The sequence below is a fragment of the Rhipicephalus microplus genome, chromosome 6 (assembly GCF_043290135.1).
Source record: "Rhipicephalus microplus isolate Deutch F79 chromosome 6, USDA_Rmic, whole genome shotgun sequence".
NCBI lineage: Eukaryota > Metazoa > Arthropoda > Arachnida > Ixodida > Ixodidae > Rhipicephalus > Rhipicephalus microplus.
The window spans coordinates 75,722,575-75,866,753 of NC_134705.1; the positions used below are offsets into that span (position 1 = coordinate 75,722,575).

General features: G+C 45.8%; 2 protein-coding genes across 2 annotated transcripts; one reads left to right on the forward strand and one right to left on the reverse strand.

Annotated features, from left to right (window-relative positions):
- The first annotated feature begins 11,086 nt into the window (after positions 1–11,086).
- Positions 11,087–100,282, forward strand: LOC119167588 (uncharacterized). The gene is made up of 10 exons (XM_037419089.2): positions 11,087–11,115; positions 21,225–21,307; positions 24,286–24,357; positions 41,214–41,309; positions 61,739–61,849; positions 69,212–69,304; positions 73,967–74,077; positions 79,281–79,379; positions 98,165–98,272; positions 100,198–100,282. Exons 3-10 carry the CDS (start codon positions 24,294–24,296, stop codon positions 100,206–100,208), a joined length of 693 nt encoding a protein of 230 aa, XP_037274986.2. The 5' UTR covers positions 11,087–11,115; positions 21,225–21,307; positions 24,286–24,293; the 3' UTR covers positions 100,209–100,282.
- Positions 100,283–107,441: 7,159 nt separating this feature from the next.
- Positions 107,442–108,830, reverse strand: LOC119168613 (uncharacterized). The gene has a single exon (XM_037420007.2). The coding sequence runs from the start codon at positions 108,522–108,524 to the stop codon at positions 107,442–107,444; it is 1,083 nt and encodes a 360-aa protein (XP_037275904.2). The 5' UTR covers positions 108,525–108,830.
- Positions 108,831–144,179: the final 35,349 nt, after the last annotated feature.

A 144,179-nucleotide genomic window follows, 5' to 3' on the forward strand; every position in this document is an offset into this window, starting at 1 on the left:
AGTTTTTTACCAAAGCATCACAGTAGCATAGCTTCTGACCGTCGAAGAATGCACAATTTATTCCTTCACCCCTTATGCAATTACCGTGACCAAAGCGGTTATAACAGCGTAGAATAAGACATTCCTGGCCAAAATGACATACAGCGACCTTTTACTTTCCCAAGTTGAAGCCCTCTGCAGCGTTTTGATTTCCTACATCAATATTTTGAAAATGGCCCCACCACGGTAGCCTAGAGGCTAAGGCACTCGGCTGCTGACCAGCAGGTCGAGGGTTTGAGTCCCAGCGGCGGCGGCTGCAATTCCGATGGAGGCAGAAATGTTGGAGTTACGTGTGCTCAGATTTCGGTGCAAGTTAAACAACCCCATGTGGTCGAAATTGACGGAGCCTTCCACTACGGTGTCTCTCACATTCATTATGTGGTTTTGGGACGTTAAACCCCACATATCAATCAATATTTTTGACAATGATGACCGTCCACTAGGCCGCGCAAGTCTCGTAGCCCAACTATTCGACACCGACGATGCCAGTCCCCTTCACAAACGCCTTTAGATCGAGTCGCACGCTGAGCGCTAAGTAATTCAAAAGGAGGTAGAGAAAATGCCCAAAAAAGGTGTCATAGAGACTTCATCCAGTCCTTGGGCATCGCCTGTAGTGCTAATGAAGAAAAAGAACAACAGGTGGTGCTTTTGCATCGACTATTGCCATCTCAATGCAATCACTAAAAAAGCATGTATATACACTGCCTCGAGTCGATGACGCGCTCGGCTATCTCCACGGTGCCAAGTGTTTTAAAGACGATAGTCTTACTTGGAACCTTCGATGGAAAAATATTGGTCTGTGTGTCTGTCTGTGTGTCTGTCTGTCTGTCTGTCTATCTGTCTGTCTGTCTGTCTGTCTCTACGTTTGTCTGTTTTCTCGCCCTAACGATAATTCAAATGGCACTGAACGCCAACCCCATACGCAGCACCCACCAATATTGCTCAAGGTTTAGCGTTCATAGTTGTGAGATTGTCAAATAAAAATGCGAATATTTCGCATATCTGAGGCGCCATGACAACATGTGTTTTTTGTATTTCTGCCTTTATAATAGAGGAGTACACACACAAAACACTATAAGGACTACAGCGTTTAACGTGCTGCGCTGACAGTGCAACGCGAGGCTCAAGAAGGTGTTTCCAACGCTTCGCTACGACGACACGGTAGTGGCACCTGCCCGTCGCTTTCCATTCTACACCTTATCACCTCTGTGACTGGCGCGCATCTTTCTCCGCGGTTGCGCATGCCTTCGTTTCTGAAGTTAAGTGCCAGGTGGCACTCGTGTTTAACGTGCCTAGATGCGCTTGTTCGCCTCCGTTACACGCTCGAGGCACTCTAACGCAGCGCCTTCAGAATACAATTCACCGATTTTCTTGCGCACAACATAAAATAAACGTTTTGTTCACTCTCTCCAGACGCAAGACTATCGTCTTTCGACGACATTTACAGTGTAACATGTATATTCGGGCCAATTTTTTGTAAGTCGATCTTCGATACGGATATTGACAAATTCCAGTAAATGGCCACGACTGCGAGAAGGCAGCATTCGTCAAATCCGAGAGCTTGTACTAATTTAAGATTATGCTGTTTGGGTTTCGTAATGCTCCTTCAACTTTGAACGCATGATGGGCTCTCTCCTACGTGGTTTTAAATAGTCAACCTGCTTCTGCTATTTTGGTGGTGTCACCGTGTTCTCGCCCACGTTCGAGAACCACCTCCCGCGTCTGTCAGCCTTTTTTGACGTGTTTCATCGTACTCCATCTGAATTTGTCCAAGTGCACTCTTGGGCGCCGTCAAATTAAGTTACTTTGCCACCTTGTCGATGCTACTGTAGTCCTACCCGACCCCGACGAAGTCCACGCTGTTCGAGAGTTCCCTGTTCCGCGTTCTACAAAAGAGATCCGCAGCTTCCTGGGGCTTTGCTAATACTTGCTTCGCTTTGTCGTCAACTTCGCGGAAAATTCTCGGCCACTGCACGATCTCCTCAAAAAGAACGTGGCTTATTCAGGGGCTGCGGAACAAGCAAATTCATTCGCATCAATAATTTCCGCTCTCACTTCACCACGAGTGCTGGTGCACTTTGACTCCTCCGCCCAAAGAGAGCTACACACTGACACTAGCGACTATGGCATTATGGCTATACTCACCCAAGTACAGAGTGGCACAAACCGAGTTAGATCATTTGCCAGCTGCTATCTGTCACAATCGGAAATGAATTATTGCACTACATGTTATTTTATGCTTGTTTAAAAGAGACCGGAAAGGAACAGGCTTAATGCAATGATTAGCAAAGTGGCAAAGAATGCCCTTGGGCTCCCCATCCACACCCACACAGATCATCTCCTGCACTTGGGAATTCATAATACATTGGAAGGAATTGCGGAAGCACAAAAAAAACACAAGTAATTAGGCTGTCTGGCTAAAAAGCAGGGAGGATGGTTCTCGTGGGTATGTGTATTCCACCAGCTCAGATTGAGACTCTGTACCCAGGGTTGACGATGGATCCGAAGGAGAATATCATTCTCGCCTGACCCGCGGAACATGCATCCCCAACAAATCGTTGGAAGGAGAAGAGCGCGCGCTCAGGCCCTTCTCCGTCATGTGGCGGATCTCAAGGAGGGTGCTTGTGTAGACGCCGCGCAATATGCTGACCAGAGAGACTGATTCACGTAAGTGGCAACCAACCACAGTGGGGTATAATATGATGCGGCGTCGGTATGCGCCAAAACTGCGAATGCAGCTGAGCAAGTTCTATCGCCTTGGCTCTTTTAAATTAGCGCAATGAACACATATTTAGCGATTCCAGAGCTGGCATTCGTGCTTTCAGTGTTGGAGCTGTGTGCAGAGAATCCAAAAAATACTCGGTGAGAAGTCGCTTATAACCCATACCCATACATGGTCCCAAGCTCTTATGGGAAACATGGACAAAAGGATTATCAATCTCAATGAGTTGGCCCATGCCAGGGCACGAGTTTAGCTATCCGCTGCCATGAAGGAGCTTTGGGTTAACCGGGAGATTTCGTAAACAGGTATCCGCCAACTGCATACAATGAAATAAGCCAGCATTTTGCTATGGACAGGATAATCTTTCCACCTCCGCATAGGAAGCTAAATAGAGCACAGGCGCTTACATTACGATAACTTCAAACAGAAACGCACCCTCATCCTGGCTTTCTTTACAAGCTTTAGCCAGAGGTTCATTCAACTAACTCGTGTAAGAAATGTGGCCCTACCCCCGGCTGTTTCACCAGCTTTATTCAGAGGTTTATTCAACTAACTCATGCACAAAATGTGGCACTTTACCCACCTTACGCCACGTGCTCTGGGAGTGCCCTTCGGTACGTGGCATTGATACAGCATCGTCCAGCAAGTGGAAATCCGCTCTCCGGAGTCCGGAGAGCGGATTTCATCACATCACATTTCATCGCATCACAGCTTTGGGCTGTCCAGAGGGCTTACGATGTGGCGCTAGGTCTCGGCCTTACACTCCCGTCGTGGGAGCGGCCCGCCGTGTGCCAGGGCGCACGCCTTCGGACTTTCACAATAAAGTTTTCCCAAACCAATTTCCGGGCAGGAATGTGTAGCTCTCTTCAGGTCCAGCGCTAAATTTCTTTTGTACCTGTATGGCCACCCGCTCACTTTGCTGGCTGTCAACAGTGAAAGACTTTGCTGGAACATTCGGCCCTCTGGTAATACGACTGCAGGAGTACACGTTCTTGGTGGTTTAAAAATCTGGGAAGTTGCATAGTGATGCCGACTGCTTATTCTGCTATTCGGTTGAACCATCCTACTCCACTTAATTGTAAGTACACGCCTATCTTTTTGCCATCACGGACGTTCTCCCCGAGGGCGTTGAACTATTACGAGATTTATCAGTACTCGTCATGAATAACCACCCTCAAGCCGACAATGTCTACTCTTCATTCTGCATCTCATTGCAGCAAGATACCGTTCCGTACCACCGTAACTTACATACTGAGGGTGCAGAACATTTACTAGTCGTCCCACAGAGTTGTCGCTAAAACCTCCTTGAAGAGCTTAATGACGCCCCAACTTCAGGGCATTTAGGTGTGAGCTTGACCTACGACCGTGTTCAACGACGGTTTTTCTGGAAAGGCCTATATCACTCCGCTCACCGCTAAGTTTTTGCTTGCGACCTCTGCCAACATCGAAAGAAGCCTTCGACTCCGCCTGCCGGTCACTTCCACCTGCCGATGGCCCAGCTGAACCATTTCGTCGAGTGAGATTAGACTTGCTCGGTCATTTTCCATCTTGGAGAACTGAAAATGAATTGATTGCAGAAGCGGCCGGTTATGCCACTTGGTACGCAATCACCCGAGCGCCACCGACGAGGTTCGCAACCGCTGTTGCTGATTTCCTTCTATACGACGTCATTCTTCAGCTTAGTGCTCCTTCTCACCTACACACAGACCATGGTCACTGCTTCCTCTCTCGGGTGATCGATGACCTACTGTGATCTTGTGCTACTCGTCATAATTTTAGCACGTCTTATCATCCTTGGACCAACGGGCTGACCAATCGCCTCAACCACACACTGATAGACAAGTTTTATATGTACGTTGCCGACGACCACGCCGACTTGGACATTCCCCCCCTTTCGATTGATATGCGGGGATTAACGTCCCAAAACCACTATATGATTATGAGAGACGCCGTAGTGGAGGGCTCCGGAAATTTAGACCACCTGGGGTTCTTTAACGTGCACCCAAATCTGAGCACACGGGCCTACGGCATTTCCGCCTCCATCGGAAATGCAGCCGCCGCAGCCGGGATTCGAACCCGCGCCCTGCGGGCCAGCAGCCGAGTACCTTAGCCACTAGACCACCGCGGCGGGGCCATTCCCCCCCTTTCGTCATCTTGGCCCATAACTCATCGCGCCACAAAATCACCGCTGATTCCCCCTTTATGTTCTCTTTGGGCGTGATCCTTTGCTACCGTATGACACCATGCTTTCATTTTACCCAACATCGACGACTTCATAGACTCAAGATACCATCACCCGAGCTCTCAGCGCACGCTCGGCTGCCCGAACTCGGTTCTCACTGTCCCAGTTCACACAAAAGGCCCTGTATGATAGTCGACACAGGGACACTGATTTTCCTTCAGGCTCTCTTGTTCTTGTGTGCCTCCCATATCGTCGTGTTGGCCTCAGCGAGACGTTTCTATCGCGACACGTCGGGCCCTACCAAATAGTGCACCAGACGACAGACATAATCTTGAGGCTTGTTAAATACTAAAAATAAATGCCTCCACATGCACCACCTAAGTAAAACAGGCTTGAATGGATTGAAATAAAACAAATCGGGCTTAGGTAAAGGTTAGATTTTGTGAGAAATGAAGAGAAAGAAAAAAGAAACAATAACACAGAAGGAAAAAAAAATTAAAAAATCAATAAAAGGAAGAAAAAATTGTCAGTAAGGAAACTATACCATCCGCGTTAGCTGGTCGACCCAATCAGCGGGATTTATGTTGTGCAGATATATGTTGTACAATCATTTATTCTTATGATTTTTGACTGACAATTGCTTCTTTCTTGGCATTCTTGATCTTATACTTGGCTTGTTCTTGTGTCTCCTTGTGTCTTGTTCCTTAAGTCGGACTTCTTTCCGTCCTACTCCTCCTGGTTGAGAAAGTGCCATAAATATCATCTTTTCGGACTTTTCTAATGATCGCCGATGTCCTATGAGAGTCTTGAAGTTTTATTATACACTCCTATTAAATTAAATTTGCTTTCATGAGAAAATATTTGAAAACGGTATTTGGAAACCTAGTGAAATATGGTCAGTAATAAATTCTGGAGATGCTTGACATGTTCGTGCAGGTAATTTTTTGTTATTGCAGCTTGTACCATGATATGTTGTCAAAGTCTATCATTTTGAATCAAGGTGTCCGGTAATGGTGTTGCGACATTCCTCCTCCATTTGCGGCCTGTTCATTTACTTAAGCTGGTTACCTGTCACCTATGAGATTTATGCGACAGACATATTATCGAAATTATCGACTTCTCTCAAACCGACGTAGAGCCTGAGGTCCAACAAGAGTGACACGCCCTTTTAGTCTTAGCTTCTGCCGAGATTGTGCTTTACAAGCCGGGGTAATGTCACGGGGGTGGAAATACTTCTCCAGCGCCTAGTGACAACTAGCTGCCACCTATGAGTTTTGTTCGAAAACCATATAATCGGACTCATTGACTACTACTCTCAAAACCGACATAGTGCACGTCTCTCGCTTGAAGGCCTAAAATGGTGGCACGCCCTTTTAGTCTTGGCTTCCACCGAGATGATGCTTTACAAACCGGGAAAATGTCAAGTGGGTGGAAGCACCTTTCTAGCAGAGCCACTAAAACGGCTTTTAATTAAAGAACACGACAACGTTGGTGTTGTAGGGCTCATTTCGAATTGGATCCCTTAAGGACATTTCTTACGCTAGTTCCTCCACAGCTAAAGATCTTAAAATTATTATGGGTACCTAGACATTGTGAGTTGGAGTTATATGAAATGGTGTACTCGTCAGCTCGAATGGCAATAAATGGCCCAATACTTTCTGTGCTTCCGGCGCTATCCAGTATAATGGGGATAAGGCATCGAAAATGTTCACTCAGGGCTGATGCCATAGAATCAGTAACACCATGCACTGAATGTAGACATTTGAAATATTGATAGAAATCCGACTCGTGTCATACTAGACAACTGGAAGTCATGCTAACATGATTACGCTGTCGTGTACCCCCGTTAAATATATAATTACAAAGGGCTGGTTTGGGAATATGTCCTTGTACAGATATGGAATCAAGAGAGTATTATGTTTTGTCATATCACCGTTGCAGACAATCAAAAGAACGGCTCCTTGTCATCCCATTTGCTAACCTTGGGCTGCCCTTCACTATTGAAAATATTCTCTTTTGTTGATTTAGTTCTGGGCTACAGCCACAGGAATGCCTTTGATGTCGTTTGCAGTTGTTTTCATAAAACGAAACGAATGCGCCCCTGAATTCTTATTTGTGTATTTGTTAATATAGTATTATTAGGACCATTCTAAACATCTATTTTGAACGTGTTCAAAATTACTCGAAGTTTAATTCAATGTATATATTATTCTGGCTGTTCGAAATGGCAAAAAAGTTATTGTACTCTTTATGTATTTACGTGTGCTTTATCCTCATTCTGTTACGACAACGTATCATTTCAAGAGCCTTAAATTTCATAACCTCAATTCTTGGCCAATGCAGCTGAGTGGGCAAGAGCTATAGTGGACGCATTATCATTATCATTTCAGATTGCCCTGTTACTGACATTTTGTGTGCACTTTGATCCCGCTCTCATACCGACACTTGAGCCTGAATAATTACTGTCAATCATCTGTATCTACAGTAGTTCTAGGTCAGCCGTAGCGAGAATTTGTCATAAGAGTAATCTGTAGACAGGCTTTCACAATTCTCGAGGAAATGTAATCAAGCCAGCCACGATTATTTGGTTTCCCACTCACATGAGAGAAATCAACAGTGCCCCCACGTAACCAAGGGAATCTGTCCATAATGCATTGCGAGAACTTGTCAACCATGCTGTCACAAGGCAAGATGATACTGAGGATTCAGAATGCAAGGAACACCATCTCTCGTAAAACAAGCCAGTGAAACATTTACATTCGGGATTCATGGTATTCCCCCTTCACACGGTAAACTGAGAAAAGCTGAGGTCACAATGCTAGAGCTAATAATGACAAGAACTTACCCGAACCTGCTTTTATATACAATAATTTTTCCTGGATTTCTCTGTTCCTACAACATTGAATTGATTTTATTATACCATAGATGTCGCTGATATGCTCTAGCATTGTTCCGCGTGGGACAGCGACAAACAAAATGCTGAAGAACGATTGGACGCAGCTTCACGCAGGTTTACATTATGGAACCATTATGAGCAGCCTAACGAGCCCGCGAAGTGGCTGAAGAGCTACGTCTTTCGGTCCCAACATCAGAGTGACCCTCTTTGGGCTCGGACACCAGCGCAACGTATTGGGCATTAATAAAGATCTTTCATCCATCCGTCCGTCCGTCCGTTCGTCCATCCATCCATCCATCCATCCATCCATCCATCCATCCATCCATCCATCCATCCATCCATCCATCCATCCATCCATCCATCCATCCATCCATCCATCCATCCATCCATCCATCCGTTCATCCGTCCGTCCGCCCGTCCGTCCGTCCGTCCTTCCTTCCATCCATCCATCCATCCATCCATCCTACCATCCATCCATCCATCCATCCATCCATCCATCCATCCATCCATCCATCCATCCATCAATCCATCCATCCATCCATCCATCCATCCATCCATCCATCCATCCATCCATCCATCCATCCATCCATCCATCCATCCATCCATCCATCCATTCATTCATCTGTATTTGCCACATTCTTGGTGAAAAGAGTTGGATGAGGTAGGCGACAGGATTGTGACATTTTTCATGTCATGACCAGCTACTCATACTTGTCAAATCATCATACCCTAATAATAAATTTCTTGTACTCAAAGTTAAGGGGGTTTTAAGGAGTGCACCCAGAAGTAGGCAGCTAGCTAGCTAGCTAGATAGATATATATGTAGATAGTTATATAGATACATGCTAAATGTTTCTTTGCTTCGCAAGAAAATGATTCGCATTTAAAATACACAGACGCATGCCATAGAGTTATAGGGTAAACTATTCCTGGCGCCTGCTACACGCGCCTGGGAGTTGTAATCTTACCTGGCCAATTTTGCAATAAAAAATGCTGCCGACAGGTCTTTCAAAAAGAAAGGTTACCCTTTTTTCAGCAAAGAATAATTCCCATTTACCGAGAAGAAATACCTTAGTTTTTATAACTGATTTAACGTTGTATATGCCAGTGGCCACAACACTCGATTGCCACCAGTATGAGAACTGAGAAGAAACACTAATCATTTTGATCAATGAAATCCATTGATCCCAAAAAATGTTCCTCCTTTTCAGCAAAAAACAAACGGTTCCCATTTACCGAGAAGAAATACCTCAGTTTGGATAACTGATGTAACCTGGTATATGCTAGGGACCACAGCAGTCGATTGTCAGCCGCATTTAATGGGAAGTGAGACTAAACACTACAGATTTTCAACAGAACGATCCAAACACAGCAAGGCACATCATGAATCAGGTGGAGTGTCACAGCATGGACGCCACCCGTTTGCACTCGCCCGTCTGCCATTATGATGAATAGCCTATAGCTGAAGCGGAATTTATACCACGTCTATGTTTACTTTAGCCTCAGGTGCAAAATGAACGCTCTTATAGCTACTTCAGGTCTCAGAACGCCAAGTAACCTTTACCGGAGTGCAGCGCAGCTACAAAAAAAGTTGCGAAGATGACGTATTTCTGGTTAGTTTGTTCAGCGACCTCACTTTTTGTGCGTGTGCGTGGGCGACGGTAAAGAAACCTTCCTGTCGCGTATTGTAGGCCACCAGCTAAAAAAGTCTAAAAAAAATAACTAAATTTTTGACAATGATGAGAATCCTAGCTAACCAAATAGTTTTAGTGAGTTCTAAAATCACTTCAGCTTCTGTTGTAGTTCCAGCACCTTCAACATGTTCATATTGAGATCAATTAAGGCGCACGACTATATAGCGCGAGGCTTAATGAACAGTGTGGCAGCACCCCAAAAATTTAGTGGTGCCTTCTGCGGTCGTGCTGCAACAGCTTTAGCCAGCGACTTTACACTTCGAAAGTTCTTAGGCCTTATACTTTTATCTTTCTCGAAAGTGCAAACGCACATGCAAAGGAAAGCACAAACAGCATTCTTCTTTTAGACGACTTCATTGCGTTCTGACTAGAAAGTTATTGTCTCTGCCGACAGCGCTGCACAATTGCTGTTCGGTTCTCTTTCAAGAGCTTACTGTTTCCACGTAGGTTGCAGAAATAATTCATAAAGCGCCTTAGCCCAGAGGCTAAATATGTTCACCAGGCATGCGCTTCTGAAATACAGCCGCGATATAGAAACGCTGACAATAAATCGCCAGTACTACCTCTATTTCTTAGACGAGTACCATACCTCCTCCCCAACACACAAACACACGCGCGCAAGCACGCACGCACGCACGTACGCACGCATGCACAAAGCTTCTAGAGTGCGTCCACGGCACACATCTTATCAACGAATGACCCTGTGGTGCTACATACTTATAGCTTATTTGCAAAGCTTGAAGCCTTGACGGCCTTACTTCGCTGTTATGCATCCAACACTTCATCTTAGGTGTAAAAATTTAACATGCTGGCAGACTATGTTGCTACTAGGACTACACAAGGCCCTATTGGTATTGATGTGGCGAGAGAGTTAGTCGCATATGTGTTACAATAAGCTGAATTTAGCGTTGCTAATGAACCTGTGTGTATGTGTTTCCAATTTATGTTGCTACTCATCGGCCACGTTTAGTGTTAGTCCTTCAGTATCTGAATGCACAAAGCTCATCGGAAATAAAGTATTTTCCTTGTGCTTGAAAGTTGTAAAGCTGCGTCAATGTTGCCTCCATTTAGGTAAAGAAATGATCTCAGGGGAAAACACGCAATGCGGCTGTTTGAATGGTAAGGCTTCCAGTGTATAGAAACATAAGGTCACTCTGACGCTCATTGAGAAGTGAAAACCAATTCATATTCATACTGATCCTAAGCAAGCCTGCAGTTTTAACTGTCTTCGCTCTTCTTTACACAATAATATTACCCATCTGTGAAACTTCTCATGCATACCTTGTTTCCCTCAAATACGCTGATGATGAGCTTGAATAACGCATCTACATAGATGTGATGGTGACAATGGAATAATTTATTTCTGTGCGCAGTGCTTTTTTTGCGACTTGTCTCTCAGTCTAACGAAACACATTTAGTGCCTAGCGATCAATTTAACGAGAAACGAAATTGGCCTTTTCAGAGTTCACTGTATGCTTGTTGATGGAGCACCGATTTGGCTATATAAAAAGTCGTCAGCGTAATATTAACTCACTGCAAAAGTTGGTGGGTGCACTAGGAAGACCATCTGCAACTTTTTTCCGTAGGTATTTTATTTTATACAGTTACTGTTGATTTTTAACTTTGTGAACACAAGCGTTATGCATAAAAATGGAAGCGCCGTGAAGGTGTGATGCGTACAGGATGTTTATAGACGTAGCCTTGCCTTCGATCAAATTCTCATTCTACTCTAAGATCACCTTTCGGAAGCAGCTGTATGAAATGCTCTTACGTAATTTGTTGACAAGTAGCACTATTGGGTAAAATTCCGGCAGACAGGTTACGCTGTGCCAACGAAATTCATGTCAAACAGTGAGCAAGGAGAATTCATGTGACTGCGTTGTCATTGCAGCAAGCTTGCCTGACACCAAAAACTAAGATTTATAGGAAATAGCACGTCCGTGTTTTGTTTAACAGTATGTTTTTATAAAGTCATCCACCAGTTACCCTTTAGAAATATATGACGGTATGATAAGCTCAAAGGTGTGGGTCTCATTCTAACCACCATAGTCGTTTCCAAAAACATGCCTGCTTACGTTAGGAAAATAATAAAAAAAGATCAGGTAATCTAATGAGTACACCACTACAATATGCTTTACAATGTTTTGTCATGTCTGCTTGTAAAGCAACAATATTTATTTTTTATATAAGATTTGTAATGCCTGTTATTACAGATCTGGAGTTCCACGTGTGGTACATATTCACATAATACCGCACTTGCTTTGCGCATATCCATTGCACGTTACTGAGTAAAATGCTTTCATGACACATGAGCCATGGTATTCACGGTGTGTCGGCGGAGTATTTTCGCCTTACACTGGTGATCAGCAGGGTGGATTTCGGTACATACCGAGTCAACGAGACGGCCCCAGGAGCACAAAGGCGTAGTTTATTTCAATTTATTTGTTACCGAAAACTCCCTCATGAACTACACCGCCGCGCACCATACACATTTTCGTCTTCTTTTAACCTCTAACGTCACGTTGCACACAAAAAATGTATTTCACTAGTCCAACTTCCCCTGCTTTCAGAACGTTATGCACGGATACGCTTCGCGTAGAAGAATATTTACATACATCACCACCACGCGCATGCATAGCACTTCCCGGACGTCTGGCACAGCCCAAGTAGGGTTCGTGGACTCACGCACCAGCAGACCATGGTAGCTTGCCATGAATCACGGACACCCTACCGGCTCTGACACGAGAACACCTGCACACACGCAGAATGCACAACACATGATGCACGCGGTGGTTTCCTCCTGGTCTTCGCTTGGTTGTGATAAGCACCGGCTTGTCATCGTCTGTCTTTTTTCTGTTGCTTGAATACTTTTGCCCGGAAAGGTCGTCGGCAAACCTGGGGAGGTAACGGTTTAAGTGCCGACTACTGATTAGTTTGTACCCTCGGCTTGTCAGCGTCAATAAAGCGGTGTGACGGGAACTTCTTGCTGTTGCGAACACCGCCAACCACGTTATGCGAACTCCTGTTGAAGTGCTGCCACCTTCACCGGCGTGGGGGTGTACGGAGGTCACGCGTACGGAGGCGATGGCGCCTCATCTTCTCTTCGGGTCGAGATCCAGGCAGGTAGGGGCTATTCCAGTCAGGCCTTAAGCCATGGCGTGGGTGATAGACGTCGAGTTTTACATGGGATTGGCTTTTCTTGATGTCTTTTTCACACTCTTCGTCCGATTAATACCGCTTGCCGCTGCTGGGCTCCGCTCCCTTGATTCTGGTTCATATGCCCCTGATCGGTCTATTATCGGTACCCCGTGTCGTCCACCACGGCATGTCTTAGACGTCGTGGGCGTGTCTTGCTCAACGTCACTGCAGCTGCTGGACTATTGGCCTTGCTTTGAATTGCTACCGAAGTGCTACCGAATTGCTTCCGAAAACATGATGCCCCACCTTCAATCCAATAAGCTACTTTTTAAAATGAACAAGGCTTTCAGAAACATAAATGTAGTGTATCTCAACTGTTAGTCACTACTGCATAAGCTAGTCACTCATTTGCATAACTCCTTCTATAGGTCATTTTAATCAATGCGGTTTTTATTGATTTTTGCAAAGCAATTTGATCGCGCTCCTCAACAGTCTTCTATCGAAACTGCGTAGTATACGGCTAGATAAATAACAATTCAGTGGACTGAAGCCTTTCAGACAAACACGTTTCAGTGTGTTAAAATCGACTCCTACATATATAAACAGACGCAGGTCAAGTCAGGCGTTCCACAAGGGTCAGTTTTAGGGTCGCTGTTATTTGTAATCTATATCAGCAATATATCAATTAATGTGCAGTATGACGCTTTGCTGATGACTGCACAATGTATAAAGAAATAGGCCACCAGAACGACATTTTACCCGTGCAATCTGACCTAACGACACTTTCCTAATGGTGCAGCAAATGACAAATGAAATGACGTTTAAAATGAAACATGCTATATTCGGTTGTGATGCCGATCTATTGCCGACTGTGTACCTCACCAACATTTCTCCCGTTGAAACAGTATTGTCTAATAAATACTCTGCATTCCAATCTCATGTGGAACAAGCATGCAGACTTGATTACCAGCAAAGCATTTCGTAAGCGCGGCCTTTTGAAACGCCGCCTACGCCTGGCTACTTCAGACACTAAACGTCAGGCACTTAATTCACTCATCAAACTATCCATAGAGCATGCTTCTAACAAATGGCGTCCGCACGAAGCATATCTTTATGACATGCTTGAGTAAATTCAACATAAAGCCGCTAGGTTCAATGCTTCCCCATATTCAGGTTCTCACAGTGCATTTTCAATAAAAAGTACTCCTGGTACATTACAACTTATTACACACGGAAAATATTCCAGATTTTCACTTTTTCATGGCATCGACATTAGCAACAGTCCTTTCGCACGGAAATTCATCCAGCCACAAACATTTTAGCCCTATGTGATCACGATCACAAGGTACGTCCACAAATTGCTCACACAGTAAATTATTTACGCTCTCCTTTGGTTTTACCAGTAAACGAGTGAGATGCCCTTCTACGCAACACTGCAAGTAATAAAAATTCACTGCTTTCCACTCAGCTCTACTATTTCACCTAAGTGAGCTGTTTTTCCATACTAGCCAAACTATCGGATTCCAAGTTTGCAGTTAATCTATGTATATTTTTTCTAGATTGTACTCCGTCATAATGATCTTATTTTACTCTACTGAAACTTGTATTACTGAAGTCTGTTTGGCTTTTCTACATTGTGTTTGCATTATGTTTGCTTGTTTATGCATTTTTCATGCTTGTTTCTTCTTTCATTTGGTTTTCTGCATTTGTTGTATTCTGTGCTGTATTCCTCCCCTATGTAATGCCCGTTCTTGTGCCTTTAAGGTCACATGAATGAAATAAAAAAAATAAGAAGTCTCCATCAACGCTGCTCCAGCACGGTTCCCAACAAATACATCGTGCAGAGAATCCTTCAAGCACAAAGCACGAAACTCTCCTCCTAGGAATGGGGTGTCCAGGGATACCACAGCTTACAGGAGGTAGCTCACCGTGCGATCCAGCAATAAGACCGGTCAATAGTTGCCAGTTAATCTTTCCTTTAGCAGTCACTATTGCCTGTAGTACGATGAGCGTTCGTAGCCAGTATCGCGCAGCACGGTAACCAGCCCCTCGTTTGAAAATTTTTCCTTCACTGGCATATTCTGAATTCTTCACGATGCAATGGCGCTGCTGACTGCGGTATTGACAACAGGAATCCTCTCTCTATTCTTGAGAGCAATAACTCTTATTGCATGGAGATTTCTCCCGTGTGCGGTCTACTGCAATCATGCACGACGCTTCACTTTCGCCATCTCCTCGGGTGATGAACTTCTTCCTGTTAGAACGCAGTTTCTCCACTGCTCGACCTTGCTTTCCATATTCCCTTTTAGTGCGCGCCCAACACATGGCTCCCCTGTACCCCTTCTCGTCATATAGGAAAGAGTGATTGTTTCCCCGATCACTCGGAGGTGTCTTTTTAGAGGCAAAGCGCCTTATAGCGTGGGTTTGTTCATCCCTTGTATGTATGTATGTATGTATGTATGTATGTATGTATGTATGTATGTATGTATGTATGTATGTATGTATGTATGTATGTATGTATGTATGTATGTATGTATGTATGTATGTATGTATGTATGTATGTATGTATGTATGTATGTATGTATGTATGTATGTATGTATGTATGTATGTATGTATGTATGTATGTATGTATGTATGTATGTATGTATGTATGTATGTATGTATGTATGTATGTATGTATGTATGTATGTATGTATGTATGTATGTATGTATGTATGTATGTATGTATGTAGCCACCAGGGGCTACATACATACCCACTCTAGAGCGGGTATCGGTCACAAGAGTTGTGAGACGGGAGATGGCGGTACTTGGAGTGTTCACTAGATGGACGCACAGACGGACGCACGGATGGACGGACAGACAGACAAGCAGACAGACGAACGGATGGATGGATGCACGCACGTACGAGTAGATGAATGCACGAACGGATGGACAGACGGATAGACTCATAAATGGACACACGACCAGATGGGCGGACGCTTGGATTGACGCACGTATGGTCGCGCGGACGGACGGAAGCAAAAAGGAACACACGGAACCACGGAGGAGCTGACAGACGCTTCGCCCCACTCAGCAATATTCACTCAGTGGACATGCTGTGATTTTTTATCTGTTCTCAGACCGCATTTTTGAATGATCTCCTCCTCAGGCCACTCCCTATGAAAGTTCAACAAAGCGTGAGTTTCGGCAAAATTTTCGCTGTCTGGGAAAGTTCCCGGATAGTTCATTCTTCTTTCTTTCAGGAAAATTCTTAATGAGGGGGAGCATGCCTTGAGAAATTGTTCGGCAATGATAAGCTCCCTTAGGACATTGTAGCTTTTCTCTGTCTCAGCGAGCTACAGCCAATGATCGAAGTACCCCGAGATGATTGACTGATACGTGGGGTTGAACGTCCCAAAACCACCATATGATTATGAGAGAAGCCGTAGTGGAGGGCTCCGGAAATTTCGTTCACCTGGAGTTCTTTAACGTGCACCCTAATCTGAGCACACGGGCCTACAATATTTCCGTCTCCATCGGAAATGCAGCCGCCGCAGCTAGGATTCGATCCCGCGACCTGCGGGTCAGCAGCCGAGTACCTTAGCCACTAGACCACCGCGGTGGTGCGAAGTACCCCAAGAGCCTCAAAGCGTACTGCTTGGAGTTTTCCCTATCCTCGGGTCGGACATCTCGCAATTTATCTAGGTGCCCGTTCACCGTGTACAAAAAGCCTTGCAGGAGTGCCCGCCTTAACGTGTCGTTATCGGAGGCAGCAGTCGGGTCTCTGCGTCCGATGACCGTCAATGCTTCACCAGTCGTACATAGACACAAGGAGAGTACCCACTTCTTTTTTGGCTATTGCTGACAGGTGGTGACTTGTTCGAAACGTTGTAGGTACGCCTCTACTTCATCCCATTTGCCATTGAACGGAGGTATTAGCGTATGGGAACTACACACACGCTTGATGTTACAGACGCATTCGTGCTCACAGCATTTACGTCATGGGCTGCCTGCGGACTAGCAGCCCTTTCTTGAAGTCGAAGCTTCAGCTTAAGCACCTTCATCTCTCGTTCTAGCAGCTTTTGTTGCTGCTCCGCTTTCTCGCGAGCTGACTCATGTTCTTGTTCAATTAACTGCTGCTTCAATTCCATTTCCTCCTTGAGAGAGTTTTGCTCTTCGGTAAGCTCATAGCGTAATTGAATACGCTCCTGCTCCACCCATGCCCTCAATTCTGCATCCTTCAATCCTAGCTATTTTCTATTACCGACAACGTTTTCATTAGCCATGTCTCACCCCTAGGTTTGAGCGTTGGATACCGATGTATTTAGCTAATCCTGGCAAGACCCGCCAATTCTGACAGGTTCGTGTGGGCTGAAACGACAAGAGTTGCGACGTAAGCAATGAAAGCACGGTTATACGACATGGACACACATATATGAATATTTTACAGTGACATAAATAATCTAACAAACCTTTGCACCACTATCATCCCTGCACTTACTTAGCTACAGTACATGGCTCCAGCGACCCTGACATAGCGCAGCTACTTACACCAATGCATGGGAGCCACTTACGGGACGCTGTAAACGAGATGGTCCGACGTGTAGCCGAGTCGTCTTGAGGTTGTGGTATTCCTATCATGGCAGTCCCTGAGACGGCTGCATTTCTATTGCGTGGCTGGCCAGACGCGTGCTCGGCCATGCCTGGAAACACCGGTAGGCCAGTCCCACAGGCCTCAGCCTTCGAGGTTCGGGGGCCCCCGTAGTCCCCAAATAACTCGCGGGTCTCGAAAGTGACACTTGCACCGTCATCGCCCCGCGTCGCCCAGCGTCAGTCGTCATCCGAGTTCGCCTTGAGTACACCCGCGAGAGGTTGGGTGCCACAACGAACCGGTAGCCGTCGCTACCCTCATTCTCTTCTGCTGGCCGACTGCCTCGACCCGCCTGGCTTCTCGAGCGTCCCAACCTCCTTCGTCTTCTTTCCGCCCCCTCATGAGGGGTGCCGCCACGCATCACACACATTTTCGTCTTCTTTTAACCTCTAAGTTCACGTTGCAATAAAAAAATGTATTGTACTCGTCTCAATACGTACAAGCAAGCTTTCGTTTCATAGAACCTTCTGCAATTGCGCCGATTGCATAGCGGTTGTTCATCTTCTTAATCAGATTGCAGAAGCAACGCATGCATTGTGCTGTGTGTATTGCGGACTTTACAAAACTTCGAACGCATAACCTGCGATGAATGATGACTCATGCACCCGGCCCCAGTCATGTATATTGAGCTCTCAAGTTTTGCCCAATACAAGATTTCCGCGTTTGTGCTCATAGCTCGTGCTTTGCATGACATCTCTATTACTCGCAGCAAATTTAGCCAAAACATTTTATTATATCGAGTATTGCGGAACATGATGGGCTTGCTACGAAACTTGACTTCTGGCGGAAGATTATGGGATGGAATCTCGGCCAAGGTGGCCGCATTTTTGCATATTCATGGAGGCAAAATGCAACAGAGTGCTCCGTGAAGAACCCCAGGTGATCATGATCTGCGTATGCATCCAGCATGGAGTCTCTCATAATCATGTCATTCTTTGAGACGTGCAACATTGGCTATTATCACTATCTGCTGTATTCGGTATTCAGTCTTTCACTGCCATAACAATATTAAAGCAATTTTTGAAAGTGGAAACCATTGTTGACTTTGACCTATAACACACATTGGTTAGGAGTTGCGTAGCCAGGGGGTGGTGTAAAGAACCTGTGCCTCCCCCTCCCCTCAAATATTTTTCGCTATGCCGCACCAAGCAAAAAATGACCATTTTAAAATGTGCCCCTCATTTAAAAAAATCTACGTACACTTCTGTGAATAAATGGCCATCTTTGTTATTTGCTGTTGTTAAGCTGAGTTTGATCCACCGTCTGAATATTCAAAGGGACGGCAGCAAAAGCTAGCGTCTATGACAAGAATATTAGTCAAAAGTAACTGTTGTCTACGTTTTTCGTGTGTAAAATAAAGCTGAGTTGGTAATAGCTGGCCCTATAGAAGCACACCTCGCTTCGGAATCTTACTGCCGAACAGTGTCTGTGAGAAAACTATGCCCTAACGTGAGAAACCAGACAAGGAGCCATCCTGCTCTTAGCATCACCAACTTCCTCGTGTTTCTCGCATACCTAGGCTGTGCACGTTTATTCTTTTTCTTCATCCTCCTGCCCCAAGAGGTTGCAGGATATCTCTAGCTTGTAGAGCTTCTGTACTGGTCGTGGCATAATGTTACCTTATTGCGTCTTGATTCGACAGGCCTGTACTACACTGTCTTGACCGAGAACAACTTCTACCACACTGCCAAGGGGCCAGATGCACCTTGAAACAAACAAGAAAGATGTCATCCACTATTAGGTCCTTGCTAATACGCGACGGATACCAATGACGGGCTCGCAGCTGCACCAGGTACTCCTTTCTCCGTCGAATCTACCGTGAATTAAGCAATTGCAGACGATACCTGAACTACATAAGGTCGTCAGTTGTCCCTTATGCGCATCGTCATACTAAGAGCTATGTGACGCTGAAGAAGCAGTCAATGAATATCCGACCTAAATATGGCCGGGGCATATTAGCACAGCGTCTCCTTTGTGTAGAAATAGGGTTGTCAGTTGACGCATTGGTGAGGCGTTTTTATCGGAAGTAAGATATCCTCTGCTTTTGTAGGCCAGGTTCACTATGGCTAATCTATCGATCTAGGATCTTTGCACATATCCGTTTTGTTTAGAATGTCATTGACAGATGGCGAAGGTGGTGTATGAAACAATGCGTCAAGTTAGCTCAGATTTGCAGTAAGTGATTCTTGTGTCACTTTTCTGTGGGTTATACCATAGACATGTCGGCTCTCAAGAACATCTTTAGGCACTAACTCCGCGTGTCCATGCAAAAGATATTCTGTTATAACCGCGTTGTATTGATGGAGCTGCCCGTTTAGAGAAACCATTTCATCTTGCTTCGGTAGTCAATTGAGAGGTTTCCCATAGTTATCTTCATTCCTCGGTGGCTCAACTGTACAACTCTCATGCGATTCACATGTTGTCTGGCGGAATGCGCCGAGAGTCTTGTCTTGCTCACAGTCGTTTGGGTCTATGATACCACTTGTCCCTTGTTTTCCAGAAGACTGTGATCTCTGTGAGGTCACTTCGTCGTCAGGCTGGGTACTCATGTGTAGTGCACCGATGATCAAATTTGCATTGCTTGCGCTGGAGAGCGCTTGCTGGGTTGGCCCTTTGAAAGTCCATGTGAATAGTAAATTCATAGCAACGATTCTATGGATATCTGTGCTGCGCGAGAATTCACCAGTCAATATCTTCGAAAGGTTTTTTGACCCAATGGGTAAAGACAGGCCGGGTTCTGCATCTGCTCCAAGGAAGCATTGTTAGTCAGCGAATAATTGTCTTTCCAGTCTCCGCTGTCTCACGAATTTGTTATCACCGGACGGTGTACAAACGTCGTGGCAAATAAATGACACTATGATGACTTGTACAATGCAGACTTGCGAGTTATGATGACTTCGAAAAGACACTTCCACAACCTTAAGTTTTGCAGCTCTGGAAGTTGTCGCTTCTAGAAAAATGATGAATACGACTCTAGACTTTTCAACAATCTTGAGTCGTAGCATAGTGGCGAGATCTTCCTTGATGAATGATCGCTGACAGCCAACATTTATAATACCCCTCACGTATTGGCAGTTATCATCGTGACCTGTCCAAGAACGAAATGTTTGAAGGTATAATTCGTTGTCCATATTATTTAGAATGCGCGATGACTGATAAAGTGGGAGTTTAGCGTTGGCTGACACAAAATGCTATCGTGCTGTCAGATGTTAGTGTACTTTCTTGCCCCTTATTATTTGGTCACACCTTATTGAGGCATGTCTGCCGTGGCAAAGTGAACAGGTGAGCTTCACATGGCAGGACCGTGCCTGATGTCCTCACGGTGTACACCCCAAGCAACGATTGTCCTTGCTTAGCCGTTGCTTCTCTGACTCGAGATAAATGTAAAAGCCACAAGTACGGGTGCCATGGTTATCACATCCACAAAAGAAGTAGTCAACGCCTTTTGCCTCTGTAGTATTATGCAACACTGATGCGTACTGCGGTCTCTAAAGCTTTCAATATATTCCTTTCACTCCGTTGGCGTCGTAAAGCACTTTTCGCGGCTTTCTAATTCTATCCTTGTGAAATGAAGCAGGTCATTCAGCCCGCCTTTTGAAGACGCGATCGCGAGTGCCTGTTACGACATATTACCCACAGTTTCTGCAATGGAAGAAATTCTTAGTGCTTGTTTTTCTTTTTCGCGAACAAACGCCAAGCAATGTCACCCGGTAAGGCGTTGCGCAAAATATTGACAAGCATTGCAGAAAATTTCAGTATCGGTACGTTTAAAGCTTTCAGGCAACGAATATGGAGTTGCACGGCGTCGTGCAACTTCCGAAGACCTCTTATATCGTTTGCTGACATGACCTGAGGAAGATTTATTGAAGCTGACAGGTGGTACGCTTCTAGTTTCTTGAAGTACCCGAACCTTTCCTTCAGAACTTTCACGGCATCTGGACAGCATGACTCAGAGGTTGGTAGCCCCGCGGCGCATGCCACGGCTTCTTCCACAAGGCTATCAAGTAAGTAGTAAAATTTTGTGGTCGAGGATAATGTCCCGTTGCGATGAACCGTCTGCTCAAACTGTTTCCTAAATCATGCCGAACTGTGAATGTCGCCGTTAAAAGCCGGAAGGCAGAGCTTTGGCAATCATAAGCCGGAAGAAGTCCCGCGTCATGTCTTGGCTGCACAGTCGTTGGCTGAGCAATAGCTCCATTAGTTCTGGCTGTACAGTCTTTGGATAGCATTAGCTTCAGCCATAATGGTCATGTGAGCTGATACTGCCGCCTTCGGCTGCCTTCGAACACGCTCTAAAGCGGCGATCTGGCAGCATAATTAGGCGAGCATACTTATCACTTGGTCATTATACTCTGCCGCAGCGTTATATTCTGCCTCAAGATCGTCGTCAGGAATGAGCTCTTCTAGAGCGGCATTGATGATTGATAGTTCCAGATTGCTCACGCTGAGGCGGTCGAGAAGACATGTGAGCTTGGTGATGTCGGCGTTGGGATCGTTGATCAAGATTCGGGCCTCCTGCAGTAGCTTGGTGCTCTGTGCACGTCGAACTGCCCACTTGGCCTTGAGAAGATCCATGATGAAAGCTTTTCGGCTGCTAGTAGGGAGGTGTACAGCTACTGTAATGATCATCAAAGCTGTAGTTGGTCGGTCAATTCTCGCCACCCTCGACGTGACGTGGACGAGTAGAAGATCCCTTGAGTCGTGCGTAGAAGGGGGTACGTTCCGCACGGGGTTTTCGGCACCATAAATTGTAAGAAAACTATGCGCTATCGCGAGAAATCAGAAAAGGAGTCATCTTGCCCTTAATTAGTTTGTTTGTTTCCCTCGGCTCATGGCTCACACCCACTGAGGGAGATTGGCCAAGAAAGCGTAGTGCATTTTTTTCTGTGAGCATTGTAACTATGTGTATAGAATTTGTATTACAATATTCCATTAGAATCACCAGTTTTCTCGTCTTCTCTCGCAGCCTTGGCTGCGCACGTTTTTTCTTTCTCTTCAGTGCCGGACTGGTAAGATGTGGCATGCACATTTGTGCAGTCTGTAACTTTGTTTCATTTTTTTTTGTCCGAAGTTGGTTCAATAGTATACAAAAGTTAAAGCGGATTTGTTTCATACTCTCACGTTTTCAAACGGTACTGACGAGGCCCATGTACTCAGATTTGCTTGCAGAACCACTGTTGCTCCATCTTTACGGAGTCCTCTTGTAAGGTGTTTTTCATAATCACGTCTTGTTTCCGGATGCTTTAAAGAGATACATTAACTACCGATTATACAAAAAGCTACTGTAATAGTCTAAAGCAGATTTGTAACTGCAAATGAAACTGAAAATGCGAATGGCTATATTGGGCTAGGAATATTTCTGTTACTTTTTATCTTTGTTAACACTTGGACTTCAGTTGGTCTCGTTTCTGGCTACGCCACTTCGTCCGACCTGGCAAAACTGCTCCTATGCAACGCTGGTGCACAAAACCGGAAGCCATCCAGCACCTTTGTTGGTAAACAGCGAAAAAACTTATATGTAGGCAGTGTATCGCGCATCAGCATCCGAGCACTCATTGCAGGCAACGCTGCTCCTAATTTAATGAATAAGACTAATAAAGACAAAAAACGTCAAAGCTTTGCCGCAAAGGCGAAGCAATGAACGCGATAGCAACAAGTTAGAAGGTGAGGAGAAAAATGGCTAGCAGATCAAAATGTTTCCCGCGTTTTTCACGCACAAATAACCCATGGAACGTACTCACAGGTACAAATAAACGTGAATAAGAGTCTCAGTTGTTACTTCGCTGTGTCTGCAAAGTACGCTCTTTTCGGATACGGAGACTGTGCAACGATTGCGGTGACCTTTGTGCCGCGGTAATTACAACAAAACCGTTCTAGTTAGAGCTTAAGGAGAGCGAAGACACAAGAAACTCCCAACTGCGAGGTAAGGGCATGGGAGGGTGCCATCATGGGCTTTACGACCAGCCACTCCTCTCCGATTCCCCCTCCACCTAGGTGCCGATCGCCAGCGGTAAATGGTCGATATAAATTGCTGGACGTATATATATATATATATATATATATATATATATATATATATATATATATATATATATATATATATATATATATATATGCCGAGAGTGTCCATACAATTGCTGTCGCAATAAAAACAATTCGACACTCCCATACCAGTGAGGCTGACGCAGGTAGCGTCTGCTAGTTAAAACCAACTGCTCGAGCTGCACAACTTTTCATTGACAGTGTCCCACCAATCGTTGAAGAGAACGCTTCTCAATCATTCAATAAGCATGAATAATAAAAACGAAATAACAAGTAGGCGTTCCTAAACCATACCCCATTACTCAACAATCATGCGATACGCCTGCTATTCTACGATGCATTTACTTATTTGCCCCCCGCCCCCTTATACCGTGGGAAGATGCGGGCGGCCTTTTTTGTGTTTTTTTATAAGTCTGACAGCCAACAGTTGAGTGTTGGTTGTATCACCAGCTGGGTGCAGTGTCCTGCAAATACGAAGGCTCGTAGCGCTATTCGAGACATCGTCGCTGGCTAGAAACAGGGAAAAACTGAGTTTATTCAGAAGTGCGCGGAAGAAAGCTATAGTGGGCTTTGCGTGGTACAGTGTGACATTGCACAACAAACTGACACTGGTTGAGAGTAAACGCAGATTATTTCCATGAAATTGGGCATGACACCACGTTTAGTATTTTTACCCACATGCAGCATTGAATAGCATTTATGCAATTTTATTACTTATTTATTCACTTGTTAAAACATTCTCAGGGCCCGAAGGTGATACAGAAAACAGCATTTTAGGGTTTTGGAACATGTGCGTTCAGCGAAGTGTTGTAGATTAGGCGCGAAAGTATTTCTCATTGAAGTAATTACTGTTTAAATAGGCCCTATTGTTTTTGTGATGTATTTGCACATGTGTACATTGTGTTTGAGATCACCAACTGCGTTCTTTCTCTTTTTTTAGCCCTAGAAATGCATTGTGACTACGTGTTGTGGAATGTCGCACTATTTGTCGTTCTGGTGGCCGCAAGTATAGGTAAGTGTTCACAAGATGCAATTTCCTATTCATGGCACAACAATTAGAGACTACTGATACTGGTCGAAGTACACAGCTTTTTATATAGAAGTATGACGTTTGTTTAAGTTGTTATTCTTTTACTTAAATACTCCTACTGTGTATACATTGCCTTTAAAAAATTGCTGCAGTTAATCTTGAGATGTGGCAACATTGAAATAGTATATACATATTTGGTGCTTCTATTTACCGGTCTGATCTCAAAGGTAGCAGGATGTCACTTTCGGTGACTAGTCGTCATTCAGCCTAGTTTATTTCTTCGCAGCCAAATTATAATTACTGGTATACAATTCGAGGACGACAACTACCGTATCCTGTACAATTTTTTATTCCTTTGTTATTCAATTTATCGAGCTTTTGTGTAAGAAACAGTAAAACTAGCATTTAAAGTATCTCTTTTTGTTGAAATTCTCAAATATATTATAAGCAAATCAATCCAGCAGACACTAATCTGTGAAAAGCACAGGACAACTTAATATTTGTAACTGCCATGCAGTAACTGGAACACCACGTGGGCTGAACCAATCACGGCTCAGACAACCCCTCCATTGGTTGGTCGAGCTCACTCATTAGCGAGTTCGAGACGCACCGACGATAGGGCGTCTTTTTCGTGCACTAGAATTATTGTTGTTGTGCCATATTTAGTGGGGAAAACATAAAAACACATAATTTGCCCTGCGATTTTCTTAACCTGAGAATTACTAAATTCATGGGCTGGTGTCAAAAAAACTAGTGACGGCTGGAACAATTCCTCCTCGGTTCAGATACTCTATGCGTCAAAACCATCCTAAGTTTCTGAAGAGAAGGTTTTTTTTATGAAACTCCGAGTGGGGACACTGCATGCATCTAGTAAAGTATATAGGCTCTTAGTCGGAGGGACACATCGTGTATTTAATGTGAATAGATATAGTTAACATATAATTCACAGTTTTATTGCCCCGTGGCTTCGTGCCACAAAAGGGCGGTTGTCTATTTTTTTCTTTTTTAACATCATACATTTATATATTGTTTTGACCTCTTGTTGTTCATCTTCAGACTTTTTTGGTATTCTTGCATTTATGCTGGAAACATACAGTTCCCTTCTTCACGATGATGAAAACGTAGTCTCCTGCACGCCTACCCGTTTTGCCGTAGTCTATGTCGACATTCTCAAGAAAGCGGAATGGCGCTGCCGGTGAGAGCAAGGCCACCATAACTGATGCTGGCGATAGCACCGATAATTACCGTGACGAAAGCGTTACTTTAGTGAGCCGTAAAGCGAAGCCGAGGATGTTCGGAGCTTCTGTGAACGCAGCTGCTGTGAATACCCCCGAGCCCACCAAAATAAATAGCCTTCTTCTTGACTATGCAACCATCTATCAACAGGAGTCTGCTGAACAGGCAAGCGGAATCTTCAAAGCTCGATGCACTGTTACCGAACAGTATCGAGGACATCAGAGTGAAAGCGCGAAAAAATGTCTTGGTGGACGTCCCTCAAGCGTTGGACCCTCTACGCAAGGTCAACGTTCTTGGTGGCATAAACGTCCGGATGATCCATTTGCTGGGACATCGAGTACCTGCATGCGCCCTACATGATATTTCAGGTGCCGATCTTGATTGAAGATCTATCGATTGTCCTTAGTATTTCCAATGATGTACCACAAGTTCTTTTGGTGTGCCATCTAGAAAACTCTCGATGCCTGATGATTGGCAATAAGAGTGACTGCTGGAAGTCACATTTCAAGGTGGGTTTTTTTCAAAATGCTTTGACGCCTTTGGTTCCTAAGCCAATTAAATGCCGAAATGACAAAATTTTGGTCATGTGAGTGCCATCTGTGAAAATTTCATGTGTTCCAGCTGTGGTGCATCACAATCAGCTGACCACTGTAATGATAAACCTTACAATTTTTTGTATTGCCAAGGACTCCATGACATTTCATCAGTGGAGTGTCGAAATGTAAGGCGAGAAATTTTGGTTTTCAGGAAAAGGTGAGGGACCGTTCGAATCACCGGGAAGCAGCTGCTGTCGGCACGTGACATTGTTCTCGTTGCAGACGCGCATCAAGAAGCTCTGCCTGCTGTGAATACTCACTGCAGAGCGTTCTTTAGTTCAGTGGCATCATTACATCAGCGGGAGAACATAAGCAACACGCACACTGCCAATGCTGCACCGGAAAAAGGCTATGGAAGATGCATAGCCTTTACTTAGGATAACTCCTTAGGATAACTCGGCACCGGTATAACTACGCCCTGCATTCTGCTCAGATGATCTCTGACAGCATGATCACGATATTTTGACATTGATCAAGTTTTTCATCGATTCAATTCGCACCATTGTAAGCGGTCTGAATACGCCAACTGCAGGATTCGCAGCGCAATTATCAGATTCCTTGAACAGAGTGCTTGTCAACAATGCGTACACACAACGGCTCATTCACCACTTCCATTCCGCGAAGAGGTGTGTAGTGCAACGTTCTTCAAGTGGAATATGAGATCACTAAAATGACAAATTTTCTCTTTTCGCCAGCACCTTTTCTGTGATATATTTCTTAAATTACGAATATGCAACCCAAAAGTCACCTGAGCCGCATGGAATTACATATTCTGCTTTATAACAACCTTGATAACGCGGCATAGACCAGCTGCTGAAATGTTGCATGCAGTCATGAAATGATGGCGTCGTTCCTGATAGGTGGATGACAAGCTGCTTGGTGCTGATCCTGAAGCTTGGAAAGTCGTCACTTGAAGTGGCATCGTACAGATGAATTGCCCCATTCAGCTGCGCGAGAAAGAATGAAAAAATGTTCCACACACGACTCGAGTGCTTCCTGGAGCGCTAACAATACATATCCAGAGGCTGACTGGTTTTTCACGAGTCCGTTTTTTAGGACAGAATCATCGACCTTGTGACCAATGTGACACAACAGAATTACCTCAAAGTGTATATTTGTTACTATGTTCCTCCACGTCAAAGGGGCCTGCGGCAACGTAAAGCGCGATGCTACTCATAATGCCTTCGAAAATGTTAGAATCGGCGGAGAAATGTTTTGATGGATTCGGAGTTACCTAATGAAGAGGTCCTACTCCATGCAAGCCGCGACAGGCTGCATGCAATAAGGACCATCATGCCTCTAGTGGCGTGCCGCAAGGCGGGGTTTTCGTCTCTGCTTTGTTTAACCTCACTACTTGAAGTTGTCCGGTTTCAGTATCGATAAGTGCACCCTTATGTGTATGTCCATGGCATATGCATCTCCGCTTCTGCAGTGACGCCACCCCAGGTACGTGCGAGGCTCCGAAAAGACCCTAGAGCAATGTCGAGGTACTAGAAAGGGCAGGACTCCGTCTTTTTGTTTCACAGTCATTGCGTAAATACTGCTATTGTGCGCTCGAAATCGTTCTTATTGGGGATAGAAGGTGGAAGAAGAGGACTTAATAGTAGGGTGGGGTGCAGGCACAGGTTTGAGGGCGGGAGATGGCCCCCCTCCTCTGAATCAGCCGCTGCGTGCTCGAGGCCTCAAGATTCCTGCGGAGAAGCGTGTCTCAGTCCCTTTTACCCACAAGCCGGATGTTCTGGTACCCGTTTTTAATCGCCAGAATAAGAATTTTGTATACAAGATGTAGCCGATTATTGGGTGTCACTATCGAAATAGATCTTTTATGCAGTGATCACCTCTCGTACTCGGCAGCAAAACTCGCGGCACATTCTTATCAGCTATGTTTGATTTGTAGAGGGCGCTTCTCGGGGTATTTGCTGCAGTGCATATCAATGCCGGAAATACTTATATCCGGGTCTTGCAAAGTGTTCAAGGCGAAGTTCTTAAGCCGAGCTTGGGGATACCTAGGTGTGCTAAAACAATCGCAACTATTGTCATTGCCAAAGACCACCTGATTACGGCACATATAACACCTGGCCGCATATTCGCCATATATCAAGATTGTCTGAATAACACCTCGCTAGTCTGCCCTTAGAAAGACTTAAGGCAGTTTTCCGGAGTGGCGGCTAACGAGCATTCCGTTTCCTAATGGTTCTCGTCCACAATCGTACCGTGATGGCCGCAGTGGTGCCTGCAAGCAAACGCTGTGCACCTTGAAGTGCCGGCAATGAACAAAAAGGCTAACGTGTCATCTGCGTCGCACAAGTAGATCTCGTGGACCTTTTGAAAATATCGCATTCTAACCGAACTCGGATTCGCACACACTATTCGGTGTCAGGAAGATTGACGGGCGCCTTTATGGTTGCATCTAGACCAATCGCTGTCAAAGTATAGAACTCACACGTCACGATATCTACGCGATCCGGGACCATCGCACTTCCAGCGGCAATAATTTATTTATTTTATTTACAAATACTGCATCTTGCACAGCAAGATCATGAAGGAGTGAGTACAACACATGTTAAAATACAATTCATCAAGTCACACTAAATCACGTTTAGTCGCATTAAGTACAACACAAATAAAGTATACACATTGAGTATACACACTGAAGTATACACACTGAAAGGGCAGAACATCAGGAAAGTATACACAGCTGATCAGCGAAGAAAGTTTGGCAATTGTTCAACGAATTCATCGTTTGTCAGCTCGCGCAGGCAGCCCGGGAGACCATTCCAAGTATCAATAGTGTGAGGAAAAAAAGAAAACTTGAAGAAATCAAAATTTGTTATGCAAGAATCTTCCAGTAAAGTACCCATATTCTGTGACTCCAAGGCGTTCCTTTACTGTGTGCAAAGTCTACGACGCTAAAAGAACCATCACTTAGCTTTTAAAACCAATAAAACTAGTGATGGCACCACTAACCAAGGACATGACATAGTATTTCAATGGCAGCCGGCTCACTGTGGGAAGAGTGGTAACCACGTAGCCGACAGCGCAGCTCGGTGAGCCAATGACGGAGCACCAATACTGTTGGAAAAACGTCGACTCTGCTAGTTAAGTCCGTGAAATTGCGCCTAATGCCCCGCTTCCACAATGTAATTCTCCACTGAACATCGCTCGTCACCCAATTAGCCTCGGTGTGTTACTTCATCTACACCTGTCATCAAATACTTCAAGGCTTGACACTACAATGATCTTTCAGTTGTGGGTCGGCGTAGCCTTTGTCAACGCATTCAGTCATGATATTTGTATGGCTGACTCATCCAAGTGACGCAACTGTGTAAAAACTCTTGGCCACGTATTTTGGCACTATCCCGACTGATCATGATCGGCAGACTCTCAATTGTGCCTTGACGAGGCTTGATGATCATCCATTTTTCACTAAAGAGAAGATCTTGGGTGCATGATCTTCAAGTACATCAGCCCAGAGTGGAACACGAGCCCTTCTACGATTCTGGAAGGCAACATTACTGAGCAACCACCCGTGAAACGATCCGCGGTGTGTGTTGTGTGCAATGTTCATCTCATTCTGCCTCTGTCTTTTGAACTACTGTACTCCCCTTTCCTCACGTGTATGGTAGAAAACTGCACGAAATCTAGTTGACCTCCATTCTTTTCTTATATTACCTGTTTGTCTTTTCCTTGTTGGTGGTAACCGGCCCGTTAGTAATGTTCACAGAATAAGGGAACTATTGGGTAATGGCACACGTCATTACGTCGGCCCATTAAGTGGAGGGAGCAGCCCAAGTTCGCCAGGCTTATGCGAACTATAGTATGAGTGAATACAATTGAATTATGCATAATAGGGGCTTTTCATGGTTCAGAGCCTAGTGGTATGAGAAAGAAAATAGGTCTGTGAAGAATGCGTAGTGAGCCCAAATTGATATGTTATGCTACACCTTCTCATCCATTTCAAATGGGGAATCAAAGTTATGTACCATGTTTAAGCGCAGCCACGAGTATCACCATGACTGCCTAACTCTCGTTTTACCGAAACACTAACCTTAGATAATTAGAATTGTTTATGAAATAAAAAAAAGTATATGGTGAACGTCAGTTACAGTTTGCTAGTGATAAAATCGGAAATAATTTACTTTCTATAACTCTTCTTCTTCCTCTTCTTCTTCTTCGCTCTTCTTCTATAACTCTTCTTCTTCCTCGCTCTTTCAGTCCGCGTTAGATTTCCCTCCGGGCCAGACGAAGCTCACCGAGCGAGTAGAAGCAATCGGTTGTTGTAGGGCTTCAATCGGGCAATGTGCACAATTTGCGTCTTGCGTGAACGCCGGTTCTGAGCTGTCACTTTCGCAACAGCTAAGTGATGTCACTTAAGCACTAAGTAATGACGAATGGTCCTGAGTAATTAGAAAGAAACTTCTGGCAAGGTCCCTTCTTTCGAACAGGCGTCCACAGCCAGACCAAATCACCTGTAGCGAAAGCCACGGGTGGGTGTTTTGCGTCGTAACGGTCTTTCGCGTGAGCGTGGGCGGAAAGAGTTCGGAGCCGAGCAAGTCGGCGAGCTTCTTCGGCGCGACACAATGTCTGCGCGACACTGTCGTTTTCATTCGGCGAAAATGGAAGTATGGTGTCAAGGAAACTTTGGGATGACGAGCATAGAGAAGAAAGAAAGGCATATAACCTGTGACTTCGTGTTTCGCGGTATTTAAGGCGTATGTAACAAAAGGTAATACGGCATCCCAGTTCTTGTGATCCACTGCGACGTACATTGAAAGCATGTTGATGATGGTACGATTGTTGCGCTCAGTGAGGCCGTTGGTCTGAGGGTGGTATGGCGTAGAATGGCGATACTGACACCCACAAAGCCGTAACAACTCTTCGACAACGGCAGCGGTAAACTGTCGGCCGCGATCACTTATCACCACACGAGGGGCCCCGTGACGAAGTATGATCAAGTGTAGAAGAAACCATAACACATCAGATGATGTGGCTGAAGCAATCGCCATCGTTTCAGTATACCGCGTCAGGTAATCTACGCACACAATAATCCACAGGTGGCCGGTGGTAGACTTGGGGAAAGGGCCTAGTAAATCTATGCCGACTTTTTCAAATGGTGATGTCGGTGGCTTAAGCGGCTGCAGTGGGCCGGCCGATGGTGTGGTAGGTTGTTTGTGGCGTTGGTAGACATCACAATTTGCGACGTAGTACTTGGTGGTCTTGCAGAGTCGAGGCCAGTAAAAAGGTTGTCAGATACGGTGAAGCGTTCGGGCAAATCCAAGGTGCCCAGACGTGATGTGATCGTGCATGACTTCGAATACCGCAAGACGCCGGCATTCTGGCACGACGAGGAGTAGTGTGGAACCATGGCTGGAGTAATTCTTGCGATATAGTAGGGCGTCATGAATCACGAATGGCGAGGCGCATTTAGAGCTATGAGCCACATCAATCATTGGTTTCAGCGAAGGGTCACGCTGTTGCTCGTGACGGAAGACATCCAAATTTGGGAAGTTGGATGAGATTGCGGCCAGGTAGTTGTCGAAATCATCATCATCAGCATCCACAGTCGGAGATGGAAGACGAGATAAGCAGTCGGCATCTGCGTGACATCGACCGCTTTTGTAGGTCACAGAATAATTATATTCTTGAAGCCGTAAGGCCCAGTGAGCCAACCGACCAGCTGGGTCACGTAGTCCGACAAGCCAACAAAGCGAATGATGATCTGGGACGATCTTGAACTGCCGACCGTACAAATAGGGTCTGAACTTTTGGGCGGCGAAAATAACTGCACGACATTCCAGTTTGGTGACCGTATAATTCCTCTCCGCCTTAGTCAAAGTACGACTTGCATACGCCACGATGTGCTGCCGGCTGTCGTGATATTGAACTAGCACGGCACCAACACCGATACCACTAGCATTGTGTATGCAGCTCCGTGAGTGCCTCCGGGTCGAAATGGCGCAAGAGGGCCCCGGAAGTAAGCAATTACTTCAGCTGCTCGAAAGCAGCCTCACACTTAATGGTCCATAGGAATGTGGTGTTTTTGCGGAGTAACTCTGTCAGGGGATGAGCAAGCTGGGCGAAGTCTTTGATAAACCGACGAAAATAAGAACCCAGGCCCACGAAGCTACGGAGATCCTTCAAAGACGTCGGTTGCTTGAAGCCTCGGACAGCACTGATTTTGTTCGGGCCTGGTCGTATACCGTCCCTGTCGACTAGATATCCAAGCACAAGGGCTTGACGCTCACCAAAATGACACTTCTTTGCGTTTAAAACGAGACCAGCTTGTTTGACGCAATCTAGAACAACGCTAAGCCGATGGTTGTGCTCGTGGAATGTCTTGCCAAAAATAATTACATCATCCAGATAACACATACATATCTCCCATTTGAGACCGCGAAGGATGGAGTCGATGAATGGCTCGAAGGTAGCTGGGGCATTGCATAAGCCAAACGACATAAAGTTGAATTCAAATAATCCATCAGGCGTGACAAAAGCAGTGTTCTCTTTGTCAGACGGATGCTTTGGTATTTGCCAGTATCCAGACCTTAGGTCAACGGACGAAAATTATGCGGTCGAGGGCAGACGATCAACAGTATTGTCGATGTGTGGTAGCGGAGAACACGTCTTTTTTTGTGACGGCGTTGACACGGCGGTAGTCTACACAAAATCGCCAAGACTTGTCTTTCTTTTTTACCAATATAACAGGAGCTGCCCAGGGACTGCTTGACTCTTCAATAACGCCTTTCTGCAGCATGTAGTTGACCTGATGGGCGATCACTTGCCTCTCTGACGGGGATACGCGATAGGGTTTCTGGTGTATCGGTGTAGCATCTCCCGTGTTGATGCGGTGGTGCATACGAGATTCGGGCAACATGAAACAACGCTTGTTTTGAGCGAAATGAAAGACTTCCGCGTAGCATGTAAGTACCTCCTCAAGGACATTCTGCTCGGAAGAAGGCAACGACTTATTGATCATACGTTTAATCTCGGCTGATTAGTTGGGCGCAGTCTCACTGATGGCTGGAGACTCTGACACCATTCTGACGTCAATTGTGGCCTGCTCCTCGAACGTTCCCAGTTTGAATCTGGCTAGTAGAACAACAGGCTCTGAGGCTGCGTCGAGCGCCCACAAGCAAGAATGTCCGTCGATGGCTGTAAGGACAGAGCGTAGAACCAGCACATTCTTCTTGATGGCGTTTGCATGATAAGGCTCCACAAGTCTAGTGCAGGGTCCTGAGCGGACATGAGAAGAGCATACGGGTCAGACACTGCTGTCCGACCAGGGATCGTCACATCTTCAGACAACGAAAGAGCATCGATGGGTAGAGTCGGAAAATCGTCAACTATTGCAGTGGGCAACGTACTTTGTAGAAGAATCTCTCCAGTTCCACAGCCAAGCGTAGCGCCGCATTCATGAAGGAGGTATATTCCTAAAATGATGTCATAAGTTGCGCGAGCCAGTACAGTAAATTCAACTCGGAAATTTTGTCCACCAATCATAAGTACAACTGAACAAATACCAACAGGGCATAGCGCTTCGCCTCCTACTCAACGAAAAGTTTCTTTCGTCGTTTGTCACTTTCCCAGCTGATGCGGGGAAGGTGACAGACGACGCGGAGACGGTGACCAGCGGAACCATGTCGGAGGCGGCGTCAGGCTTCTCTCGGAGGCGGGGACTCGCTGCAAAATTCGTTAGGCCATTGCTGTCAGGGACGGTGGTCGGTAGAGTGAGAGGTCCAGGTTTCGTGCATACGAGGCGGGTGCATCGAAAAACGTGGCGGTACAGGCGTTTCGTACATACGAGCCGGATACCTAAAAAAACGTGGCGGTGCAGGCGGCCGTCTGGGACAGAAGCGCAAAATATGCCCTGGGAGACCACATGTGTAGCAAACGGGGACTTGTTGACTCTCATTAGCAGGAGCAGAGGTGATAGAAGTACGCGGAGCCGGGTCGTGCTCCGCAGGAACATTTTGTGATGACGCATAGTAATCTTCTGGTAGAGGCCTGGTTGACGACGGTCGGAGGTCAGCAGTGGCACGCCGAGATGATGACATCCGGTGGTGGCCGCGACCCATCGGGGAAAATGGAAGCTGCGGGGTAAAATCTGCAGTTTCCGTGCGTGGTCGGTTTTCGACGTGACGCTCTCGCATCCAGTAGGGAGGTGGTTCGGGGCACGCGGCAAACGAGCATTGGTGGTGAACGCCACCTGCTTGAAGTCATACGAGCTCTTCTCGAACTACCCGACGTACAAGGAAGGAAATGTCTGCGCATGTGGCGACGTCCATACTTGCGACAGTGGGAACATTGTTCAAGCACCCAAATTTGGGTAAAACTCTTCGGGTCTTCAATGTCTCGAATGCGCGACACTGCTGCCTGAAAATCGAAGGAGTGTTCAAGTTTTCTTTTGTTATTAGAAAATTGTACAAGTCTACGGCGATGCCTTTTAACAAATGGCCGACTTTGTCTTTGTCAGACATATTTGCGTTGACGATCCCGCAAAGCTTCAACACTTCTTCAATGTAGGTTGTGCACGTCTCGCCGGGCAACTGAGCCCTACATGACAGCGTTTGATCAGCTTTCTTTTTCATGGAACTCGTGTCCCCAAAGCAGGCCTTTAGTTCCTTAACAAATATATCCCAAGTGGGGAGGACATGTTCATGGTTCTCAATCCAAAGCAAGGCTGTCCCGGCAAGGAAAAATATTATGTTCACGAGCTTCGCCGGTGCGCCCCATTCGTAGTAGCGGCTCACCCTGTCGAAGTGTTTTAGCCAAGCGTCCACGTATTCGTCAGTTTTACCTGAGAAAATTCGTGGCTCAGGTGCCCAGTAGTGTGGTTGTCGAGGTCGACGGCCACCTTGTGCCGTGTCGGTGGCACTGGTGGATGCAGCAGCGTTAGACGTCGATGGGATTGCTGTGTCGTCGTTCATGCTGATGTTGTCCGGGGGTAGGCCAGCTAAACGTCTGCTTCTTCGAAGAACTTCTGCTGCGGGGTCCAGGATGGCAAGTCACCCAGCACCACTCCACCAAAGCTGTGACGGATGTGATGGAATTATTTACAATGAAAAATGTCAGCGCTCTACCGTCACTGCCGAGTCACCATCGCTCGAGCGCGTCCAAACTCTTCTTCTTCCTCGCTCTTTCAGTCCGCGTTACAATATTATTAACTCCCCTGTGGACATTATACCACGTTCCATCTGGGAATAAATTAATGTGTTTCATTACTAATGTACAGCCGTCAGCACCTTTAGCTTGAACGCTCCGACGCGTGGCCTCAGCTCGTTTCGACTAAGGTCAACGCCAGCAAGCGTTCAAGATGATATGATTGCTGTTGATAAAGGGACACTAAAGTCGAATAACAATTTACGTCAGATTGAAAGCTCAATGTATGACAACATCTAAAATGACAATATTATCAACAACAGTGCCCTACTTATCGAGAAATTAAGGTAAATGCACAAGAAGGCAAGTGCTGCAGTAGGACATTTTCAAAATTACTTTGATGACATCAGGCGGACCACCTGCAATTAATCACTAGTAATCAATCTAACTGCTCTAAAAAGATCCCTTTTATGCATCAAGAGACGCAATAAAATGTTGTTTGTTCGTGTCTGTTTGATTCATGGAAAAAAGAACCGGCAGACATTACAATTGAGAATCGCGCGAGTGGTTGAAAAATTCAATTATCAAGTGGTTACACAGGACAGGTGGGGTCATCTAGTAGGGCGCAGTTGAAAGAAAAGCGTCTGCAAACTCGAAGCCAATGGCAGGAAATTGATCAATGGCCGTTGGTGCTGCTGGTGCGCCTGCTGTTTTCGGTTAGCTGCTTCTAGCGCAGTAAAGCCAGGCAACGTTGTGCACGGCAACAGTGACGAGGAACATTCAGGCCGGCCCACTTCTTGAGGCGGAAAACTTGAAGGGCGCTAACCCGATGTGGACCACTAAAACGTGATTTTATGTCAAAATATGCTCTTCCTTGGCACAAAAGTAACACCACGAGGTTTCTGGGCCGCCATTTCAACAATAAACACCGACCGAATAAGTGACTTTAGTGTCTCTTTAAGGATAGATGTAGCGCGCTTTGGTCTCACTAGTAAATTTCAGTTTACAGTCGGCCTGACCGGTGGGTCGAATGCACTCACTTTGCATCTTGTTTTCGCCACGTATCGGTCGTGGCTATGTTATCGCTCGCGCCTCCGGCGTTCGTCGTCTGATACTCATCTCGAGAATGAACCATTGCGTGCGACAGCTTACGCACCTTTCGTGCTTCAACGATTGCCATGGGTGTGGGATAACGTAGCCACGAGCAAAGCGTGGCGAAAACGAGATGCGAAGTGGGTACATTCGACCCACCGGTCAGGCAGACTGGAAACTGAAATGTTCTAGTGAAACCGACGCGTGCTACATCCATCCCTACTGCAGCAAGCATATCATATTCAACGCTTCGTGGCGTTGACCTCAGTTCAAACAAGCTGAGGCCACACGCCGGAGCGTTCAAGTTAAAATCGCTGACGGCTGTGTATAGAAGCTCCTTTTATTTTTTGTGGTTACTCTTTTGTGCGGTTATTTGATCTGCTTTATTGTTTTGATAGGTTCTTTATATTGTACCTTACATAATGTTATGCTGTTGCTCTTTACTGAAGTGCCTTTATCAATGGTTGTTGTTTTCAACCCATACTAGGCTAGGGCTAAGGGTCCTCGCACTGTCTGCATACTTTCGAAGAAGAAACATACATTTAAAGCTTCATTCAACTAAAACACAAGCTTTGGAGTGGTCACAATGGCTCCATCACACAAAGCTAAGACAGTTTAAGCGTGCAGGAAGCCATACTGGGACAAGTGCAGTAGCTACATCAGGTTCAGTTACTGAGTCAATGTCCTTCAATCGAATCGTTTACTCATCGTTTAATGCACAGAAAAAGTCTGAAGACAGACGTATGACGTCGGCGCTGCGATACATGAGGTTACCAACATGCCAAGTTCACGTTCTTTCAAACATTTGCCTAAAGGTGCATCTTACTAATGTCTGGCATTTTGAAGTTTCATGATGAATTAGGTATAGTTGAGAATTCTTATTTTACAAAAAATATTTTGAGTCTAGACTGATCATATTCCACATCCACGCCCCATCATTTGGTTGGGCGCCTAAAGCTACAGACGTTTTATTCCTCTGACTCAATTAGAATGAGCATACAAAGTGTCCTTTTGGATCAGCGATGCATCATGCTTTGTTCTAAACTTCACACAAAAAGAAATTTTGGCTACACGTTCATTTTTACTATATTCTCTGGTTATTCGTACTATGATTGACATGCGAGGGACTAGTGAAGCAACTGCTGACGTATCTTTTATGCCGTTTTTGTCACCCCATCTTGTGCATTCCTATATAAAAAATAGCGTGCTCGGTGTTCTTGAGCACCCTGGGTGGCCCTGGAAACGCTGCATAGTGTGTCCCAGTGAAATAGAGTGCACAAGAGAGTGTTTTGACAGAGTGGAGAGTGTGGCCGCACCCGTGAAGTATCCTGAAAGGCACTGTGATTAAGGGAGAGCGTGACCCGACGTCTTACAGGACACTGGGAGGCGCTGTCTACGCTGTACAATGTCTGCCCACACACTGCGAACACTGGCGGCACATTGAACAACAACAACAACAACAACAACAACAACAACAACAACAACAACAACAACAACAACAACAACAACAACAACAACAACAACAACAACAACAACAACAACAACAACAACAACAACAACAAAAAGTGGACACACTGGGTAGACTTAGGAATGAATATGACATCTCGTGTCTGAGCCTAAACGGCCCCGCCACGGTGGTCTAGTGGCTAAGGTACTCGGCTGCCGACCCGCAGGGCGCGGGTTCGTATCCCGGCTGCGGCGGCTGCATTTCCGATGGAGGCGGAAATGTTGTAGGCCCGTGTGCTCAGATTTGGGTGCACGTTAAAGAACCCCAGGTGGTCTAAATTTCCGGAGCCCTCCACTACGGCGTCTCTCATAATCATATAGTGGTTTTGGGACGTTAAACTCCACATATCAATCATATCTGAGCCTAAACGTTTTCGGATACTTTGAAAATGCTATTGCTGTCTTCGTTTTACACATCCACCTTTGGGTTTGGTTAGTCAACAGACGTAAAGTACCGCCCACTCTTAAATGGAATACTCGAATGCACGCCAATATTATTGCTTGGCTTGTAACAGCAACCAGTTAGTAAAACAGTCTGGATGAACATCCCTAGTAATCAAGAGGAGTGAAAACTTTTAACAACCAGTAGTCTTATGCAAATATAAGCTATTATGTTTTCGTGAGATAGAGAAATACGAACCTGCAGTGCAATAAGGTGTTACTCTACCAGTGGGTGCATCTGGACATACAGGATACTGTTGTCTAGTGCTCGCGCATGCGCTTCTCTTTGAGTGTGAGATTGAGTGTCGCAAATGTATGTCATATAGCTGCTTCGAAACAACCTATAATTCGCAACACAATACCACACTGGTATTTCTGTGGTAATCAAGATAAACCACACTAGCATTCAGTGTTTCCATATGGGCTCTTAGACCACTGAATACAGAGGCTCACCGGTCGCAATTAGCCGCTGTGACGCTAAATGTCGTCCTTTTAGCTCCTGCATGTTTCATATGCCTGTGTTGTCGAATATGAAAGCAAGTCCTCGCTTGAGTCAGTTATGCTCCAAACCATGTCACAAAAGTTACAAATTTGTTGTTATAGAACGTTCGAAATATTCACAGCAGGTGCGTAAGCAGATTACTTTTTCGCGGGGCGCATCTCTTTCATCTGAAATGAGGGCCCGGAAAGCCAATGGCCAATTTGTACTCCGTATGCCATGGCAAAAAAGTTTGAGGGGGAGGGTGGCACGGGCGTAGTGTGCCACCCCCTGGCAACGCCACGGTTTGACAGTCATCACGGCAGATGGAGTACAGCTCTTAGCCTGAAGTTCAGAGTGGTTAGAGTGAGCTACTGAGACTGTATAGTACGTGGGAGGCACAGACGTACACAATAATGGTTGACGAAAACTTATGTGTTCAGAGAGCAGCTCAGATACATGATGTATTCTACATGCGTGAAAGTAACCAATTAGCAAGTCAATGTGGTTGCGGGAAGACATTTGTCGTTACGCTAATATATTTACTGGCAAAACATGTCATATAGACGTTCTGTTTCATGACAGCACATAAAAATCCAATTCATTATTTTTGTTGAACCGTCATGGATATAATGAGATTACAATCAGCATTCCTATAACAATACTGAAAGTACTGGCAACGGGACATGGCTATACAAAAAAGAAACTCCCACTTTTCAAGTGTGACGTATCAGCAATGTGTCAGAGTTAGAATTTACAGTAGGCAGATGTGCTCAATTCGACTGCAGTCTGCTGATTTCGTCTCTTTTTAGGCTTTTTTGTGTAGTCCTTGTGTTTCAGCCATAATTAACATCTGGGCGTCAACAAAGTTTTTTTAATGTAGGTGCTAGATTCTGGCTTGTAGCGGGCGCTCAAGTGCTCATTGTGCAAACGTTCCAATCTCGTGTGGAACATTGGTCCAAGAGTCATGTGTGACACAGGGACAGCACCAGTGGATTGCCGTCTATCTATTGTGAGAAAAAGGGATGCCATCTATCTATTGTGCGAAACATACTGAAACTCAAAGTGACTTCATCTTAACTTTACCGACATTCTACTTAGCCAGGTGACAACTTCATATTTATTTGCATAAAGTATGGCATTTGAAAAAAGGAAATTGCAAGAACAGGTCGGTAGCTGCGTCTCTTGTCGCACAAGGTGACAGCCTGACAGCACTCATTAAGGTAGGACATATAAGCTGTAAACGTCTTTTTTTTATCTCAAACAGTACGACCATTTGAAACTATCGAGAGCACTTTTAACAAATCTCAAATCCCGTAAATGTCGGATTGCTGTAACCGATATATGAAGTAAAGGGGTCATAAAAATAAATAAAAGGGTCGCAGTCTGTAGTGACAAAAATAAAATTTCAGATGGAAGCCAACACACAAAAGTAATAAGCATGAAACAGGCAGCTCGAAAAAGAACTTTATTAAGTCCCTTAAGCAGGCCACTGGCGCCTCAGAGAGGGTGTTTTTTAAGAATTCTGTTTTTCCAAATACATTCGCACGAATCTTACTGCAGAAGACCCGTTTTAACATTTCATTTGAGTGTCGGCATCATGGGAATTCTGATCACATCAGAATTTTTGATCACATCAAAATCACATCATTTGATCACATCATTTGATCACATCATTGATCACATCAATGCTGTGATCACATCATTTTGATCACATCATTTTTTCACGTCCATTGGCAACTTTTTCATGTCTATTGTTTACGCCACGGACGGACAAGCATTGGTGACGTCGACGCCACTCAACGCTGCAACGGGTGCCAAAGAGCGGCGCTCTGAAAATGGGCATAGAACAAAGCATAAAGTTCTTTTCCAGCAGAACGTTTTGTTCAGTTAGTTGGTGCGCTCTAACAGAAGAGGAAAAGACACCTATGAGACGAACACAAGAAGTGACACGGATGAACAACGCGTACGTCAGTGTCACTTCTTGTGTTTCTTTCATTCACCCTTTCCTGCCACTAGGTCCCCTAAATTTCTTCAATTTCTATGTGCAGGTTGCATTCAATGGTGTAATGTTTTGCATAACCAACCGTGTGTGTTCTACAGCACTTGATATTTACCTTCTTACTTACAAAAACACGGATACCACTAAAACGCATAATGATGCCATTACATGTCACCTTCAAGAAAACATTGGTTCATGTGCCGCAGGCAGCTTTGTAAGCAAGACTCAGTGCGATGCTGTAACTCATGTTGTTCACAAAATAACTTGCGCATTATTTTACCTTCACTAGTCGACACTATAGAATGTAAAGTTTGACAGCGCATCTGTTCCCCCCAAAAGATCTTCCTTTTCCACTGATATGCATGCTTCTTCATTTGCTTTTCTTCAGCTAAAAGACCATGCGAAGGAGGTGGCGAAAAAACTTGCACAGGAAAAGAAAAATGGTGTCTGGTTGATGAAAATGGAGATGTCCACGAAAAGTGTCGTAAGTAATGTTTAGAATCGGGAGCAACTGTGACGAAGTCTCGCTGTAAACTTGACTTATCGACCGCTTTAGAATATGCCTCATATTAGAGTCCATATGTAGAAAAAACAGGTCACTACGTAATCTCAAGACAAAACAAAGTGTCTTTTCGCTATCAATTCGGACTCGTTGTTGACAATAAAATGACAGCTGAATAGCAGGTTTGAAGCGTTGAACGAATGACGCATTGCTTAAGAGTACACATGGTTTGGCGTAGAAGATGCTCTATTGATTGTGTGGGTGCTTGTTTGCATAATTAGTGATTTCATTTTCAGTCTTGTCAAATTATTCTCCGAGGCTATCATACTTCGGTCCCAGCTGATCTTTTGGCTTGTATTCTCGGCATGCTCTCTCCGTAAATATGTCACTTTGTGGTCATGGGCAACATCATTCTTCTGCAGCTTCAGACGTCTGCGGAAATTTTCATTTTCGTTAATGTAAGCCGATTCGCAATCGGCATATGGTGTCTTGCACATCACACCAGGAGAATGTTGCCTTGGCATATAACCTTTCACATTTAGCAAGTCATGCTGGCAGAAGCCCCATCTGCACACTGCATTTTCTAAACAAGTGGGCTAGGACTTCGCTTACTTCTCAAAGGTATGGTATCACTGCGCACAGGTGCGGAAATGCTGTATTATGCACGGCTTGACTGTTTGGCTCTTGGTTATGTATGGCGTGTTTAGTTATTTTATAATAAAATTCTGGCGGTGTATAATGCTGGTGAACTCATTTTCAGTGGTACAGACCCTCTCGAGCAGGCTTGTTGCAGTGGAGCTGGTGCGAATGGCTCATTCAATTAAAGACCGAATCATTAAACTTTGCTGAGTGTTTGTCGCCTACGCGATGAACTGACTCACGGTCGAGGTATCTACTTGAGTGCCTTGGCTTTCGGTACACAGTGAAGGTGACGCCCGTGGAAGCATGCTTTACAATTGAGTACAAGAAATGAAGAAGAACGGGTTTCTATTTTTCCACAGTAATTTAATGGAAGGATTGCTGCCATTTGGGCAGTTAAAAATGGTTGAACGTCTTTCTTCTTTTTCACACAGAAGAAATCATCGACGTATCTGAGAAAGACCTTGGGTTTCGCTGGAAATGCTTGTAATGCCTTGAGTTAAATTGCTTCTGTTGTGATACTAACATTATGACTGATAAAGGTGCTCCCAATGCGGTATCAAAAGCAGGCCTATAAAATTCACCCTTGTCAAGAAGTATGTGTTGAGCAGGTAAAACTGTAACTAGGTGCAGTACTTAGTGTCGTCAAACTGTGTTATACGCCAAAGTTGTGTCCTTGTGAAACAACTGTCTGAAGGAGTCGACAGCAAAGCCGCTGAACACTTGCCAAGACGAAGCAGACGTCGAAACGAACCAGTACTTTGTCGGCGGCCACCGAGACACTCTTCACTTTGCTTATGAAGTGCTAGCGCCGTGGCAGACGCGGCAAAGGAAGAGAACCACGTACACTCGAAATGTGTGTCACTAGAAAATAACCCAGCTGTTCCCCTGACTGGACGTCGATACAGCTATCGCTTATACGCCCGTGTCCTGATAAAGCTGTGCCAACAGCAAGGCCTCACCAGCCACTACCTTGTCTTTCTGGACAAAATTTGGTGATAAAGGACGCTAGAACCAGCTACCTGCGCTTCACCGCTATTACCGAGCGGCTCTTTATTCAATATTAGTAGAGGCAGCCAAAGTCTGGCCGCCACAATTGGACCCATCGATGCCACTGACCCGCGCGGTCTCCATCAATGATGCTTCGTGGAACTCGAGGTTGCGCTAGTGCTCAACAACACCTGGCTCTCGTAATTTATGCTGGAAATGCTTAAGTACGTTTTTATAACTTACCTCAAATGCTCCCAAACGTCTCGATGGGCCGGCGCTCCTACGGCAAACTACTTAACGCCATTCTCCACTTTTAAGGCGCTAGACAATGCCCTCTCAGCACCTAAAGCATACCGTACTTTGAGTTACCTGTCGTCACCGACCATCTCAACCAAGTCTATACCTCACCGTGCGTCTCAAGCGCCTACCATCTCAAGCCCGCACAACACAATGAGGAAGCCGTGGTTCATCGATTCAGTGACGCTATCCTGTTTTGTCTTAAAAAATGCAGCGTCTATCTCCCCATACCCTCTAACAGCATAGCATGCAATTCCGGAGCGCACAAAGGCCACCCATGCGTTTTCCCCCTCGTTAAAGACCCGCAACTACTGTGACAACGCAGGCTGGACGCTGGCTACAACTCCGCATCACTCAAATCTGTTGTAGAGAACGCCTCGCATGGTGCTTGCCCACGGATTCCCGAGACATCGCCATCTATGCCACCCGACCATCCTCAACACAAAAACGGGCTGTAGGTGTGAGGTTCGGGCCCTACCACCTGCCGTCAAGACTACAAGGGTGTTTCCCCCAACAAAGAGCTGCGGCGCTAGCCTGTCGATGATGTCAAGGCGCTTGGTACGGCGACATGATGTAATTACTCTCGCCACTAGACTTCGAAGCCTACAAACTTGCTGACTGACTCCTGGGAGGGTAGCACTGATCAGTTCGGCGGCAGTCTTCGGTGCTCTTTACACGACACAGACGTGGATCCTGGACCGTCTAAAACGTGCCAATTCACTGGTCAGAACGATAGCCTGTTGATGGGCTTCTATCCCTGGACCAGTTTTACTGGCTTCTCCGTTCCAGCTGTAGCGAGACCTGCCACGGTCCTTCAAACGCTGTCGTCAGCATCGTGTGCATTCATCGCACTGCCCACTGATCGGCTGTAGTGCCAGATCAGGCCTGCAGAAAAGATATACAGGCCTGAGCTGGCGCGCACTGCTATGGAGGGTCCTCGCAGAGTTTGGTCACACTGAATACCTAGGCCCAGGCAACTCAGGGCAGTGCCCTCAGCGCAGTGGCAGAAGTCATCTGTAAGCAAAGTTGAATCCCCAGTACTTAACTCCCCGTCCTCATATTGGAAGCGCACATCTGACCGTGGGGTTCTACGCGGTACATGGATTACGCCTTCCTATTCCCGAATATCAGGCTCGACGCTTTGCACATTCGATTTCGCCGGTAAGCTGACCCAAACTCTCTCCGGACTTGTTATTGGACTGTTGTACAAGTACATAGTATTTGCTCGCTGAGCTTCTCTTTTGCATACATTTTTGTCAATCACGCTACTAGAAGAGGGCCCTATGTAGCTCTGCGGTAGACGCGGCAAAAGAAGAAGAGAGCGGCTTATTTCGTGGTATGCGAGCCACTAGAACGGAATAGCCCGGCTTCGACGTGGCTCGACGCCGCAGAAGCTATCACTTCTAGCCCCGCATTCCGATCAAATTCACACCATCTTTTCAAAGGGAATCATATTTGTACAGCGCACGGCGCAAGTCTACGAGTAGTTACTGCGTAACTACGGAAGAAGAGAGGACAGAAAAAGCGCTCACTTTAACTAAAACTTTATTAGTGAAACGTAGAAAATATATACTCGTGGCAGAAATTAACAATTCGCAACACAACCGCACAACTTATCAAGTCACAGCCAGACAATCAATAACTCCTCAAGTGTGTACAACAACACCTCAGCGCAAACTCACAATCTATTGCGTCAATGCCAGATACTCGATTTCATTTTTGGCGAGTGCAACCGAAGGCATGCTGATATGTAGATCACCCAGCATTAGCATGTGATTGGCCTCAATAATTTCACGTGTTAGCTGCTGACGGTGTTTTGCGACAACGTGCACTTTTCAAATTCTAGTCTGCAACCACAATCCCAACAATGAATACCAACGAAGCTGGCCTCTCTTGCGCTGTGACGTGGTGCTTTTTGTCAAGAGTATATATTTCTAGCGTTTCTCTAATAAAATTTAGGTTGTAGTTAGCGCTCTGTTCTGTCCTTGTCTCTTTTTCCATAGTTACGCCGTAACTGCTCGTAGTCTTACACTGTGCAAATATGTTGGTTACCAAACACCAAGTAGCCCAAGCATGTGTCTCATCAAGGTACGAAAGAGAACCTTGATGTGATACGAAGTAGCGGCGTCGGGCATGGGTGACGTCACGGGTTGCATGGTGCTAATGCAGATACTGCGGTGAGCACTGAAAAATTTCAAGCGATGTTTCTTTCCATCGCTGATAAACGAGCCGAGTGTTTTCACTCGATGTGCTCTCGTGCGTTGTGAGTTGTGGAGAGGGTGAAGCGAGAGAGAGCTGGCGCGTACAGACATGCTTTAACGGGTATGGTAGGCGCGCGTCCAGTTTACTACGCGTCAACCGACCTGTCAGCGGTATAGCGAGCGGCTGTCGTGGTAGCGGAGCGAGCGGCGGTACCGGCAAGTGTTGCGGACGAACGGAAAAGGCGGCAGCTGCGGGCGCTGCGGCGAGCGTGCGGCTGGCGAGGGAGAGGGACATGAGTGCGCACTGCAAACAGAACGTGGCAGTGAACCTGCAGCTGTGGTGTGACCTACTTGGCATCGTTCCAACTCTTGCGCGGAGAGGAGCACATTGTGGCACGTTCGTACAGACGCATGGAGGGACAGCATTAGAGATGCTAGTCAGAAAGCTGCTTCGTATCTAAAAGCTGCGATTAGGGTACGGCCTGGTCATTCACCATGCGAGTGGTTCTTAAGATAGAGAAAGGAAGAGAAGAGTGAGCCCCGTTATTGTCTGCTTCAGGAGCGACACCGCCACAGAGCTCACAAGGAATGGGGGTGAGGAGGGATAAAAGGGTAGAAATAAAGGTATAGAAAAGAGGAAGAAGAAGCAACAGCAAACTGAGGGGATAGGAGAGACAGGAAAGATGGAAGCACGTTCACTGGAGTCCGAGGACGGGGTACACTTGCGAGAGATGTTGTCGGCGTCTGTAGATGGCGTAGAGCAGGTCCAGTAGGTCAGAGCTGCGCTGTCGTCGAAGACCGTCGGTGACAGGAGGTGACGTAGAGCCAGCCCAGTCGGCCAGAGCTACGAAGACGCCGAAGGTCGCGAGCGCACAACCGGTCGGCACGAAATCCAGCGAGCGAGATGGTCATTCACCATCTTGTCTAGGCACGACAAAGTCGTTGGCGTTCTGGAGAATAGTTTCAGTCTTCCTTGCCCGAAAAGCCAAGGTGAATATATTTTGATAGGCTATAGAGGGCTGGCCTAATGAATCTATGAATCTGAGAGGCGTCCCGCTTTTATATGTGAAGCAGCTTATTACAAAGCTTAATGTGGAATGCGTAATCACCCTTACTGCACACGTGCAACAGCTGGTGGAAACACTGCCAGAATCCGCTCACCTGCTAGTGGTCCCAACCTTCCTAAGGGGCTGGGTAGGCCCCTGTGTCCTCTCTACTTACACTCCTTCAGCAAAGAAGTGATGGCGTCTGGGAGCGAAATTCTGCAGACGCGCCAGAAACGAATGCATTGTATCCCATAGTAAGAATGAGCTTGCACGCACGAGCGGGTTTTGTCGGGCCTGCGTAGGGGGCTTTGCAAGAGGCTGCGGCCTCTCTCGCTTACACTCTCAGCCATCACGTGATGGCGTCCCGCAATGACATTCTGCAGACGCGCGATTAACGCACGTGCTACCGCGTCGCGTGGCGATTAACTCGCGTGGCGTGTTCCAAGAAACGTTCGGGGCAAGTAAGAGCAACAAAAAGTTACAGTGAATTCATGGTGTGCTCCACTTACGTGGACGTGGCAACATCGAGCAAGGGACCTTCGTCTGCGGCCTTCTTGCGCTTTGAGTTATCGAAAATCTACCCTGACAAGAGATCGCTGTAGAGTTTTCCGGTAAAATTATAGGGGGCGAAGCTCCTCATTCCTTGTGTCGTGCGTCCGCGGTGTATGTAGTCATTGTAGTAGTAGGCGACCACCTCTACGGCCGGACTAAAAGAGCGACTCGCGTGCACCCTTTTCAATTGAGGAGGAAACCTGTGCACGTTAATCATAAATAAAATTGATTGATATGTGGTATTTAACGTCCCAAAACCACCATATGATTATGAGAGATGGCGTAGTGGAGGGCTCCGCCAATTTTGACCACCTGGGGTTCTTTAATGTGCACCAAAATCTGAGCACACGGGCCTACATTTCCACCTCCATCGGGAATGCAGCCTCTGCAGTCGGGATTCAATCCCGCGACGTGCGGGTCAGCAGCCGAGTACCCTAACGACTAGACCACCGCGGCGGGGCAATCATAAATAAAAAGATTCTGGTTTCTGATTAAATAACTTACAGAGACGAGTAGTTCTGAATTAATCTCCAATAAAATTTGCCTCGCATTTGATGCTTACTAAAGAAACTAGTATCAAAAGGACGCACTTTGAACACTTTCTGAGTAGAAAGGGTTCCCATGTTAAACTCGCTGGGCGTAATCGCCTTGGTTCTAGCAAGGTTTAGCAAGGGTAGGGCCACAGTCCTATGAATATAGTCAACTAGTATATTCGCAATGTTCAGAGACTTTCGTGCCACCTAGAGGAATTCAGGAGCGTCCGCTCAAGGATGATCAGTAGGCAGACGCTCCCAACGCTCCATTGTTCAGTGGTGCTAGCCTAAGGGTTAACGCGTTAGCAAGAAACGAACACAAACCACTGTGTATGTTGCGTGTATCAGTTATTATACCAAACTGTAAATGACACGATACATCTTATTCTTTCTTGCGAGAGGCGAAGTTCTCCTGAAAATGCGTGGCAACTCGCGCTTTCAATAATCGCCCGCAGAGTACACATATGAATTTCGCGAGACTTTCTCCAGCCACGTTGGATAGTTAAATCCTAATGACTAACCTTTACAGTTGAAACTCGCCTTTTTTTACATGCGTGTAGCATTCGTCAGTGATATTGTAGTGCATGAAACCCATACCATTCATTGCAAGTGGAAAAAAGCGCAGGCTCATGATTTGCGCATCCAAACCTTGGCCTACGTAGCGCCACTTGTTTTCTACGTTCGTTGATAGATGGCAGCACACTGCAAGCGATTCTTTTCTTGCCTGGTATTGAAGAGAATTGTTCTCTGTACCCCCAGACAAACGTCCTGAGTGACGCCATTTTGGTGTTGTGCAATGATGCTTTGTCGGTGCTATGGAAGTCGTTCGGCGGAGAGAATCCCTCAGATTATTTTGAGCAGTGATGTTCAAAGAAACCGTGTTGACGTCGAGGATTTTTCGTTGGACGTAGATTGTTGTCAAAGCGCTGAGAGTGACAACGACTATGAACAATCAGTTGCTAGATCCTGAGCAGCGAGTTGCACTTCCCGTGCCATTGTGTGTTGATGTTTGTTTTCACGCTCGTTAGTCACTTTGATTCTATTTTTTCTATATTATCATTCGGCGAGCGCAAAACAAAAAAATATATATTTTTTGCATTACATGTAGCCTAATCACTGTGAATATAACAAAACGCCACAGGCCGCCAATACGCTCGAGCTCGACCAGCGAAGCGAAATGGTTAGAGCAATGAAATACGCAGTTATCACGACAGTTCACGCTAAGTTCTCCCGCACTTCCCAATTGCCATCCCGAACGACGTTATTTTTCCACAAACTTTTACAATTTTGACGTTGCGAAAAGCGTGCGCGTGTATAAGTTTAGATATATTTGTTTTGATCGCGCTGATGAAACCTGCAGCATCCGAGTGTAGGAAACTGCACACTGGAGTCTGATCATGGCTGCGGCACAAACACCACTTACTGGGAAAATAAACGCTTGTGTTCCGTTTAAGAAGTAGCTGCATGATGCTGACAGCACGAGTAATGACGAAGGCGTAATATGTTTGCAAACCAACGCTACGGTAAACATTTTTGCCTAGCCAGGCAGGCTCGGCACAAATGATCTCGCCGTGGCGTTCAGTTCACACATGAGTTATACTTTGCGCAGTTTTGTGTAGAACGCACAGCGCTACGCAAAGAATCGTTGATGCATGGACGATTCGCTGGCACCACCACCCTTCGCACTGAAGCAAAAAACGAGGTAGCGAACATTCAGCAGTTCCTATTGTTTAGTCCAGTATACATACAATTGACGATCAAGAGTTCATCCAATGAATGCGGCACTGAGAGCACGCCCGCGCGTTTTTTCTTTTTCTATGCTAGTTCACTGCTTGATCATCCCTCGGCAGCCATCTTGGATTGCACGGCGCGCCACCAATAGGCCGTGGGGATTGCGAATAGCCATGAACTAGGAGCGGTGAAAGGTGGGAAGTAGACACGAAGCGCAGGCAGTAAGAAAGTGCGCAAATACCACTCCTCATTTAGTCCTGGAATTTCTGCTGGGTGGCGGTTCTTCTAAATGCTGAATACGTGACGAAAAGAGGAGAGATGGCGATACTTGGAGTGTTCACTGCATGGACGGGCAGATAGACGGGCTGACAGAGAGACTGATGCGCGGACAGACACCCGTATGGATGGATGGACGGACGAACGCGTGGAAAGACGTACGCACGGACGAACGCAGGGACGGACGCACAGATGAACCCAGAGACGAACGAACGCATGAACGGATTTACGCACGCACCAACGGATGGGCGCACAAACGAACGGACGGTCGCACAGATGGACGCATGAATGCACGGAAGCAAGAATGAACGGACGGACGGACGTTTCACCCGACTCATTATCATGTACTCCGTGGATATGCTGTGATTTTTTATCTTGAGATATCTAGCTTCTCATTAAATAAGCATTGTGCAGTTTGCAAGCAACCGGAAACAATAGATCATTTTGTTTTCTCATGCCCCTGTTTTGCCTCACTCCACCGAAGGTTTTTCGAAAGGCACATTGATATGCTGAGATATGCATTTAATATATCCAATCTCTTATCGTTTGAATGCAGTAAGGAAAACAGAAACTGGAGTGAAAACAGAAACTGGAGGTTGGAGGACACTCTGTTTTCATTAATGTAGTGTATTGAAATGGCGGAAAAAGAACACAGACCCCTGTTGGTGGCATTTCTAGATATCAAGGCAGCTTACGAGAGTGTGATTCACGAACACTTGTGGGGAGTACTGGACACACTAGATGTGGAAGATGGAGTAACTAATCTTCTACAGGATATCTCTAAAAGTAACAATGCAGTTATCAAATGGGAAGAACAGGTATGTGAACCTATAGAGAAACAACGCGGGCTTCGACAGGGATGGCCCTTGTCACCTTCGTTTTTCATGCTGCACCTCCAGGGACTAGAAGCGAATTTAGAGGGGAGTCGACTAGGCTTCAGCCTCTCTTTTGCCAAGCAAGGAAAACACATTGAACATTCATTACGAGCACTGATGTATGCAGATGGTATAGCAATAATAGCTGACAACAAGGAAGATCTGCAGGAATAGATAGACATCTGTGATAATGAGGGAGATAGGCTAAGTTTGAAGATCAGCAGGAAAAAAAAACGGCAATCATCATTTTAAATGATAACAAAGGCCGTGAGCATAGAAACACGCTAGAAATAGTGGATAAGTACAAAATATTTGGACGTATGGATAAATAACGGGGCTGAGTATTTAACGAAGCACGAAAGATACGTAATGACTAACACCAAGAATGTAGCTGTAATAAAAAATTGAGCACTGTGGAACTACAATAGGCATAACGTTGTGAGAGGGATTCGGGAAGGGTGTCATGGTACCGGGTTTGATGTTCGGCAATGCGATCTTATGCTTGAAATAGGAAGTTCAAGCAAGATTGGAAATCAAGAACGTGGCATTGGTTCACTGGCTTTGGGAGCACACGGGAATACCCCAGATCAGGGGGTACAGGGTGACATGGGATGGACATCGTTTAGTGCAGGGAAGCTAGCAGCAAGATAGAATTTAGGGGCGATTGAGAAAAATGGGAGAGTAGCGTTGGGCGAGAAAAGTTTTCTGCTACTTGTACATGAAGCTTGTTGATACTAAATCGAGGGAGTGAACTCGGAAACTGTCAAGCAAGTATTTAGACAACTGCAGAAAACCAAGCCAAAAGGAAACATCGGTTAAACAGAAGGTGAGAGAAACAGAGAGGGACTTATGAAAGATGGGAATGCTTACAAAATCATCACTAGAGACCTACTAAATTTTCAAGAAAAAAATTACAAGGGAAAATATCTACATTATTTCTAGCGGTAGTTCTCTGCTCTTCGAGGCTAGAACGGGAGTATTGCGGACCAAGACGTACCGAGCGAAATACGAAGGCGCAGACAGGGTATGTAGTGCATGTTGAAAGGAGAAGGAAACTGCTGAACATTTGATAATATTCTGTAAAGACCTGCGCCCTATTGTCGAAGATAATAGTGCCGAACTTTTCAAAGCTTGGAGTTTAGTGACAATCAGGAGGAGATAACCAGGAGGAGGCTAACTGATTGGTGGCTACAATGGAGGCGCGAGTGAAATTGCATGCTTAAACACACTGTGCTCCGCCGCGGTGGTCTAGTGGCTAAGGTACTCGGCTGCTGACCCGCAGGTCGTGGGATCGAATCCCGGCTACGGCGGCTGCATTTCCGATGGAGACGGAAATATTGTTGACCCGTGTGCTCAGATTTGGGTGCACGGTAATGAACCCCAGGCGGTTGAAATTTCCGGAGCCCTCCACTACAGTGTCTCTCATAATCATATGGTGAATTTAGGACCTTACACCCCACATATCAATCTGTCAATCAATCAACACACAGCGATAGTACTTAACTTTATGGCTAGATGGCGTGAGCCACAACCCCATCTAAAGGGCACAGCCGGATACATCCATTCATTCATCCATACGTTGTTTGCACGTTTCCGACAGTTTCGTCAGGCGCATTCATGCTCGTTTTTTTTTTCATTGCGGTGGCACTGTCACACTAATTGCTTCTCTGCATGCATCCTCATGGCGCGAAAACAAAGTGGTTACTTCGTCTCGGAGTGCACTACAGGCTACAAGTCAGGTTGTTCGGCATTCCAAAAGGCATCTCTGCACAGTGGCGGAAAGCGATTCCGTGTGCTGCAAAGCTGCTTCAAGAAAACTTGGATGTGTGCGAGCTGCACTTCGACAAGAGGTACATCTCCCGGCACTGCAAGCTCACCGTCAACGGCAAAACTGTCCGCATTGAAAGGGGTAGGCCCATGGGCGTGCTTGCCATTCAGGGGGGGGGGGCGAAAGTTCATAAAGGCGCCCCCTTCCTACTAATTAAGTGTATGAGGCAAAATTTGCGCCCCCATTTTAGATGACTAAAATAGTGCTCCGCCACATAGTCAATGTTTAGAGCACATTTAGCGCCCTCCTCCCAAGACATGGGGGGGGGGGCACCCGCCACCTTTGACCCCCTCGTGCGGACGGCTATGAGTAGGCCTTTCGGAGAAGCTCTTCGCATTTGTAGAAGCCGTTGAAATCACTTATTCAGAGTGGTTTAGCTACAACGAGCTTCTCAGGGGCAGATTGAAAGAGCTTGTTTCCTGATTGAAAAAAAAAATGTCACAATGGGCAGAACACAACATGATCTGAGCTTCACTAATTGAGTGAACAAGTTTTTTCTGCTCACCCATTTGTATCTTTACTCAAAGGCACTCCACAAAGAGCGAGCATCTTCCCGTGAACAGAGGAAGTACATGAAGCTCAGACGCGTCACTATATGCTCTCAGCCCAAGGGAAACCATGTTCTGTGGGGTGCTTGTGAACTATAAAACATTTTTGGGGGGCAACAAAAAAAAACGCGTGACCAGTTATTAAGAATGCATGGTCGTAAACAGATAATGAGTCACTCAGAAATGCGTTGTATGGCCTGTGTGCAGAAAATAAAAAAAGCTTTTATCTAGATACCGCTCGTGATTCTCGTCTCAGACGTTCAGACTTAGAGACTAGTGCTCGAGGAAATCATGGTTCACTGTGGAAGGTGTTGCAAGCAATAGCTTACAACTTAGTTCATTGCTCAACTCTTCTACCACTTCATATCGATAAAATGTTTCGGTGCTATCACGCGCTCACTTTTGGCACGCTGTCGATATTTCAATCCTGTCGCGCACCCGCGTTGGCATCTTTTCATTCCAGAAGCTAATTAACTTATTTTCTCGGTCGCCATTTGAAACCATGACGAGCAACAAAATATATTTTAAATGTTTCACATTGCCAACGCGCATGGTTGATTCCCGTCTCTGCGCAGCGCATCGCCGGCTTGGGTGACGTGCAAACGTGTGCCTGCGCCATCTGGCTCTTATCTACTGAAGCATTACGCGCTAGCCGGCGTGTTCATCACACTTTCGTATTCTAGCCACTGTACTCTCAGGCGCACGCCGCGCTGCGCTGCTTCGACGCCTGCGCGTGCGCGCATGGAATCTCTCCGTCACGAAGAGAGGCATGCGTGGTGCTGTTCAACGTAACTAGAACAAGGTCACTGGTTCTAGTAACGTTGCTGTTGTCTGGGTAACGTCGATGGCGCAAAATTCATCATGCCACAATTCGTGCCAGTTGCTGCCGGGCCATGCATGCCGACAGACGCTGGCCGCACCGGTCGTGTCTGGCGTCAGACTGTAAAGTGCTCGGGTTTTGCCAGCGTGAGCGTGCGTCAACGTTACGCAGGAGTACATTGCGCCCTTCATGATGCGCTCGCCACCGTTTCGCTAGCTTCGCATATACCAAGTTCCGTATTACAGGACGTGAATGGACGACGACGGTATGTGACTGGTGCAAACATGATAATCATGAGATGCGTTTCATATAACAACATGACTACGTGCCACACTCATGATGCGGTCAGAGCCGTTTCGCTAGCTCCACATATACGAAATTTGGTATTGCATGACGCAAACGGAGGACGAAGGTAAATGACACGTCGAAACGTAGCGCCTTCACGATAATCATCACATGCGTGTCATGTGAGAACATGACAGCATACCAGGCTCATGGTGCGCTCGCAGCCGTTTCGCTAACTTCACATATACAAAATTTGGTATCACGTGATGTGATTAGACGACGAAGGTAAATGACACGTCCAAAAATGGAATCGTGATATGCGTTTTATGCATTACATGACTACATGCTACGCTCCTAGCGTGCTCGTGACCGTTTTTCTAGCTCAACATATATCAAAATTGGTATTAGTCACGTGAACAGACGACAAAGGTAGATCACAGGTCCAAACCTGTTAATGCATGTGACGTAAAACTTGACTACTTGCAACGGTCATAGCACATTCGTGGCACAACTGTTCTGGTTTTTTACTGTCAGACAACCATCAGAAATCAGGTCACGCCACACAATGGCTGTGTTTCTCCCTGTAACTCCCAGAACATCTACGCCTTGTCCTGGTACTTGTACTTGCCGTCGCCGATGTGCGAGCGCTCACTTCAGCTCCTCTTTTTTTTTCCTGGTCCGTGCTCTCTCTTTACCACAATCATTATCACGTGTTCTTCGCTTGTGGCCACACGCTAATAATCGTCACCAGCTGTCTCCTCGTACTGTCATGGCCCAGCACTACTATCTATATCATCGCACCCTTTTTTTCTTTCACTTTTTGCAATTAACACTTGCATACTAGGCAGGTTTTGGTGAGTATAGTACTCCTCAGCTAACTCTGCTGCCTTGTTCAGCTGTACTTTTTCAATCTTTTCCTGCAGCCAAACCTTGAGTTTATCCTCAATGCAGCGAGATAATTGCTCAAATATAATGTAATCTACCACGTTATCGTGATCGTCATAAGCATATTTGCCCTTGAGCCATTCAATTGATTCAGCTTTAAGACAAAAGGCAACGTGAACGTGTGACTCATTGCGCCTTTTTGCATACCTCAACCTTTGCCAGAAAGCCTCGGGTGACAGCATTGAATGTCTTCAGAGAACTTCCTCAGCCTCGTCTTAGCTCTCAGACGCTTGAATCTACAAGCGCGTTAACACGTCGGATACTTCGCCAGGAAATAGAGCAAACAGATTCTACGCCTAAGGAGACCGCGCAATTTTGCTCCCAGACGTGTTCGAACTTGACGAGACACTTAGCCATGTCCTCGCCTACAAATAACGGTGGCAGTTCTTCCCGATTGCTATTACTGCTGACCTCAACTGGCACAGAAGCTAGGCTAGGCGCCTGCAAACACTGTAGGAGTACCAATTCTATTCTTTTCAATTCGAGTTGGTCCTCTCTTTCGGTCTCCTCACGGCGTTTTCGTCGTTCAGCTTCCTCGCGCTCCCGCTCACGAAGTTCTTTCTTTTTGGCCTCTTCGCGGCGTCCTTTGATATCTGCCCAGACCTCATCGACTTCCTCAGCCGGTACTCCTTCCGTCTTCATGATATCAAGGGTCGCTGGCTTTCGTGTCCCACGGCCCAGAGTAAGAACTAGCTTCTCACAAACTTCAATGAGTTCCTGAGCTGTAAAGTTCTCCATAATGCACACTAGCCTCATGCTGTTTGTTTGAATTTACTGGTCGTACCCACTATGAGTCCAATTGCAAGACGTGCAAGCAATTTTGAACACTACCGCATTTACTTTACTTTCAAAGCGCTACTTTTTAGACTTGAAAAATTCAAAGCATATATTAGTGATTCACACAGCCCTTTTCTGAATTATGTTATCTTGGGGTAGAGCAGTCTAGTGAACTAAGAGGAAACATTAGGCCCTCACCTCATCGAAGTAGCTGGAGCAGGCCGATACCGCAGCTACCATCCGCCGTTGGCTCTCACGTGTCTCAGCTCGCGACTGCATCCGCCCAGAGCTGAAGGAAGGAGTGGACAAGATGACGGTGAGTTCAGGCAACATTTATGTACAGTTTGTTTCATACGTAGGGGAAATCTTGGAGCGCATGGCATCGCGATGCGTGCCACACTTCAGTCGCGCGCCAGCAGTGGCTCGCGCATGCACGGACGCTTGAGGAGCCTGCTATAGAACCGCATTGTCTTCGACGGCGGTTCGCACTGGCCACATTTTCAGGCAGCCTGCTGATTTTATCTTTGCCCCGAGAACTAGGCCGATATTCTGTATTATACTTTGTGCGATATAAATCTCTCAGCCTTCATTGGCGAAAATGGGGTGCTGGAAACAGTTTGACAGCATATGTACCTATGTAGTTTGCTTTTTAGAAACGCCATGGTGCTGCGACGGTTCACCTATATTGTTTTGATTGTGTGTGAACCGCAGTACACTTCGATAGGGAGTACCATATGAACATGTTGCATACGTCAAAATTATTTCGTGCTAAAAAAAAAACGAAGCACTTTTCAGCGACTGCCCTGCAGCCGTGCGGGTTCAACACTATAAAACAAACGAGAACGAGTTGAAGAGTGCTGTATATTAAGATAACAACCTGAACGTGCTCCTTCTCAACGACTTTTCATTAATTGAGGCCACACTTGCTCTGTGGCACCAAAATGCACGCGTGAAGCTTCCAACTTAACTTATTGCAACGTCATGTCCGCGGCGGCAGCGATGACTGCGCGTATTTTGAACGGCAGGGAGGTGTACTATGACATGATGAGAAATATTGGCTTAGTTAGCGCAGAAAGGATGAAATTCGCCCGCTGCCTGACAATGCGGCCACCGTTCACTACTGTAGCTGACGACGTGGTTTAACCGTTCAACACAATGCCCATTAATCATTTGCGCACGCGCGATCTGTCGCTGGCGCATGATGACAGCACTGGCCACGTCATTGCCACATCGCGAAGCCACGTGTTACGATATTTTCCCAAGGTGTGAAACAGACTCTACAGTAAAAAGAAAGGCATGCGTATTTGGCACTGGGGCCGACAGCTTACGGACCTCGCACCGAGGTGCAACGATCAGCCGGGATTTATTCGCTTGCTCTCTATCTCGTCGTGCCACTTCGTTCTTTTATAGGCCCTGGGGATCTCTTGCATCAGCCAGTAGTTCGAAGCCTCCGGTCAGAAACGACACTGGTCACTGGCTGGAAATGGACCCGTGGGGAAAGGGGTTTGCCGTGTGTTGGGTAAGACGTACCACAAGAGGTGCCTTTATTTGCATCAGACTGGCTCACTCGCTGGCTGTGACGCTGGTTTATCAGCCAGTCAATCGATGTTAACTCCACTTGCGTCAGAAGATGCCAGCTTAAATGCTTTGCAGAATCGGTGAAGTCCGGTTTGGACTCCCACACACCCAAATAGCTACCCCGAAACAGGCGCTTCGCTTTCTTGACGGGCTAGCTTTGCACACGGCACGGCAAGAAGGGCGCTTTCCTGTCTTGGAGAGGGAAGCACCCTCCTTCCTGCTTTTTTGTAGGCTCTGCAGAAATGTTCACGCCGTGTGCGAAAAATTGGGAGCCCTTACGCTTTTCCTTTAGGATTTGAACGCTATAGCAAAATCCGGCCTCTAGTGCGCCCTTCAACTGTTAAGTGCATACTTAATATTACGTTTTGCTACACACACGCACACAAACGCGCGTGGGCAAGCGCGAGCGTTTGATGATACTCAGAGAGACACACACACGCGCGCGCGCGCGGGTGCATGCTACATACAGGTTTTAGATCTAAACCAACATAGCCTCCAAGATACTCGCCATGCGCTCTCTTTTTGTAAGACCTTAAAGAGTCTCACAATGCCTCACAGATGGCAGCACAATGTCTAGCGTTTGCTGTTTGCTTGATCAACGCTTCAGCAAAGGCGTGATGTGTTTTCTGCTAGATGGACATGGTTGTCCATTTTAGATGCGGAAGCATCTTATACTCGCGCCTTGTAGTGCGCCGTCCGCGCCGTCCACGCCGTCCGCACCGCTTCTCGAAAATTCGACAGCTGACGCGCGCGCATGCGCCGTCGTGCCGTCGCCCATTCTTCCACCATCTGTGCATCCCTTCCTCCTCTACACACCACGCGCGCTTCACTCCTCCACCATCTGTGCACCCTTCCGCCTCTACACACCGCGTTCGACATCTACAATTCTCCTGATTCTCCAGTGGACGCGCATGTGGCGTCGCGCTTCGAGAACATTCAACAGCTGACAGTGCATGCGCCGTCACGCTGTATATATATTCAAGGTCGGCGCTCGCTCGCTCAGTTGCCGCTCGTTGGTTGGTTTGTACGGCGCGTCGACGTCCAAGGTCGCGTGAAATGAATTCCAACGAATCCACAAACACAATGATCGACGTCCCTTCGACCAGCGCCGCCCTTTCGCATACGTGTGTACGTGTTCACTCATTTAACACCCCCTCCTACAACCACGTTAACCAATTTAGCCATCGACCCAAGTAAGTCGCAATTTAACACCCCATTTCACAACCACGTTAACCAATTCAGCCATCGACCCAAGTAAGTCGCACTTTAACACCCCGTTAACCAATTATATGCTCCGCATCCTCCTCAGTGTTCCCCCGAGGGAAGCTGCGGGCAATTTTTTTAGTGCTGCTATAATGTTTCTGTGTGTTTTTAGCGGTGATAGATGCCCTATCCCGGCCTTTTCCAACGTAGTTTGATGGCCTCCGAAATGCGCCTACAAATCGCCGAAGGGGCTTGTTTTCGTCGATACACCTGTCAAAAAATCCGTTAAGAAGACTCCTTCCACTACATGGTATTCGTGTAGTGCTTTTTTCCGAAGTGACTGCAAGTAACATCGTGCCTTTGTGGTAGGACACCTGCTTGCCATGCGAACAGCTCCGGTGCAATCCTCAATGGGACCAAGTTTTATTCTTCATTTTATTTGCTTTTTTTCAACTTTTCTCTCACTGCCGTTTTTTGCTCACAACCGATGCCGACGGCGGAATTTCTGCGACACGAGCTCTCTAACGCTATCGCGTTAAAAGAGATCCATCGGTAGTGCGTACATAGACCAGTTTCCTTCCAGACGGTGCCGTAGCATGGCATTGTGTAGTAGAATGTGTATGCGCATGCTGACGTCCTGTGTGTCAGCAAATTTTCTGAAAGCTACTTCTAAGTTCTGTGCTTTTATATCGACTGTATATCGAATCCCATGCCTGTTAAAGCTTCCAAATGCCGACAGAATCGAACGAAAAGTGATGCTTCTTTGGCGCCAAAATTAACTGTTGTTCCCTTGAGGAGGGGGAGAGTAACTTCGCATTTACATCATAAAGGGAGGAATAGTTGTGGCAGGTTAGTTGCTGCATTGAAAGAGCAACCTTGATACCCCTCTTGTTCCTTAGTAACAATGAAATCAGCCGAACTTCCAGCACGCCCGACAGTGCTCGCTTGATCCTACCTCAAAGGGGCACTGACATCAAATTTCAAGATCGAGATGTGCCCATCATTCGATAGCTTGGTATCCATAGGTCTTCTTGGCCGAATTTGAACGGCATCCGTCGCGTGGAAGTTGTTTTAATTCGATGTCAAACAGCGTAGAAAAGCTCAGGAGAAAGAACAAAAAATAGGCGGCCCTGTGACATCGACACCAGTGCTACGTGTTCGGTGTGATACATTCCACAATTACAATCCTGAGTGTCGATGCCCTAGTAGCGATGTTGTGTACGATCCAAGTGTTCTTATCGTGGCGCCGACTGGCGCTGAAGTGCAGAAACGCGCTCGCTCGTCTACGGCCGGGCCAGCGCTCAAAGGTGCAGTCTATCCCGGCCGTGGCTTGTCGCGTCTGATCTTCGTCACACTGGTTTGAATGAATACGTGAAATTATTAATATAAAACCACTTTTAAAAGAATATCGAAAAAAAGAGCGTGATAAACGTGTGCTTGTTGATCAGCATGTCGTGGAATCGTTGTGAGTTGCAGTTGAGTTGCAGTCGTCTAGTTTAAAGCACGGAAGAAGCGCAATCAGGTTGTGTTTTCAAATCACGTATGTGTTACACATCAACACGACCGCAAGCTGTCAAACGTGGAAGAGCGTGTAGTCATATATCATCGCTAACAAGTAACGCGCAGGTAACGTTGAAGTTTCGTTGATCTGTACACTTTGCGTCCACGTAAAAGTGGTAACATTGTGTTAACTGCGAGAAGCTGGATAGATGGGGCTATCTGTTGGGTGCAAAAAAGAACCTGACACGCAGGAAACGTATTCAATTTCTCCGCTGATGCTCATTCGTGGTAGCTATATTTCAGTGACCCCTGTGCGTATACCAGAATGCTTTGCACGACAAAACACACCAATATAGCTAGCTGAGTCACACGAGCGAACATGGCTAAAGCATGCATCCCCGGGTACCTCTGCTGTGCTGCTTGAAATGGCGTCCATTTCAGAATCACTGTTTTGCAAAAGGTCGATCGAAGGAAAAATAATTCGCGACGTCGCGAATCACGGGGATTCCTTATCCCAGACTACCGTATTGAACCCGAGTCGACAGCAATGCAAGTGACAAGGCATGACTGAATGTGTCCGCCTACAGATGAAATCTTTGCGGAGCAGCTGAGCCTCACGTCACTCTTTTCTGCGGAGAAGTGGTCAGCTGTGGCGTGATCTTGAGGTGACCACGAGGTAGCGCTACTGCTGGCGCTCCCAGCGCTAAAAATGGCGGAATTACCGGCTGCTTTGCAATAGTGCTAGATCCCAGTAATATAAATGAATAAAAGTGATTGTTTTTCATCCCTCAGTTACGTTTTAGGTCGTGAATCGCTGCTACGAGGTCTATAGCTACCCGCTGATGCGAAAATCTTGGCGTGAGTAAATTTGATGTCAGTGCTCCTATAAGTCTTGAACTCCCGTGAAAATTTCGCCCAGCAGACGAGACCGTTTTGTGTAGGCTGTGGTTGGGCGTTGCGTTTACCACACCTACGATTTTTGCATCGGGATGGCTGACACCAAAGCCTGTTACCACTGTGGCAACGAAAAAACTATCCGGCATATATTTTGTGACTGCTTGAGCATAGTAGACAGCGACTATGCCTTCGCAAGAAACTCAGCAAATTAGATAATCAACCTTTGTTGGAGGAATGAATTTTACAAAATCGACAGAATGTGACGTCGCAGAAGGCCCTACAAGGCTACTGCGCTTTTTGCGATCAAGCGGCCTTTCTGAACGGTCTTAGCTAAAATGCCCTTTCTGTGTGCGTTTTTGTTTTATCCTGAGTCCACGAGCCCTTTTTTCCCTCTCTATCTCTCTACACCCTCTTTCTTGCCCCTATTTCCCCACTTGTAGTGCTGGGTAGCAAACCAGATGCCAATATCTGGTTATTCTCCCGGCCTTCCCTTTTCTCTTTCTATCTTTCTCCCTTTAGAATTTGTAGTTCAAGCTCGACTTTGGTTTTTTTTTAAAAGACCTGCGATCGCTGTCTGCAGAAAAGAGATAGTCGCCTTGCTCATTATTATGAGTTGCAGTAACACCCAAGATTCACCTCAATGTGGCACAGAGCCGGCACCTAGTGGTGAGTGGGCCAAGCCCTGTAGTCTCGACGGTTCCTCACGTCATTTGCTTGCCACAACGCGTTTGCATGTCACTGTGGGAACGTTACTGCATGCTTAGTTTCAAATGCTTGCACTCATGTCTGCTTAACATGCACATGCGGAAGCGTACGTAATACTGTGTACCTGGTCAGTGGTTACTCAATTTAGACTGATTCTTTTTTGCTTTCTGTTCATATCAACGCAGGCGACTTGAATTGTAGTTCTTCAAGATTTTCATATTGGTTTCAATGCCAGGGTGACACAACACTGGCCTGCCATAAAAGCCCCACGGACGATCAATGCATATGCTCATGCGGTAAGTGCGTTTAATGTTTTCTCCGGCGTTGTGAACTTAAGAAAATTTTTCACTGCATGTAGGACCCAATGGCCTGAAGAATTCAGCTTCATGTTTTTTTCTGAAGCTACCTTCATTGCCACTCGCACATTTATCATTTCGAGTCCCAACCACCTCATAAAATAGGGGCTATGAAACACTTGTTCAGTGAGCCATTAGCTCACTAATGGAGCTTACTGCCTCACAAATTCACCACCGCAAAAACTTTTACAACAGGTGCAGTACGAGTGAAGTTACAAAGATTTGTCGCACGCTGTAATTGCTTTCTGTCTTGTCTAATCCCGGCGAAAGCACTGGAAGCTAAGCAGAGAGGGATACGCGCACCCCTTGAGCTTGAGCACTTATGTCTTTTTTGTTCTTCACACGAGAGGCTTTTCAGTGTGATCGCGCGCGTACGGTCAGACACGACATAGCCTCCCGGGGCGGTTCTAGTAACTGGTACGTACGCAATGCTCAAATCAGCCAACGGCATAAAACTTGGGGCTATTACGCAATCATGTTTCGTTACATAGGATAGTTTGACGCGAGAAGAGAAATTTTTTTAGCTGAATTTTAGAATTTGTTATAAAAACAAGGTAATGTGTTGCGCGACAACATTTGGTACGTGTGTTTTCGGAAGCCACGACTACCGATAAGCAGCATTTTCAAACTCTGTTCAAAGATGATTGCGGGCCTGTGGGATGCTAATCACTTGCAGAGGGTGTTTTAAAAGCGAGAGTTGGGTGATTTTTAAGAGAAAAGGTACGTCAGTTTAACATTGAGTGCCGCATGACGCTCCCACAGCTACAAAATTATAATATAAGATCAACTTCATATTTTGGCTTCAAAAAGAAGGGCCAAGCATTACGTTTTAACTACCTGTACAATTTAGTTTATTAGCTCTGAAGTTCAAAGCTTGAAACAATGCTAATCTGTGACGCATGCATAGAAGTTTGTAAGTAGGCAGTTATGATCACTAAATAGATAACAATAGTTACTTTGAAAATGAATAGAAATGAACTGGGAGAGCATGCAGTAAGTGATTGGCTGTAGTTATCGATAGCTTTGTCCTTTTAGGTGCAAGTAGAGATAATTCCATGGTACATGAAGCATAGCTAATGACAATATTCACTTTGATATATTTATGATGTTTGTTTGGTTGCTTTATGCCGTTTGTGGCAGGCAATTGATGCGCGTTATTCTGAATCGAAGCATTGAAAAACATTCGTAAATATGCACTAGCTCCTCGAAGGGGTGTCTGCGCAAGCAGCCCAGGTAGCACAAAAAAGGTGTGGCATGAAATATTAAGGGTTATATAGTCCCAGCTTCCTAAACTGACCGGCGTCTCCACGAGAAGTCAACTTCTTTACGAGCGATTAATTCTTCTCTGATTGCAACCTATAGACAAAAGTATCTGACCCTTAGTCTAGGTCTCAAGAAGAGACTACAGTGGTTATTTTGGATAGCAGACGTACGCTACGCAATCTTCGGTACCAATTTTTAAAGGCATTTTCATGTGCTCGTGGATATGAACCGCTGTCGCCTGGCGAATAGCTATACCGGTTTATCGGTCAATGGTTTTCTGTTCCGTGCGACGGCACCTAACACCATGCAATTTCATAAATCGTCTACGTCACCATACACTGCTCTGCTCATCGCGTTTCCAGAGATTACTACGAAGTCTCTAATGAACAAGACTCCTAAGCACACTGTGACCCACTGCCTCGTTACCACAGGCAACCGTGTCCACTGTCGCTCTCGCCGACTTGGCCCTGATAAACTTCAAATCGCTCACAACGAATCCGAGCATATGTTACAGCTGCAGATCATCCGTGCGTCATCAAGCTCGTGGTCGTCGGTGCAACCCATGGTTCCCAAGAAGAACAATGACTGCCAGCCTTGTGGTGATTATCGGGCTATCAGGCAGGCAGGCAAAGAACTTTATTTGATTTGGAAACGACGCTCACTCCTCCTTGGGGGCGACATCGGCGGGCCGCACCCATGACAGAACGGGGAGATGCATCTCCTCGGCCATGTCATGGGCTCTCTAGATCACCCCTATCTGGTCTTCTTTTTCGCTACACGTGAGAAGAGATCGCAAGTCCTCCTCCATTGAGGGAGAACCGGAGCTCTCGAGCAAGGCAAGACATTACCAAAGCATGTGTTGCAAAGTGCAACGCGGGTTTTCACAGCGAGGGCTGCCTGACTGTATACCGTCCATATATTTAGAGCACTTCAGGGGAGAAACGTATGCCTCAGTCTGCAGTTGACGTAACGTGATAGACGGAGCTCTGTTTAAAGTTGGATGCGGGAGGGGGAACCTCCGCTGCTCCAATTGATAGTTCTTACAAGTTTCTTGAAAAGTTAGCAGTGGATATCGGTAATACCAAAGCGTGTCCTCTGCCTCCGAGTGGTTCATTTTGGCGTGGAATGTTAGACCTCGTGCCCGGGAGTGCGCCAACTCATTGGCATTAAGGATGGTTCTATGGACGTGTCGACCAACGTGTGCCGGGAACCGGATATTGTGCTTTTTGCCTGTAAAAATAGCACCACAGAGAACTCGAGCAGCTTCATGGCATGCCGAACCCATCATGAAGACTCGCGGTTGCTCGCGAGTCTGTGTAAATAGGTGTGCGCTTGGTGATCGAGAGAACTCGTGCTACCACAATCTGCTCAGCACTATCGGCGTTCGCGTCTAGCGAAGTCAGTAACGAGAAATGCTCGCCTTTGAGTGTGGTGACAACCGACACAAAATGATCCGAGTTTCCGTTCTGCGCTGCATCTACGAAGGCCACGTGATCTTCCATAGCAGTGGCAGCACTGAGTAGGGATCGCGCCCGTGCTTGCCTTCTCCCCACATTATGCGTGGGGAGCATGCTTCGAGGTATCGGGGATACTGTGAATTCAGCTCGTAACTCCTCGGTGATCTGGCACTGCCGTTGTTGGGTAACAGGAGAATTGAGCCCATTGTGTGCCAATAATCATCGTTAGCCTCTGTGGAAGAAAGCCTTACAAGCTGGGAAATTTTCTGTGCTTCTACAATTTCGTTGAAGGTGCTGTGCATATCTAGCTCATTAAGCTTTAGCGTGCGTGTGTTTCTTGGTAACCAAGGACCTGTTTAAACAACGACGAATGATTACATCCATACGGTTCTCGTCTCTTTTCTGCAAAAGGTGGGCGGGGGCTACGTAGTTAATGTGACTCATAAGAAACGGATGGAAAAGTTTTCGGATATTCTCCTCAGACAATCCACCACGTTTATTGGCCACTCTATTGATGAGTTTTGCCATTGCTTCAGCTTTTTTCGAGATGCGTCTCACGCTGGCGGCGTTACTACCATTGGCTTGTATAATCATGCCCCAAATTCGTACCTGCCCTACCATTGGAATGTGTGAACCGTCAGCCACATGAAGGTCGATTTCGAAGAAAATGTCTTTACGTGCCTTGTATTTGGCGCTCACAGCAATTGAACCTAAGGCCGAGAGGCACACCCCAAGGGGCTATATATCTCTCCACTCCTATGCAATCTATCTATGCGGCAACTTTCGCGGCAACTTTCACAAATCGCTGGCATCAGGCATGCCTTCTACGCCGATGACATTACATTCTGGAGCACGGGGGGCAATGGCACAAACATCGAAGAAAAACTGCAAGATGCAGTAAACACGGTACAAGCGTTCCTACGTAAGGCGGGCTCTCAATGCAGTCACCGTTCCCGATTGATACCCGTTACCCATTATTCAAGACTGCACTGCCTTCTTGACCGGTACAACAGTATACTTAAAGATGGATATAGTGAAAGCTTATCATCAGATTTTTGTTGAGCCTTCCGACATTCCCAAAACTACAATAATTACCCCATTATGACTTTATGAGTATTGCGAATGCCTTTCGGTTTCAGAAACGCAGCTGAGACATTTCAGCGTTTTATAAACGAAGTCACAGGAGGCTTGCCGCTTTGTTTCGCCAATATAGACGATGTTCTGGATCCCAGCAAGAACGCTGAATCGCACAAGGCACATCCCTGTGAGCTTCTTACTCGACTGCGTGATTGCGACATGAAAATTAATGTCGGAAAGTGTCAGTTTAGAGTCTCAGAGATAGCTTTCTTCGGACATCAGATCACTGAAGATGGCATCACTCCTCTACCTGACAAGGTTCAAGCCATCATCGACTACCCGCATTCCACGTCCACACGCATTCTGCAATGTTTTCTCGGACTCGTCAATTTTCATCGCCACTTCATCCCTACATGCTCTATACTATTGGAGCCTCTGGAAGCACTACTCTTGACTTCGAAAGCTGAGTCAGCCGCACTTCTCTCAGACATGGTCACGGATCAAGCTTTTGCCGCCGTAAAGACCAAACTCGCCCCGGCCACCCTCCTGCACCATCCATCACCAACTGCTTCCACTAGCCTCATGGGGGACGCTTCTTCAGAAGCAGTTGGAGCTGCTCTTCATCAATGGATCAATGAAGCATCGGTTCCAATTTTCTTCTTTTCCCACAAGGTACGCGATACTGAGCGTCAGTACAGTACTTTTGGGTGGGAGCTTCTCGCGGCCCATCTTGAGGTGAAGCATTTCAGGTACCTCCTTGAAGGGCGACAATTTGCCATTCTTACGAACCACAAGCCACTTGTTTCGGCTTCACGTTACCGCAGCGCCAGGCACACTCCGGGAGAGCTTCGACACCTTGCTTTCATTGCCGAATTCACAACAGACATACGTTATGTAAAAGGCAGCTTTAACTGTGCACCAGATGTTCTTAGTCATAATATCATCAATGCCATGACCGGCACCACCGACCTTTCATTGTCTTCGCTCGCAGAAGGGCAGACATTAGGTGATGTGCTTCCACGACTCCGGTCCATAAGGGGGATCCGTAAGGCGTAAGGGCTATGCAAGACCTGGTCACTAAACACTACGCCTGGCCACGCATACGCGCTAACATTTGTTACTGGGTTCGCACTTGCACAGCGTGTGAGCGTATGAAAGTACAACGGCACACCTAGCCTCCTTGGGCAAAATTTCCTCTCCCTGATGCACATTTCAAAACCATTCATTTAGACATTGTTGGGCCTTTACTTCCATTCCGTGTATTCACAGGTACACTAGGTGACCTGAAGCAGCTCGAATGCCTGACACCACGGCAGAAACAGTTGCTTGTACCTCTCTTGCCACCTGCATGGGTTAGCTGTTTTGATGTATACACCATCAACGGTCAGTACTGATCGCGGCAGACTGTTTGAGTCAGCGCTTTTCACCTCTGTCACACCTATACTGGGCTGTTCGCGCTTTCGCACAACTGAGTATCACCCAGCATCAAATGACATTGTAGAGAGACTCCATCTTCATCTAAAAGCAGTACTCGCCTCACAGCCTCACGCCGAATATTGGGTATTACACCTCCTTATCGTGCTTCTCGACCTTCGTTCAACACTTCGGCGAGAACTTGCCTGTTCTGTAACCGAGATGGTTCATGGCTGCTCACTCCATTGGCCTGGTGACCTAGTGTGCCCCATTTATACGCAGAAAGTTTCGGATCCATCTCTTTTCATCCAGCGTCTGCGAATATTCATGCAATGCTTGCGCCTATCACCTACTTCAGCGCACCCTAAGAACAATGTTTTTCAGCCGGAAAACCTACAGGCATCTTCACATGTTTTTGTTTGTGTTGATGCGTCTCGCCGTGCTCTTCAATGTCGCTATGACGGTCCTTTTCCGTTCATGAAACGTTCTGAACACCATTTTAAAATGCTGCGTAATGGGCACAAAGACACAGTCAGCATTAAAATGATTAAGCCAGTACCCGTTTTGACAAACTCCGTCTGATTTATTTTTTTCAAGTGCCCATGGCCACTTGTCTACAGGGGGGCGCATCTGTGGCGTACTTTTATTCTCCTTCTGCCATAACAAACTTGGGACATGAAATGGCAGTGGGTAGTCTACAGAAAAGGAAGAAGAGGTAGTTGGAACGATAGCGAAATAAACCGCGCTGTGTTATCGAAATTGCGTCTCAAAGTGTTACAGACTCATTGCCGGGTGGTCACCATCGCAACCGAACCTAATCTTCTCTCATAGCAGGCAATTTTTCTGCGGTAGCTGATCGCCGCCTGAATACGTGACACTCCGACCAGAACTTCACTTTTGTCCAACCAAGATAGCTTTTTTACAGCCAACGCAGCCAACATGAAAAAAAAGGTCTACAGAATTCAAACATTTCTCGTACCTAAGTCCCTCAGAGAAGCCATTGGCTGAAGTTATAAGGTAACAAAGATGGGAAGCAGCGATCTCCTTCTCGAAGTTCATGACAAGCCCCAATATGAGTCGTATGACAGGCGCTGCACACTTATAGCATTTGAAGACATTTAGTGTACGTGTACCCACACGTCCATGTATACCGTGCATGGGCATCTATGAACATGACCGGCACAAAATAACTTTAAGTTGACTATAGGGGGGGCTGGCAAACAGAGGCCTGCATATATGTAAAAAATAATGATAAGGTGACGTAACAAACCGATTTGAGTAAGCACATTACAATTTTGAGTCTAACAAGCGACCGAAATTCAAGTAAACTAGCTATTTCAATCTTCGTGTTTGGCCATATATTCCAAATTACCACAAATTTCACAAGTGTCAGCACTTTGCACATGGGTCGAAAAGCTGCAGAGGACAAGACACATGTGCAAAATATGCATCCAAAGAACATTCGAATGACAGCTGCACCTCTGAGCTCTTTTGTGCGAATTCAGAAGACCACCACGCTTACTCAGGATCATGCCCCTCGTAGAAAAAAACAGCAAGGATTAGTAGAACTAAATATCAGATTCATCTTGTCCTTCCAAGAGGCTAGTAAACGTTTTTCACTGCACAGCCCGTCTTATCCTTCACCGATGTGGCGCGCAGGAGCACTGTACAACAACTTTCCGCGTCTGCGATCATTACAAAGAGTGTGACCGCGGTGGCGTCATCAGCGCCCCGGCTGAAGAGGCCTCTACTACACTGCCCTCTGCCAAACAGGCCCAGGATACTTCCGAGTCTGCCGGACATCGCGGCATTGTAAGGTCGAAAAGATAGCCAAAAGCGCACTGAACTACCGTTACATTTTCGCCTTCGTCGAGGCCACACAAGACAAATCACCACAACCACTATATATAGCCATCATCGTCAATGGTTCACTCTAAAAAAAAGGTTTGTTTGCTAATTGCATGCAGTGATTAGTCTTAACGAAAATGCAATGTTTATGTAATTGTGTTTTAGCTATAAATCCTAAATTGTCTTCGTTTCAACGAAAGTACGTTTCGGGAAAATGAGTGGACTTTTCTTTTTTTTACTTTAGTGAAAAACTTTTGCGACAAGAATGAGGGCCAGAAATGCAGCGGTAAAACAAAATGGTGCTTTAATGAAACAGCAGGCTTCACTGAATCGTGTGGTAAGTACATTTTAAAATTAGGCATGGCTACGTTGATGTGCCTTCATAAATGTGACTTCTGGACTGATTTAAATTGTTCTTTACAGCACCACTGCGGTTAACATCATAATGACGTTTCGATGGTGATTGCATGAATCAATAACATTGGTTTAAAAATGAATAGTTTTGATTTGATGAGGAACTTCATAATTTACGCACACATCACCCGGTAGCCCGATAGTGTACTTGGATTTCTTAGAGTGCATATTTATTGAGGAAAAGATACTGAGTACAGTGGGAACAATTTCCTCACCTTTCTTTCCGAAAGTTTACGATGCCGTAAGAGCAAAAACTTTCGTAACCTGCAGGTGCAATAAAGAGTAAGGTAACTTTTTTGAAAACTGTTATACCGAAAGAAAGTATTTAAAAAGTGTCTGAGCTTCCAACAATGTTTAAATGTTACTGTTTTGGTCTTTATTTCTTTCAAAGCCCGCACAGGTAGCGTTTCCAAACTCGATGAGGTGTCAGAAATTGATGTGTTCTATAGATTCCGTCAAATTGTGGTAGCATACGTGAATATTTCATTACCACAGAAAGCATTGAATTTCGGCGAACGACAACCTTGTTCCAAAGTTGACTATATAAAAAGCTCCGTCTTCGGTTTTTCTTAAAATCCTTAAAACCAAGGGGAAGCAATGAATATTTAATACAAAGGTAACATGTGGTATCACTTTGTTTGCAGCTACAATATTCAGGGTGCAAGTCAGAGTATATCCAGAATACGCTTATGTGATAACGAGTTAAAAAACCACTACGAAAAAGCGGGAATCACTGTCCGACACATTTGAACGTGGCAGAAGGTAGTTTGGCACTGTGACGAGTACTTATCTATGAAGTTGCACTAATGCAGGAGATCACAGAGTCTTCATGAAAGAAATGCAGTTCCAAGTGACACAGTGTAAGACTGTCTGCTTAGTTATCAGATAAATTAATTCTTGAAAATATGATAACACAAGCGTTGGGTTTCGGAAGGTAAAAGATAAGTGGTTCGAGGGCACCCATTTTTTAGGTAAATGATGCTTCATAGAAAAAGAGATGCACGCAATAAGGCTGCATCTTTTTCATATTACTCTACCAGTGCGCGAGACTAACAAAAGATGACCATTATTTGTGTCGTGAGATATGCGTAGCTAAACGCGGTAAGAACGTGCGCCAAGAATATATGAGAACAGTTTAGTCGTTAATATACTGACGAAAGGTTTCTATTCTGCATTAGCACATAGCAGCTTGACATCCTTGAGCATCGCGGCCATCTGAGTCACCTTATGAGATCTCGACTTCATCACACCAGTTCTTGTCGCTTTCAGATCTGGTGCGGTACCAGGCCACCAACACCATCAGGAATATTCTTGGCATGACTTGAGGCCGAAAAATTGACTTCCCTGATATGTTATTTTTCCGACGCAATTTCTGCAACTAATATCAACTGTTCTAGATCCTGAGTAGAGTGCTCGCGCCGTCAAGAACATAGCTAACATGCGTGTCGTGCTGAAGTGGTTCATGCATGCAGTCTTGGGTTATATTAGTTCAACACAAGCACGCGGAGCATCGTGGCATGACAAAATTATGAGTGCAAGGCTTTCTCGGGATAACTAACATAAATATAGACACATGCTCATTGTGCCAATGATACGGCGCTACCTCGATTGGTAAATTAGTGCCCAATATTCGGCAAAACATAAAAAAACAGGAATACATTTGGTGTTAATATTTTTTCTCGAGTACTGATTATTCATAAACTTGCCTCACGTAATCATGGATGATAGCTTTACCAAATCGCACATTAAGCTCTCACTTAGAAAAACTCTCTCGCACTCTTTTTTTGTGAGTTCTCCATTTTCCAACACTGCTCACCTTACCTCAATGGCCACAGGCTTAAACAAACAGCATATTTTTCACAATAGTCACCATCACCTAAATATGTTGAATTGTAGGCGAGCTGCAATGACACAATTTTGCCATGAAGTCCGCAGTGTAGACACAATCAGCGAGGGCTTGTGCGAAAACACCTTCCGTGGCATTAGTGCAGTACACACAAAGACACGCTTTTTGTGGTGTGGCAATGCCCACTTGGGCCACAGTGAACAAAGCTATCGAGGCCATGTTAGCATTATCTTTTTGAAGGAGACCTTAAGCCTTTGTACCTGAACGCGTGATAAATATTTTGGAAGCATACTCTGTTTCTGTTAACAAAAGAAGCTTCTACATGATTTTATTGCTGGGACTCTGTCAAGAGCACTCAGACTAGCCTTTGGTAACGCAGAAAAAGCTTCCCGGACATCTGCTGGGCTCAGCAGTGTCGATTTGATAAGATTTGGTAATGACCTTATCCACTGTTTTTTTTTCGCGCTAGCGTCGGAATCGGTCTATATTACAGAGCGAAACTCACGGCAAAAAGATTTACATTCTTCGGCGCTCGATTTGCCTAGGCAACAGGGTCCACGAGCCCATTCGCTATTGGTAAAAAGAGTACGTTTCTTAGGATTGTTTTGAAGCTTTTAAATCATTCGATGGACACGCTGTATTTGGAATCTCAATGTTCGAAGTGATGGTCACACACCATACGGCGAGTATTCACACTCACCGTGAAAATATTTTTGATGTGATTTTTCTTCTGAACGGACGTTGATGTTTTGCGCATATAGCTTATACACGGGCATTTCTGAGAATGTTTAGGTGTGTGTATATATTGTTTTCGGCTTCTGACTGAATTTTTTGCCACAGACAGCTCAGTTGTATGAGCTGAGCAGGTGTCAGAAAAATACTTCTGAGTCGTCTTAAGCAGATCTGGTTGAGTTTGTCATCGTCATGTGCATGTCGGGCAGCTATAGCCGCACATGAATTACTACCCACATAAAGATGGACTAACAGCATCTCTGTTATGTCTCTTTTGCAAGGAATCAGAATCAATAGATCATTTCTTTTTATCCTGCCAACGATATTCTTATCGAACGAAAAGATACTTGGTCGAACCAATTGAGAAGCTAGGTTTAAAAATAAACGTGGAAGTATTTTTATCCTTCGGGGGGATTACATTAGGGAACCGCAGGGAGGTTTACTCTCCGTGAGTGCGTACTTAATGGCAACAAAAAGATTACCTTGTTAGTCTATTGGTAATATTATTTACGGCTACGAGACTACCGGGATGCTTGACGTAGCACACTTGATGATCCTGCCGCCCGGTTTTTGGCCAATCCCCCTTTGTGGGCGAGTACCAGCAAAGCTGATGGCTCATCAGTGCTGAAAACATTTTACGTTTGTGAGTTTGACGTTCCTCATTCCTGAATTCTCTGATAGGACTGTCAACATTTCCCTACAGCGCATGATACGTGAAATTAGCACTGCAAGATACTGATACGTGAACTATTTTTTGTTTATTTTCATTTATTTACAGAGACTACAATCCCCAGAGGGTTATAAGTAGGGTGGAAACACTTCGTCATTGAAACGAAAAGTTTGGCAGGAAAGAAAGAAGGGCAGCAAAAAAGGCTTCAAAAATACATTACAAATATATCGGTTATAAGTAAAAATCTAATTTTCGTGCTTATGCGCATACAAATACAGAGCTCTTACGAAACATGAGCTACATAAAAGTGGCAAGAAAGTTATACGAAATTGAATGAAATCATGTTGCAGATCGAAAGTCCTTCACATTTTAGGTTCTTCAGTTTCTATACAAGCTCACACAAAACGGAGTTACCATGCATCCGTTGTGAGAATGCAAAAGCCGTAAAGTACAACGTTCAAGTGAATTCCGCGACCTACCGAGGAATCTTTTGATGAAACTACAGATTACCTTATTATTGTCTCTCCTTTAAAACTACATGATCTGAAGCACAAGCTCCGAGATGTCGTGCACTAGTTATTCTGTTAAGCAAACGACTGACGTCTAGCTCTAGAGCGTGTTCGTCAGCCTAAAACGGCAGCAGCAAACTGCCGAATAATGACCATACGTTATGCTTTGTTTTTTAACCGCTTCTTGCCATAGGTCACTGAACCTTAGTGTTGAAAATGCACGGCTGTCATAATACGTTTATCCAAAATTATCAGTTGTAGGGGCGTGCAGTAAAAATGGTGGTCTTAGGGCTCAGTATAATAAAAAAAAATAAGAAATTGTATTGTAGAGCATTGTGCCTAAATTAGTTACTCTCATTTACCGAAATTGTTCTTACCGAAATTGTTCTTCTGCAAATGTGACCACGTTTGCATGCGTCACATGCTGATGCTCGCTTTTTTACTACCAAATTGAGACTTACAATCAACTTGGCGAAAAAAATTATCAAGCTAAACAAAATAAAAGTATTACGAGTCATGAGGGCAGATAGAATAAGTATAGTCAGTTCTAGTGCAATATTTACATATTTATACACACAAATACGCATGTTTTATTTTGTTTGATCGGAAACAATTAGGACTCGGAAACAATTAGGACGTGTCAACTCCAAATAGATATTTTCGTATTTTAGTTCGAAATTCGCTTAAGAAACGCAGATATGTGTTTACAGAGTTGAGCTGGAAGATTGGCACGTGCGAAGCTGCAAGCAGTGCACGCATGTAATGCTACAAAAATTGTCCTGATATTCATTATAACCTCAGCTATACATTGTTTGCAACCCAACGCAGGTGAGTCAGGTTGCGATGCCTCAAAAAGTCACTGGAAAGTTTGCAAAACACCTGGTACCGAGATGTCCTGCGAGAAGACCTCAGACAGTGATGCATGCCACTGCACCTGCGGTGAGTGCATGCATATATCTCCTATGTATTGGGAACTCATTTTAATGGTTTCATCGTGGTGTCGACGTAAAAATGTCGAACCCTTTTCCCGTTCAACAGACTCAGATGTCGCTCCGTCAATGTTCTCTGCCTGTTTTTTTGTTTTGTGAATGTGGGCCTCTAGAATTTACTATCAAAATCTTGTTTGTCGAAGAAGCCATTCATGTTACTTTTGATTATATAAATGGTGGCAGCATAGCTCTTAACTCACATTCAAACTGATGACAGGGAAAGTGTACTGCGTTAAATTTTCTATTGTGAAGCCTGTACACAGGACGCGTGTGTGTAAAGCACCAAAGTTTCACTACATTTTCCAGCAGATGAGGGTAATAATTGCTAAGTCTTTCTTTGCTTACTGCGCGCGCTTCCATATCTATCTATCTATCTATCTATCTATCTATCTATCTATCTATCTATCTATCTATCTATCTATCTATCTATCTATCTATCTATCTATCTATCTATCTATCTATCTATCTATCTATCTATCTATCTATCTATCTCAGATGTAGGAGGAAATGTTGTAGGCCCGTGTATTCAGATTTGGGTGCATGTTAAAGAACCCCAGGTCGTCAAAATTTCTGGAGCCCTCCATTACGGCATCTCTCATAGTATTATGGTGGTTTTGGGACGTTAAACTCCTCAAATCAATCAATCATCTATCTATCTATCCATCTATGTATCTAACCATCAAACTATTCATCTATCTATCTATCTATCTATCTATCTATCTATCTATCTATCTATCTATCTATCTATCTATCTATCTATCTATCTATCTATCTATCTATCTATCTATCTATCTATCTATCTATCTATCTATCTCTCTATCTATCTATCTATCTATCTATCTATCTATCTATCTATCTATCTATCTATCTATCTATCTATCTAGCTAGCTAGCTAGCTAGCTAGCTATCTATCTTGTTGTATCCAGCCATTTATCCATCCATCGAGCCGCATACGCCACGGTGCTCTAACGATCACCATCGATCACCGTGTTAACTAAATAAACAGTGGCACGTACCCGGGGCCGGGAATGTGCTACTGGTATGTGAGTATGTGCCACAGGTGTGTGACAGTGTATATCTACCAATGAACAGCGAAAATGAATGGAATGGAATGAAAAAAAACTTTATTTCAGTCCTGCAAGACGCGCTTAGCGCGTAGCGGGCGTCTCCCACGTAGGGAACGACAGGGAGTAAGTACCTGGCGGCCACTTCGTGTGCCTGATGGACGGCCCATTGCTGGTCGGCGAGAAGTGAGCTCATGAGGGACCTCTCCCACTTGCTTGAGGTAGAGTCGGGAGGAGTTGTTCTACACTCCCAGAGCATGTGTGCGAGTGTCGCTGTGTGTCCACATGATGGGCATGTGTCGCTGGGGTATGCATCGGGATAATAAACGTGAAGCGTGGCAAGGTTTGCGTACGTGTGTGTCTGTAATAGGCGTAGGGTTAATGTCTGCGGTCGGTTAAGTTTCGGATGTGGGGGTGGAAAAATGCGACGTTCCAGGTTAAAGTGCTTTGTAATTTTATTGTACGTAATTGATGCATCCCGATTGGTATTTAACCCAGCAATTGAGGTTGCCCGGTGGCAGTGCGGTCGGTAAGTGCGCGCGCTGCATGATGGGCGATCTCGTTGAGGTTGGATAGGGCACCCTGCACCTGGCCGAAATGGGCGGGGAACCAGATGACAGTGTGGTGCTTCAGGGCACTCGGGTCCGCATTGCGCAGGATACGTAACGCCTGGTCGGAGATGACTCCGCGTTTGAAGGCTTTGATGGCCAGCCTGGAGTTGCTGTAGATGAATTCCCGTTTGCTGTCGAGCATAGCTATAGCTATAGCTACTTGCTCCGCTACTTCGCGGTTTCGAATGAGGATTGTGGCATAGTTAAGAGTCTGCTGCGCGGATGATACCGCGACCATGGCGAAGGCTCGGTTGTTGCGATAGGCAGCGGCGTCTACGTGCGAGACGTTGTCCGCTTCCATGTCTATGCGCTTGGCATGGCGGTCACCCGCGCAAGGCGCCTGCATCTGTTGTATTCGGGGTGTACATTTCGTGGAATGGGAGCGATCGCGATAAGGTCGCGGATTTCACGGGCAATTAGAGTCAACTCGGGGGGGGGGGGGTCTCTGGCCCTCGAGGAGAAGAAGCCGAGCTCGCGCAGAATATGGCGGCCTGCCTTGGTGGTAGTGAGTCGGGTCAATTGCACGCGTTCCTGAGCTTCGGCGATCTCTTCTAGCGTGTTATGTACGCCAATCTCGAGGAGTTTGTACGTTGGAGTGGTTATAGGGAGGCCAAAGGCTCGTTTTACCACCTTGCGAATAAGCGCATTGAGTTGATCACGCTCAGCACGTAGCCATTTGTGCATAGCGGCAACGTAGGTAAAATGACACAAAACAAACGCCTGTACGAGACGCAGCAGGTTGTCTTCCTTGAGGCCATGGTGCCTGTTGGCTACTCTACGTACGAGTCGTATGGCATTCTCAGTCTTAGTCCTGAGCTTGTGTACTGTTCGGGTGTTGGTTCCGCGGGACTCGATGATCATGCCGAGGACCTTGATTGTGTCTACCCTGGGTACAGTACGACCATTTCTAGTAAGAAGGGTGATATTGCGATCCGCCGGAAGTTTCCACCCTTTGGGCTTGGCACCCCGGCGTTTGGGCAAGTATATCAGCAGCTCTGACGTCGCGGGTGAGCACCTGAGACCGGTGTGGTCGAGGTAAGACTCGGCGGCGTCAATAACCTCTTGCAGGGCGGGCTCAATGAAGCCATCCGACCCTGTGGAGCACCATATAGTTACATCATCCGCATAGGTAGTGTGATTTAGCCCGTTGATTTTGGAAAGTCGTTCGGAAAGCCCGATCATCACGAGGTTGAAGAGCGTGGGTGAGAGGACGAATCCCTAAGGAGTGCCCTGCTGTCCGAGCTCCACTTTTTCTGACACTAGGTCTCCTACGCAGAGGACGGCTCGGCGTCGAGTGAGAGAAGAGCCGATAAAGTAGTAAAATTGATGTCCTAGGCCGAGGGCTGCGATCGCTTTCAAGATTGACGAGTGCGTTATTGTATCGAAGGCTTTTTCTAAATCGAGACTGAGTATTGCACGAGTGTCCCGAGTGTTTCCGCCATCTAGAATTTGATACTTTAGGAGTAACATGGCATCTTGAGTGGGTAGCCCTGGTCGGAAGCCAATCATGTGGTGCGGGATGCAGTCGTTATCTTTGAGGTATCGACCATCCCTGTTGAGGACGGCGTGCTCAGCCACTTTGCCCACGCACGACGTGAGAGATATGGGGCGTAGGTTATCTAGACTCGGCGCCTTTCGCGGTTTGGGTATGAGAACCATGTGAGCTAGTTTCCAAACATCGGGTATCTCACCCTTTTTCCATATTTCGTTGATAGTGTCGGTGAGGTAAGTGACGGAGGGATCGTCCAGGTTGCGTAGGAGCTTGTTGGCGATGCCATCGGGGCCAGGGGCTGAGCGGCCATTAAGCTCATGGAGAGCTCGGCGCACATCTTGACTAGAGAAGTCGGCGTCTAAGTTAGTGTTGTCGCTGCCAGAGTAATCAGGGTGAGGGGTCACAGGGCCCGTGGGAAACGGGAGATATTTTTCCACGAGGTTCTTGATAACATCTTCCGGTGACATTGTCCGTTTAGCCTGATGAAGTATCTTCACGATCGAACGACGTTGATTTGTGCGGGGGTTGGTTTCATTGAGGAGGTGTTTGAGTTGAGTTCCACGTTTTGCCATTTTGACCCTGACCATCGAGAATGAAGCGAGAATGAAGGCAGAAAGAAATAAACGCTTATTTAGAAAGTGTTCCGAGTGAGGCTCGGTGTCACCCTAAGGTAGGAGGGTTCCCTAGTGCAGGAACCCTCTGGCTTCGACTGCCCTCTTAGTCCTGGCGATGAGCTGTCACTGGTTTTTCAGGTCCTCGAGGACGAGCTTGGCCTCCTACGTTTCTATTAGATGGTCGTCGTTTATTCTTGGGGCTTGGTCCCGCCCCAGTTGCATGTCGTGATTTGGATGGCACTGGCATTCCAGGAGCAAGTATGCCAGGTTGTCCAATACGCTACAGAGCGGGCACATGTAGCCTTGTGTGGTTATGTAGAGGTGGTGTATTCATGTGCCATGTATGTAAGTGTTGCTTTGCAGGCATCTGAAGATCGTCAAGAAAAAGCGGGCATCGCCAGCGTTGACCGGACGAATGCACATAACGAATGTCATTGTCCCAGCAGGAATCGAACCCTTCCGATTTGCGTGGTAATATGTATTCTACCCTAGAGCTACTCCAGCCCTCGGAACTACCTTTGAAGTAGGCCTCATTGTTTGTGAATCGCCAATAGTGCTTGCAGTGCTGGCTTTCCAATTTCATAAGCTTTACGTATGCATTCATGCGATATAGCCGTCACGTCGTGCTAACATCGATTGTAGCCAGGTGCTATATACGTTTATTTATGTAGCAGTGCCTAAGGCTATGATCCTCGCGAGGCGCAGTCCTTCATATCAGCTAACCACATGTGGTGTTGCTAATATCCTTGTTGCTGTTCACATCGTTATGCACTTGTAAACAACTGGTGATAGAAAACATATGCAGCTATTTGACGTAAGAGTGTGCGTGAACTTATACGAATATTTAGTGGAAATTCGTAACGTTTTGCTCAATAAAAAAGTACAACCCAGCTTGGATGCGCATCCTTCGCATAACAGTGCTTCACAAGGCACGTGGAATCTGCTCAATTTTCGCAGTAGTGAATCTGTCTTGTTTTATCAGTATCTCCAACTGCCCACTGTACAGCTACGCATTGGGAGTTATAGCTCATAGGGACCGTGGAACACTCTCTTATAGAAGATGCTGCAAATAGACAACCATTTTTAACGCACTACCCGAAGAGTCATGTATCAGCGTCCCTACGCTATACAAAAACTGTGCGTGAAAACACGCTGACAAGCAATCAAGGGAACACAATCACCGCATTTTAATATTTGTTGGCTATTTCTTGTTTGAGCTCTCGAAGGAAGATTTGTGTGCTAGCTGCATTTGGTTAATAAGGTAATTCATAAATAACTGCTTACCTAAATTTATTGTATAGCCATAAAACACTCATTTTCAGTAAGTACCATTTTTGTCCACTAATCCAGAATTTTCTTTTTTTTCGTTTAGTGGAAAGAGTTTGCAGTAACCAACAAGGAAACAGATGCACCAGCAACAAAATGAAATGGTGTATGATCAGTGACAAAGGACACTATACTGACTCATGTAGTAAGTGATCTTTAGAATTAGGTGCATGTGTGACGATATGCCACTGTGAATTTGACTTGTTCATTGCTGTGATTTGTTATGCTCGCTACAGCACAGCGGTTAACAAAACTACAAGGCGAGATGGACAAATGTTGAAAAATCAATAATTTATATTTTATTAGGTGTTTCATAGTCTACACACACACCGGCCAACTGGTAATTCGACTTCGTTCGCTCAGTGAATAATTTGCTAGAATTTTTTTGCAACTTCGGTGTATATGCACTAATTTCATCAGCTGTCATTCGCGAATGTTCAGAACACTATTAAAACAACCAAAATTTTGCTTTTACAATTCAGGTATTGAAGAGTGAACGTAAGGACGAGTAAAGTCACTATTTTTGAAACTTGTAGTGAGAAAAAAAATGGTAAATGTGTAGATACGCAACCTTTTATGAATGCTGCTCTAATGAGCATTCCTTTTCTCCTAAGCAAACACAGATGGCATTCCAAAACTTCGCAAGTTGTGAGAAAATAAGGTGCTCTATATTGCTCAAATATTGTTTCTGTATCAAAAGGAGACAATTCATATAATGTCTCAACACTGATTTACTGTTAAACGGAATCAAATTGAAAAAAAAAACATCACACCATCTCCCGCTGAAGGGAAACATGAGTCGATGAAAAGCAGCGGGAGCGAACGCTTACAGTGGTCGCAGCGTTGACACCAACTCTAATCATCGCGTTGCGCAGCAGAAAAACTTGGGGATGTGCAAAGCACAAATTGATGAACCAGTGTTTTCCACTGGTACATGCCAATCTCTGCTAATGGGCAATCAGAGACAAAAAAAATTGTCAGATCCCACGTACATTGGGAATCGACGATATGCAAAGCACGAATGAGGAAGAGTGATAGGTCACTTTAGAATCAGCACAACATCAAGACGCGGAGGCAAATTATGCCGTACATGGCTTCTATGCCACGATTATCATGTTTGAACGTTTCGTTTACCTTCGTCGTCTATTAACGTAACCTGATACCAAGTTTGGTACATATAGAGCAGGTGAAACGGTCGCGAGCGTGATGTGAGTGTAGCATATAGTCCTGTTTTACATAAAATCTGTATCAAGATTATCATATCTGGACGTGTCATTTACATTACTCGTCCATTCACGTCACGTAATACCACATTTGGTATATGTGGAATTAGTGAAACGACTGCGAGAACGCTATGAGCGTAGCATGTAGTCATGTTTTGCATGAAACGCATAATATGAATATTAGGTTTGGACTTGTCATTTACCTTCGTCGTCTTTCCACTTCCCGTGATACCTAATTTGGTTCATTAGAAGCGAGATAAACGGCCGCGAGTGCATCATGAGCATGCATGTAGACATTTTGTCACACATGCATGTGATGATTTTGATGTTACGGTCTGTCGCTTGTCTTCGCAATGCAGTCATGTTATACCATAATAGTTTTGCAATATACCATCTGAGTAAAACCACCGCATGAGAAGCAAGACATTGACATATAAATCTTGACATTTATGACATATATGTCGTGATTTTTATCTTATGACTATTTAGTTATGTTGGTCATACAGTCACGTTATATCATACCAAGTTTGGTATCGATAACGCTATCCAAACGGCCAGGAGAGCTAAAAGTCCTAGGCGGCTAGATAGATAGATAGATAGATAGATAGATAGATAGATAGATAGATAGATAGATAGATAGATAGATAGATAGATAGATTCAATGTCGCCGAAGTTCTCTAAGAAATGCTTCGCATTAAAAACTCTAATTGCACACAGATACCCACGGTCTGCTTTTAGTTACAGCGCCATCAGCAAACTTCCATTGTTCGACAAAGCACAGGAAAGGTGTCCTACGCGCAATACCTTGGAGGTGAGGATCCAGTGCCTATGTGTATGAATTGCCCAGTGGCCGGTTTAGCAGCGCGAGCAATTACTGTTTAAAAAAGTTAGTCATTTAAATGCGAAGCATTTCTTCGTGAACTTCGGCGACTTTGAGCGTATCTATCTATCTATCTATCTATCTATCTATCTATCTATCTATCTATCTATCTATCTATCTATCTATCTATCTATCTATCTATCTATCTATCTATCTATCTATCTATCTATCTATCTATCTATCTATCTATCTATCTATCTATCTATCTATCTATCTATCTATCTATCTATCTATCTGTCTATCTATCTATCTATCTATCTATCTGTCTATCTATCTATCTATCTATCTATCTATCTATCTATCTATCTATCTATCTATCTATCTATCTATCTATCTATCTATCTATCTATCTATCTATCTATCTATCTATCTATCTATCTATCTATCTATCTATCTATCTATCTATCTATCTATCTATCTATCAAGCCACATACGACTTTTAGCTCTCCTGGCTGTTCCGTTAGTGGTATCGATACCAAAATTGGTATGACATAACATGATTTTATCACGGACATAAGTTACTAGTCATAACATGAAATAATGACGTGCATGTCATGAATGTCATAAATTACATTTCGTGGTCTTGCTGCTCTTGCGGTGGTTTCGTTTGCGTGACATGCTTCGAAATTGGCGTGGTATGACATGAAAGCATGGCGAACACAAGCGCCAGACCCTTACATAAAAATGATGACATCCGTGTCATTGTAAATAGGACTACATGCCACGAACATAATGCGCTTGCGGCCGTATCCCTAGCTTCACGTATACCAGGCTTGGTATAAGAGGACGTAATGGATGACTAAGGAATGTGACTGGTGCAAACGTGATAATCACGACATGCGTGTAGTTTAAAAACATGACTACATGCCAATATGAATGCGCCAAGGCAGTTTGACGAGACCCGGCGCGTGTGCGCGCCAGCGTTCGGTCTGTGGCGTCTCACCGCCGATGCCACGCCAGGCTCCAGGCACCGATCTGCCTGCCATACACTCGCAGGTGTGTGCCGCGCTGCGTTGCTTTGACGCATGCGCGTTTGAGCACGCTCGGTGTCCTTTCGTCACAAAGAGAGGCAGACACGGTGCTGTCTCGGTAACGGCTGTTGGTGCGAAATGCAGCATGTCACACATCGCACTGGTTGCCAGTGGTACAGTGGCTAGAATACAGTGGCTGTACCAGTGGGCCGCGCCGACGGACGCTTGTCGCGCCGGTCGCGCCTTGCGTCAGACTAAGTGCTCGCGTTTCGCTAGCGTAGTGTCGCTGCGCCCTGCGTGTGCGCGCTTCAGCGTTACCTTGAAGTATACTGAGCACTTCATAATGCGTTCGCCACCGTTTGTCTAGCTTCGCATATACCAAATTCGGTATTACAGGGCGTGAATAGACAAAGCCGGTAAATGACCCTTCCAAACAGGATAAATATGATACGCGTGTCATGTAAAACATGACTTCATGCTACACTCATAGTGTGCTCGCGACCGTTTCACTAGCTCCGCATATACCATATTTGGTTTTACGTGACGCGAATAAACGACGAAGGTAAATGACACGTCCAAACATGATAATGATGACATGGAAGCCGTGTAGGCATAATTTACCTCCGTGTCGTAATGAAGTGCTGATTTCAAGGTGTTATATGAACCTTCCTAGTCGTGCTTTGCATATCATCGATTCCCACTAAGCGTGGGATCGGCCAATTTTTTTCACAATGAAATGCGATGTTTTCATGCCAGACAAGGTAAATTCAAGCTGTGCGTTCCGGCATCCTGATTATTCAAAAGAAATCGTCGGGCGTCTCATAAAAATTCTCAAGAGTCACCTTTATTATAGTGTGTGCGGAACGCGTCTCTTTTTGCCAGTCCTCTCGGCGAATGAACCCGTCAATAAAACGGCAGCTTGGTACGTACTTTTATTCATGATGCAACATAGCACGCCTTGTACTTTGTGTGAGATTTGGCTCCTTAAATAATCTGGTAGTACAGCGTAAGGTCATGAGTACCTGGAATGCAACCACTTGCTGTGGGGTACGTAAAGCGTCTTCCGCAGCAGCGCTGCATAGAACGCTTGGGTCAATTCAGTGCAGCCATGCCCGATGAGAGGCCGTTCTCACGGCCGTTCTTACATTACGCATTGAACTTCAAAACAGCAAAGGTGAACGTGCGCATTCAGTGCACCCAGGAACGATGCTGAAAATCTACACAGCGAACGCCACGGCCTGACTTGTACTAAAGTGATTATTTGGATTAGTTGGTACATTATCAACGAAACGAAAAAACTGCGCGTAACACAGGACAGTGAAGACGCGGTCAGCGCTTCGTCCGTATCTTCACTGTCCTGTGTTACGCGCTGTTTTTTCGCTCCGCTGACTTGTACGAGGGTAGCCCTAAACCTGGCAGTCGTGTTTCGTGCAGATCCCAGAGGTTACGTTATTACTAATATCACAATAGTGGGACTAGCATACGTTTTACGGCGGTGGCGCTGATAAGCATTAGGTATCCTTGTATCTCGTCCACCAGCTATCTATTTTAGTGAAATGCATCAAGGTACGTTAAACTGAAACTGTTGTCGTACGCTTTACTTGGCGCGTATGCAACGTAAATTTGACAGCATGAGCAGCTTCTCCATATGCTGAACTCGAGGTGTGTATTAGCTCGCGCCGTTTTTCACTCTTTGCGCCACACTTACCACCCAGGCACTCGTGTTCAGTGTTTTCTCACGCCACGCTATGTCTGGCCCGGTCTTTACGGTTATCTGTGTGGTTGGACGCGCATATGCCTGCCCTGTGAGGTGACAATGTCTGCCGTCATACTACGGTTGCTCCTTTAAATATCTTTCTGTGACCTCGGGGGTATGACAGGGGTCAGCCTTAGGACTCCTTTTGTTTTAGTTATTGATTACCGACATCACTACGACTATCACATGATAATTAAGAATATTTGCGTACGATTTTGAGGTATATAGGGGTATCAATAGCAACTATGCCAAACAGGCACTGCAAAACGATTTGTATTCGATTGCCACATGGTGTAAAAAATGAGGAATGTCATTGAGTGTGACAAAAATGTCCACGTCGCCTTTACCAAGGAGCCCTCACATGGCTGCGATCGTTACACAGTCACAAATTCCACTGTGCAGGAAGCCATAGAATACAAATATTTAGGTGGAGTTTTTACTGCTCATTGGAGGTGCAAAGACACTGCACTGAACCTAAAAACATACCTATAGATGCACGGAGTTTTCGGAAAGGGAACTTCAGTGGCGTGCCACAGACACACAGAGAGCACTTAAATTTACAGATGTCCGTAGTATACTCGACTATGCGTGTATCACACACTTTGGAAGAGGCCCCGCCCATCTAACAGTGGCTTGTGGCAGAGTCGCAGCCTGCCACTCTACGTTTAAGCCTGCGATGCCTGAAAGGCGTCGAAGTGGTACATTTCAAATTTTTGTGTAGACCTGTCGACCTTACTGGATTACGCGTGTAGTGTAGAGTAACGCGTGTAATTACAACGGGGGTACCACAAAAAGTTAACAAAATTCAACTAAGAGGAAAAGGAAAGGTACGGACGGTGAAAAGAACAGCTACAAAAAACAATGCTCTGAAATAACACAACAGGCACATATGTCCACAACACTGTTTACTAATAAAATAACTTGACATGATGAAACTACAGGACGTACAACAGAAAATTGTAAGATCGAGCTCCTGCATCGCCACTGCCCGTATGACGTAGACCACAAAACTACAATTATTTGAAGCTGTCTATAGTAAAACGACTTGAAAAAAAAAACTGAACAGGAATTTCCATATGAACTATATAGTGCCGTGGTGCGTGGAGGGGAGTTGACGGCGTGCACCTGATGGTCTCGCCAGCTCAGGTAGACGATACGTGTGACTGCGGTGTCAGACGACTCAATTTCGTTACGTTGAATACTCCTTGCTAGCAGCCTACTTGAGACTCATGACACCAATGACCTCGCTCTTCGCCGGTTCAACATGAACTGCCGAAACAGTCAAATTATTTTCGGGGCACACGCATTCCCTTTGGTTATTTTCCCTGAACACGTGCGCGCCCCTTTTCGGCTCAGGTGCAGGGAAGACGCGCCAGCGCCGATCCCGAGTTGTTAGTGGCTGGAAGTCTTTTCGCATTACAAAGGCGTCATCGCTTACACGAAGGGGCTGCGCCAGCCAGAATTTGAGACGTTTGAAACAGCGTGCGTCTGCTTGAACCCTATGCGAAGAAACTCATTGATAAATTTAAAAAAAAAGTACAGGGCAGAGCAGTCCGTATTTCCATTGGCAAATATGAAGAAGTGATTAGTATGACAGATAGAAAAAATGGACTATCTGGCCAAAGAGAAGAATCCTGAGGGGATGAGAAGCAGCAGCGCTGCGCACAGATGGCGTCACAGGTTTAACAGCGCTAACATAGGTGCTGCGGTGAGTGCTGAAAGATTTGCTTGAAGTGATGGCTGGCGTAGGTCTTGCCGGTGACACGTACAGACATGTTTCAACGCGTACGTTAGGCGCGCGTCAGGTTTACAACTTGCGAGACAGAGAAAGGGACAACTCGGAAATGAACGGGGACGGGGCAGAAAACTTGCAGGCGTTCGGAGTAGCCGACAGCGGCACGGGGGGTCATGGTAGTGTCACGTCAGATACGGCGTCGGAACAGCAGCTAGCGCTGCTCCAGCTTAAATTAAAAATTGCTGAGGTGGAAACGGAGAAGCAGCGTTTGATGCTGGAAAGCCAGCGGCTACGAGCCCGTAATGGGGCAGAGTCCAACGAGAGCGATGACAGCGTAGCGCTTGGTGGAAGGTCAGAGGAAGACAGGCGACTGAAATTCGCAAGCTTGTTAAAGAGTGTACTGGCACCAATGCCAAACCAAGAGGCGCTTGCGCCAATGTGGTTCGAGGATGTTGAGGCAACGCTCGAGTCGTATGAAGTTCCGAGCAAATGGTGGGCCGGGCTAGTTTTGCCACAGTTGAGTGAAAGCGCACGCGGGCTGCTGTGCAGGCTTACAGCAGAGGAGCGCAAAACTTATGTTAAGCTTAAGTCAAGCATTTTAGAGGGTCTCAGGCTTTCGTCGGCGGAGTACAAGAGGTTGTTTGCGGGATCGAAAAAGGAAGAAAGGGAGTCTTGGAATCAGTTTGCCGTACGCCTTGAGAATTATTTCGACTATTATGTCCAGAGTTCAAAGGTAGGCACGTTCGAGGAACTTAAGCAGGTAGTCATCGCGGATCGCTTGAAAGAATGTTTGAGCCCGGAAGCGAGAGCGCATGTCATTTGTAATCAACAGGAGTCCTTTTTGCTGCCCAGTGGCGTGGCTAGGCTCGCTGAGAGATTCGAGGAAAGCGAAAAGTGCAAGGCAGCACAAAAGAAGGCAAATGTAGAGGAGTGGCAAAAGAAAGCTAAAACAGCGGTAGATACACCCACGGACGGAAAAGGAAAAAAGCGATGTTTTTAGTGTAAGGGTGCCGACCACATTGCGAGGAATTGCCCCAATAAGGGCTCAGGTGCATGGCAAGGCACTAGGCCAGCAGGACAAGAAAATGGTCCAGTGGTCGTGAGGGTGACGACTTCTGCATTCGGGTCAAAAATAGCAATGGCAGACAAGTTGTGGCAGCGCAAAGAGCAGAAACAACCCTCACTGGAAACTTCAACGCTTAAGAGCTCAGGTCGATCATTAAACGCCGTGGTAGACTCAGGAGCGGAGGTGAGCGTCATCAGAAAGGCAGTGGTACCTCAGTACGATGGTACGGGTTCGCAGATAAAGTTGACGGGAGCGTTCGAACAACAGGTAACCGCTGAGTTGGCTTACGTGCCGCTCATAGCTACTGAAGGAAGTCCTTACGTGATGTCCAAGGCGGTGCAGTCGGCCGTGTTTTGTGCAATCACAGATAAGCTGCTAGACGGCACCGACGCGCTGATCACGCTCAACGATTACGCACCGCTTCTCGAGGAAAAGGTTAAACGTGACATAGTGTCAGACGAGTGTTCAGCAGTCGAGGAGACCGAAGCTATAGTAGAGCTGTCAGATGAGGCATGCGAGGAGCAACGGGCGATGGCAGGCGTCATAACCACGGAGAGCAACAGCGAAGGTTCTGAGCCGGTCAAAAGCAAACGACAGGAGTTTCGTGAGGCTCGGGAAGCAGACCCGGCTTTGCGAGATGCCTGGGCGCAGGCAAACGCCGGAACGCATGGCATGCTCGTTCAAGACGAGCTATTGTATCATCAGGACCACCTCGCGGGTCGCATCTGCAAACAGCTAGTGCTACCATCGCACAGGCACAAAGAAGTGCTGAAAATGGCTCACGATTCACTATGGGTAGGTCATTTAGGAGAGCGGAAAACACTACAATGACTGAAAAGCTCATTTTACTGGCCGCAGGTGTCGCGAGATGTAAAGGAGTACTGTAGGTCGTGCCATGAATGCCAGGTGAAATCACCGACGAGGCAGTTAGATAGGGTTCCGATAAAGCCCCTGGCCAGGCCCAGCGCGCTGCTTCAGACAGTAAACATGGACTGCATCGGTCCCATGGTACCCCCTTCGGCTACAGGTCACCGCTATGCTTTTTATGCTTTTTGTGCCGTAGACTTACATACCAGATGGCCAGAGGTGATATGCCTCTGTTCCCTAACGGCAAAGGCTACATGTGACGCGTTACTGCAGATATTTTCTCAACACGGGGTGCCAGAGACAATTTGCTCAGATCAGGGCACCAACTTTACGTCGAGGTTGACACAGGAGATGTTGCAAAGACTTGGGGCAACTCCGAGATTTTCCACGCCCGATCACCCGCGAAGCAACGGCTTAGTCGAGCGCTGGAACGGCACTTTCAAAAGAATGCTTTCTCACATAGTCAGTGAACGTGGACGCGAGTGGGATAGGACGATTCCGTTTTTGTTATGGGCATATCGTGAGGTCCCACATGCGACTACAGGGCGGTCACCGTTCGAGCTCATGTACGGGTGGATGCCGAACGGGCCCCTATCCATTCTCAAAAGGACTTGCTCAGGAGACTGGGAAGTGCCGGAATCATTGGGTATGCCAGCAGCGGAATATCTTGCGAAGCTCCGAAGTAGTTTGGAAGAAGCTAGCGAAGGAGCCGCCCGACAGAGTGAAGTCACTCAGAAGGAGTACGTAGGACGCTGTAACTTGAGGGCCACAGACAAACAGTTTGTCTCAGGGGACCAAGTACTATGGCTCGAGAAGGTCAGGGTAATAAAGGAGATCCCGGCTCCCGAAACAAAGGGACAGCTTCGTGGTTTCTTAGGGCTAGAAACTATTATAGGGACTACGTGCCGGAGTACTCCAAAGTCGTTATGCCTCTGACTAACCCAACTGGCCGACGTATTCCGCAGAAATTACCCTGGAATACAGAGGCGCAGGAAGCTTTTGACAAGGTGAAAAACTGTCTAGTGCAGGCGTCCGTGTAGCAGGCACCAGACCCGGGGAAAAATTTTATCCTCGCCACAGATGCATCCGATTACGCCGTTGGTGCGTGCCTGGCACAGCAGGATCTGGTGGGCAAGGAGCGCCCTATCGCTTTTCTGAGTAAGAAGCTTAGCTCGGCTCAGACCCGATGGGCCAAAATAGAAAATGAAGCTTATGCAATCATTTGGGCACTGGGGAAGTTGGATGTTTGGCTGTTTGGCGCTAAAAGCAAGGTGATTACCGATCATAACCCACTCAAATTTCTGACTCTAACCACTCCGCAGAGCGCTAAGCTGACACGCTGGGCGTTGGCACTACTGAAGTATAACCTGGAAATATAACACGAAAAGGGGTGTCTAAACGCTAATGCCGACGCAATGTCGCGGTTAGTGACTCCTAACGATGACGCATAAAAGGGAAGGCGAGTTAAGGGGGTGTATGCTTTGTTAGCGCGTGCGCGCGACGGAGTCAACGAGGTACGAGTGACAGTTGGTGCCTCACGTGTCGAGCCAGTGAACATGTGTGCATATGTGGTTGTGTTTGTGTCGCATGTCATAGATACAGTGCAACACAGTTGGAGGGGAGGTGTTGGGCTCGAACTTCGTGCGTTCCCCGAATACCTTATGTTACCCACCCCGTGGCCGACGACCCCTCGCCAACAAGGAAGCAGGGCCACCGGAATGCAGGACGATGACTGTCTGCTGGCCACAAAGGACGTGACAACTCCGTGCCCCAAGGGGTTAAATTATGGCGCCTCACAGGAGACCAAGCCAGGCTGCAGGTGGCCGGTACACGTGGAAGGTACACGTGGAAGGTACACGTGGAAGGTACACGTACGCGTCCGCCGGACAATCAGAATCAGCGGAGGCAACGGCAGTGGCGCACGGGCCAATTGTATTGATGGCCTGTCAGCCCGGCATCGCGGGAACTTACTCGGAGGTGCTTTTTCACGACCCGGCAACGCCCGTCGTCGACCATTCCGGGAACCGGTGTTAAGGAAACCTGAGCGACGGCGGAGAACCGATGAGTGGGCAAGAGGCGGTGGGTCTTCGAGGTTGTGGCGAGGAGAGACACATCCGTGCGTTCCGATTGGACTGTAAGAGTGGTGCGTTATGATTGGACTGTAAGAGTGGTTGAATGGGGAGACAGGGGATAAAACCAGGGGTGCAGGGACAGTGAAGGGAGAGAAGAGAAACGAATAAACGTCTCTATATCCAGACGACGTCGGAGCGGTCGTTTCCTCAAGGTGCCAGCAGATGAAAAGTTGTCGTCTTCGGCTTCCTTGGCGGCAGCAGCAAATGTCGCGCAACAAGCGAGAGGCGAGTGGAAAGAACCAAACGGAACGTAACTGTCGGCGTCCGTGTTATTGGATCTGAGCGAAAAATCTTCCTCTTGCGCAAGCGCGAAGTTTAGCATCTTTGCGTGACCAAAAAATTGAAAAAAGATGCTGTAGAGAGAAAGAAGAATATGTGCCGCAGTGGGTGACGCCTTTAGCAAGAGGAGCCGAGCGCGAGCTGTTGCCCCGAGCGTTGTGTATCCTGCGTAGGTTCCTGCCGCCCGGTTCCCGCATCAATAGACCTGCTGTGCAAGCACTACTTGTGCCAATAAACCCCGTTCCAGAGTGGTGGAGGTGCGGGGTAACTCAACCTGGAACTCCGCAACAGGAAACTACCTGCCATCCCAGACATGGCTGAAGAAACCATCCAGCAAGGTACGACCCAGCCTCCGATGGTCATCGTTCCCACTGCGCTACGCGTACGCGATCCACCTTTTTTTCGACGGTACTGATGAGCAAGACGTCGAAGATTGGCTGTCGACATTTGGAAAGGTAGGCGCAAGCAACAAGTGGGACGACCCTTCGAAGCTGCAATATGTACCCTTCTACCTGAAAGAGGTGGCTAGTCTCTGGTTTAACAACCACCAGTCGGAATTTGCCACTTGGGGTGCCTTTAAGCTACGCATTACCGATGTGTTCGGTCGCCCCGAGGTACGCAAGCTCCGTGCCGAACAGCGCCTACGGGGACGCGCACAGCTTCAAGGAGAAGGCTTCACAAGCTACATCGAGGATGTGCTTGACTTGTGCGAGCGCCCTGACCCTTCAATGATCGAGGCAGACAAGATCAAACATATTTTGATGGGGATAGACGACGACGCCTTCCAGATGCTGCTGGCCAAGGGCCCACGTACCGTGTCCGAACTCGGCACTCTTTGCCAGAGCTTCGAAGAGTTGCGCAAACAACGAGTCATGACACGGCGTCCAGCGGCTACCGATGAAACTCTCGCGGCATTGAGCCTGGGTGGAGACCACAGCGCAATAATGTCCAAAATCAAACGATATGTGCGCGAGGAGGTGGCCCGACAGCTTTCGTGCCTGTCGTATCTACCGGCAACGGAACCCTCTTCTGAGCGTCTCGCGCCCGCCATCAGGCAGGTAATACAGGCGCAGGTCTCTGAGGCATTGCCGTCCGTCTCTCAGACAGCACCCGTCACCGCGCCATTGACTTATGCTGCTGTTGCTGCTACTCTACCACGACCTCCGCTTGGGCCGACTCCCCAGCCTGTACGAGTATCAACGACGCCATTTCCAGCAACACAACAGCGCTATAACGGAAACCCTTGGCGCACAGTTGACAATCGCCCGATTTGTTACGCATGCGGATATCCAGGTCACGTGGGGCGCTTCTGTCGCCGGCGCTTCGCAATGAGTCCGGCTGCACCTCCGACGTATTCCGACTACTCTTTACCGGCCCCGTACAACGCGCAACGAGAACTGCCACGTCAATGCGACCGACAATCAGTGGAACGCGACCCGTCACCAACCGAACTAGACCACCGCACTGCTGCCGACTACCGATCATTCGGTCCCAGTCGCTCATCCTCACCACGCCGCTACCGTTCTCCGTCCCCTCTGCGTCGCCGACCGAACCCTGTAGAGACGGAAAACTGACTGCCGCAGCTCCGGAGGCACGAGCTGCGAAATCGGCGCATTGTACAAGTCCTCGCCCGTCCCCCACGAACGTTCTGGAAGTGTTTGTTGAAGGTATACGAACTCTTGCGCTTTTTGATACGGGTGCCGCCGTATCTGTGATAAGTCAGAAACTCTGCCGTTCGATACGAAAAGTAACGACGCCGCCTTCCGACGTTTTGCTGAATACCGCGAGTGCGCAACCACTTCGACCAGTCGGAGCATGTACGGCGAGAGTAAACATTCAGGACGTCCTGTACCACATCGAGTTTCTTGTGTTGACCACTTGTGCCCACGACGTGATACTTGGATGGGATTTTTTGTCACGCCACCACGCCGTAATTGACTGCACTCGCGCGCAGGTGGAATTATCTGTGTTTTCAGATGCGCCATCCACCGACAATGAGTGCACTCACCTGGGCAAGCTTCTTGTTGCTTCCGACGTTGATGTTCCTCCTCTTAGTGCCATCGTTGTCCCCGTCAATCGCACTGAATTATCCGGCTCTACCGTTGTGTTCTCGCCATCTGACGTTTTCAGTCGCCGCCACGGTACGTCTCTGCCATACGCCGTTCTGCCACCTCACCAGGATACTTCCGGAATTGTCGTTTGCAATCCTACCTCATGCCCTCTCACCTTAAGAGCTCACGAAACACTGGGCTATGTTCATTCTGTTAATGACAACGTTATTGTGCCTATTGAGTCCCACGACCCTGGCCAGCAACTTCAACAGAACGCCGTTACTCCTCTCTTCACGCGGGATGACTACTCCTCGGATATCTTCAATCGTTCCATCGACAGCAAGCTTCCTCCGGATCAACGGGACCAGCTAATGACCCTTCTCCATGAATTCCGAGATTCATTTGACCTTCCTCAAAAGGCACTGAGTCAAACTAACACCGTCGCTCACACAATCTACACTGGAACGCACCCTCCTTCGCAGCAACGCCCCTACCGCGTATCACCCAAGGAACGAAGTGTAATTGCAGAACAGGTGGATGATATGCTTCAGCGCGGCGTCATCAAACCATCTTCTAGCCCCTGGTCTTCACCTGTGGTGCTAGTGAAGGAAAAAGACGGTTCGATTAGATTTTGTGTCGACTACCGGCGACTGAACAAAATTACCCGGAAAGATGTATACCCTCTTCCCCGCATCGACGACGCTATCGATTGCCTGCAAGGTGCCGAATTCTTTTCTTCGCTGGACTTGCGTTCAGGTTACTGGCAGGTTCCGATGGCAGAGTGTGACCGTCCCAAAACAGCATTCGTTACGCCGGATGGCCTATACGAATTCATGGTTACGCCATTCGGTCTGTGCAATGCACCTGCAACGTTTGAGCGAATGATAAACAGCATTTTACGCGGTCTTAAATGGCAGATATGCTTATGATACCTCGATGACATTATTGTATCTTCTCCTGATTTCCCTACCCACGTCGACCGTCTGCGCACCATTCTTCAGTGTCTTACCAAGGCAAACCTCCAGCTTAACCTAAAGAAGTGCCGCTTTGGGGCTCGCCAACTTACGATACTTGGTCACGTCGTGACAAAGGATGGAATTTTCCCCGACCCAGACAAACTTCGAGCCGTAGCAGACTTTCCGAAGCCGACTTCACTCAAAGAACTTAGGAGCTTCATCGGCTTGTGCTCGTATTTTCGTCGTTTCGTCCACAACTTTGCAACAATAATAGCCCCACTTACACAACTACTGAACGGTCCAGCTAATCTTTCTAACTGGACCCCGGCATGTGACGAAGCTTTCCTTGCACTGCGCCGCCTACTTACGTCCCCACCGATTCTACGCCATTACGACCCAAGTGCCCCCACTGAAGTGCACACACATGCCAGTGGCGTTGGTCTGGGAGCAGTACTCGCGCAACGAAAGCCAGGTATTCCAGAGTACGTCGTCGCATACGCAAGCCGCGCACTCACGAAAGCGGAGATGAACTACTCCGTAACTGAAAAAGAATGCCTCGCAATCGTTTGGGCGTTAAGCAAGTTTCGTCCTTACTTGTACGGACAGAGTTTCGATGTTGTGACCGATCACCGTGCACTTTGTTGGTTGGCGTCGCTAAAAGATCCTTCAGGTCGTCTTGGACGTTGGGCTCTTCGACTACAAGCATTCGACATTCGTGTCGTCTACCGCTCAGGACGAAAACACTCTGATCCGGACGCCCTCTCACGATCACCAGTGAGATCCACCGCAGACCTGCATTCGGACACCAACTTCTCCATCGCTCCCATTTCCGTCAAAAGCATGTCGTCTGAACAGCGGAAAGACCCATGGATAAAATCTCTCCTTAACATTCTTTCCGACTCTCCAACGTCTGCGTACCCACGCGCTCTTCGCCGCCAAGCCACACATTTCGCGATACGGGACGCGCAACTATACCGCAGAAACTACCACGCGGATGGTCGTAAATGGCTCTTGGTTATACCACGCCACATGCGATCTGATGTCTGTGCGTATTTTCATGCCGACCCACAACATGCTCACGCTGGTGTGTTAAAAACATATCAGCGGATCTGCCAGCGTTACTACTGGCGTGGTATGTACACTTTTGTACGAAAATACATTCGGTCTTGTTCATTATGCCAACGCCGAAAGACAGCTGCCCATTCACCCGGATTATTACAGCCTCTACCGTGTCCGGAGCACCCTTTCGACCGCGTTGGTATCGATCTATATGGTCCCCTTCCTTACACTGCCACTGGAAATCGATGGATCATTGTCCCCGTCGACCATCTGACGAGGTATGCTGAAACAGCTCCACTACCTACGGCTGGTGCACGTGACGTAGCCAATTTCAATTTGCGACGCTTCGTACTGCGTCACGGGGCACCACGTGAACTGCTAAGTGATCGAGGGCGTGTCTTTTTATCCGAAGTTGTACAACAACTCCTTCAGGCATGCCGCACGGTGCACCGCACCTCTACAGCCTACCACCCGCAGACCAACGGTCTAACTGAGCGCTTCAACCGAACGCTAGGAGACATGCTCGCCATGTATGTCAATTCCGACCAATCAAACTGGGATGTCATTCTCCCATTTGTGACCTATGCGTACAACACCGCGACGCAGTCAACCACAGGCTTCTCGCCTTTCTTTCTTCTATATGGGCGTAAGCCATGCTCCACCCTTGACACCATTTTGCCGTATCGTCCCGACGTCTCAGAGTTCAGCCCTCTTTCTGAAATATTCACCACGCTGAAGAGTGTCGTAAGTTGGCCCGATCATTCACCTCGAACAAGCAAGCATTCGAAAAAGACCGCCACGACCGCGACCAGCAAGTCGAGACTTTTGCCGTGGGCTCGCTTGTCTGGCTTCGACTGCCCTCCCACTCCCCAGGTCTGTCCGCTAAGTTTGCCCCCAAGTTTCACGGTGCTTATCGCGTCGTCGAACGTCGATCTCCTGTCACATACGTGATCGAGCCGGTCACGCCATCTACAGACAGGCGACGCCTTGGTCGTGAGACTGTCCACGTGAGTCGTCTCAAGCCATATCACGACCCACTCCTAATATCATCACCTTGACTTGCCAGAATGGCTCGTCTTCGTCGCCGGGGTATTGTAGAGAAGAAGAAGAATATGTGCCGCAGTGGGTGACGCCTTTAGCAAGAGGAGCCGAGCGCGAGCTGTTGCCCCGAGCGTTGTGTATCCTGCGTCGGTTCCTGCCGCCCGGTTCCCGCATCAATAGACCTGCTGTGCAAGCACTACTTGTGCCAATAAACCCCGTTCCAATGCAAATAAAGAAACAAAAGTCACAGCTTTGCCGCAAAGGCGAAGCACTGAGCACGATAGAAAAGTCATGCGAAGAATGGTTAGCAGATCGAAACGTACCTCGCGATGCTCACGCAAAAATGACGCACAGAACGTACTCATAGGTACGGATGAACGCGAATAAGTATGTGAGTTCTTACTTCGCTGTGTCTGAAAAGCGCACCCTTTTCTCAAAGGGCGACTGTGCAGAGAACTCAGTGAATGCAGTGACCTTTGTACGGCCGGTAACTACAACGGAATCGTTCTGGGGAATGCCCAAGGCGTGAAATTCTTCCTACCACGAGATAAGTGAGCACACGCGTGAGCGTCTACTTACCTCGTCTGCGGGGCAAAGTACGCGTGGGAATGAACACATGACCGCGAGTCGCCGTGTCGTGATAATCTGACGGCGTGTGCTCAATGCTTAATTTCGCTGGTAATGCTGAAAACACGATAGTTCCCTCTAGATCGGCATTGCCAGCGGCAAATACTACATATGAATAGCATGCTGTTTCAACCGCTGTAGGAGGCGCTCCTTCGTGGCTAGTAGCTTACGCCACGCACTCACACACAAGAGGTCAGATGTTTATTACGTGCGCCGGAGTCTTTTTCTGAATTAGTTTTCTTTCTTGTTCATATATATATATATATATATATATATATATATATATATATATATATATATATATATATATATATATATATATATATAAATATATATATATATATATTCAGCATTGTCCATACAATACCTATTGCAATAAGAATGAGAAAGTCGGGTTTTATCGGAGTTCCAGCCCAGGTCGGTTGCGTAGCATGCAGGTGTTCTGCCATACAGCCACGCTTTTGCTTGTGAATAGAGTGAAACTAACTTTCTCTGCTTGGAAATACAGTGATGGGGACTTTCATACTTTATAAACATACACGTCCAGTACACATTATTCTCAATACAACATCAAAATTTGACACAGTAATGCGTTGTACAAAGCCTACGTTGTCATCGGGGTTCAGAACATGAGATTATCATTACGATTCGGTAGCTTAAAGCCAGTCAGCCACTACAAAAGGCACACGCAGTACTGCACCATCAAGGTCACGTATTGGGCGCATAGCAACGTAGAAAAGATTTCACGCAGTAAGTGTCTGAAGCATGCCCTATATGAACGAATATCACTATCGCGTTCGGCTCATAAAGGCGCAGCTTGGGGGCTCCCAATTTTTCTTCAATTGACCTTATTTATATCGTTTGTGAATACATTGTTATGTGAGTAGTTATATGTATTGTACGTCTCTTGCTATAATTCCTCTTGGCAATGCAGGTACCTAATATATACAAAAGGCTGTGTCTTTGCTTTAGACATGCTTACATAGCTTTAGACTTTATACTTCTTCAGCTTGTAAAAAATAATTATCTGATTCAGCTGAGGAGGCCTCACAAGAACGCAGCTGATAGGTCTGAAGCTCAGTCGTCCGAGTTATCTGAATTAGTTAAGGGGTCGTCATGTGCACTGCTGTTTTTGTGCGCCGTCGGCTAATATGCATGAAATCTACCACTGCTGAAACAGCCAGCTCTCATCACACTCATCACTGATAGAACAGCTGAGAGGGCTGTTAGAATTTCTATACGAGGAATGACGCAAGCAAAGAGCGGCATGAAACTGATCTGTCATTCGTTTCTAGGTCTTTAACTTTCGATGCGAGCAGGTGTGCATTCGCAGTGCAAATGCAATAGCTGAAGCGTACTGCATGCAATTGAATATCACGATGATTTGAAGTGTCTTTTGTTCAATTTACAAATGATGTTACCGCTGTATACAGTTCAACCCATAAAATTTAAAGACTGTCTCTGTGATTTATGGATAAAAAAACTTTATTATTCTTCCGGCAGGATAATGGCCCGGACTTAAGTCTTTCTAGTCGGTGCATTAGTGTGCCCTAATTTATGTTTTTAGTAGATGACTAACAACAGTTATACGTAAGTCATGTTCCTCAGTCGGCTGCGGCCCAAAATATCACCAATCTTTGTGCATGGTTGGCCTTCGGTGCTGTAGAGAGCAAAACGTAGGACACACAGGGGTGTCACAGCGAATAAATGCAAGATTGTGAGTAGTAGAACTCCTTAAGGTTAGAACTCTGAGAGCTAGATTAAAAAGTGCAGAATGATGTGTTCTAGTACACCGTGTCCTAATGGCTCTTCTGATTTATCACTATCGGCTTTTCTTTAAAAAAAGTTACACATATACACGCCAGAAGCCAGTACTTGTTCCTATACCACTTTTTTATTTCTCAGCGTCTTGATGAAAAAAAATTACAATATGTGCAAAGCTGATGGTGTTACAAATCATCGGTACAGGTGAGATAAATACAGACGGTTCCCGCTAAGAATTCACAAAATTACCCTAAAACATCTTTCTGTTCCATTTAACATTTTCAGTAATTATCAGGATGTTGTTTTCTTGTACGAGGCATTTTGCCCTCACAAAAGAGTATAATGTCCGCGTAATTATCCCCATAGCTTGGTTTAAAATTGACATCAAGTTCGCAGATGTATTTTTGCATAGTTTTGATGGAAGCTTCATACGTTAGAAGGAGCCAGAAGTGAACATAATTCAATGAAAACTACCACATGGTTTTGGGTAACAAAACTACACATTATTTGAACGCCTTCGTAGATGACCGGAATTGCCACCCTTCAACACTCCCGTGGAAAATTTGCTATAGACGTGATTATAAGCCGTCTTGCCGAAAGACGACCCTTGGTACTTGCCTGTGCACCTGTGGTGAGTGCAATAATATTTTTATTGAGTGTTATGAGATTGTTTTACTGTTTTCCAGAGCGTTGGTGACAACATACACAGGCTACACCTGTCGCCAGTGGCACAGGTTTGCAGGAACTTTCATCATAATTTTTTGTTTGTTTTAGTTATTGGAAACGATGGTCTTTAGAATTCAACAGAACGTCTCAGCTTTTTTTTTGCGAAGATGCGTTGAATATAACACGCCTTGGTTTGTTAGTACTCATTTTGTTAATGCTGGTCGCCCAAACCATCATGGACATTCATGGTGATAGCATGAAAAACGTGTATGTTTCAAACTTCCCACGTCAATTTCCAACCTCAAAAATTCAGAAGTAAGATCAGGTTATACAGTGTGTTTTAATACGAAACAACAACATATTCCTTTTTTTATTAGTACAGAAAGGTTTACAGCATCACTTTTGCATTTTCATAAGTGGAAACAATGCTAAACTACAACACATGTAGAAAAGTTCTAAAGGGCATTGGTGATAATAACTCCACAAAAGTTCATTAAACGCTGTGAAATAAATTATTCTGCCAGCACGCACTGCTTTGACTACCAAAAATTTTGCATATTTCATAACATAAGTTGAAAGGAATAGAAGTGGAGAAAAAATGGTCTTTTGTGTCAGCAGGAACCTGATTAACAAGCTACGATTCAGAGTACTTGATGGTCAGCGGTTGCGTATTTATATCCCACTAAAGAGGTGGTGATTTTGCGTCCATTTAAATTATTGGTTTATCACATTGGTTACGCAACGATTAGAAACATGTACCATGGCCTCCTAAGCTTCTCGCCTGTTCAATAACGAGTTGTTACTTTTTTTTGCTGAAAGAGAATTAGGTGCGCCTAAGCGTGGAGTTATCCTAATGCAACACTTGTGGTTTTCAAAAAGGCACTCGCTCTGACTATGTTGGTCGAGTGCTCACGCATTCACCAAACAATATTTTTTTTAAATCAAACGACTGGCATGAGACGTTACTCAATATAATCGCATCACAGAGTAACACTGAGGTCTCAAGAGATAATGTCGGCTGTGACCTAGCCGTTCATGTCGATATTGCGCCAATATGACCAAAAATCAAGACAATGTAACAGAGAGAATGTAATTTTTTAGCTCGGAATCAGGCTCTTTCAGTCCATGAGCACTGTACAATTAGGACTAATGTAAAGTCTATTTCTCTTTTTTATCCGTGGGTGGGAATAAATTTCCATGCCCCCTGCGGAAGCTCTCTCAACTTAACGAGGTTTTTAACTGCTTCCAGGATTGGATACCTAGTAATCTTTCTGTTTTAGTGTGATTAGCTCGATTTTGATTGTGCTGAATTGATGACGGACAACACGAATAAAAGTCCTTTCAAGCTGTGCTCTAAATGGTAATACGGTTCATGAGAGCAGAGTACATGATTGCGTGCAGGTCTTGCCTTCAGACATTAACCTTTCCACATCCCCTTTTCGAGAAGCTCACGTATTCTCTTGACCACAGTATTGGAATATTTAAAAAATAACGCACGCAGTATTTTGTTGCGTTCATAGGTAATGTCCTTCTCCTTCGCAGCAGTTGATGAAACGAATCGCGATAATAATTTCTGCATCTTGCATATAGGCTTACAGTGCTCAATCCAGACGGAAAAGCTGAGCAAAACGTAAGAGACATTATTTTGGGTTTTATTTGTAGCGTAGTAACCATGGCAGACTAAAAAATTAAAATAAACAGAAGGAGCAACATCCCACATGCATTAGTCGCCCTGTTTTGGGTTGGTTTTAACACAGCATGTAAGAGATCATTGTGAAAAGTAACCAAGACAATAGGGGCGCACAGAAACGATCGTATGTCGCAGTGTTATAATTTGACGAATAACAGGTCGTGACAGCTATATTAACTTTCTTATGTCCTCTTTTGCAGTGAAAGGCTAAAGCGTTTGTTCCATCACCCCAAGCTATGGCACCCCATGCGGAAAATTTTCTACAATAAACATATTGAAAAAATATCCTTCGTGATCTTCATTATACCTTTCACATTTGTAAGTCACATCCCATAATATTTTCAGCGCCCACAGAAGAGAAGAAATCAACAAACACGCAAAGGGCGCTGAAGTATAACTTATGGTTTATTCTGAAGCTGCAATCATGCATACGCTTAACCAGGCCACGCCGCCCAAGCCAAGCGCCAACGAAAAACACATTAATAATATGACACGCATATATAGCCGATTACTTTTTAGTGTTCGCGAAATTTCTTTTTTGAGAGCATAATAGATGCAGCGACACAATGAACCCGAACTAACGAGGGAGTTTCGACTAGCTCCTACGCCTAGCCGTGCGCGGCTGTGCCGTGTCCGGGGAAAAGGGGATCCTGGGGGTGTAGCCGACGCGGGGTGATAGGACCTTTAAGGCCCCCCCGGCAGAAGGAACACACCCCTTTGGCCCCGGCTTCACGTAGGTGGCACCCCTGAACTGACTCAACAAGGGAAATCGGCAATCGCCTTTCCTATTCCTTCCTCTATCTAGATATTTGTATTTGCTATCACTTTTTATCTTTCCTGTCTTCTTTTTCTTCCTTTTACTTCCAATTTTTCTGGCAGTAAGGGTTAACCATGTGCAAATAGTCTACCTTGGTCTAGGCGCATTGGGTTATAGTGGCGTGTTACGACTGGCGTCGGCAAATGTTTAGTATTTAGAAACTTGTAGCGTCCCCTCATTGGGCACCATGGCGGGTGGGCGCCAACGCTGCTGGATAAAAATAAAAGAGGCATGCATAAAGCATTCCCCTCACTTAGCGATCGTACCGGCTTGAAGCGGGTATGCACTGATGACATAAACTTTTTCAACAGGCCAATAAAAACTTTCTCTCACTTTCATGTTATCCACTGTGAAAAAACTGGAAAGCAAGCCAGGACCGTCTCTCCCTTTGTAGTTGAGGTGTGTTACCGAAACCCTTGGCGCTGGATACAAGGTAATCAAAGTGACTAGCGGAGACCTTCTCCTCGAAATCCGGTCAAAGAACAATTTGAAAAGCTAGACCGTCTCTCAGATTTCGGTGGCATACCAATAACCATAGCACCACACAGATCAATGAACACAACTCGCGGAGTGGTATCTGAAATGGACTTACTTGACCTGACCAAGACTGAACTTTTCGAGGGGTGGAAGACCCAAAATGTGACTAATGTACAGAGAATTATCATCAGAAAAGACAAAAAGGAAACACCAGCGAAACACCTAATACTCACGTTTGCTCCCAGTAAATCGCCAGAAACCATTCAAACAGGGTACACGAAAACTTCAATCAGGCCACACATACCAAAACCCCGTCGTTACTTCCAATGTCAGAGGTATGGCTATGGCTCTAAAAGCTGTCATAGTCGCCAGACCTGTGCACAATGTGGAGCCCTGAGCCACGTGTCTGAGAACTGCGAAGAGCAGCCGCACTGTGTAAACTGTGACAGAAACCAAGCTGCATATTCACGTTCCTGTCCATACTGGAAGAAAGAAAATGAGATAATAACGATGAAAGTGAAAGAAAACATTTCTTTTAAGGAAGCAAGGAAAAGAGTCTCGCCATTTTATGGCCCAACGTATGCTGAAGCGGCGCGTCAGGCCCACGCCACTCCCTCAGCCTGCACATAGCAAGCCGGCGGTTGTGGCACCTGCCCCGAAGGCGGCTGTATTCCAGGCTAGTCCGCCTACTCTCGAACAAAGACCGGAGACTCCAGAGTCCTCAGTTCTCATGTCCTCGCCTCACCGGGCGAGGCCCAGAATTCAAAGAACCAGCTCGCACGTGCGGGCATCCAGTGCCTCCGAGGAGGCAATGGATACGTCGGTACCCTTGGTGTCGAAAGAGCGGCGTGGCTCCTTAGAGCGCGTGAAGCAAAAAAGCAAATAACGGGGCCTGGTGATGGCCCTGTTACTTGAATTCAAACTCCCCGCCTGAACAGCAACTCGCTCCTCGTACACACAGCACTACTTTACGTTCACGATGAGCACTCAAATTATACAATGGAATGTCGGAAACCTTCTCACGAACCTTGACGATGTCCAAGAACTTTTACACGAACACTCACCAAAAGTGCTGTGTATACGAGAAACACACATAAATGCAAATCACACCAAATTTTTACGTAAATACGCTATTTTCTGAAAAGACCGTGATGATGGCGTGACATCATCCGGAGGTATTGCCATCAAAGTGAATCAAAGGATTGCATGCACACACTTTCAACTCCAAACATCACTTGATATAGTGGCTGTTCGAGCTGCGCTTTTGGACAAACTCATAACAATTTGCACTTTTTACGTACCTCCAAGCTATCACCCACAAAAACATGAACCCCAGTCCTTAATCAATGAACTTCCGGAACCTTCTATTCTCCTTGGAGACTTGAATACGCATAGCAGGCTATGGGGCGACTCTCGCTGTGCCGCCCGAAGTCGACTGAGTGAACAGTTTCTTCTCTCTTCCAGTGCTTGTATTCTGAATAAAAAAGACTCAACCTATTATAACCTGGCTAACAATATTTATTCCTCAATAGACCTCAGCATAGCATCTCCATCGCTTGTGCCTCTACTTCACTGGAAAGCATCACTAATTCCTACGGAAGTGACCACTTTCCCGTAGTTTTGAGCACACCTACATCAACTGAATGCCCACCACAGGTTCCCAAATGGCTATTAGGCAAAGCCGATTGGGAAGAGTTTTATACCATCACTTATTTAAGCTGGCGCGACATATGTACTTATAGCATTGATGCTGCTGTCAACTGCTTCAATCCGTTTTTGATTGATGCAGCAACAAAATGCATCCCACAAACGAATTGACATCCTCTAAAACGACGTGTGCCACGGTGAAACTATTAGTGCAGAAATGCACACAAGCAGCAAAACAAAGCATGGAGGTTGCTTCAGAACTCACCGACAGCCGAAAATCTTCAATTCATTAAGAAAATGAAGTCTCAGGCCACGCAAACGCGTCAGCAGGCCAGAAGAGAAAGTTGGCAAAAGTTTCATCAAGGATCAATTCCTATGCACAGGAGGCTAAAGTTTGGAACATGGTTGGTAGGGTAGCAGGAAAACAAGTAAACACACTCCCACTTGTAAACACATTGGGTAACACCTTGGAAGATCAGGCGAACTTCCTCGGTGCACACTTCAAGCTGGTGTCCAGCCCATCGCACTATAATGACGCTTTCCAAAATTACAGAACCAAAATAGAAAAGTAAAAACTCGAACACAAATGTACAAGATACGAGGCGTACAACCAAGCTTTCAGCTTACCTGAGCTCCAAACATCACTGAACTCCGGCAATGACTCCGCTGTAGGTTATGACCCTGTGGTATTCCATATGTTAAGCACGTTCCAATTGAAACACAAAAACCTCACTCTGCTTTACAATGCTATCTGGTTCTCTGGCGCTATGCCTTCTTCCTGGAAAGAAGCTGTTGTTGTTCCCATATTGAAACAGGGCAAGGACCCTTCTTCAGTGTCGAGTTACAGGCCAATTGCGCTTACAAGCTGACTGTGCAAACTTTTCGAAAAAACTGATGAACTGCCGACTTGTACACTTCTTTGAAACAAACAATTTGCTCGACCAATTTCAGTGCAGGTTTCAAGAGGGTAGATCCGCCACTTACCACCTTGTTTATATTGAGGCACAGATGAGAAACAATTTCGTTCATAAGCAATACTTTCTTTCTTCGTTCTTCGATATAGAAAAGGCTTACAATACAACATGTCGCTTTGGAATATTAAGAGACCTGTCGCATCTTGGCGTCTGCGAAAGAATGTTTAACATAATCGAAAGTTACTTGTCAGATCGGACATTCCGATTTCTTGTAGGCAGCATTTTTTCCCGAAAATTTGTCTACGAAACAGGCGTGCCAAAAGGTGGTGTACTTAGTTGCACAATGTTTTCCATCAAAATGAATTCTTTGCTCTTGTCCATCTCTCGCAATATGTTTTGTTGTACATATGCCGATGACATCCAGCTTTGCTTTAGATCTTGAAATCTGGCCTTGTGTGAGCGCCAGGTTCAGTTTGGTTTGAACAAAGTGTAATAACGTGAGCAGCAGACAGCATACCAAGAAGCAACTGATAAGCTTATTAGAAGACGCACCATATATAGGCGCAGAACCACGTGATCGGTCGCACAGGAATGCGCGCACTGGGTGCGCAGTGATAAGTGACGTCACGCTACAACACTCCTTCCCCTTCAGATTACTTCCGAAAGTCACTGGACTGGTATCTGTTCGGGACATGTCGTACACGTGCACTACGACGCAGAGTTGGAAGTTCGGCTGCAGGTGGCGCGTCGTCGGCACTGGGCTGGTCCGGCGAGCCGGAGGCAGCTGCTCCGGCCGTGGGCGATGCAGTTGCCGGAAGGAGAGACGTCGCAGAGTCGGTTGCGTGTGGATTTACGAGAGGCGACCCGGCGACTGGCCCACACGCCATCGGAACCGTCGGTGGAGTCGTGTCTACGGATGCCGTTGGAGCAGGTTGTGCCTGCGGATAACTTGAAGAATCCTGGCTTCCGTGGCGGGCTCTGATGTGGTCCGAATGCGTAAATCGCACCGCCTGCGACACTTTCACCAGATAGGTTACGGGACTGATAACCTGTGTCACGACACCATCTTCCCACGACACTGTTTCACCTCGCACAGTCTTCACCCACACAGCGTCCCCCACAGCAAAACATCGCGGAACCCCCCTAGACATGTCCTTTTGCACTTTGGTACGTTGCTGCTGCTCCCGCATGGAGAGCTCGAAATCTGGTTTTAGCAATGACAGCTTTACCCGTGGCTGTCTTTTCAAGAATAATTCTGCCGGGGTCTGGCGAATGGTACTGTGCGGAGTAGTCCTGTAACTCATTAGATAGCTGTCCAAGCGTTCCCGAAATGAATGTTTGTGGTGGCTAGCTTTGTCCTGCAAGACATGCTTTGACAGTGCTTGTTTGGTAGTCTGCACTAAACGCTCGGCCGCTCCGTTAGAAGCCGCGTGATAAGGAGGTGTCTTGACATGCCTTACACCGTTTACACTCAAGAAGGCCGCGAACTCTTCGGAAATGAACTGCGGTCCATTATCACTCACCAGTACCTCTGGCAGACCATACGCGGCAAACATACTACGTAGCTTCTCAATGGTTTTGTTAGCAGTAGTGGATGACATAGGCGAGACCTCGATCCATTTAGAGAACGCGTCGACGAGAACCAAGAACGCCTGAGAGCCCTTTACCGAATAATCGACGTGCACGCGTTGCCAGGGCCTTGTGGGATAATTCCATGGTTGCAAAGGAACTGGTGAAGCAGCTTTTTGGACGGCCTGACAAACCTGACATTGTCGAACGTAGCTCTCAACCGAAAGGTCGAGGCCAGGCCACCACACAAAGCTTCTTGCTAACGCTTTCATGCGACTAGATCCCGGGTGGTCCTCATGCAATAGCTGCAAGACCTGTAGCTGGAGCTTATCAGGTATGATCACCCTTGATCCCCACGTTATGCATTCTTGCTCTACTGATAGCTCGTCGCGCCGGGAATAAAATGGTCTAAATGCTTCAGAGCACTCTGAAGGCCATCCATTTAAGATGAAGTGCGTCACGCGAGACAAGGTGGGATCACGTCGTGTGGCTCGCGCTACGTCATCCGCTTTGAGGGGCATGCTGTCAAATAGCAAGAGACACTCGGAAGGTTCATCGGCCGCTACAATAGGCCGTGGAAGCCGAGACAGAGCGTCAGCCACTTCAACATTTCTTCCCTTTCGGTATTTTAGTTTATACTGGTACGCTGCCAGGGTAATTGCCCATCTTTGCATTCGAGCTGCAGCAAGCGCAGGCACCGGCTTGTCGTGGCCTAATATTCCGAGCAATGGCCGATGATCTGTATAAAGAGTGAACTCTCGTCCATACAAGTAGCGGTGGAATTTTCTTAACCCAAACATCAGTGCTAATGCTTCGCGTTCGCACTGAGCATAGTTTTTCTCTGCGGCTGTAAGTGTTCTAGAAGCAAATGCCACTGGCCTTTCGTGTCCCTCTGCGGTCTCATGAAAAATGACAGCCCCCAATCCATACGACGAAGCGTCACATGTCATAGCCATTGGTTTCGCCACATCGTAAAAAGTGAGCACATTACTCTTGACAAGTAACAGTTTCGTAGAAGCAAATGCTTCGCTACACTCCCGTGTCCACGACCACCTTTCGCCCTTGCGCAACAGACGGTACAATGGCTCTGCCACGCAGGCAAGGTTACTTAAGAACTTTGCATAAAAGGTTAACATGCCGAGATAAGCCTTTAGCTCTGTTTGGCAAGTGGGCTCTGGCGCTTCTGTGATCGCCTTTATCTTTTCTTCTGTAGGATATATACCTTCAGCGCACACAGTGTGACCGAGATAAGTCACAGTGCTCTGAAAAAACCGACACTTTTCCTCTTTCAGTGTCACGTTGTAGTCACTCAGCCGCTGCAGGACTAGTTCCAACGTTTTTTGACAGTCGGCTAAGTCTTTTCCCGACACAAGGACGTCGTCTATGTAACATCCCACGTGCGGTATGCCTTTGAGCACCTCATCCATGAAGGACTGAAGAATGGCTGGCGCACTGGCTACCCCAAATGGTAAGCGCTGGAACTCGAACAGCCCCCTGTGCGTATTAATAGTTAGCAGTGGTCGGGACTCGGCAGTGAGCGGAATCTGCTGATACGCGGCCGAAAGATCCAACACACAAAACACTCTGCCGCCAGCTATGGCAGAGAACAAATCTTCCGGTCTAGGCAATGGGTAGTGGTCGGTCTTTAAAACAGGATTAATGGTGACTTTGTAGTCCCCGCACAGCCTCAGTGAACCATCTTTCTTTTGGATTACGACTACTGGCGTGGCCCAATCGCTCCAATTTACGGGGCGTATAACACCGCTTTTCTCTAGCCTTTCTAGCTCGCCTTCCACTTTATCTCGAAGCGCAAATGGGACGTTTCTGGCCTTGCCAAAAATAGCCGTACAATTCTGGCTTAAAACTATCCTTGCTTGATAGTTTTTTACTTTTCCAGGTTGCTTAGAAAACACCCCTGGGAACTTCTTTTTAACCGCCTCTACCTTGTGAGAGTCGCTTACATTTATAGCAAACACGCTTTTCCAGTCAAGCCCGAGCCTTTCAAGCCAACTTCGCCCCATCAGCAATGGTAGCTGCTTGCCGTTATCCTTGACGATAATAGCGGGTAGCCGCAAAGACTGTTTTCCCACCGTAACGGAACGTTGCATTGCCCTTTTACTGGAACAGGTTCCCCAGTGTATGTTTTTAGGGTGACTCGAGATGGCTCGCACTTGACATGAGGAAATGCGTTCAGCCTCACACTCTCAGGAATTAGTGTTACAGCTGCTCCCGTATCAATCTGCATGCAGAGGTCTTGCCCTTCTACGTTTAGCTGCACTTCATACCCAGAACGCACGGTATTGATAACATGGTACACATCTAATTCAGAGTCACTATCAGAGCAGTCCACCACGTTTGCAGTCTTGAGTTCTCTGCGATTACTTGGACACATCTTCTGTAGATGACCGATTTGAGAACAGCTGTGACACTGGACGTTCTTATACCAGCAAACACTAGCCGCATGCGCCTTGCCACATCTTTCGCAAACTCGCTTGGCTTCCTTGAGCTTCCGAAGCTTCGATTTCTTTTCGCTTCCTTTTCCTCTTATCGCCATTGCATAAAAAGCCGCTTCCTTGCCTTCTGCATGAAGTAACGCTGTCTGTCGCGCAGCCTGCTCTCGGTCCTGGGCTATCTTGCACGCCTTTTCGAAGGTTAAATCTTCTTCAGCAAATAGGGCGAGTTGCGTTTCCTCGCGTCTTATGCCTGCCACTATTCTGTCTCGCAGCGCGTCTTGCAGAAACTGACCGAAATCGCACTTTCTTGCTAACTGTTTTAAGGCCACTATGAAGTCCTCGACGCTTTCCTGCTCTTCTTGTGCTCGCTTGTTAAATTTGCAACGTTCGGCAATGACCGAGCACTGTGGGCTATAGTGTTTCTTCAACAGCACTGTGACCTCTTCAAAGGACTTGTCCCCAGGAACAGCGGGTACTACCAAACTTTTGAGCACCTCGTACGTTCGTGGTCCTATCACACTCAAGAATACTGCCAGCTTCTTTTCCTCTCTGATGTCATTTGCGGTGACGAAGTGCTCAAAACGCTCCAGATAGGATTCAAAATTCTGATCCTTCTCGTCGAACTCGTCTAGCTTGCCTAGTCGCGCCATTGTTCAGTAAAAGTGCAGTATACTTATCGGGTTGCTTTCCCCGATGACTGCGTTGCCTCTTGCCGAAGGTAGTGCCGCCTAGTTCAACCGTCCCAGGCCATGGCTGCCGTTGTTTTCTGGTCCATGGCTGTCGACCGCCGATCGCCCGCAATACTGCTTCGTACTGAGCTAGTACAAGGGGGCGGATCCCATCCTCGTCGCCAGTGTAATAACGTGAGCAGCAGACAGCATACCAAGAAGCAACTGATAAGTTTATTAGAAGACGCACCATATATAGGCGCAGAACCACGTGATCGGTCGCACAGGAATGCGCGCACTGGGTGCGCAGTGATAAGTGACGTCACGCTACAACACAAAGTCTCCAATTGGGCTGAAGAAAAAGGGTTCCGGTTGAATGCACGGAAAAGCACGTGTGTCTTGTTTTACAAGAAGAGAGGCCTTAATTCAGAACCTGTTATTCAACTGCATGGGCAACGTCTTTCTGTTAACACCGAAAACAAATTCTTAGGCCTCATCTTGGACACCAAGCTAACCTTCATGCAACAGATTAAGTATTTAAAAAACAAGTGCATAAAAGCCATGAACGTTCTGAAAGTGTTGTCACGCACTACGTCGGGTAGTGACAAGAAGTGTCCAATCAATTTGTATAAAAGCCTCGTACGTACCTAGACTATGGGGCAATAGCATACCAGTATGCGACACCTACCGCCCTTAAAATTCTTGACCCTGTTCATAATCTAGGCATCCGTCTCTCCACGGGTGCTTTTCTCACTAGCCCCGTGGAAAGCCTCTGCGTAGAATTGAATGAATGGTCGCTCCACCTACAGAGATGTTACATGTCTTTAAAATATTATCCTAATGTAAATGCAGACAAGAATCACCCATCGCATTCCACAATTATTGACATGTCAAGCGTTGTTGTGCTTAAAAAACGGCCTTTTATGAGAGAGCCCTGCTCCCTCCGTGTGTGGGGCCTAGCGAAGGAAACCGGTGTTCCAACTGAACACCGTGTGATGGCTCCCGCAGTGTACCGTGGCAGTGGTAGACAATAGATCGCGATGTGTCTTTCTTGGAGGTTAGGAAGCATGCACCAATTGCACACCTCCAGACATACATACTTCTTAGAACTACAACAGAAATACACATGTCTTGAGTTCTTCACGGATGCTTCTGGAACGTGCTCGGACTACAGCAGCGTTGTACGCATTTGCTCGCCACTATATTCATCGCGTATACTTTACTCCACATAACATCATCGGTGGAAGGAGCGGGGTACAACTCGCTATACAGCCCCACGAGCTGGATCTTTGCAGCGGAAGGCGCAACACAGCTACCAGGATGACTGACCAGGCTACTCAATGTCAACCAGATCCGTCAGCCCCGCAACCGATTGTTGTGGTGCAATCTCGTGACCCAGGCCCATTCAACGTCACAAGTGGCATGACGTCAATGACTGGCTGGTTCTATATGAGCGCGTCAGCAGCAGCAACCATTGTGATCCGACGCTTACGTTGGTGAACATCATCTTCTACTTGCATAGCACGGCAAAGCTCTGGTGCGAGACACATCAAGAAGAGTTGACCAGCTGGAACGTCTGTATGCAGAAATTGCGCTATCTATTTGGGGTACCCATCGGACGTCAAGTGGCCGCAAAGAAAGAGCTTGCGACTCGTGCCCAGACTTCCACAGAGCCGTACATCGCGTACATTCAGGACGTGTTGGCTTTGTGCCGCAAGGTCGACGAGGACAAAGTCGGACACATTTTGAAAGGAATTGCCGATGACGCCTTCAATTTTCTGCTGTGGAAAGACTGCTCGACGGTGGAGTCGGTCATCGAAGCATGTCGTCGCTTCGAACAGGTGAAAAGTAGGCGCATAACTCGCTGATTTGCCCTCCTTCCCAACATGGCGGCTACGTCCTCTTGCGAAGATTTGCCCACTCTACATCAACCACCAGCGCCGGAAAATGTCACCAGAATAGTCCATCAGGAACTCCAGACTATGGCACCCGCTATGTCTAGCGTCAGGACGCCAGGACACAACCTCGATGCTCTTTAATGATACAGGCCGTGGTCGGTCAAGAGATCGGGAATATGCGAATTTCGCCACCTCATCCAAATGCCCCTGCTACTTCCGGCTCAGCTCCAGTCGTTGCGACTCCGAACCGCACGTTCGCGCCACGACGAAACCCAGCTGAATGGCGCACTCATGATGATCCGCCCATATGTTTCACGTGCCATCGAATATGACACATTGCTCGCCATTGCCGCAGCTGTTGGACCTCATCACCTCGACCAAGCTTCTATGATTTGACACCTCGCTCCGAAAGTGCTCCTTATGGCCCGTTCTCCTGTGCTGAGAGAGGTGCAGAGCATAATTCAGAACGTCGGACCAGCCGCTCGCCATCGCCCGTGCGTCGTCAGTCCCGCTCGCCCCAACCCCACCGTTCTCAGTCTTCCTACGACCGTCGCTCGGAAAACTAGCCAGTGCAGCCCCCGGAGGTGACGCTGCATACACGACTCGGACTGCATATCCTCTGATTACTCCCGAGCAGCGGTACAACCTTCTTACAATTCTTGTTGATGGTTTACCTGTAACGGCTCTTATTGATACCGGTGCACAAATATCTGTGATGAGCTCAGACCTCCGCCGCCGCCTCCAAAAAGTTCTGAAGCTTGCGATTGCACCTACCGTTCGAACAGCGGATGGGAGTACTCCTGCTGTTCTTGGAATCTGCACTGCGCGATTATCGATTTCTGAGCATCAAACTTCAGTTCTGTTCGCTGTACTGGAAAATTGCCCTCATGACCTCATCCTTGGACTCGACTTTCTGACTTCACACGCTGCGCTCATTGACTGTTCCAAAAGTCTTCTTCGGCTTGAACTACCATCCTTTTCGGAGACCGTCTCTACCAGCCCACCTCGTCTACGCTCTGTCGATTTCCTTAAACTTCCGCCGCAAGCCGCAGTCCAAGTCCAACTCTCGCCATATCCTGCAGTACCCGATGGTGATTATGTTGCTGCCCCAATTTCTGACGTCGCCATGACATGCAACGTTGCACTCCCCAACACGGTGGTTACCGTTAAGGACAACCGAACTTCGTTTCCCGTCCTCAATTTCGGCCTTTCAGCGCAAGTCATTCCTCGCGGCATGTCACTTGCGCATCTTACACCACTGGTTGACCACACAGTTTCGGCTCTAACCACCGATTCGCCACTCGATTTTTCATCAACGTCGTTCTCGTCACGTTCCTGTTCCGAACTTTTCAAGCAAATGCTATCTGACACGCTCACCTCTGAACAAGTCTCTGCTCTCTGCCGTGTGCTTGCTTCTTATCAGGACAACTTTGACTTCGGCGACCGTAATCTGGGCCCGACATCCGTGGTAGCCCATCGCATCGACACCGGTGACGCTCGACCCATTCGCCGACGGCCCTACCAAGTGTCAGCCCGGGAGCGTGCTATTATACAGTGAGAAGTCGATAAAATGCTTCATAAAGGCATGATCGAACCCTCATCTAGTCCCTGGTCCTCGCCCATTGTACTTGTTAAAAAGAAGGACAATAGCTGGAGATTCTGTGTTGATTACCACCATCTCAACCATAGTACCAAGAAATGTGTCTATCTCCTACCACGCATAGATGAGGCACTCGATTGTTTAAACGGTGCCAAATATTTCTCTTCAATAGACCTTCACTCAGGCTACTGGCAGATTGCTTTGGACGAAAAAGACAGAGAGAAGACGGCGTTCGTGATTCCTGATGGATCTTATCAGTTCAAGATGATGCCTTTTGGATTATGCAATGTCCCCGTGACTTTTGAGCGCATGATGGACTCTCTCCTTCGAGGCATGAAGTGGACCATCTGCCTCTGCTACCTTGACGACGCTATTGTTTTTTCGACTACTTTTGACGACCATCTTAGCCGTCTGTCCACAGCGCTTGATGTTTTCCCACGTGCCAACTTGTAACTTTACTCGTCCAAATGTCGCTCTGGGCAACGCCAAATCTGCGTGCTCGGCCATCTTGTTGACGCTGCGGGCATTTAACCAGACCCTGCGAAAGTCTGAGCAGTTCGCGCCTTCCTCACACCCCGCTCAGCCAAGGACGTTCGAAGTTTTCTGGGACTGTGCTCCTATTTCCGTCGTTTTGTCAAGAAGTTTGCTGAATTAGCCCGTCTTCTAACCTGTCTCCTCAAAACGGATGTCGCATTCACCTGGGGTCAAACGCAAGCAAACGCCTTCTCATCGCTCGTTGACATTCTCACCAATCCACCAGTCCTAGCACACTTCGACCCATCTGCCGCCACGGAGCTTCGTACTGACGCCAGTGGCCACGGTATAGGCGCAGTTCTCCGCACCATGTCGTCGGCTTCCGCACCGCGTCATCGCGTGCGGAAGCCGACTGTTGTCGCGCTCGGAACAAAATTATTCGATCACAGAACGCGAGTGCTTAGCTCTCGTCTGGGCCATTGTGAAATTTCGATCGTACCTGTATGGCCGACCATCTTCAGTTATTACGCACCATCATGCGCTTTGCTGCCTTTTCTCACTAAAGGTCCCTACGGGACGCCTTGGTCGCTGGGCGCTGCGATTACAAGAGTACACTTTTTTCGTATTCTATAAATTCGGACCACTTCACAAGGATGCCGACTGCTGGTCCCGTTACCCAGTCGATTCCCCTGACATGATTGAAGATAAACAAGAGGCCCTCGTTCTTTCCATTACCAACTTCACCGACATAGCTGCTGAACAACACCGCGACCCCTCTTTGCGTGCTATTATAAATGGTCTGCAGTCTCCCCACCCTGACCACTCCTTGCAACTGTTCGTTCTTCACAACGACATCTTGCACCACTACAACGCCCACCCAGATGGTGCTGAGCTTTTACTCGTTGTTCCTGCGAATCTTTGCTCAGACGTTTTATGCCCAGCTCCATGATGCCCCCTCCAATGGACACTTAGGGGTGTCACGCATGTATGACCGCGTTCGCCACCGATTCTTTGGGCCTGGCCTCTGCCGTTCTGTGCGACAGTACGCTGCGACATGCGACCACTGCCAGCGCCGCAAAACACCTCTGGGACCTGCTGGTACCGTCCAGCCCATTGAGGTACCAGATGAGCCATTTTTCCGAGTCAGCCTCGATCTTCTAGGACCTTTTCTCGTGTCGGCCACCAGCAATAGGTGGATTGCTATTGCTACCGACTACTCAACGCGGTAGGCCGTTGCACGCGCCCTCCCCACCAGCTGCGCTACTGATGTAGCCGATTTCCTTCTTGATCACATCATTCTGCGTCATGGTGCTCCTCATCAGTTGATCACCGACCATGGCCGCTGTTTTCTATATAAAGTAGTCGACGAGCTCCTGCGATCCTGCTATACCCAACACAAGTTCACTACAGCGTAACACCCACAAACCAACGGCCTCACTGAACGCCTCAACCGTACCCTCACTAATATGTTAGCGATGTACGTCTTCAAGGATCACAAATATTGGGACATTCACTTACCTTTCGTTACTTTCGCATACAAGAGTTCACGTCATGATACAGCTGGATTTTCAACTTTTTACCTAGTGTTGGTTACGACCCGCCTTTGCCTATGGACACCATGCTCCAATCTGACGCCCCCTCATCGACTGCTTATGCTTGTGATGCCCTTGCCCGAGCTGACATCGCCCGTCAAGTCGCCCGGGGTCGGTTATGTGCCTCGCAGCTTGAACAAAAGATTGCTTACGATCGCTGGCACCGCGACGTACAGTACTTTCCGGGGTCGCTCGTCTCGCTGTGGTTACCATCACGTCGTGTTGATCTCTGCGAAAAACTGATGTCCCATTACGTTGGCCTCTACCGCGTCGTACGCAAGGTCACCAGCGTGACCTATGAAATAGCTCCACTCCATACCACGTCAGTACCAGCTTCAGTCCCGACCGATATAGTGCACGTCTCACGGCTTAAATCATACTACTCACGCCCCGAGAATTGATCCTACCGGGACGGCGCTTTTGCCACCGGCGGGTAGTGTCACGGGCTAAGTAGATGCCTGAGAATGACGACGACAAAGCGCTGAGGGGAACGTGCTCGGACTGCAGCAGGGTTGTACGCATTTGCTCGCCAGTATAATAATCGTGTATACTTTATTCCCCGTAATATCATATACAGATTCCCTCAGCGTAGTAAAAGCTCTGAAAGCTCTTAAAATCACAAGAACCCTATCCTTGTCTCGCTATAATCGCTCTTATGCACAGTCTACTCATCTAAGCAGCATGTTTTAGTCTGCTGGGTACCAGGACACCGCGAAATTCAAGGCAACGTTCTGGTGGACCAGCCAGCTGGATCCGCCAATAAAACCACTTCCAATACATCGATACTAGTTCCTGCACTTGATTTGAAACCTTTTTTAAAACGAAAGCTCAGAGGCTATTGGCAGATCCCATGGGACACATACACAGATGATAAATTGCATGTCATCAAGCCGCAAGTTGGTTATTGGCCACCCGTATCAAATTCACGCCAGACAGAAGTAATCCTTACAAGGTTAAGAACAGGACATACACATACAACACATTCATTTCTTTTGTCTGGGGGCAATCCACCTTTATGTGATAGATGTGGAGAAGCACTCACTGTACTTCAGATTTCAATCCAGTGTAAAGAATTAGACACGCTGAGAAGACAACACTTTCCGTTACCCTACCGACAACAGATACCACTCCATCCTGCAATGTTCATCGGTAGGAAACAACTTTTTAGTCATAAATCATTGTCAGCGTTTTTGAAAGAAATTCGTACTTTTCATATCATATACCCAGGCATTCCGTAGCACGACCTCTCCAGAGATGTCACCGCTGCGGTGGCTACACTCAACAAAGCACTTGCCTCACGGCCCTTGGATGCAAGGGTGTGAACAAGTGAGGTACTTGTGCTAATTACAACAAAGTACTTATTACAACAAAGTTTCGACATCCATTAACACCACATACCTTTCACGGCATGGATAAGATTTTATTACTTCGATGTTTTTACCCGCCTTAGCGCGAGGAATTTAACAGCCCTTATACACCCGCTTATCACAGACATTGTCCATATCTCTAGTAAGATTAACTGGCGCTCTTTAGCCATGAAATGGCCGTTGCACCACAAAACATCAAACATCAATCAATCAATCGAGAGCATATTAGAAGGAGCACTAACGCAATTTCTTTGTCCCGATCAATTTATTATGCTTCTCTTATCTATCGTGTGAGCTTATGCTTCTCTAGAGAACTCTATAACCACGAGCACTGCCCAAAAAGTTATTGTTAGCTGCAACACTTACTGTGTAAAAACAAATGGCCTGAAACTACAGGTTTCAAAACAACACTCTCATGCACCATGTCGGTACGACAACTAAGCTACTCCAGTGTAACTTTCCGTAATTCAAGGGGAGATAGTATATTACGGTTTTTTTAACAAAGTAAACCCTGTTTCTTTTCACCCTCTCTTTCTGGCATCGAAATTCATAAATAAACAATGTGCTCATAACTTCTTTAGAACGAAAAACTTAGCGCGTACGCCTGCATACGTTCCCACTTACTTCGGAGTATGCGGGATCTTGTGTATGCAGTAAGGCACCGCAACAATCGTTTCTTTTTTATTTTTCTTGGTGGACTGCGCCGATCAGTGCGGCTCTTATCTTTTATCAAGGACTGAGGTAGTGATATGAGCAGATTACACGGGTTAGCAGCTGAATCAAAACAGGCCGGAGTTCTGAGCAATAAAGGAGGTCTCTGTCAAATGAAGATATGCTATGAGCAAAAGATTGCTTATTTAAGACAAGTTGATGCCCCGTTTTGCCAGCTTACACTAAGGAAAATGGGTGCAATCGTTTGGTGGCTCGTGCTACATGAAACCAGCAACATGTCCAGTTGTTAAGGCAAGCTTAACGTCTAGAAACTTAATAAAAGTGCCGCCGCATTCACGTGTGTTAATGGCAATGAATTGAGGCAGTGGCCAAAAAGGGGCAGAACACGAGAAACAAATGCTTGAATGTTATAAGGATCAACCTTCCAAATTCACCAACCTCACACATATAAATGTTCAGTCAACATATGAACTTAGGAGGTCAGATCAATTAAGAAGGCCACGATGGCAGATCCTAGTCAAGTTTCGTGTTTTTCAATGAAGGTGCTGCCTTGCATGCTACTTACGCTTGCGTCACTTAACTTAGACGCACATGAACACGTAATCATCAGCACTGTACCTTTCCGGCACCCCTGTTCACCGTGATTGTCAACAGGGTGCTGAACGCAATTCAGTGTCTCTGCGGTATCAAGAAAAAAAAAGCCCCTAATATGCACTGGAAAAGAAAGAAAGGTAAATAAAAAAAGGTGGGGAGGTAAACAGCCGAATCTCCATCAAGGTGCGTTATTCAAAGTTCAATTATTTGGTAAGAATTCTGAAGTGAAGTTCGTCAACTGATACAAGCGTGAGCTTTAACGGCAAGAACATGACAAGTGATTTTTGCCACGCCCCAACTTCAGAAAAGATGACTTCGAATGGAAACCCTAGTTCAAGATATTTCCCTGAAAAGAACACTTCCTGCATATGTTCCCTTCATATGCTATTGGCAACACCCATAGACTGTCGGGCCGCCAAGCGGAATTCAGGAGCGTCCTCTCAAGGATGGTCAGTAAGCAGACACTCCCTTGTTGACTGGGCTAGTCTCAGTGTTAACGCGTTGGCAAATAACCAGCACTACCACTTTGCAAGTTTTTTGCATCAGTGCACAAAACGGACCTCCTGTGACGCGCTAAATATGCTTTATTCGTGCGACACGCCAAGTTATTGTGAAAATACGTTGCAACGCGGGCTTTCATGGATAGCCCATGAAGTACACATATCGGCTTCGTGAGGCTCCCAAGAACACGCGAGCGAAATGTTATAGCGCAGCACGAGGCCTATAAATGATCAAAGTCAGCTGAAAACTGTTTTATCTTCCTTCGACAAATGAGCGAAGACGCTCATAAATTACGCGTAGAAGGCCATCTATCAGCCATTGGTTGATTATAACTAGGCGCGCTCGGTCGTTACAGATAGCCGCGGGAGGCCGTGACTTGTCCACACGTGCACGTGACGTACACACACACACATATATATATATATATATATATATATATATATATATATATATATTTCACTTGCTCAGGAGAACGAATATATATATATATATATATATATATATATATATATATATATATATATATATATATATATATATATATATATATATTTATGTATATATATGTATATATATATATATCAATATATATATGTATATATGCCCTGCCATCCTTCCCCGATTAGCTTACGAGAGAAGAACGTGATTGCAGTGTGCGACAAATCTTTGTAACTCCGCTCATACTTGACGTATTCTCTAATTTTCGTGCCTTTGAATTCGTGAGGCAATAACCTCTTCCAGTGAATTCATTGCGTGGTTACTTAAAAAAAAAGTGCTTCAAGGTCTCTTTAAGGGCTGAATTCAGTTATCGCTAGATTTTTTGTTACTTTTCCAAATTTATTTTAAATTTAAAGGCACCGCTTCATCACAATACAAAACGTTTTGCAATTACACTATCAAATTTGTCTTTCATTTTCATTCTTTCTCGCAAATAGATAAATCGTAACTTTTTATTAAAGAGGTCTTCATAAAATCAATCCCCTTGTTGGCCAATCGCCCAGCATAGGTGTGCCCACATATTCAAAAACTTCACTTCTAATATAACTAAAATTTATTTTACTCACGTGGCAGAATAAAATTGCACCTTTGACGTGAACGTTCGGAGGCTTACAGTAAGGCTGAAGTTATATATATTGGCGGCGTCAGTGAGATGTTGGCGCTAGATTGTATTCTATGCCAGACATCGTTCATTTCACGCTACGTCTGCAGGAAAGTTCCATGGAGCGGTAATTGCCCCTGAGTAGCCGAGTATTCGTAGTCATTTTTTATTGTTGTCTCACAACAATAATTATTGTTGTCCCACAACAATAATTGTCATCTATATGGCGTTCCATCGTTGCGCTATCGCCTCGCGCCCGGTACATTTCGGTCACGTTCGACATGCCCATTATCAGGGTTACAATGCATTCTCGATAAGAAAGTGGCCAGTGCCAAGTTTTCAAGAAAGGAAGCGCACGCAAGCATGATGACGATTATTGTTGCTCTGGGATCTGGGCTACAGTAGCTCTGGGCTACTACCCCACGGAGTTAAAAAAACTCTGGCGAGAGTAATGTATCTGCTCTGCCCATGCAGTACACTCTGTATAGGTGTGAATGCATAAGAAACGCTGCACGCTATTCACGCCTAATTTGCCACATCATTCCAGCCTAAGCGCTGCGTTGGAGCGGATTTGCGCACGAAGCATGGTCGACTAATATCTGTGGTGGATCTTGAAGAAAAAGTGGTCGAATACCTATTACCACAGACATGTATGCCCACCGGACAATTGAAGCGCGGTTATAGATTAGGAAGAGACTGATAAGGAAAAAAACTATTTTTTGTTCGAATACTCGTAATGTTACAGGGATTCGCGGCCACGAGTGTCACCTTGCTTGACTTGTGCCTTCTCCTGTTATAGATCATCGAATCCTGCCCCGTGCAGTTTGCTCGTTGCCGCCAGGAATCAGCCGATCAACGATAGCTACGCGAAACCGCCATCTCATCCAGCCCGTTCTGAGCACCGGAAAAGGCTGTGACGCACCCCGTGACGTCACATGGTTTCAGCGCCACCACAAGCCTTATTAACGCTGAACAGTCGGTTTCCATCTGGGATTCGCGGCCACGAGTGTCACCGTGCTTGACTTGTGCCTTCTCCTGTTATAGATCATCGAATGCTGCCCCGTGCAGTTTGCTCGTTGCCGCCAGGAATCAGCCGATCAACGATAGCTACGCGAAACCGCCATCTCATCCAGCCCGTTCTGAGCACCGGAAAAGGCTGTGACGCACCCCGTGACGTCACATGGTTGCAGCGCCACCACAAGCCTTATTAACGCCGAACAGTCGGTTTCCATCTGGAATTCGCGGCCACGAGTGTCACCTTGCTTGACTTGTGCCTTCTCCTGTTATAGATCATCGAATCCTGCCCCGTGCAGTTTGCTCGTTGCCGCCAGGAATCAGCCGATCAACGATAGCTACGCGAAACCGCCATCTCATCCAGCCCGTTCTGAGCACCGGAAAAGGCTGTGACGCACCCCGTGACGTCACATGGTTGCAGCGCCACCACAAGCCTTAATAACGCCGAACAGTCCGTTTCCATCTGGGATTCGCGGCCAGGAGTGTCACCTTGCTTGACTTGTGCCTTCTCCTGTTATAGGTAGGTAGGCTGTTTATCTGGTTAGCCTTTTTGCTAATAACCTCTGTGGCTGTGGATCCCCGCAATTTGTGTAACGATGGGTTGTGACCTTTGTGCTTATGGCGCTCGAATCGGCACGTTCTCTGCTTGTAGTGCACCTAAAATCTTCCGCCATGTTCAGTCTCAGCTGAAACTAACCGCTATCAGCGCGCTATGCCCCAGGCCGTCTCTGCTTTTGGCGTTAACGTGTCTTACCTTGCTTCTACTCTGCGCGGGCGACGTGGAAGCTAACCCAGGCCCCAGGAATGAGGATGTGGTCACCCTCATAAAAGAATGTCACAACGAGACAACAAAAAGCTTGAATGATATCAAACAGCACTTGACTGGCTTGAAGACTCGTGTCACGGCCATTGAAAAAACTTTGAACAGCGTGGCGAAGTTCAAAGACAACTTTGACACTGTCGCTGAATCAGTGAATGAAGTCAAGTCGAATATAAGCAAGACAAGTGGACAGCTAGTTGAAGTAGTTGACGATATGAATAACAGAATGAGGAGGAACAACCTTATCATCAAAGGCCTTCCTGAGGGTGATCACGAAGGATACACAGAGACAGAGCAAATCGTCAGGGATTTATTCACTGACCACCTTAAGATTACAGCTGGAGATATCGAAAGGGCACACCGCTTTGGCCAACGTCGTCCCGGCTTTCACCGTCCAATTATTGTTAAGTTTCTTAACTTTAAATCTAAAATAGATGCCCTGCGCAACTCGTACAAGCTTCGAAACCTGGAGACACCAAAAGTTTGGCTTGAAGAAGATTTCTCGCCGAGTGTTCAATTCGCAAGAAAAAAACTTCGGGACTTCGCAAAGAGCAACCGCACTGACAACGCCCGCTTTTCAGTGCGTTTTAACAAACTTCACCTACAAGGCAAGGTTTACCAGTTTGACCCAGCCAGTGGCTCGGTGGTTCAGGCGTCCTCAGACCCCGAACGATCTGCTAAATGATTTTTAGCGTCACATAATCAGCGCCCTTCACCTATTGACTCATTTTCGATGCTTTTGGCTAACTTCCGTGGCCTATACCATAAGACTGACATCTTAAAAGCCATCATGCACACGTGCTCTGCAGAAATCATTATCGGTACCGAAACGTGGCTGTCTGAGGACGTCACAAGCAGCGAACTTTCGTTACCATCGTCACTCGTCATCTTCCGCAAAGATAGAACCGGCTCCCGAGGTGGTGGTGTGGTTGTTGCGATAAACGAATTATACCACCCCTCTCCAATTTCAGTGGACTCACCTCTCGAAATAGTCTGGGCATCATGTCACATTAATCATGTTGCTTGCGTCATTGGCGCTTGTTATCGACCCCCCGACAGCAATTCAGAGTTTACAGACCTTCTTGGTGATGCCATTGAACAAGTTACACAGAAATTTCCTAATTCGCTTTTATTCTTAGGTGGTGACTTCAATTATCCAGAAATAGATTGGTCCACTCTGTCTGCCCTTCATGACAATAATCGATCTGAATGTATTCGATTTCTTCAGCTGCTCCTTTATCACAATTTAACACAACTTGTACATAAACCTACGCGGAAGGATCGAATTTTAGACTTGGTCCTAACTAACAGCCCCGAAATCTGTAGCACACGCGTGCTAGAAGAAATCAGTGATCACAGGGTTGTCCATTGCTTGGTTTCACTTCCTACTGCAAGGAAATCAAAAATTAAAAAACAGTTGCTGAACGATGCGCGTACCGACATAACAAAAATGAACAGTATGCTACACACTTTCGCAGCGGAATTTTACGAATACTTTGACGACCGTACAATTAATGAAAACTGGTGTTTGTTCCGGGATAAACTTAAAGAAATTGAAGCTACTTGTGTTCCTAAACTAACAATAAGTTCTAGATCAGATGATCCATGGCTCACGCGAGACGTAAAACGCGCCCTGAACAAGAAGAAAAGGGTTTACAGAAAAGCAAGTCGCTCGAACTGTCCCCAAGATTGGGAAGCTTACGAAAACATGTCAGCTGAAACACACAGCATCATTTTTCAAGCGAAAGATAAATTCTTTAACGAAACGCTACCTAACCTCATGAAAACGGACCCTAAAAAATTTTGGAATATCGTGAACCCCAAAAGCACCCACTCAACAGCAGTATAATTGAGGGAAGACGGCAGCACCTTATCGGTAGAACACTCCGCTGAAAAATTCAACAAACACTTCACTACGGTATTCACTGACGAACTTCCACTGAATGGTTCTCTTTCACTGTCACAACTGCCCATTGAATACCCTTTTCCAGCAATCCTAATAACAGAGCACGGTGTAGCTAACGCTATCAGTCGACTTCCCCTTAAAACCAGTCCCGGCCCCGATGCCATCAGCGCCAAACTACTTAAATTAACCTGTCAACATTCAGCTAAGTTGCTTGCATTCATTTTCCAGGAATCCCTTGACTCTGGTTGTATACCAGATGACTGGAAATTGGCTAATGTGGTACCCATCTTTAAGTCCGGTAACAGCAATCACCCCAACAACTATAGGCCGATTTCACTCACGTCCATTTCGTGTAAGTTACTAGAGCACATCATACACTCCCAGGTCATGCGTCACCTCAACCGTAACAATTTACTTCTTCAAACCCAACATGGTTTTCGAGAAAAATTATCATGTCAGACTCAACTTTTCGAACTCGTGACAGACCTGCACACAGCTCTTCATATGTCCATCTGCATCGACGCGCTTTTCATAGACTTTTCCAAGGCTTTTGATCGTGTTCCCCATAACCGGCTAATGTTAAAAATACGTCACCTCAGCCTCGACCAGAAAACGACTGCATGGATACAAGAATTTCTAAACAACAGGTCTCAGTCAGTTAAACTTAACAACTACATATCTCATCCTACCCGAGTAACATCTGGTGTGCCACAAGGCAGTGTGCTGGGTCCTCTTCTCTTTTTAGTATACATTAATGACATTGCATCAAACATAAGTTCATCAATTCGTCTTTTCGCAGACGATTGCGTTGTTTATAGGGAAATAACTTGCACAGATGACGTTGCAGAACTACAACAGGATCTTACCAGGTTAGGGGAATGGTGCAGCAAATGGCAAATGGAAATTAATGTCGAAAAAACCAAGCACCTAATGTTTACTAATATCACTTCTGCATGCTATAGCTCTTATAAAATAAACGATTCGATAATAGAAAAAGTCACGTCATTCAAGTATCTGGGCGTAATACTCACTTCAGATCTAAGCTGGACTGCTCACATAGAGTATACTACTAATAAGGCTCTCAAGAAACTCGGCCTCCTTAAACGTCGCTTGCATTTCACTAATAAGGACACAAGACTGCGCGCTTTCAATTCATTGATTCGGCCATCCCTAGAATACGCTTCAATCATATGGCATCCTCACCAAATCGGTCTTACTAACATGCTCGAAATGGTACAGAATAAAGCTGCTCGGTTCATCTCATCATCCTACTCGCGTTACATAAGTGTTTCTTTACTAAAATCGGACCTTAGCCTTACCACACTTGCCATGTGCAGGCGACATACTCGACTATCGTTCTTTCACTCACTTTATCACAGCAACTCATCCTTCGCCCAGTCTCATATCTTTCCAGCTCCTCATACTTCATCCCGCCTCGATCATACGCACAAGGTGGCCCCCATTTTTGCTAGGACCAAGAAGATTCAAAATTCGCCATTATCATTATGCATAATCGAGTGGAATTCTCTTCCACCTAACATCGCCGAAATACCAGATCCTTCCATATTTAACTCCATGCTTCAGGGCTATTTGCATAGTGAAAAACATGGCGGACCTGTGTCTGATTGCCCTCCTTTTGTCTGCTGTTTTTGCTCCCGATACTTATTCAGTGTTCTTCGATGTAACTTTCTTAAGTGTTTTCATTATTATTGTACTAATGAATATGTGCTCGATTAATGTTGGTGAACGTACTTGACTTGATGCTGTGATTCGATTTACTTGCTGTTTCCTTTTTATTGTTACTTTCTGGTATTCTGTTTTCCGTTCATGTTGCTTGAAATGTATGTATTCACTTAAATCCCCCCCTATGTAATGCCCAATCGGGCCTTTAGGGTATTGAAATAAATAAATAAATAAATGTTTTATATGCTATTTTAAGCCAGAAATTGGCGGTTTATGTGACACTTGGGTATATTGTTGTTGATTGGCTTATTTTGTTTCCGACCAGCACCATAAAGTAGGGGGGGGGGCGTATGCAGGCAGTCTGCTAACAGGGCTTGTTTTAGGCAGTATGGTCGTAGTGCTTGTGTGCATTGCCGGGAAAGGAGGCATTACGCACATTTACTGGTTATGCGCCGTTTACTTGCGTGCGAGTTCAAAGCTCAACTAGCTCTCACAGAATGTTTAAATAGCCGCTCTTGTGACTGCCTTGGCTAACGTGGCCAGCGTGCCCTCTGCTTTCGTAACAGTGAATGGGAAACGCTAAGCAAAGAAATGCTGTACTCCAAGGTTGCCAAAGTGATATTATCAGGGCTGCTTTCTAGCTGCAGTGGTTTCCCACGATGGGGCGATGGCAGTATTGAAACTATTATGTTGTTGTGCTTGTGAGCAGTTGTACCAAATTGTCTTCATCTGCAAAGTTTTTGGTGTATATATTTCAGGCACACTATTCGGCCTAAAATGCTAGCGTCTTAAATCTTTTTTCTAGTCTATCTTTTCTCTAGCGCAAGCAAACGGTGAGCTTAAAGGCGCAGTCACCTCGCACATTTTTCAAAAGGCATGTAAAGGGTCCACAGTTATACAAAATTTTAATTTCGCGCCATATATGGCAAATGCTTACATCTCTACTATTTGCGCTTGTGCCGTCAATATTTAGCTTTACTTGTTGGCTGACAGTGGTCCCCTTTACGTGAATGGCGACGGTAACACTGAACCACCAACTACTGGATACATGGGACTTTAAGGAAGCTACGCTACAGTTTACGTACACATTGTAGAAAGTATGGGCCCAGCGTTCGTTGTGAGAATGTTTGAAGAACATTGCAATTACGAACAACGCCGGCACAGCGGATACCGAAGTGCACCGTCTATTATCGTTCCTATTATCGCTCCTATTATGTATTGGGATTCGTCTGTATTCAGGTTGAATGTTGGAGCAATCTAGTAGACTTGGCACGGGATCAGGTCACATAATTTTTTAACAATGGAAACCTCCCTATGCTTCTGTTCCTTAAGTTCACTCTTTGATTCAGCCGCTTGTGCAGCTGTCGGTTCTTGTATGCGATGTTATGCCATCTTTGTGACTTGCTCTGTAATGTTGACTCACCTAAAAGTACAGACTTCTTTGCTTGCAACTGTCCTGAAAAACAAGTAAAAATGTCACTAGACAGCAGGTTGTTGAACTCAGAACTTAAAATCATTTTGTTTTCTACTCCCCATAAAAAGGCTGGCCCCTGAAGCATTGTGGATCAGTGATCAGGAATAGAATGCTGCCGGGTATTGCTACTCGGCCCAGTGTGGGCAAGTACTGCAATGAGGACAGCATCTGCCTTTGTGGACTTTTCCTGAAGGCGTTTAGTACACATTATTTCTCATTCTTCTTGACAAGAAGCAGTTGTGCAAGATAACCTTTGCTTACATTTGAAAACGTAAAATTAACCCATGAATGGCCAGAAGAAACCTGCTGCTATTGAGACTTAATATTTACATTGCATAAAAAACCTGCAAATAACTTTTGTAGCACTGGATGTTTTTGCTATCACTTATCCTTAAACAAGCAAAATCTGTCCTGGTATGTAATCTGCATGCACAGTTACACCACAGTACTGTTTGTTATCAGAGGTGAAATGAAAGTTGAACCCACCTCATATTTTCAAGTGCTGTGCGTACTTTTCACTATGCAATGACTTTAAGTTCTAGCACGTTCATAATCCTTGAATTTAAATGCTTTTTAGGGGTGAAGCTCCTTAAAGCGGCACCCGTTCGTCCCTCGTAAAATAGTGCGTAAGATGTCTTACGCTTTGACCTTCAAGGTGGTCCCGGTGGGTGATTTCTCCTGTGCGTTGTTGAACAATAAAAAATTCGCAGCGTGCGCGTTAACTAAAAGCCGAATTTTCCTGTCTCTCGTTCCCCATTAGCAGCCATTGGCATGTACATTGAGCACTATTAGACAAGAAAGGGTTGCTACGTTCTACTCACTGGGCGCAACCTCCTTGGTTTTAGAAAGGTATAGCGAGCGTTGGGCCACAGTGCTATGAATACAGTTAACTAGTATGTACCATGAACTCGAGGTGGTTAAAGGTGGGAAGTAGACACGAAGCACAAGCCGTAAGAAAGTGTGTGTGTGCCATCTCTCGTTTAGTCCTTGGAATGTTCGCTGGATGGCTTTGCTTCTATATGCGGAATATAGGATGAAAAGATGCGAGATGGTGGTACTTGGAGTGTTGACTAGATGGACAAACGGACACACATACAGATGCATGCGCGGACGCACGGATGGCTGCGCGGACGCACGGATGGCTGCGCGGACGGATGGACGCATGAACGGACGCATGAACGGACGCAGGGGCGGATGCAGGGACGAATGCAGGGACGGACGCACGGATGGACATGCGGACGCACGAACAGCCGCACGCACGGACAGGCGTATGGACGCATGGACGGTCACACAGACGAACGCAACAGACGGAAGCAAGATCGAATGGACGGATGGATGCTTCGCCCCACTCTCCATCATTCACCCCGTGTATATGCTGCCATTTTATAGGAATAACGACGAGCCAAATTGTAATATGAATTCCTGTAGAAATCATAGTAAAGCAACATTCAGTTATATACATGGCTATGGAAAAAAAAATTCGGCAGATCCCACGTACCTGGGAATCGGCGTTACGCGAAGCATGTGGAGGGAAGGTGACCGTTTTGGATTTTTTTATTGAGCATTACGTCATAAAAAGACTGTAATATATGTGTCAATGTTGCACGCACAGCATATGTTGAAGAGTTGCAGATGTTTATATAATCAGTTGTTTGCAGTTACTCAACGATGCGAGCTGAAACAAGCACATTAGCAACACCAAAAGCTGATATGAAGCGCTGATACTTGCGAGGATGCTGGACGTGGACCTTGCTACATAAATAAACTTGAGCGTATGGCAACTAATCACAATTGACGTTATCCTGACGTGACGGCTGTATCAAAAGAGTACATATGTAATGTTTATAACATTGGATAGGCCACATTGCAACCACTATTGACGTTTCAAGAAGATTAGCGTCAATTTGAAAAAAGTTCCGAGACATGGCGTAGCCCTGTGGTAAGATGCTACACTGCCACGCAGAATGCTTGGGTTTGATTCCATCTGGGACCCTGGCATTTATTCTTTGCATTCGGTGGGTCCATGCTACCGATGTCGGGTATTTTTTTTTATGATCGCGCGTTAACATTACACGTGTGTGTTCTCGTTGTTCCTGGGTAGATACTAAGCGTCCATCACCTGTGGAACATACCCGCATAGCAGCGGCAAATAACCGCCCTTCGGTATGTGCGACTGCCTGGCGGGAAGTGTTTGACGACATGCACGACAGGATTGGGACATTATCCATGTCTTAACTAGCGTTTCATGTTCGTCAAACCATCTTACCCTCCCATGCTAATTTTGGTTCACGCAACGTTAAGGGGGTGCCCACAAGAGCACCCAAACGTAAGCGGCTAGATAGATACGCTCAAAGTCACCGAAGTTCGCTAAGAAATGTTTCACACTTAATATGGCAGCAGAGACTCGAAAAGAACGGACTTTACGTATGGATACACAGACAACTTAAGTCTGCATGAGTAATAAAAGTAAAAATAACTCGCACAGTAACAACTCTCATTATAAGAAAATACCAATATATAAATATAGATTACTTATCATTTCGAAATGCGATGATTAAGTTCTTTTTAAGAGCGGCGATTGACAAATATTCAGTGCATAAGGGTATTGAATTCCAATAATGTATGATGGCAAATATGATAGCGTGTTTGTTGTAGTTAGTGCGTGTATGTGGTTGTAAAAATGTTGTTAGAGGCGGATTTAGTGGGATTAGTGTTTACTAATTGACATTTCTGCAAGACAATGCTGTTACGGAACCGTTAAGACACCTAAATATAAGAATTCTGGTTTTGTATTTCACTAAAATACACACTATTAGTACACTATGTTGCTAAAAAAGTGGGGACAAGCTGATGAGTGGAGTACTGAATGTTAGGACGCGATGGCTTGGTTTTGGAGACGTTGAACTGGGAGGATATGGTATGGATAGGTGTTCGTTCATGACCTAATGCAGTTCATAATATGAATCTGAATAAAGGTGTAGTATAGTTTAGGCAAAGTTGAAAAATTGTCGTGCTTTATTTATTGTTCTCATACCATGAGCTACCCTCTGTCTTATGAGTGAAATGTGATGATGGTGCTTTAGATGAGCTTCTAGTACTACTTCCAAGAATGTGAACATGATGCTACAAAGATATCTGTGGCCGTTGATAGTATGGCGGCGGTAGGTGAAAGAGCGTTATGACTAGAATGAACGAGAATAAACTGTGTTTTCTTTCAGTTAATATTTAAACCATTAGCCCTGCACCAGTTCTTCAACAGCAATTGTGTTCAAGGACTTCTGCTGTGCAGTTTCGAGAGCTTTTCACATCTCATCGTTAATCCGAAAAAATGGTGGACCACAAGCAGGCCATTATGAGCAGCACGTCATTGCTTCATTTTGACGTTTGATTTGAAACCTTCACTCTTACTCCATGCTAGGCAGCTAAGAATGTAAGCTACTCTGAGGATCAGTGGGCTTTGGCACATGGTCTCAGTTAACAGTGGCACTTGTTTACTGCTCTGCTTCCCCAAACGAATTCACAATAAAACAAAAAAATTGCTGTCAGTATTGCATTTCATAATTTTGCAGATGTGCATCTGCACACTTGTGAAAAATAGAATTTCACCTTTCTGGATTTATAAATGTAAACATCTCTTGGAGAGACATAAAAACTAATATTGTCGTGTAATCATGGTGTTGAACTCTGCAGTACTCGACCGGATTGAGACCAAACATTTTATTTTAGCGAACCTTTGCCTGAAGTACTGCAAGTCAAACTACAAACAATACATAGTCTGCCCTGCTAGCGGTAAACAGTGCATTGGCCATCAAGAATCTGACAAGCAGTACAGTGCATCTGCTTCAACTCTTTCCTTACCACGCCACTAGGCATCGTTCACCGGTGAACGACGATTTTACGCCCCTATTTTTCAACAAACACCGTGCTTATGGACTTGCAGCGCCATCTAGGCGAATATACACACACTAGAATTTTTGTTTCTGTACCGTTCGCATTTTTACCGCGTGGCAGTGATTTTTAAAGGGCGCACCCATTCAAAGGTTGAAACGCACGTTATCCGCGTGATGGCGTCAACATCCGAAACCACGTGCGCTCGGAAAAAAGCGATTTCGCTCGATGCCGACGCCTTGACAAGCGATCTTTTGGATTTCTCGAGCAGTGAGGAATCGGACAACGATGTGGTGACATCGGATTTCAGCTCCAATGAAGAAATTTTATCAGATCAGCCGGGAACATCAGCTGTTAGTCGTGAGTAAGTTTGGTTTTCACCTTCTGCTTTGTTTATCGTGTTCTGGAGCTGGCTGACTTGCTCTGTATGTGTCCCACGTATTATTATTATTTATAGCGTGTCTACTTCATTTGGGCGCGATGTGCTGCCTCCAGCACAAAGACACGTGGACTTCCGACCCCAGAGGGATACGGGCATCGACCTCGGCATGACGCTCCGCAGTAGTGCACAATTTATAGCTCGAGAAGTTCTTGAGCTATAATTTTCATTTTTTCAATCCTACTCCCAAACACTGTTTTAAATATTTTGCATCTCTCATAACTTTTCCATTATTTTTTACTCGGAAAATATAAGTATATCATTATGACGTTTGTTGTGAGCAAACCTAAATATTTGTGTTTGTCAATTTTTGTTACCTATTTAGATCTGCCAGTTCTTTCGTCAAATGTACCTTTCAAACCCTACATTTACTACTTGCCTTTTGGTGTGTAATATTTTGCTGAAAAATTTTTTTTCTTGAAAAAAAAATGTCGCGTAGGACCAACTCAGAACTTCACTATTTCGCTATGCATCAGGCAATTTTTTTTAACTCAAAAACAGCTTCGTCAATTTTAACAATTCTTCTAAACAATGTTCACCTGTAATTGCTAAATATTTTGTTTATTTCAAAATTCCTCAGAAAATTTTTGTGTCGGAGATATCGCTTCGTCTTTTAAAAAAATGTTTGAAAACTTTATAGTTTTTTTTGTATACGGATTTTTTGCGCGAAATAAATTTTCTTTATTGTTTCAAAATAAAAAGCATTCAAAAGTATGTTCAATCGTCTTTATTTTGATTATTGCATGGCACTGTAAACCTAGTAGCAACGGCAAAGAAAATTCCTAGCTGCAACATACAAAAATGGGCCAATTTTCCCGTGGTAAGCTATGCTATTGAAAAATCCGAGGTTAGTGCTGGTGGCTGCGTAAACGCTATTCGTGTTCTGTCCACAAACTTAACAGTACGATCTCGAGTTATCGCGGAGCTTCTCAAACACTGCTGCACCCCCTGTGCCGAGTGTTGCTTAAAGTCTTTGTGAGTGAAACCCGACTTTATTAAAATAAAACACACATAGCAAAAGCATGTGCTTAGTTGTCAGGCTTGTCATTTATATGCTAAATTTATCATAAGTGAAAAACTATTGTTATTCCGAACGACCAAACGACATCCTAATGTGGAGTATGGTGCTGCATGTGTTATTGTCATGACAAATATACATAACAATTCACATAGCTGAAGTAGCAATGTGTCTGGGCTTCAAATTCCTCAAGCATTTCGCTAAGGCAAGTATTTTTTTTTTCATTTTCAGCACATATTCTGACAGCCTTATTTACTTACCTCGTATGCAGAACTCTGTGGCAAAACCAATTAAAATATTGCATTTTCTTTTTTTGTTTCAGGACATCTAAATATTCGTGTGATATTTCGCATTTGTTATTTTTTGCGACAAAGCACCCAGACTATGTATACATTTGATAAATTGAGCCAGAAAATAAATGCTTCCAAAGCTTTGGAGAAAAGAGATTTCATTGATACTAAAAATTTTAATTTAGCAAGGTTGCCACTCCTGATTTATGCAAGAACTGCCCCAGCATAATGGAACTCACTGCAGTTTTTGTCTGGCATGTGCTGAATCGTAAAATATACTTTTTTTGTAATTTGCTGTGTTAATTTGTATCCCATATCAGCAGAGTTATTTGTACTGTCTGACCTTGTGTTTTCATCATTATTGCACAAATAATGCAATAGTAGACAAGTTCTTATAAGTGATATAAGCTGAGTGTAAAAAAGATGTTCAATAAACTGATCCTTCTTGGTAATGGACGACAAGATTAAGAGCAACTTTCACCAAATACACTTAAGTTTTTACTTGCATTGCATGTCACGAATTGGCATAACTTTTCGCTGGGTACGTTTCCTTTTTTTTTTCATTGAAATACCTTGAGGCATGTGCGCGGGTGTGTCCAATGAAGGATAGTATACAGCACAAAAAAAAAACACTCGTGATGCTCACAAGGCCGCAATCAGGTTCACACAAACACGTAGGTCATTGATAGCGGCAACATTACTGGGGGCGTGCGAATATTTGAATAACAAAAAAAATGCATTCGCTAGTCGAATATAACGGTACCTATACGAAAACAGGATATTAAAAAATATCGAACCCTATTGGACAACCCTGTAGCAGCAAAATATGGAATCAGCTGAAGGTTTACTTTCTTCGCGTAATATCTGAGTTATCCCAATAAACAAAGCTCAAGTATTGGCGACACGATTGATGTTATAACCATTGTCAAATAAAGCATTTCTGCTGCAAGCAGCACTTTCACTCTGTTTTTACTACAATGAAGCTGCATGGCATTATTCATTTCCCATCTTCATCGTTCAAGTTAGGGACTGTAATTGCACTCAGCTTCACGAATAAAAACACATGCAAGTGTTTTATTCACGCAAATTTTTCTTACAGATAGTGCTTTCAACACTAGATTTTTAAATGCTTTCTGTGCCAAGGTATATGTTCTGATAATTTTTCCTGTACCAATAAATCTTTAGCTCAATGCATGGTGTTCGGTTCAAAATTGTTTAGATTTATGCCACAATTTTAACTAAAAGCTGGCAACAGAGTTTCAGCTTGAAGATTGTAGTTGCGGTGGTATTTCAAAATGCATTTGAAAAGTATTTCGAAGGCTTTAGTCACTGCTGTATACAAGCTTATCACAGTTATCATAATTGTAGTAACATTTGGTGGCAGTTCGTGAACACTTATTTGAAAAACTCTGTTGGGTAGTTCTACGATTATTTAAAAAAATTCTTCCTTACTGATTGAAAACCATCAGAACAGTATTAGGTTCCTTTAGGTGTTCAATTTCGTTATACCGCTATTGGATTTGTATTGAATTCGCTTCTGAAGTTCACAACTCGCAAACCCCTTGCTTGTGCACGCTTTGTAGTATGAAAGTCCTCGTGCCGTTAACGCTTCACCATTCTACAGCAATGAATCGCGGCAAAGTGAGTGAAAACAGAGCACTGGCTGGAGGCGGGATTTTATATGCACGACATGCAGTAGATTTCGAAGTGTATTTGACCTAGAGAGAATATTCTGTCAACTGCGTCTTTCTCTTCTAATAATAGCGTGACCTTTCGCTTCTTATGTGAACGGAATGGCTTCGCGTGTTCTAAAGAGTGATACTGCGAAGATATTCGTTTGCAAGTATATCGATGCGCTGCTACAGATATTCGTGCTTATTATTTTGCATCGCTATCATAATCAGTAGCAGTAGAATTCATTACGAGTAGCCTAAGATATGCCGGATTGAGTGCAAGCTGAGCCTATAATGTGTGGCCTACCGAGTGACGTGTGCGACGTGTGCAGTTAAGTGCCCCGACACCGGCTCCTTGAGCTGCAACAAAGGCTTACCGAGTTACAATTATTGTTATATAGTCCACACATGAACTCTTTCCCGCGTCATCTTAAATTTTTCACTGCATATCTGCACCGACTTCAATGCTTTCGGCGATCATTGCAAACCACGTCGTCCAGTGACGAGTCGGGAAGTTCCAGGAGACCTGTTTGCATGGTGGCGTTGTTTATACCGCAGACGAAACGGTTCCGTAGCAGCGAGTCCAGCTGGTCCCCGAAAGCGCAGGTACTCACCAAACCTCGCAGCGCAGTGACGAATTGCCCGAGGCTCCCCCTTCCTGGCGGCTTCAGTTGTTGAAGTGGAAACGCCCCATTAGCGTAGGCGCCGCCTGACTGTAGTGCGATCGCAGTGTAGTGAGCAACTCGCTGAGCGTCTTGGTATGCGGTGTATTTGGTTTCAGGAGGTCAAGCAGGAGACTGAAGACTTAGGTTCCACAACTTACAAGGAAAATGTTTCGTTGTTTCTCCTCGGGCGTCTCGTTCACGCGGAAAAACACGTGAACTTGTTCCTCGTAGACGAACTAGGCGGACTCGTCTCCCTCGAACGGCTCGAGCCTTCCGTACAGCGGCATGACATCAGATGCGGAGGGGGGGGGAGGGCGTTGTTTTGACGCTTTCGATGGCGTGGGTTGACTTGTTGACACAACTCGTTGCCTGTGTCACGATGTGCCCCGAAGACCATGGACGAGAGGGAGGACCAAGGCGCCGCTCTCTAACGAGGACGACTCCACATGCATGGCGGAGTAAACAGCTACTGACTGCCGAGCAGCGCTCGTCAGTGTTTATTATACAAGCACAACCACATTTCCTGCTAAACTAGCCGATGTAATAAAACTAGGCTAAGCAGGGCGCGATGCACTTGTTACAAACTCAACCATCCCATCTCCCGTGTCCTCGCGTTTCCAAAAAAAAAAAGTTTACTCAAGTAAACGCTACAGCGAGCTTCGCTTCAAAGCGTTCTTCCCACTTCAACGCCCGTTTCAACCGGGTCAACAGCATGCGCAGCGCTGCTGCTTCGCATCCCATGATGGCTCCCTTCGGTAAGATGTTCTGTGATTTCTTGTTTCCTGAAGTGCTAGCATAGGCAGGTCTCTCGTATAACGTTAGCCAGGCGCTGAATAATCTTAGACATATAAATACAAGCCAAATCAAATGCAGCAGGTCGGTAATTACTTCGCTTATGCCAGTTCCACGTACTTCGTAGTGCTACGCTTAGGTTTGTAAATACCAACTATGTTTTGGCAGCTTCTGTCGATGTATAAACATGAGGGTCTCCGTAATGCCCTTTTTCTCAGCCGACGTGAAAACGTCACTCAATCAAAACCAAACGCAAACGATTTTCATGTACAGAAAACGAAACCCCGAATGATTATCGACGTTGAGTTACAGAGCGATCTCTTGAAATGCGTGTTTAGGTACTGTATTGTTCTTAAACATACACCATCCCTCTCTAGTTGGTCACTGTTTAGGGCATTTTTAATTTTACACCGATTGCACGTATATCAGACACAACTTTTAGTAGTGCCAGTGTGCAGATTTATATGTTTTAGTGCACGTTACGAGAAGCCTGAACAGGTATCAAAACAAAACACGAGTGAAGCCTGCCTGATTATTTGAAACACGAGTGAAGCCTGCCTGTTTGCCATAACCTACACGCATATCTATAAAGGTTTTCCTGAAGAGGTCAGTTCTGGCGTGAATAGCGTGTCTGATGTGATCCTTAAGGGTCCTCCGAAGGTATTATTCCAAGTGGTAGGTACCCAGTATCCTCTAGAGTTCCTGAGCGAGACGATCCCTTTGGAAAGCAAAGGCATAATCGAAGACTGCTGTTGCCTTCCGCCTCCCGTTTTCTTTTGCTTGTGGAAGACACATGAATGATGGTGAAGTCATATTGCAGTGTGCTGTCGACGTAGGCTTTAGTGAAGAGCACCACTGTCATGTAGTTCAGCCGCATTGTGATCCAACTATAACCTGAAGACGGGATGCGATGACCACATATCGCATAGTTATTTAGCTTCTGGTGATAATCTGTGGTTCCTGTAGATAAACACTCGAAGAAATATTTTCTATATATCTGTGGATGTGTTTCACTACTGAACCCTTGTAGGCATTTTCTTGTGCTCCTCCATGAGGAACAAACTACAAGTCCTTTGATGGGGCATAGCTTAAGTCTCCTACAATTTAATTAAGCCGATATATTTGCCACAAGATTAAACAAGAACAAAAAAGAACTCGATCCCTCTATTTTAACACGTGAAAATGAGCCTTCGCCTACAAAAGCTGGGTACAGCGTGCAAATTTCTGTTGGCATTGTAAAAAAAATCAACACTTGAAGCCAAGTACGAAAATTGTCAAGGTATAATAACTATCAACTAAAGCTCACAAAAAGCACAGTATATCCACGAAGCGCATCATGATGAGTGAAGCGAAGCTGCCATCCTACCGCCCATCCGTCTGTGCATGCGTCCATGCGTCTAATCACGTTTGAAAATGCAGACATCGCGCAGTTAAAAGCGAAAAGACATAAGACAGCGAAGCCGAGCGCAAGTGTCTTCAACGCACCCGCCGCTCTGCTTAGTTCATGGTCTACCAAGGATCCGCCACGTACGGTGACTATCCATGAGACTGAGAGACGCCCTCGTTGTCTGCGTACCCAGGAATAGTCCATGCTGAAACCATTTCGAGAGTAGTGGTTCAGTGCAATCTAGAATATCCTCATTCAACCACAGTTTGTATGTTGGATGGATGGATGGATGGATGGATGGATATGGCTGTACCATTTAGATCGGGCGGTGGCTAGCGCCACCAAGCCGTAATACGTAACTAACCAAAAACAAGATTTATGATTTTTTTCTTTTAAATAGTGAGGTTGAGGCTTTGTCCTTTCCAGTGAAGGGTTTAATTTTAACTCGTGCCTTGATTTTCGCCACCAATCAGATAACCTCCTTCTAGTTACTTCTACCCACTTAAAGTCTATTTTGCCCTCCCTGTCCCTAAACCCCAGTGCTTTGAGAAACTCTGCGCCACCAACCTGAACTATAGTGTTAAGCACTTTACAGAACATTATCAAGTGTTCAGCAGCTTCTTCTTCCTTTCCACACGCATAGCATACCGTGTCTACCCCTTCGTATTAGGCCCGATATGTCTTGGTTCGCAATACTGCCGTCCTGGCCTCAAACAGTAGAGAACTACCCCGAGTATTATGATAGATCCTTTCCTTGGCTTAAAAGTTCGATTGACCTCTAGTGGGGACTTCTTAATCATGCCAATTCTGCACATATCAGTCTCAGCTTCCTTCACCTTCTTCTTAACCGATATTTGTTTTGGTTTGGCCCCCTTGCTGTTTTTTAAGTATTTACTAGTCAGTTTTTTGATTTGCTTCCTCCATTTTGTATCGACTTTCTTCATGTACAAGTAGCTGAATACCTTCCTAGCCCAACGCTTCTCCCCCATTTCTCTCAATCACATCTCAAATTTTATCTTGCTGTTAGCTTCTCTGCCCTCAAATGATGTCCTTCCCGTATCACCTTGTACTCCCTGATTTGGTGTATTCCCCTGAGCTCCTAACGCAAGCCTACCTGTTCAACGTTGCCTAATTTCTAATCTTGCTTGAACTTCTGAACTCATGCACAAGACCGCATTGCCGAACGTCAAACCAGGAACCATGACTACTTTCTATATTCCTCTCACAACATCATACCTATTGTAATTCCACAGTGCCCTGTTTTTCATTACCGCTGCGTTACTGTTACTTTTAGTCATGACGTATATTTCGTGTTCCCTTAGGTACTCACCCCAATTGGTTATCCATACGCCCAGATATTTCTATTTATCTGTTATCTCTAGCGTGACCTCTTATTCTAAGCTCACTACCTTCATTGTCATTACAGATAACCACTGCTGATTTTTCTTACTGAATCTGAAATGTAACCTATCTCTTCATTACCGCAGATGTCCACCAATCTCTGCAAATCTTCCCTGTTGTTCGGCCATTAGCACTATATCATCTGCGTACATCAATGCTGGTAGTGCCTGTTCAAGGAGTTTTCCTTATTTGACGAAAGAGAGGTTGAAGCCCAGTCCACATCCCTCTAATTTGGCCTCTAATCTTTGTAAGTGAATCATGAATGATAAGCGTGAAAGGGGACACCACTGCCTAAGCCCCCGTTTTACCTCTGTAGGCTTGGATACCTGTTTTTCCCACTTTGTAACTACCTTGATACCTTTATAGATTTCCTTTAAAAGATTAGTGACTACATCTTCCACGCTTAGTGTGTCCAGTATTTCCCACAATGCCTCTTGAACCACGCTATCGTACGCTCCCTTGATATCCAAAAATGCAAGCCACAGGGGCCTGTGTTCCTTTTCTGCTATTTCGATGCACTGCGTCAGTGAGAACAAATTGTCTTCCAGCGTCTTGTGCTTCCGAAACCAATTCTGCAGTTCCCCCTCAGCACCCCCTCATCCTCTATCCATGCCTGCAATGTTTCCTTTATAATCTGCATCGCCAGCCTGTAGACCACTGATGTCACTGTTATAGGACGCTAGTTGTTTATGTCAACTTTGTCCCCCTTTCCTTTATAGATCATGCTCATCCTGCTAAGTTTCCATCCATCGGGAACTTCACCATTGATTATTATTTTTCTCACTGCCTCTCTCGAAGTCTGCTTAGACTTCCGACCTAATGTCTTTATCAGCATAATTGGAATGCCATCTGGGCTTGTTGATGTACTACCAGGAACCCTTTTCTCAGCCCTTTCCCACTCTCGTTGTGAAAATGGAGCAATTGCGCCACTTGATTCATCCTTGTCTAATGTGGTGCATAAAGCACTTTGTTAAAATTTTTTGTCATCCTTATTTTATATGTTCAATAGCTTCGTCCCTTTCTAGCCTAGCACCTTGAGCTGTAGTTATAAACCTCTGCTCTGGGCTCGTCTCATTTCTTAGGGAATTTAGATGGTTCCAAAATTTCGCAGCGGCCTTTCTATCTTTTTTGTGTACTTCTGCCAGCCACTGAGCTCCCTTTTTTCTAATCTTTTCATTGATCAGAAGGGATGCATTCTTTCTACAGCTTAGAAAGGTTTCCCATTTTCTTTCAACATCATCTGTGGGTTCACCCCGCTACTTAGCATGTCTGTGTTCCCTGGAGGTTTCCTGACGTTTTGCTATGGCTCTCTTAACTTCCTCATCCCGCCAACTTTTGGGTTTGTGTCTTCTTTTCCGGGGTGATTTGTCACGTGCCTTAGCAAGCTCTAGCTCAAACAGTCTAATTAGATTTGTGTATGTTCATACTGTTCTATTATCCTCACTTATTACTTTCTCATTTTGTGTAGTGGCTATTTCAATTTGCTTTTCTGAATAAAAATTTTTCTGTAGTTGTTCATCTTGTCTCCTCCCCACTTTCACTGCGGTTCCAAAACTTAGCTTAATACGTTTGCGATGACTATCCAGGCCTCTGGAACCACCTTCAGCTATGTGCATTCCCTGGAGCTTATCATACATCCTACGTGACTTCAGTGCGTAATCTATCGTCGACTGTGATCGGAACTCCCTGAATGTGTGCGCATGTTGTTTTTCCAATTTATTTTATGTCTCTCTATATCTATCCTCTTTCCGACCCTTTTTTCCACCCCGTACAGGGTAGCAAACCAGTTTGTCTAGGTCAACCTCCCTGTCTCTTTTTTTGAATTGTTTCTCTTTCTCTCTTTCTCTATCGTCGACTGCAGCCTTGTTACCTCCCATGTTATTTGCCCTTCACACTTCTCGGTATTGTTGCAAATGATCAAATCAAGCCTTTCACACATATTTATGATCATTTTGCCTGTCGGGTCGGTATACCCATCTATATCTTCTATGTGCGCAGTCATATCTCCTAGTATAATTATCTCGCACTCTTCTCCTAACTCCTGAATGTCCTTTGATATACGCTCTACCATTGCCTGGTTTTTCTCTCTGGCCTTTGCTCCCGTCCACAAGTACACGAAACCAAGGAGTGTCATTTGCCCTGCCACTTTGCCTTTTAGCCATAAATGTTCCTTGCACTCCTGCTTGACCTTTTCCAGTCTGTACTTTTATGAATGTATGCCCCAATACCACCCCCCTTTCTGCTGCCTTCTGTTCTATTACAATATTCCCACGCGTAGTCCGGATTGTTAGGAGTTTGTTCCATGTCCATGAGATGTGTTTCTACGAAAGCGTATACCATCGGTCTCTCCTCCCTTAGCTGTTCTTCTATCACTTCCCAATTGAGCCTGTTTCTACCACCCTGCATCTTAATATACCCTATGTGTTATTTGGCTTGGCACTCGTGGCTACGTCTATTTCTGTCCCGGACTCTACCTATCTTAGATAATGGTGCCACTTTGAAGTCATATCTATCTTTAACACCTGTAAAAAAGTCTCCCTGGTTGTTTTTATCGTTACTTGCTATCCTGCACACCGAAGGACCCGCTTGCCCCCCAAAAAAGCTACTGCACGTCCTGCAATCCGCCAACCCACCTCATGAGCTAGCCGCCCATCGAAGTGAATTCTGTCTCGTTGAAAACCACCCAACCTATGCAGCTCTCTGTTTATTTCCACTATCTCAAAGCATTTCTCTCGACTCATCCGCCATATCTCTTGGTTTGCGTTGACAACCGTTCTTTGCAGGTTGCTATCACGCATCGGTACCTCCGGTGTCGTGCGTATAACTACCAGTACCCGAGTAGAAGTGTCGCGCATGTCATCGACGCTTTTCGCCAGGGTGGTTGCTAGTTGCTGTATCTTCATTTAGGACATCGTTTAAGCCACCTGAAATTATCACGAGGTTACGTCTATCAGGTGTAGTTTTGAGTTTTTCGCTCACTTGCCTCATGACTACTTCCAGTTTGCGTCCAGGGAACGCCCCTACTGCAACGCTCTTGTCACCTCTTACCTTCTCTTTGATGGCTTCTGTGCATCGATTCAAATTCGAGTACCCGGCGATTGTCGCATGCTGTGACTTTTCAGCTAGAGCGTCCGGCACCTGGGGGTTACTTGCACCTGAGACGGCAGCTGCTTTGTCCCCTCCCAGCCCCACCACTACTTCGCTGAAGCTGGGCCTTGCGACAATTGAACTAGCTGAACCTGTTTTTTTCCAAACTTGCTCGCTCTTTCTTCTCTGCCGTTCTGGTTGTCTGATCCCTGCTATTCTCTCCGTAGGCCACTCCTCGGTAGAGCTTGGGTAGTGCTTCCTCGGTGGACTTCAGCCGTTCTCCCATTGCCCTCGTTTGCTCTGGCTCCGTCGCCAACGCTGTCTCGAGCCCGGTGATTCTCATCAGCAGTTCACTCTGGGCGACCATCATTTTCTCCATTTTTTTCCTCGACCTCACATTGCCTACACTTCGCGTCAGCCTCCTTTCTGTCCGCTTGTATACTTGGGTCCCCTTTCAAACCCACCCCACATCCTGAACACTTTACAGTCTTTTTAACCATGCATTTCTGACACCCATTGTCCCTATGACTTGTCTCACTCAATATTTACAAAACTCGAGCCCTGCCCTACGAAAAAGAGAAAGTCTAAACTTTACTACAAAAATTTGTGTGTTCAATGTACGTGCACCTCCATCACGTGGTGGCAAAATAAAAACAACAACAAATACAAAAAAATCAAACGCACAAACTAGTAAATGCCTGGTGACTGACCCCCAAAAAAGCCGTACAATAAAATAAGTGCTACAAAGATTTTAACTGCTGCCTTATAATTATAAAGACAAGCTCAAAACATGCAAAATCACTTATTTGCGCAGTCGATCGGGAGCGCTCAAAAAACACTTTCATCCACCGTGACAGTCCGAACCGAACTGTTATATATAAGACAGCGCCATCTATTATACTGTTCGGGAGATACTGCCTACTTTTCCTTTTCGTCTCTCCTCTCGGCTACACGTGATGCATGAAAATTTTAGAATACGAGGAGCTTCACCCCTAAATATTGGCCTGCACACTCTACTGCAAGTGCCGTCGAAAGACCATAATCTTCTGCCGGCTGTACTACAATGTTTCGCCTTGCCTCAGACAGATCCTGCTCTATGTAAAATCGGCTGCATCTGGCTGGCATGGATAAAATATAGGGCGCACTGTGTGAGATATGAATGCCATCTGGCAAAGTTGTTGCGAAACATAGCCTTAAGCAGAACGCGGAGTGACTGCCAGACGAGAGCGCCATATTATCGGCAGTGGGCACTTTCATGCATAGCATATCGTTTTCGGGTAGCTTAAAAACACTAGGTCTTTAGAATTACGTATTTACGTATTTCATAGTGAAGAAACAAAGAACCTAATATTTAAGCATTGACGTTGCACCTCACAAACACCTCACATCGACAGTGTTTACAAGTATGAACGCTGCCAGCAGTTCTAGATAGGTGGGCATTCGTAAATTGCTTTAACTTCGACTGGGTGGCTGAATTTTGTGACAAACAGACATTATAAAAGATTTTATGAGATCATCTCGCGTGAAAATATAAAGGATTGTGACGCCGGATTCTTCCTTTTCTGACACCTCTTTAGTAATTGGTGAAAATTTACGAGATAAAAAAATAGTGCGTGCTGGTTTTGTGACCATTTTAAGGGTGCAATTTGAAGTGATGGCAGTTGTGTACCATGTTTTTTACACAACATTCTGTTTCTCCTGACCTTGTTATTTTGGAGCATGTTATTAAATTGTTATTGTTAAAGATTGATATTAGAAAGTCGCCAAGTCCTTAAGGTATCTCTGGTTGTCTTCAGAAAGCGTTATGCCGAACGGTGTGCGAAATCCAGAATATATTCACGAGCTGTATCACCACAGGAATATTACTGGAACATCAGTACCTTGCCTTAGTGAAGGCAGTGCCGAAATCTGGTGACAAAGTTTGCATAAAAGTCGCAGGGCAGTTTCGCTAAATGCAACGTCCTGTAAGTACTTAGAATGTATTCAGAAATGTATACTCGGCTTCCTTTATAAACATAACATCCCAACGCATGTGCAGCATGGTTTTGCAGAAGGCCTCTTGAGAGACATTGAAGTCGTTGAAATAGTGCATGCTTTGCTAGCACTAAAAGAAAGGGAAACAAACTGATGCTATATCTATTAATTTTAACAAAGCATTCAACAAGGACTCACCTTAAACTGTTTACTAAAATACGTGTTGTGTTAAAAATGAGAAACTGATCGCAGAGATTGAAGCTCACTTTACTGACCACCATCAATGTGTCGACTTAAGTTAAACAGTGTCAGATATATGCTTCCTGCCAAGTGTGGCATCCCCTAAGAATCCGTTTTGAGACCCTTTATCTTCTTGTTATGTATAAATGATATCACTGCTGACAACGGCGTGTTGTATGAGCAGACAACAAATAGCAGCTTAAGTTAAACGGATATTTTAATAACCCGAAAGAATTCGGCAAAATTGTTCATCAAAGATTATTACTAAAACTCTCACGACCAAATCTACATCCCGCTGTTCTAACATGAATTGAGCAATTTCTTACTTACCAACTGCACTGAGTGTGCGTAAACATTAACAGCTCTGAACCTCGTCCAGTAGAGCCCGGCGCCCCTCAGGGTTCCGTATTAGGCCCTCTACGTTTTCTATTATACATTAATGACCTACCATTGCATGTAATTCAAAGTTCGCGTGTTTTATTATAATTGCGTTATTCATCGCTAAGTTCTTAGCAATACTGACTATTTGCCTCTTCAACAAGAGTTGCACAACACTTGTGTCAGCGCTGGTTACTGGTTTTAAATCTCAGTATCTGAGAAACAATGTCTTTTTCTCGCCACTGTAAGCAGTTGGAATTCTGATATGAAATAGTATATCACCACTCAGAGATTGTAAGCCAGTATAAGTAGTGAGGTGTCACGGCATCTAGTCACCTCAACAGGAGTGCACTTGAGACAAACGTAATCTCATCGCCTAACAAAACGTCTCGGTTTTCATGACGACAATAACAAAGCACTCCCCAGCATGTCAAACTACTAGCTTACAAGACACTAATACTGTCAAAACTGAAGTACGCATGAGCCATTTCGAATCTTCGTCAGATTTTCCTCGCAAAAACGGTCGAGGCCTTTCAGAATCGCGTCATTTGGTTCATCCATTCCACCTTTGCACATGATATCAGCGCAACATCTTTGAAAGCAGAATGTGGCTTTAAAAAGTTTTGCAATCGACGTCGCATTGTAAGTTCATCATTATTCACTAGGTTCTACCACAGCACGCTAAATGAAGCGCCGCATATTTTGTCACCATCCCGCATATCATATCGCATTGGCCACCCCTTAAACATTGCCGGGCCTCATTCTCGTAGTGTTAACGTCACAGCTTCTTTTTTCCTTGAGGAGCCAAAGACTGGAACGACCTTGCGCAGGATACCGTTAACTCAAGCCCATCTGCTTTCATAGAGGTAACCGCATCACAATTTACCATGTAGCAAAGTGCTCACCATGTTCCATATCTTGTAACCCATCCCTTATGTAACACCTCCTATAGCGGTCTTTAAGCAATAAAAGTGAAAGTGAAAGTAGTTACGGGGAGTAAGCAATGAGAAATCTGTATTAATTTTGAAACTACAGTGCCTATGACCATAACAATGACAATGAAGCCAGTAATGTATTGTTATGGTACAGTATACGTTCATCCTTCAGAAGTTGTGCATAAATAATACCTGAAAATTTTCTTAAACAAATATATCTTGTGGCCAAAACACCTTGCGCAGTGTTGGCAAGCGGCCGCCGTAAGTTCTTTTTTGCAAATATGCTTATTTGAGTCATCCCCATCAACAGTACTCCTGCTGGAATATAAAACATTCGTCCACCCCACTTTAGATTGTGGCGTAGTTACATGGGACGTTTTCACTGAAACCACACTTCAAAAACAAAAAAAGAGCACAAAAAGAAAAAAAAGCTGTTCTGTTTGTTCCCGATGCATATGGCCGCACTTCAATCCCTAATATAATATCTCAAGCTTGCTTACCTGCTATAACTGATGGAAAACGTCTGTGTCCTCTGAAATTCTTTTTTTACTAGTGAAAGTCAGTACAACAGCTACACGTCACACCTTCTTGCATATTCGTCTGGTTACGCTGTCAGGCACACTCACCAGCTGCAATCACGACAGTTGTCAACTGTTTCAAGTATTCTTTTTTTGCCTAGAACGATAGTGGATTGGAAGAATTCCTCATTATATTCGTATAAACAGCGCTACAACGGCACAGAAGGGACACGACCAAGCGCTTGGTCCTGCCCCCTT

Bases quoted from the DNA above. Each gene is read 5' to 3' on its own strand.
- LOC119167588 (XM_037419089.2), top strand. From the start codon at position 24,294: ATGCATTGTGACTACGTGTTGTGGAATGTCGCACTATTTGTCGTTCTG. The intron at 61,850-69,211 runs GTAAGTGCGTTT...TTTTTACTTTAG, and splicing joins TCAATGCATATGCTCATGCG to TGAAAAACTTTTGCGACAAG. The intron at 79,380-98,164 runs GTAAGTGATCTT...ACGCCTTCGTAG, and splicing joins ACACTATACTGACTCATGTA to ATGACCGGAATTGCCACCCT.
- LOC119168613 (XM_037420007.2), bottom strand. From the start codon at position 108,524: ATGGCGCGACTAGGCAAGCTAGACGAGTTCGACGAGAAGGATCAGAAT.